The 121,896-nt window shown below is 50.4% G+C and overlaps 2 protein-coding genes and 1 long non-coding RNA gene across 4 annotated transcripts; 2 read left to right on the top strand and 1 right to left on the bottom strand.

The window, feature by feature from the left end:
- Positions 1–38,577: 38,577 nt before the first annotated feature.
- Positions 38,578–81,746, top strand: DELE1 (DAP3 binding cell death enhancer 1). The gene is made up of 13 exons (XM_075131423.1): positions 38,578–38,686; positions 40,371–40,497; positions 49,412–49,532; positions 50,066–50,201; positions 50,648–50,791; positions 53,342–53,403; positions 56,697–56,814; positions 57,375–57,517; positions 59,866–60,024; positions 71,130–71,222; positions 77,307–77,463; positions 77,766–77,971; positions 81,266–81,746. The coding sequence occupies exons 1-12, from the start codon at positions 38,593–38,595 to the stop codon at positions 77,939–77,941; spliced, it is 1,530 nt and encodes a 509-aa protein (XP_074987524.1). The 5' UTR covers positions 38,578–38,592; the 3' UTR covers positions 77,942–77,971; positions 81,266–81,746.
- On the bottom strand, positions 81,696–115,783 carry PCDH12 (protocadherin 12). The gene is made up of 4 exons (XM_048859655.2): positions 112,940–115,783; positions 112,239–112,333; positions 101,494–101,645; positions 81,696–83,291 (listed from the first exon to the last, which is right to left on the bottom strand). Exons 1-4 carry the CDS (start codon positions 115,781–115,783, stop codon positions 82,930–82,932), a joined length of 3,453 nt encoding a protein of 1,150 aa, XP_048715612.2. The 3' UTR covers positions 81,696–82,929.
- On the top strand, positions 113,617–119,791 carry LOC125640784 (uncharacterized). 2 transcript variants are annotated; one of them, XR_012669624.1, is made up of 4 exons: positions 113,617–113,742; positions 114,640–114,836; positions 115,364–116,027; positions 117,450–119,791. It is a non-coding gene; the product is annotated as an uncharacterized LOC125640784 (long non-coding RNA). The 2 variants fall into 2 exon arrangements; XR_007357901.2 differs by having other exon boundaries at positions 114,640–116,027.
- The last annotated feature ends 2,105 nt before the right edge of the window (positions 119,792–121,896 follow it).

The following is a 121,896-nucleotide window of genomic DNA, read 5'->3' on the forward strand; positions in this document are numbered from 1 at the left end:
AGGGGGCCTGGGCGAGGTCGCTCAGGTCGAGGTCCGCTGGCAGAGGGTCGTCCTCCCCCTGGGTGACTGAGGTCAGACCCAGGGCCTCGATCGCCTCGAAAATGGAGGGAAGATCACCACCCACCATCCAGAGGACCTCTTCGCTGGTGCCCAAAGCGACGCTCACCTCGGGGCTCGCAGGGGCCTTAGGTGGCAAGGAGTTAGGAGGGGCTCTATCAGAGGCCCCCTCGAGGAGGAACTCTGGAGGAGGAGCAGTGCTACACTCCATTGCTGCCACGTCATCCCCAGCCAGCTCTAGCAGATGGGATGCACCCAGGGGCAAGGCAGAAGGCTCGGTGTCAGTGGCCCCTTTCCTGGTCTTACGAGAGGCCTCTGCATCAGATGGGAGGAGTGGAGCTTGAGCCTTCCACTTGCCCCGTTTCCCCTGAATTTGGACCCAGACCTCCATGGTATCGTCAGTGGGCTGGTGAACAGGGGTCGGGCGGGGGGGCAGGGGTGGTGGCATAGGACCTAGGAGAGGTAGAGGCGGGGTGGCATAAGGGAGGGAAAACTTCCCCCGGGGTGGGTCCTCTTCCATGCCCAGCAGTAATCCCTCTGCACCCTCCTCTATTGGCCCCGCCAGACTGCATGCAGCGGAGGTGGTGCCCTCCTGCTCGTCTGGGCGCGCGCTGAGGGGGGTGTCCCAAGGGCCCGAGCTGGAGCAGTCGTGGGCTGGGGCAGAGGAGGGGCAGCTCCGGGCACCGGGCATCCAGGGGGGCTGGCAATGACATGGCTGGTGCCCTGCTGTCCCTCTGGACGTGTTCCAGTGCCCGGCAGAGGTAGCACCGGGCCTCCCGCATAGAATAATGCACCTGGTAGGGGACCAGAAAGGACCCCTCAAGTGCTTCTCTGTCGCATGCCGCCAGAGGCAGTTGAAGCTGCACCTGCCGGCAGAACTAGAGGACATGATGGAGGGCAGGGTCTTTGCAGCCCAGTGAGAGAGGACTGACTACAGAGAGGGGTTTCTCCAGGGTAGAGAGGCAAGGCAACAGGGCAGCATTAGGGAGGAATGGAGGGACGGAGGTCAAGACCAACCAGACTCCCAGGTCCTCCAGCGGCTCCAGGGGGACGAACACGCCCCCCACTGCCAGGCCCTTCTCCACCGCCTCCTGGGCGGCGGCCTCCGATGCCAGGAAGACTATCTTCCCATACATTTTGGAGGCCACCACTATGGCCGTGGGCCCCACCACCCTCACCAATGCCCGCATGTAGGTCTCCACGTGGGGCGAGGCAGACACCAGGAGGCAATGGATGCCGTGCTTCCTGGTCAAAGTGGGGAAGGGGCCCCGGCTGCCAAAGATGGTAGCAGAGGTGGTGGCTGGGAGAGATGACGTAGTGGCAGGCGAGAGAGCCGCCACCACCTGGGCATACGCCCTCGGGACCAGGAGAGGGTCACCTGCAGAGCTGGTGGAGGGAGCAGCGGGGAGTTACAGGGAACAGGTCAACCACTCCTCCCCACTAGGCTGCAGGCAGGGGAGGATGGCACCGGAAATGGGAGGGCTGGCTGGGTGGGGGGGCTATCAAGGACTTGGAGGGTCCAGTTACCAACAGAAGACGGAATTCCGGCTCCTCTAGTTGCACTAGGGGAGGGTGGCTAGAATAGCATGGGGGGGGGGTGCAGTGAGACAGGGGTCAACTAAAATGGGAGGGGTACAAGCACATGGGAGGGGGGCATGGGCACACAGAGCGAGGGGCTAATCAGAGCAGAGGGACCACGGTGCTGGGGGCGGGGGGAGAGAACAACCAGGCTGGAGACAGGACAGGGAAACCAAGCAAGCAAAACTGCAGAGGGAAAAGGGCGGGGCAGGCAAACAAACTAAAGCCTGAAGCTGCTGAGGGGCCGGGGCAAAACCAGGGAGCAAAGACTGCAAGGGACAGGCAGTAAAGGGAAAAGCTGGGGGCCTGCTGTGGGGGGTCAGTCCAAGGAGAGGGGTACGTGCACCCACGTGCTCTTGTAAAGAGGCAGTTTAGCCTGGCTGCTGCTTCAGGCCCAAATGGTGGCAAAAGGGTGTGGCAAGCGAGGCAAGCAGCTGAGTCCCAGAGGCAGGAGCTGAGGCATTTGGAAAGCGGCCAGTCCGGGTGGTGGAGGGGGGCAGTGGTGGTGGTGGGGGACACAGATGGATCAGGGGGCAGGTCCACACCACACCCCCAGTGTCCCCACAAACACAGTCAATACCTCCACCACAAGAGCACAGTTCAAAAATTACTCAGTCTTGGAGGCCCCCTCCACAGTGGTCCGCAGAGTCTCTGCGCGCTCCCCCAGTAGATGGCCCTCTTCTTCCTCCTCCTCGAGGCTCCAGCAGCTCCTAGGCAGCAAACACAGCAGCAGCTCCATTGGCAGTCCGGTGGCCAGCCAAGAAGGACCCCCTCAGGTGGTGGTGTCCACAGCAGCAGTAGCAATGGCTGGGGCTGGGGTCCCTCACTCCCCGCCTCTGGGGAGCAGGCCAGCAGGCCCCCACAAGGGGCTGCAGCAGGAGCAGCAGCAACCGAGGGTTGTTGGGGGTCTACCAGCCAGCGACCAGGTAGCAGAGAAGCGAGTGGGGCCTGGCCCAGACAAGGAAGTAGCTGGAGCAACAACAGCAGCAGCAAGGGCCCAGGGCCTAGCACTTACTGGAAAACCCGGAGGTGGGTGGGCACAAGCCTGCCCACTTCTAAAGGCCCCTCCCCCAGCCTAGCAGGAGGGACCACTGGACCCAGGAACTGAATGAATACGGGGGACAACTAATGAAAAACAGGGATCGGAGTGATGGTCACAGGTTCAAAACAAGGGTCCTGGATGGGGACACCGAGCAGAGGACCCCAGACAGCGCCCACTGCTCCTCAAAGGTATCTGTGGAGCCAGCAGATGCTGCCCAGTGGAACTCTGCCCGGAGACGTGAGACTAGGGAGGAATGGAAATAGGCGCCACAGTTGTAGAGCACCCCCTCATCCAACATCTTCCTCGTGGTGTTATAGATGGTGACTTTAGCTAGAGCCAGGAGGAGGTTGATGAGGAGGTCTCGCAACTTTGTGGGGCCTCAGATAGGGTGTGCGAAAATGAACAGGTGCGGGGAAAAGTGCAGTCGGAACCTCAACAAGAGGTTCTGGAGCAGCCGGAATAGGAGCTGCAACCTGGCTCATTCAAGGTAAACACTCCTCCAGCAGCAAACGATCCTCTCCTTCTCCACCTCGAGGTTCCAGCAGCTCCCAGGCAGCAAGCACAGCAGCAGTGGCTCCAGCAGGCAGCCCAGTGGCCAGTCAGGAAGGACCCTCCTCAGGGAGTAGTGTTGGTGGTGATGGTGTCCACAGCAACAGCTGGGGCAGGGGTCCCTCACTCCCCTCTCCTGGGGAGTGGGCCAGCAGGGCCCCCCAAGGGGCTGCAGCAACTGAGGGTCGAGGAAGGTCCCGCAACCATATAGCTAGAGAAGCAGCAACAGCAAGTGCCCAGGGCCTAGCAGCAGGAGCAGTAGCCCCCTGCCTCCCTCCAGGCCAGAGGGGAAGGCAGACAGAGCAGCTGCAGAAGGAGCAGGCCCTTGTTCCCTGGATAGCCAAACAAAGGCTACTCCACGCCAATTAAGACACCTGATGCCAATTAACCAGTTAAGGCTGTTAGGCTAATGGAGACAGCTGGAACCAATCAAGGTCCCACTTATACTGTTTAAAAGCTCTCCTTCCAGTACCCTCCAGGAGGCTGAGGTAAAAAGAGCTGGAGGAGAGGAAGCATTGCTGAATCCTGAGGTAAGGGTGACACTAGGAAAAGGGGACTATCTGGGAAGTGGCCCAGGGAATCAAAGCAGCATCAGTGGTGAAGGGTAAAGCCACCAACAGCTGCTACCATTAGGGTCCCTGGGCTGGAACCTGGAGTAGAGGGTGGGCCTGGGTTCCTCCCCCCATACTCTACAGAGATCCCCTGGAGAAGGAAAGCAGGACTAGGTCCAGGCAGGAGGCTGAACTGCGCCTACTGAGCTTTACAGAGCAACAGAGACTGGGGGGTATTCCCTCTTCCTATCTCCCATACTGGCCGGTGATGAAAGTAACTCAATAGGCTGTGACTCTTGCTGCTACACTGAGAAAGAGAGGTCACACTGGGGCCTTATTGAATTTCTGAGCCCACTGAATCCACCCAGAAGCACAGGACCCACTAATACAGGCTTGGGACTTTGTCACACCATCTAAGAATTACAGAAATTGTAAGTGAGGTAAGGAAATGCATTAGGTTATCTTTTGTTTTAGCTTGTAAATTTTCCCTATGCTAAGAGGTAGTTTTATTCCTGTTTTTTTGTAACAGTGAAGCTGAGTCCAGAGGAGAGTCCTCTGTGTTTTAAATCTTTTTATTACCCTGTAAAGTTACCTTCCATCCTGATTTGGCAGGTGTGATTCTTTTACTTTTTTCTTTATAATAAAGTTCTTTTAAGAACCTGGTTGATTTTAGTGTCCTAAAGATAAATGGTCTGGCCTGTACTTATATTAAAGGCAATTGGTTGGTATATTATTCTCAAGCCTCCCCAGGAAAGGGGGTGAAGGGGCTTGGGGGATATTTTGGGGGGATAGGGCTCCAAGTGACCTTTCCCTGAAATTTTGTTTAAATCCCTTGGTGGTGGCAGCAATACCCTCCAAGGACAAGGAAAGGAATTTGTGCCTTGGGGATGTTTTAACCTAAGCTGGTAGGATATAAGCTTAGGGGGTCTTTCATGAGGGTCCCCACATCTATACCCCACAGCTCAGAGTGAGGAGGGAACCCTGACATGGTGGCAGCACGGTGGGATCATTTTGAACCAGAAGCACAGACCTCAGGATTTTAAAAGGACACTTTTTTTTTTAGCTCAGAGCAGTTGGAGGGTTTTTTTCTTTGCCTGAGGGCAGAGTAGTTAAGCTATAGCAAGGGAATTCACAAGATGGGTTGGTTTTTTTTTTTTTTTCTAGGTCTCAGGCTAGGCTAGGGTAAGGGCAGGAAGGTTAGCAAAGCTGACGGAAAGTGAGGTCCAGAAGAAACTGGAATTAGCCAGATTGGAAGCTGAAGAAAAACAGAAGGAACATGAAAGACAAATGGACTTAAAGCACGTGGAGACAAAAATGGAGGCGAAATGCTTGGAGGCAGAGGCGAATTGCTTGGAGATGGAGTTAGAGCTGAAGCACTTTGAGCTGGAAAGGGCTAAGCTGGGTCTACCAGATAACCCTAACAGTCCTTCTCCAGGTACCGCTCCCTATTCCAAGAAATTCCCCACCTACAAGGTAGACGATGATACAGAGGCCTTCTTAAAAAACTTCGAAAGGGCCTGCCTTGGGTATAACATCTCTGCAAACCAGTATATGGTGGAGCTGAGGCCGCAGCTCAGTGGACCCTTAGCAGAGGTGGCAGCTAAAATGGCTAAAGAACACATGAACAACTATGAACTTTTTTTTAAAAAGGCCAGAATTAGAATGGGGCTAACATCCAAGCGTGCCCATCGGCGGTTCAGAGCCCTAAGGTGGAAACCAGACGTGGCATTTTCCTGACACGCCTACCACATTGTAAAAAATTGGGATGACTGGATATCAGGAGCAAGTGTTAAATTTCTGGAAGATCTGTCTCTCCTAATGCAAATGGAGCAGTTCTTAGAGGGTGTTCCTGAGAAATAAAAAGATACATCCTAGATGGGAAGCCCAAAACTGTAATCAAAGCGGGGGAGATCGGAACCAAATGGGTGGAGGTGGTGGAAAAGAAAAAAGCTAGTAGCAGTTGGAGCAGATATCAGAAGGGGCAACGCGAGATAACACCCTACCACTGGGGGAAACCCAAGGTCCCACCTACACCCCAAGGAAAACCCCAAACACCTTATCCTCCCACCACACCATTCTCCAGCAACCCACCTCGCCCCAGTGACCTGTTAGCTGGGCGATGTTTTAAGTGTAATGAGCTGGGGCATGTGAAGGCCAACTGCCCTAAGAACGCCAATAGATTGCAGTTAATTGCACTGGAATCACACCAAAGGTTCTCAGGCCCAGATGCCTCCCAAATACCCTCAGTGCGAAGGGAAACTGTGAGTGTGGGCGGGAAGAAGGTTATTGTGTGGAGGGACACTGGAGCACAGGTGTCAGCTATCCACCAATCCTTAGTGGACCCCCAAATTCATCAACCCAGAGGCCCAAGTGACGATTCAACTCTTCAAGTCAAATTCTTTAAACTTGCCTACAGCCAAGTTGCCTGTCCAGTACAAGGGCTGGTCAGGAATGTGAACTTTTGCACTCTATGATGATTATCCCATTCCCATGCTGCTGGGGGAAGATTTGGCCAACTATGTGAAGCTAGCCAAGAGGGTGGGAATGGGTCACCTGCAGCTAGGCTAAGCAAGCCTCCACACCTATCCCTGTCCCTGAGCTTTCTACAAGGGCCTCATCTGTGTTACCAGAGACCCAGACTGAGGTGGTGGAACTGGATCCCCTGCCAACGACTGCAACAGCAGTAGTGAATCCAGTGCCACAGACCCACCCAGCCCCAAAACCGAAATGGGCAAAGCAACCAGCACCAACAAAATTGCCAGCACTGAATCCAGCACTTGCTACCCCATCTACAACTCCAATGCCAGAGGGCACCACTGAGCCTGCACTGGCAGCAGCAGATAAACCTGTGCAAGACACTCAGCCAGTGCCTGAAATACAACATAGTGCACCAGCAGAAAGCGGTTCACAGTCAACGAAAACAGCCCCATCACCTGCATTGCTTCCAGAGGGACCACGCCCAAGTCCACAATCCAGTGAGGAACTGATGTCTCCAGCATCAAGGGAACAGTTCCAGGCTGAGAAGGAAGCAGATGAAAGCCTCCATGGAGCTTGGACAGCAGCACAAAGCAACCCACTGCCTCTCTCATCCCAGTTTGTTGTAGAAAGAGAACTTTTACACAAAAAAACTCTTTCTGGTGGGCACCAGGAGGACTGGCATCCTCAAAGACAGTTGGTAGTTCCCACTAAGTATTGGGTAAAGCTCTTAAGCTTAGCCCATAATCATCCTAGTGGCCATGCTGGAGTAAACCGGACCAAAGACCATTTTAAAAGGTCATTCCACTGGGAGGGAATGGGCAAGGATGTTTCTACTTATGTCTGGTCTTGTGAGGTGTGCCAAAAAAATAAAAAAAACCCAAGACCAGGTCAAAACCCCTCTCCAGCCACTCACCATAATTAAGGTTCCATTTCAGCAAGAAGCTGTGGATATGCTGGGTCCTTTCCCAAAAAAAGGCACCCAGAGGAAATCAGTACATACTGTGACAGGGTAAGGCCAGATGGCGACAGGAGAGTGGTGGGGTTTTTTTATGGGTTTTTTTTGGGTTTTTTTTAAGCAAAAAAGGTATTTTTTTTATTTGCATAACACACTTACAAAACAAAACAACAGCATATGCAATGTGTAACACAGCAACCAATCACAATTGTTTTCTCATTAGCTTCAGGGAAGGGAAGTGTTCAAGCTTGCCTGGGCCCAGAGCAGGGGGCTTCCTCAACTCTTGTGGTCTTCCAGCCTTCCAAGTTACCTGGTGGTCCAGAGCGAGGGGGCTTCATAGACTCTCAAGGTCTGCCACCCCCCTCGAGTTACCTGGCGCCACGCCCGAGTGTCACCAACAATTCCCTCCTCTGAAAGCGACCAACAAAAGGGGCAGGCTGTGGGGTGGACAACCCCGGGGGGGGGGCACATGCACCCATGTGTGAAAGGACCCCTCTAAGGTGGTGGTGTCCGCAGCAGCAATGGCTGGGGCTGGGGTCCCTTGCTCTCTCCCCCAATCAAAGGGTCAAAACAAAGGGAGCTGGACGGGGACACCGAGCAGAGAGCCTTAGACAGCGCCCACTGCTCCTCAAAATCATCAAGGGAGTCGGTGGACACCGCCCAGAAGAAATCTGCCCAGATACGTGAACGGAGCGAGGATCGGAAAACGGCCCCCACGATTGCAGGAAAGTCCATCGGCCAACCTCCTCTCTCTGGTTTTATAGATGGCCGTTTTAGCCAGGGCCAGGAAGAGGTTAACTAGGAGATCCCACGACTTTGTGAGGCCACGGATGGGGAGTGCATAAATAAAAAGGTGAGGGGAAAAATGCAACCAAAAACGTAATAAGATTTGTGAGGAGCCGGAACAGGGGCTGCAGCCTGGCACACTCCAAATATACGTGCGCCAGGATTTCCCTCACACCGCAAAAGGGACAAGTATCTGGGATGGGGTTGAACCGCACCAAGTACCTGCGACAGACCGTCTCTATGCCTGAGTTCCAAAAGGTCCCGAACCAGAAATAGGTTATCAAAGATACTGCGGTCTGGGACAGTGTAGGTCTGGTCTGGGTGGATCATGTCCGCCAGCACAGACCCTAGCCGCAGCGAGATTGCTTTCGCTATGATTTTGTAGTCTGTGCTGAGGAGTGAGACGGGACGCCAATTTTGTAAATCGTGGAGGTCCCCCTTCTTTGGCAGTAAGGCGAGCACAGCTTGCCTGCACGAAAGAGGGAGGACCCCGCTCTGCAGAGACTCAGCCCAGACGGTGACTAGGTCTGCGCCAAGGATGTCCCAAAACACGCGGTAGAACTCCACGGTCAGCCCATCCATGCCTGGAGACTTATTAGTGGGCATATGACGGAGGGCTTCCGAGAACTCAGCCAGAGTGAGAGGGAACTCTAGCCGGTCTTGGTCACTCGCGCTGACCATAGGGAGCTCCTCCCAGAGCACTCTGCAAGCGCCAGGGTCGGTCAGATCTGGGGAGAAAAGACTTGCATAGAAGGCTCGGGCCCTCCCGCACATCTCCACCGGTTCCGTGAGGGGGTGCTGTCTTCTGCCAAGAGGCAGGTGATGTGTTTCTTGGCCCCTCCCTTGTTTTCTCCAGGGCATAGAAGAAGCGGGAGCCGCGATCCATCTCCCGAAGGAGGCGGATGCAGGATCGAACCAAGGTGCCCCGGGCCCAATGGTTCTTGAGGGCCCGGAGCTCTTCCCGCTTCTCCTGGCACGCTCTGCAGAGGAGCAGGTCCTCGGGGCTGGCTGCCAGATGCCTCTCCAGCTCTAAGACCTTCCGTTCCAACTGCTCTATCGCTGCATTTCTCCGTCAGCTGGTGCCCCAGGTGTAGTCGTGGCAGAAAAGCCTGGCGCGCAGCTTCTCCAGGTCCCACCATCGCTGCACCGAGGGAAAGGCACGCCGGTGCCCTCGCCAGGCCAGCCAGAATTCCCGGAAGGATGTCACGAAGCCCTCATCCTCCAACAGGCTGTTGTTAAAATGCCAGTAGGTCAGCCCCGGCCTCTCCGCACAGAGGGAGGCTGTCATGGTGGCTAGATGATGGTCAGAAAATGGGGCCAGCCAAATGCTGGAGGAGTGGGCTTGTGAGAGATGGAAGCGTGATAAATAAATGCGGTCCAACCGGGAGTGGCTCGACCGATGGGCTTCCAGCTGGACAAAGGTGAATGTGGAAGTGTCATCCAGGTGATGGTCGTGCCAGATGTCCACTAGGGAGTGATGTTCGACTATCTCCCGGAGGGTGTCCGCGGCGGCCGGGCTCTGCTAGGTCCCCGAGCGGTCCTGTTCCTCGAGGGTGGTATTAAAGTCCCCTCCCAGGACCAGGAACTCATGGGAATCTAAGGTGCCGAGGAAGGTGGACGCCCGCTGGTAGAATTGCAGCCGCTCCGGGCCCGATGTCGGGGCATAGACGTTAACGAGGTTAACCACGAGCCCCTCCATACAGACCTGGAGATGCAGCAGGCGACCCGGCACGGCCTCGGTGACTCCTAGTACCTCGGGGCGTAGGTTGGGAGAGAACAGGGTCGCCACTCCAGCCTGTCGAACCGTGGCATGGCTAAAGTAGACCCTGTCCCCCCACTCCAGTCGTCAACTGTCTTCAGCAGTCGGGTCCGTATGGGTCTCCTGCAGGAAAACTATAGAGTACCCTCCCTCCCGAAGGAAGGAGAGGACCTGGGACCTGCGGAGAGCCATCCTACAATCCCGGGTGTTCAACGTTGCGATGCTGAGAGGTGTCATGGGGAGGGTGGGGGGTCCTCACTGGCAGGGAAGCTCGCATCTCCCAGCGGGCCGTGCAGCAGTCCGTGACCCATGAGTAATTGTTCACGGAAGACGTGGACCCGCCAGTAGGCCGTGGCATCCTGCTTCCCTGTCCCTTTACCTTCCCCCATGAGGGTCCTTGTGGCCCGGAGGATTTGAGAAAAGTCCCCCCATCACTGGAGAGCAAGTTGTACCTTGTTGCGGGAGCCACGGACATCCTCTAAAAGCTTCCGCAGCTCTCCTCAAGCTCTGGGACGATAAGGGGGTGGTGGAGGGAAAATAGCAGCTCCTAATGGGTCGGGGCAGGAGAACACAAAGGCCGCTCCCTGGGGGTCATCAGTTGGGAAAGGGAAGGAGACAGCCCCGGGGGCGGCAATGACATTGCAGGAGGTAAATTGGATAGGGGCGGGGCAGGGGCAGAGGCGAGTTTCTGGGTTTGGGGAGGCAAGCAGCTGGATGGTGGCGCCTCCTGATCAGGCTCAAGGGTTAAGGGGGGGGGAGGGAGCTCTCAGTGACACTGGGCGCGTGCTCTGTGGTGGATTTAGCGGCCACAGCATCAGGAGGTGGATTATCTTCTGTAGGGCCCCCGCCCTGGAAGGAAGTCGATTGCTCTGCACCAATGTGGGGTGCCCCTGGCAACTCGTGTCCCAGCTGCGTGGAGCCGGCTGTCACCTGAGCAGGCTCGGTGGTCGTCAGCAGGGTGCCATCGGCGGCTGGGTCGGTTGAGGAGCCCAGGGGCTCCTCGGAGGTGGGAGCAGAAGCAGCAGCAATTAAGGGGAGGGAGCATGGGGAAAAGAGGGGTGGAGTGAGGTCGCCCAGATCGAGATTTGCTGGCAAAAGGTCATCCTCCTCCTGCGCGACCGGGGTCAGATCTAAGGCCTCGATCTCCTCAAAGATGGAGGAGAGGACAGTTTCCGCCAGCCCCGGGTTCTCTTTGCCGGCACCCACCACGATGGTTGCCTCGGGGTTCACGGGGGCTTCGGGTAGTGTCAGGACAGAAGGGGCTTCCTCGAGGGGCTCGGAGGGGAGGGTCTCCCGTGGAGGGGAGACACTACCCTCCAGTGCTGCCACATCTTTCCCGGCTGACACCGGTGGATGGAATGCACTCGTGGGCAAAGCGGAAGGTTCGGCATTGGTGCCCCCCTTCCTGGTCTTCCGGGGGGCCTCCGCCTCGGGTAGATGAGACGGAGCTCGAGCCTTCCGCTTGCCTCGCTTCCCCTGGACTAGGGCCCAGCTCTCCATGGCATCATGTGGGGGCTGGTTAGCAGGGGTCATGTCGGGGGTAAAGGCGATGGCTCAGGGACTTGGGGGGGGGGAATGGTGGGGCAGCATAAGGGAGGGAGGATTCTCCCTGGGGCAGGCTTTCTCCCATGCCTGGTATCTCTGCCACACCCTCCTCCATGGGCCCCGCTAGATTGTCAGCAGCGAGGGTGGGACTCTCCCGCTCATCTGGGCATTGTAGGGGAGGTGCCCCTTGGGCCTGAGTGGGAGTAGTGGTGGTCCGAAGAGGAGGGGGGGCGGGTTCGGGTACCGGGCGGCCAGGGAAGGCAGCAATGACGGGGCCGATGTCCTGCCGGGTCTTGGGGATCCCAGGTGCCCCTCCTTGCCAGGCTAAGGGGCAGTCCCTCCGGACATGCCCCGACACCCGGCAGAGGTAGCACCAGGCCTTCCCCATGGAAAAGTACACCCCGTAACGGTCCCCCTGGTGGGGGACTAGGAAGGACCCTTCGCACGCCACTCCATCATTTACCGCCGACGGCAGTAAAAGTTGCACTTGCCAGCGGAAGGAAAAAATGTGACGGAGGGTGGGGTCCTTGCAGACCAACAGGAGAGGGCTGATAACAGAAACAGGTTTCCCCAGGGTGGAAAGGGTGGGTAGTAGGGCAGCACTGGGGAGAAAAGGAGGGACAGAGGTCAGGACCAGAGAGATGCCCAGGTCCTTTAGCGGCTCTAGGGGGACAAACACCCCCCCCCCCACCGCCAGGCTCCTCTCCACCGCTTCCTGGGCGGCAGTCTCTGATGCTAAGAAGAAAACTACCTTCCCGTACATTTTGAAGGCCGCCACAATGGCCGAGGGCCCCGCCACAATGGCCGAGGGCCCCACCACCCTCGCCAACGCCCGCACGTAGGTCTCCACGTGGGGCGAGGCAGACACCAGGAGGCATCGGACACCGTGCTTCCTTGTCATGGTGGGAAAGGGGCCCTGGCCGCTCTTGATGGTGGCGGAGGCGGTGGGCAGGAGAGATGACGAGGTGGCAGGTGGGGGGGGCTGCCACTGCCGGGCATACGTCCTGGGGGCTGAGGGAGGGACAGCTGCAGTGCTGGTGGAGGGGGCAGCGGGGGAGGGCTCCGTGGTCGGTGGCGGGGCCACAGCAGTGGGGGTGGCCCCTGATATGAAGGGCCCGGTGGTTTTAGCGGGACCCTTCCCCTTCTTCTTGCCCTGGCCTTTCCTTCCGGCTTGGGGGTCTTCCCACAGTCTGGGGAGGCGATGGGCATGGCAGCGACGGAGGTCACCCCGGTGCCCTCCATTGCCGATGCCCCAGCGGGGGCGGTGGCAGGTGATTAACAGGAGTTGGGGTCAGGTAGAAAGGGACAAGCTGTGGGGTGGACAATTCAGGGCAGGGGGGGCACATGAACCACTGCATGCTTGTCCAGAGAGTCCTGTTTGGTTGGTTGGTGCTTCTGGCTCATGCGTTGGAATCAGGGCGAGCAGCTGAGTCCAGAGGCAGATGTTAGACAGCCAGCAAAGATGGTGGAGTGGGGGGATGAAGATCATAGTGTGTGGGTTGGGAGGACACAGATGGATCGGGGGGCAGCTCTGTGCCACACCCTCTGTGTCCCGACAAACATAGTTAAGACACAGTCAAGGCCTCCCCCCACATGACAGCACAGTTCGAAAGTTACTCAGTCTTAGGCCCCCTCTACGGTGATTTGTAGATTCCCCAGGCGGTGTTCCTCCAGTGGACGGCTTTTTCTCTGTCTGTTCCAGGCTTTCTTTTTTTCAGCAGCAGCATTCCAGAAATGCTGGAGCGAGTGATAAGAGTCCTCTCAAACAGCAAGCGGCTGGGTCTGGGGGCTGGGTCCTTCCACTCCTCCCCTCTGGGGAAGCGGGCTGGCAGCCCCCCCCTCTCAGGGGGTGTGGGTTTCAGCTGGAGCGGTAGCAGCGTCCGAGGGCGGGCTGGCGGGGGGACACTAACAGCCGGCCGGCAGCCGGCCAGCACTCTAGCAACAGCACAGAAAGAAAAAAAAACAACAAAAGAAAAGAAAGGGGGGAGAGCGTCTGGCCCGGTCGGGGGGGAAGCCAAAAGCAGGGGCAAAAAGCAAGGAAAGCCCAGGCCAGAGGGCAGCAGCAGGAGAGCAGGCTAAGTAGGTCCCTTTTCCCTGGATAAGGTAACAGGGGCAGTTCCAGAACAAAAAAAAATTCCTGGAACAAATTCAGACAGGCAGGCTAATTAGGACACCTGGAGCCAATTAAGAAGCTGCTAGAATCTATTAGGGCAGGCTGGCTAATCAGGGCACCTGAGTTTAAAAAGGACCTCACTTCAGTTTGTGGTGTGCATGCGACAAGCTGGGAGCAAGAAGCACTAGGAGCTGAGAGTGAGAAGGCGTACTGTTGGAGGACTGAGGAGTACAAGCATTATCCGACACCAGGAGGAAGATCCTGTGGCGATAATAAAGAAGGTGTTGGGAGGAGGCTATGGGGAAGTAGACCAGGGAGTTGTAGCTGGCGCACAGCTGTTCCAGGAGGTACTCTAGACAGCTGCAGTCCGCAGGGCCCTGGGCTGGAACCTGGAGTAGAGGGTGGGCCTGGGTTCCCCCCCAAACCTCCCAACTCCTGATCAGACGCAGGAGGAGTTGACCTGGACTGTGGGTTCCACCAGAGGGGAAGGTCTCTGGGCTGTTCCCTGACCCACATGGTGGATCAGCAGAGACTGTGGGGATTGTTCTCCTTCCTTTTTTCCATGCTGGCCAGTGATGAGGTTAGCTGAGTGAACGGCAGGTTTAACCCACTAGCAAAAGTGGCCAAACTGAGGGCTGCTGTGAATCTCGGAGGCAAGCAAATCCACCAACAAGCTCAGGGCCCACCAAGGCAGAGGAGGAACTATGTCATAATACTGACTTTCACAGATTTTGCCACCCGATGGCCAGAAGCAGTAGCTCTAAGCAACACCAGGGCTAAAAGTGTGTGCCAGGCACTAACAGACATTTTTGCCAGGGTAGGTTGGCCCTCCAACATCCTTATGGATTCGGGAACTAATTTCCTGGCAGGGACTATGAAAAGCCTTTGGGAAGCTCATGGGGTGAACCACTTGGTTGCCACCCCTTACCACCATCAAACAAATGGCCTGTGAAAAAGTTTAATGGAACTTTGGGGGCCATGATACATAAATTCGTAAATGAGCACTCCAATGATTGGGACCTAGTGTTGCAGCAGTTGCTTTTTGCCTACAGGGATGTACCACATCCCAGTTTGGGCTTTTCACCATTTGAACTTGTGTATGGCTGTGAGGTTAAGGGGCCATTACAGTTGGTAAAGCAGCAATGGGAGGGATTTATGCCTTCTCCAGGAACTAACATTTTGGACTTTGTAAACAACCTACACAACACCCTCCGAGACTCTTTAGCCCTTGCTAAAAAAAATCTAAAAGATGCTCAGGAAGAGCAAAACACCTGGTATGATAAACATGCCAGAGAGCGTTCCTTCAAAGTAGGGGACCAGGCCATGGTCTTGAAGGCACTCCAGGCCCATAAGATGAAAGCATCGTGGAAAGGGCCATTTACGATCCAAGAGCACCTGGGAGCTGTTAACTATCCCGTAGCATCCCCCACCTCAAACCTAAAGCCTAAAGTGTACCATGTTAATTCTCTAAAGCCCTTTTATTCCAGAGAATATTTTATTTGTCAGTTTACAGCCCAGGGAGGAGATGATGCTGAGTGGCCTGAAGGTGTCTACTATGAAGGAAAAAGTGACGGTGGCATGGAAGAGGTGAACCTCTCCATGACCCTCGGACGTATGCAGCGACAGCAGATCAAGGAGCTATGCACTAGTTTCAAGCCAATGTTCTTAGCCACCCCAGGGCAGACCGAACGGGCGTACCACTCCATTGACACAGGTAATGCTCACCTAATTAGAGCTCAACCTTACCGGATGTCTCCTCAAGCCAAAACTGTGAGACTAAAATAACAAACAGTTGCCTTAACAACGTGAGCTCAACCAGACCCTTTGTCTTTAGGACACTGAAATCAATCAGGTTCTTAAAAGAAGAACTTTTATTATAAAGAAAAGAGTAAAAGAATCACACCTGCAAAATCAGGATGGAAGGTAACTTTACAGGGTAATAAAGATTTAAAGCATGACAGATGGATATAAACTGTTCAGGAAGGACAGGTGGGGGAGAAAAGGTGGAGGAGTACCACTATATGTAAGAGAGCAGTATGATTGTTCAGAGCTCGAGTATGAAACTGAAGAAAAGCCTGTTGCCAGTTTTTGGGTTAAGTTTAGAGGTGGCAGCAACAAGGGTGATATTGCGGTGGGCATCTACTATAGACCACCAAACCTGGAGGATGAGGTAGATGAGGCTTTCTTCAGACAACTAACAGAAGTTTCCAGATCACAGGTCCTGGTTCTCATGGGGGACTTCAATTACGCCAATATCTGCTGGGAGAGCAATACAGCAGTGCTCAGACAATCCAGAAAGTTTTTGGAAAGTGTAGGGGACAATTTCCTGGTGCAAGTGCTGGAGGAACCAACTAGGGGCAGAGCTCTTCTTGACCTCATGCTCACAAACAGGGAAGAATTGGTAGGGGAAGTAGAAGTGGGTGGGAACCCTGGGCTGCAGTGAACATGAGATGGTTGAGTTCATGATCCTGACAAAAGGAAGAAAGGAGAGCAGCAGAATATGGACCCTGGAATTCAGAAAAGCAGACTTTGACTCCCTCAGGGAATTGATGGGCAGGATCCCCTGGGAGGCTAATATGAGAGGGAAAGGAGCCCAGGAGAGCTGGCTGTATTTTAAAGAAGCCTTATTGAGGGCACAGGAACAAACCATCTCGATGTGCAGAAAGAATAGGAAATACACCAGGTGACCAGCTTGGCTTAACAGAGAAATCTTCAGTGAGCTTAAACACAAGAAGGAAGCTTACAAGAAGTGGAAACTTGGCAGATGTCTAGGGAGAAGTATAAAAACATCGCTCGAGGATGCAGGAGTTGAAGCAGGAAGGCCAAAGTACAATTGGAGTTGCACCTAGCAAGGGATATGAACGGTAACAAGAAGGGCTTTACAGGTATGTTAGCAACAAGAAGAAGGTCAGATAAAGTGTGGGACCCTTACTGAATGGGGGAGGCAACCTAGAGACACATGAAGTACTTCAGCTTTTTCCACATCATGTTTTTTTTGTTTTTTTTTTTTTGCCTTGGTCTTCATAGACAAGGTCAGCTCCCCGACTGCAGCACTGGGCTACACAGTAGGGGGAACAGGTGAGCAGCCCTCAGTGGTGAAAGAACAGGTTAAGGACTATTTAGAAAAGGTGGACATGCACAAGTCCATGGGGCCGGATGCACTGCATCCAAGGGTGCTGAGGGAGTTGGCTGATGTGATTGCAGAGCTATTGGCCATTATCTTTGAAAACTCGTGGCAATGGGGGGAGGTCCCAGATGAACCTGGAGAACTACAGCCTCACCTCAGTCCCCGGAAAAATCATGGAGCAGGTCTTCAAGGAAACCATTTTGAAGCAATGGGAAGAGAGGAAGGTGATCAGGAACAGTCAACATAGATTCACCAAGGGCAAGTCATGCCTGACCAACCTGATTGTCTTCTATGATGAAGTAACTGGTTCTGTGGACATGGGGAAAGAAGTGGATGTGATATACCTTGACTTTAGCAAAGCTTCTGATACGGTCTTCCATGGTATTCTTGCCAGCAAGTAAAAGAAGTATGGATTTGATGAATGGACTATAAGGTGGATAAAAAGCTGACTAGATTGTTAGACTCAACGGGTAATGATCAACTGCTTGATGTCTAGTTGGCAAACGGTATCAAGCGGAGTGCCCCAGGGGTCATTCCTGGGGCTGGTTTTGTTCAAAATCTTCATTAATGATCTGGATGATGGGATGGATTGCACCCTCAGGAACTTCGTGGATGACACTAAGCTAGGGGGAGAGGTAGATATGCTTGAGGGTAGGGATAGGGTCCAGAGTGACCTAGACAAATTGGAGGATTGGGCCAAAAGAAATCTGATGAGGTTCAACAAGGACAAGTGCAGAGTCCTGCACTTAGGACAGATGAATCCCAGGCACCGCTATAGGCTGAGGACTGACTGGCTAAGCGGCAGTTCTGCAGAAAAGTATCTGGGGATTACAGTGGACGAGAAGCTGGATATGAGTCAACAGCGTGCCCTTGTTGCCAAGAAGGCTAATGGCATATTGGGATGCATTAGTAGAAGCATTGCCAGCAGATGAGGGAAGTGATTATTCCCCTTTATTCAGCACTGGTGAGGTCACATCTGGAGTATTACATCCAGTTTTGGGCCTCCCACTACAGAAAGGATATGTACAAATTGGAGACAGTCCAGAGGAAAGCAACAAAAATGATTAGGGGGCTGGGGCACATGACTTAAGAGGAGAGGCTGAGGGAACTGGGGTTATTTAGTCTGCAGAAGAGAAGAGTGAGGGGGATTTGATAGCAGCCTTCAACTAACTGAAAGGGGGTTCCAAAGAGGATGGAGCTAGGCTGTCGTCAGTGGTGGCAGATGACAGAACAAGAAGCAATGGCCTCAAGTTGCAGTGGGGGAGATCTAGGTTGGATATTAGGGAACACTATTTTACTAGGAGGGTGGTGAAATACTGGAATGGGTTATCTATGAAGGTGGTGGAATCTCTGTCCTAAGAGGTTTTTAAAGCCTGGCTTGACAAAGCCTTGGCTGGGATGATTTAGTTGGTGTTGGTCCTTCTTTGAGCAGCGGATTGGATTAGATGACCTCCTGAGGTCTCTTCCAACCCTAATATTCTATGATTTCCATAATAAACATGATTTGTAATCATAATAATGAGCAGCTATTGAATCCTTTGTTTCCCCCTCATTTTTCAATGCGGGGCCCTAGGCATTATTTAAACCGTATTTGGAAGACAAAATTATTAATTTCCTCACTTGGTTTTTTTTAATAGAACCTCATCACTATAGTATCTGAGAACTTCACAAACATTAATTAACATATCTTCAGACCACTCTTGTGAGATGGCAGGGTATTATGATTCCATTATACAGATGGGGAACTAAGAGTCAGAAAGATTCAGGTCAAATATATCATTTGATTCTGGGCCCCAATTTGAGACACCAAGAACATAAGAATGGCCATAACGGGTCAGACCAAAGGTCCATCCAGACCAGTATCCTGTCTGCTGTCAGTGGCCAATGCCAGGTGCCCCAGAGGGAATGAACTTAACAGGTAATGATCAAGTGATCGCTCTCCTGCCATCCATCTCCACCCTCTGACAAACAGAGGCTACGGACACCATTCCTTACCCATCCTGGCTAATAGCCATTAATGAACTTAACCTCCATGAATTTATCCAGTTCTCTTTTAAACCCTGTTATAGTCCTAGCCTTCACTGCCTCCTCAGGCAAGGAGTTCCACAGGTTGACTGTGCGCTGAGTGAAGAACTTCCTTTTATTTGTTTTAAACATGCTACACCTTAATTTAATTTGGTGGCCCCTAGTTCTTATATTATGGGAACAAGAGAATCACTTTTCCTTATTCACTTTCTCCACACCACTCATGATTTTATATACCTCTATCATATCCCCCCTTAGTCTCCTCTTTTCCAAGCTGAAAAGTTTTAGTTCTAGTCTCTTAATCTCTCCTCATATGGGATCAGTTCCAAACCCCTAATCATTTTAGCTGCCCTTTTCTGAACCTTTTCTAATGCCAGAATATCTTTTTTGAGATGAGGGGACCACATCTGTATGCAGTATTCAAGATGTAGACGTATCATGGATTTATATAAGGGCAATAAGATATTCTCTATCCCTTTTTTAATGATTCCTAACATCCTGTTTGCCCTTTTGACTGCTGCTGCACACTGCATGGACGTCTTCAGAGAACTATCCAGCATGACTCCTAGATCTCTTTCCTGATTAGTCGTACCTAAATTAGCCCCCATCATATTGTATGTATAGTTGGGGTTATTTTTTCCAATGTGCATTACTTTACATGTATCCACATTAAATTTCATTTGCCATTTTGTTGCCCAATCACTTAGTTTTGTGAGATCTTTTTGAAGTTCTTCACAGTCTGCTTTGGTCTTAACTATCTTGAGCAGTTTAGTATCATCTGCAAACGTTGCCACCTCACTGTTTACCCCTTTCTCCAGATCATTTATGAAGAAGTTGAATAGGATTGGTCCTCGGACTGACCCTTGGGGAACACCACCAGTTACCCCTCTCCATTCTGAAAATTTACCATTCCTACCCTTTGTTCCCTGTCTTTTAACCAGTTCTCAATCCATGAAAGGATCTTCCCTCTTATCCCATGACAACTTAATTTACATAAAAGCCTTTGGTGAGGGACCTTGTCAAAGGCTTTCTGGAAATCTAAGTACACTGTGTCCCCTGGATCCCCCTTGTCCACATGTTTGTTTGACCCCCTCAGAGAACTCTAATAGATTAGTAAGACATGATCTCCCTTTACAGAAACCATGTTGACTTTTGGGCAAAAATTTATGTTCTTCTATGTGTCTGACAATTTTATTCTTTACTATTGTTTCAACTAATTTGCCCGGTACTGACGTTAGACTTACCTGTCCGTAATTGCCAGGATCACTTCTAGAGCCCTTCTTAAATATTGGCGTTACATTAGCTATCTTTCAGTCATTGGGTACAGTAGCTGATTTAAAGGACAGGTTACAAATTATAGTTAATAGTTCTGCAATTTCACATTTGAGTTCTTTGAGAACTCTTGGGTGAATGCCATCTGGTCCTAGTGACTTGTTACTTTTAAGTTTCTCAATTAATTCCAAAACCTAATAATAATAATGTAACCCTTCTGCCAGGAGTCAGCAGCAACCAGGGCTGGGTTAAATATCTAGGGGTTCCTCTTCAACAATACAACAAAAAACTGGCTTGACCCCCCCCCCCCCACCCAGTAACCTGGGAAAATTATACACCACCCCGGGCACTTCTGAGAGGCAATACTTCCTCACTCTAAAGCACAGAGTCTGAATGTAGAAAAGAAAATGTTAATGAAAGGAGGGAAGTCACCCGACATTACTTTGGGAAAATGTCACAAGCGGGATTCATAATCATAAAACTGTGAGCAGGACGCCCACCCCAACGTGCGTGGGGCAGTGCCTTCTGTCTCATGTTCTTGAGTTCTACAACCAAAAATTCCTTTACTGTGCCCCTCTCTGCTCCCTCACCATACCCCACTCACAGTCGTTGTGCTTTCTCAGTGAGGATCCAGGGTTCAGAGGTGCATCTGTGTGAGTTCACCTCCCACCCGGGGAAGAAGGCACCTTGCTTGCTCCACCATCTGTGCACTTGCTCTGGCTGGCCCTCCCACCAGCTGCCTGCTCACCAGTCACCTGCCTCTCTGCTGGGACCTCTGCAGGTCAGTCTCTTAAGGTTTCACCCAACTCTTAGCAATTTTCAGCTCTTAGTGGGGGAACTTGAGGCAGGCTGGGCAGAAATAGTGTCCTTCCACAAGTGATTTCAGCTCTAATGAGCACTTAACATAACAAAAAACTCCCAATAGTGTCTGTTTAGCTCTATCTTTGAACAAGGGAAAGGAACAGGTTAAGCCAGACCAGGGACTCTTAGGCAGAGACTACACCTCCTGGTTGGGACACCGGATCTCCTCTTACTTTCACAGGGATCTGGCATTCAAACCCCAGGTTTAGGGTATGTCTACACTACGAAATTAGGTCAATTTTATAGAAGTCAATCTTTAGAAATCGATTTTATACAGTTGATTGTGTATGTCCCCACTAAGCACATTAAGTTGGCAGAGTGCGTCCTAAATACCGTGGCTAGCGTCAACTCACGGAGCGGTGCACTGTGGATAGCTATTCCACAGTTCCCGCAGTCTCCGCTGCCCATTGGAATTCTGGGTTAAGCTCCCAATGCCTGATGGGGCAAAAACATTGTCACGGGTGGTTTTGGGTACATGTCATCAGTCTTCCCCCCCTCCCTCCATGAAAGCAACGGCAGACAATCGTTTTGCACCTTTTTTTCTGGGTTACCCATGCAGACGCCATAGCATGGCAAGCATGGAGCCCGCTTAGCTCATTGCTGCTGCTGTTAGCATTGTAAATACCTCGCACATTATCCTGCAGTATGTAAAGAACCTGGCTAAGAGATGCCAGCATGAGGACGATTGTGAGGAGGACATGGATACAGACATTCCTGAAACCACGGCCTGTAGCAATTGGGGCATCATGGCAGCAGTGGGGCTGGTTGATACAGTGGAATACCGATTCTGGGCCCGGCAAACAAGCACAGACCGGTGGGACCGCATAGTGTTGCAGGTATGGGATGATTCTCAGTGGCATGTGAAACTTTTGCATGTGTAAGGCCATTTTCCTTGAACTTTGTGAGTTGCTTTCCCCCACCCTGAAGTGCAGGAATACCAAGAAGAGAGCTGCCTTGACAGTTGAGAAGCAAGTGGTGATAGCCCTGTGGAAGCTTGCAATGCCTGACTACTACCAGTCAGTCGGGAATCAATTTGGAGTGGGCAAATCTACTGTGGGGACTGCTGTGATCCTAGTAGCCAATGCAATCACTGATGTTATGTTATCAAGGGTAGTGACTCTAGGAAATGTGCAGGTCATATTGGATGGCTTTGCTGCAATGGGGTTCCCTAACTGTGGTGGGGCGATAGGGATGTGCGTTCCGTCTATCTTGGCATCGGACCACCTTGCCAACCAGTACGTAAACCGCAAGGGGTACTTCTCAATGGTGCTGTAAGTACTGATGGATCACAAGGGATGTTTCACCGACACCAAAGTGGGACGGCTGGGAAAGGTGCATGATGCTCGCATCTTTAGGAACTCTGGGCTGTTCGAGCAGCTGCAAGAAGGGACTTACTTCCCAGGCCAGAAAATTACCATTGGGGATGTTGAAATGCCAATAGTTATCCTTGGAGACCCAGCCTACCCCTTGCTCCCATGGCTCATGAAGCTGTACACAGGCAGCCTGGACAGTAGTAAGGAGCAATTCAACTATAGGCTGAGCAAGTGCAGAATGGTGGTAGAATGTGCGTTTGGATGTTTAAAAGCTCGCTGGCACTGTTTGCTGACTAGGTTAGACCTCAGCGCAACAGATATTCCCATTGTTATCGCTGCTTGCTGTGTGCTCCATAATATCTGTGAGAGTAAGGGGGAGACGTTTATGGCAGGGTGGGATGTTGAGTCAAATCGCCTGGAGGCTGATTTTGAGCAGCCAGACACCAGGACGATTAGAAGAGCACAGCTAGGCACGCTGCGTATCAGAGAGGCTTTGAAAACCAGTTTCATGACTGGCCAGGCTACAGTGTGACAGTTGTGTGTGTTTCTCCTTGCTGCAAACCCGCCCCCTTTGCTGATTTTAATTCCCTGTAAGCCAACCACCCTCCCCACTTCAATCACAGCTGGCAAAGGAAATAAAGTAACTATTGTTTTGAAACCATGCATTCTTTTTTTATTAATTAAAAAAAAGTGAGATAACTGACAAGGTAGCCCAGGTGTGGTGGGGTTGGGGAGGAGGTAAGGACAAGACCACATGGCTTATTGTAGCCACACTATAAATCAAAACTGTTTGATGACAGCCTTCTGTTGCTTGGGCCATCCTCTGGAGTGGAGTGGCTGGGTGCCTGGAGCCTCCCCCCCCCAGCATTCTTGGGCATCTGGGTGAGGAGGATATGGAACTTGGGGAGGAGGGCAGGCAGTTATACAATGGCTGCAGCGGGGGTCTGTGCTCTTGTTGGCTTTCCTGTAGCTCCACCAGACATGTCATCATGTCCGTTTGCTCCCCCATTAGCCTCAACATCGCCTCCTGCCTCTGCTCATCGCGGTCACTTAATGCTTTCCTGGCCTCTGCCACTGAATGCCTCCATGCATTAAGCTGTGCCCTATCAGTGCGGGAGGACTGCATGAGCTCGGAAAACATATCATCGCAAGTGGTTTTTTTTTTGCCTTCTAATCTGCGATAACATCAGGGATGGAGATGATAGGGGGAGCATAGAAACATTTGCACCTGTGCGGGGATAAAAAGGAAGAGTAAAATTTAAGATGATACATTTCTGAGAACAAAAGGGAGACTCTTTCACAGTGAATCAAGCAATTCACAGCAGACAGCACATGTGCTTTAGGTACAAGGTCGCATTTTGCTTTTTATTTTGAGCGCCTGCCAGTATGGTGACACATCACACACGGCTGGACAACAGAATTCGGTCTCTAGGCAGCCATGGTAAGCCAATGGGCACGTGGGGTTGGCTTCTTACGCTTTCATAACTCATGGGAATAGTTACAAACTGCAGTGCCCTCCTTTCCCATAGCAAGCAATGCCAGTTGGGTTTCACATTTAAAAGGAGGGGCTGTGGTTTTCGGGTGGATGTGCAGCACACACCTCCCCCCACCCCACCACGTGGCTATTCTCCAAGATGATCCCTTTTCACCAGGTGCAAACAGCCCAGCATGAACAGGGTCCTTTTACTGTTCCCTTACAAAAATTCCACTATTTCAACCAGGTGGCCATGAATTATATCACTCTCCTGAGGCTAACACAGAAAGATATAGACCAAATGTTGCTTGAATGCGACCAAAACCCAGGACCATTCGCTGCCATGCTTTGTGCTGCAATGATTCCAGACTACTTGCTACTGGCTTGGCGTGGTAAAGTGTCCTACCATGGAGAACAAAATAAGGCAGCCCTCCCCAGAAACCTTCTGCAAAGGCTTTCAGAGTACCTCCAGGAGAGCTTCCTGGAGATGTCCCTGGAGGATTCCCGCTCCATCCCCAGACACGTTAACAGACTTTTCCAGTAGCTGTATTGGCCACGAATGCATCCCAATTCTTCAGGGCAAATCAAACATTAAACACTATTGCTTTTAAACCCTGTACTGTAGTTACAAATGTGCACCCACCAGAGATGCCTTCTCTGGCTTCAGGGTCAGGGATCCCGCCTTGGGAGAGTATTGGCTCCAGGGTGATGAAAAAGTCCTGGCTGCCGGGGAGAATGGGTTCATCGCTTGCCAGCTGCGCATTCTCCTCCTCCTCCTCTTCCACAAAATCCTCCTCCCTGTTGCGTGAGACTCCCCCCTTGCAGGTGTCTACGGACAGTGGTGGTGTAGTGGTAGGGTTCCCCCTAGAAGGCCATGCAGCTGATCATAGAAGTGGCATGTATGGGACTCTGACCTGGAGTGACCATTTGCCTCCTTTGTCTTTTGGTAGGCTTGCCTGAGCTCCTTTACTTTCATATGGCACTGCTGTGTGTCCCTATTGTAGCCTCTCTCCACCATGCCCTGTCCAATTTTGGCATATATATTAGCATTTCTTCTTTCTGATTGGAGTTCAGCCTGCACAGATTCTTCTCCCCATATCACAATCAGATCCTGTGTCTCCCATTCACTCCATGCTGGAGCTTGTTTACAATTCTGGGGGGACTGCATGGTCACCTGTGCTGCTGAGCTTGCCACGCTGACCAAACAGGAAATGAAATTCAAAATTTCCCAGGGCTTTTCCTGTGTACCTGGCTAGTGCATCGGAGTTCAAAGTGCTGTCCAGAGAAGTCACATTGGACCACCCTGGGATAGCTCCCGGAGACCAATATTGTCAAATTACATCTGTACTACCCTAAATTTGACCCAGCAAGGTCAATTTTAGCTCTACTCCCCTCACCGGAGAGAAGTACAGAAGTCAATTTTAAGAGCCCTTTAGGTCAACAGAACGGGATTAGTTGTGTAGACGCATTCATTTTAAAATTGACCTAACACGGCTAAATTCGACCTAACCCCATAGTGTAGACCAGGGCTTAGTGAATTTCTTTCCGCTGAGGGTTACACCTCAATCAGGACAGGCTCAGCACAGTTCTGCTCCCCTTTATCATACAGTAAAGACAATAACATTTCACTACCCCTGCATTCAGTACTAAAGTGTACCCAACACTAGCCAAAGTTGATCACTTCAAGGAACACAGCTTCTGTCTGCTAGATACCTATGCAGAGTAGGTGTCTTCATGTAAATAGAGTTTGCTCCTGAAGTCCTCCCAGGTAGCTGTCAGGGGAGAGCTCAGTCAGACCCTGCTTACAATAAATAAGTAAAAAAGTTCACCTAGAAACAGAAGGTGCAAACTGCAGCTGCATTTTGCTTCAGGTGCAGCATGAAGCAGCTAGTAAGAGAGGGGAAGTAGGCAGATAAAGATAGAACAAAGGAGAATGGTTCTGCAGTTACTGCCAGAGCTGTTCAAAAAAGCAGGGGAAGGGGGAGGAGCGAGAGAGAGAGAGCTTTAGCCTGTACTGAGGGTCTATAGCCAGCAGAGGGAGACTGAATACAGCCAAAGGAGTGATTTTGCATTCTGCAGTGTAAGCACGCAGCCAACAGAGGGGATTAACTGTAGACAGTGAACAGTAAATAGAAAAAAAAATTCCCTGTGGCGCTTGCCTTTCTGTGTTGCCTCCAAGGGCTCCGATACGACCGGCAGCTCTTTTTTCTTCACCCAAGGGGTCTTCTGCGAGACCTCTCAGAGCTGCCGGTCTTCTACCAGGACCTCCTTCAGACCTGGAAGCTCCTTTCGGCGACCAAGTCTGTTGTGGCCACCGAGGAGGCGGACTTCCTTGCGGAGCCCCAGCTACACAACCCCAATATACGTGTGCAGGTGGCGGAGTCTCCCTCGGTGCTCCAGAGGTTGGTCCTGGCAGAAATTACCAGGGTCGGAGACCTCCTGGACTACAACGGGGGGACTGGGTGGATTCCCATGCGCTTGGTAGGCACATGGGGCTCTCCGCCCTTCTGACCCCCCTGCACATACTCCAGGAGGTGGGCACTGCGTTGCTGCCCCCTTCTCTTGTCTTCCTACGGCGGGCCCTGCAAGAGGGCGCTCCCCGCCCACCCCTCACCCCGGGCCCTCCGGACCTTTTTATCAGGCCCCTGTTCCGTGAGCCCCCCTTCCACCCCGGCTTTCCCGCTCCCATACTCCAAGCCAGCTGCGCACCCTGCAGCCGGTTCGCTTCCAAACCATGCCCAGGGACCAACTCTACATGCTCGTGCTCCACACGTTGCATTTCCTCACCCTCTCATCCCGCCCCGACACCAAGTGGAGGGACTACTTACCACCTGTGGAAGGTGAGGAGCGCCGGTTGGCCAGCCTTTATTCCACCTTGGTCCCAAAGCCTGCCGGGGACATTGGTTGGCAACTCCTTCATGGAGCCGTGAGTACGTGCATGTATCTTCTGTGGTGTGAGGGAGAACCTGCCCCACGCTTACCTCGAATGAGCCAGGTTGCAGCTCCTATTCCGGTTCCTCCAGAACCTCTTGTTGAGGTTCTGACTGCACTTTTCCCCACACCTGTTCATTTTCGCACACCCTATCTGAGGCCCCACAAAGTTGCGAGAGATGCTCATCAGCCTCCTCCTGGGTCTAGTTAAAGTCACCATCTATAACACCACGAGGAAGATGTTGGATGAGGGGGTGCTCTGCGACTGTGGAGCCTATTTCCACTCCTCCCTAGTCTCATGTCTCCAGGCAGAGTTCCACTGGGCAGCATCTGCTGGCTCCACAGATACCTTTGAGGAGCAGTGGGCGCTGTCTGGGGTCCTCTGCTCGGTGTCCCCATCCAGGACCCTTGTTTTGAACCTGTGGCCATCACTCCGATCCCTGTTTTTCATTAGTTGTCCCCCGTATTCATTCAGTTCCTGGGTCCAGTGGTCCCTCCTGCTAGGCTGGGGGAGGGGCCTTTAGAAGTGGGCAGGCTTGTGCCCACCCACCTCCGGGTTTTCCAGTAAGTGCTAGGCCCTGGGCCCTTGCTGCTGCTGTTGTTGCTCCAGCTACTTCCTTGTCTGGGCCAGGCCCCACTCGCTTCTCTGCTACCTGGTCGCTGGCTGGTAGACCCCCAACAACCCTTGGTTGCTGCTGCTCCTGCTGCAGCCCCTTGTGGGGGCCTGCTGGCCTGCTCCCCAGAGGAGGGGAGTGAGGGACCCCAGCCCCAGCCATTGCTACTGCTGCTGTGGACACCACCACCTCAGAGGGGTCCTTCTTGGCTGGCCACCGGACTGCCAATGGAGCTGCTGGAGCCCCAAGGAGGAGGAAGAAGAGGGCCATCTACTGGGGGAGTGCGCAGAGACTCTGCAGACCACTGTGGAGGGGGCTTCCAAGACTGAGTGGCTTTCAAACTGTGCTCTTGTGGTGGGGGTCTTGACTGTATTTGTGAGGACATAGGTGGTGTGTCGTGGAGCCTGCCCCCTAGTCTATCTGTGTCCCCGCCCCTTTCCTCTCCACTACTGTCACTGCCCCCTCTACCACCCCCTCCACCACCGCCACTGGCTATTTACCATCTGCCTCAGCTCTTACCTCAAGGACTCAGCTGCTTGCCTCGCTTGCCACACCCTTTTGCCACCATTTGGGTCTCAAGCAGCAGCCAACACACACGCTGACCCTTGTACTGATACTCCCCCTTCCCTGCAGCAGTCTCCCCCTCTACCCTTGCAGCCCTTTGCTCCCCCCTTTTGCCCCAGCCCCCAGCTTTAGTTTTCCTGCCCCACCCTTTTCCCTCTGCAGTTTTTGTTTGCTTCAGAATTTTGTATTTTTTGGCACAGAATTTTGAATTTTTTGATGCAGAATTCCCCCAAGAATAGTGGTTACAACTTTTTCTCAAAACAAGAACACCCATGAAAAGTGATTTTCTCCTTTATTCAGTTTGGGCCTTTGACCATTAGAGACTGTGAATAGATAATCAGTCAGACAACTGGTTTCTCCTCAAGCTGTAGCTTCAAAATTTTGGCTCTGGAGGTGGGGAATTTGCATTCCCGCTCTCCCCATGTATTTCCTAGGAAACCCACTTAACTTTGTTTAGCCCCAGAATTCCTTCGTGTCTGGCCCATTACTTAAGAGTCCTTTGACGCGCATAACACTTCCCAGGGTTTACATTAGGCATGTCTCTCCGTAGAGAAACAGGAATTGCCTGCCACACCCATGATCTGGGACACTCCTAGGTAGAGTTTGGAGCCCTGGAAGATACAGTGCAAACAGCACTCATCTGTTTGCCTGTCTGGGTCACTATGTGACTGTGGTGCTGGCTCAGACTGAGAGGTGAATGCTCCGATGGAATATCACTCTATGCTGCAGCAGACTTGCAACAATAGTATCATAGAGGAGTAGGACCTCATAACATGGACTTGGGGGAGAGATAAAAAGCTGAAGATGGTTTAAACAGCCAAAAAATACCTAAATCTGCTTGGAGGAAATATCAACTGAGATCAATATATCTAGGCCCCTGAGATAAAGGCACCTGGGTCCCTGTTCTGTTCTAACATTTACGTTGTCCTCAGTGATGGCTATAACATCCCCAAGAGCCTCCAGATCCAGTTCTTCCCCAGCATAGGAGACTTCAATATCCATCTTCTCAGGCAGATCCAGGTCTTTCCCATCCATGCTGTGACCTTTGGAAGGCGCTGCAGCACTGCCAACCCCGGTACCCAGGCTCTCCTTGACAAGGTGATGGAGATTTCATTTTGTAGGAATCAGACTTCGGCTATGGAGACTCAAGTGTCTGGCAGGCTGGACGAAGGGTAGGAGTGACACCTCACAGACCAATGTGTGAAAGCATTCCAATGTCAGCATGGGAAAGATCAATACCCCCATCCCATCAACTCCGTGTCACCCCTGGGCTTCCCCAGTTCAGCTACTCTGCCTGGCACCACCCCTAGGGATCTTCAGCTTGGCCACTCTACCCAGCACTGGCACTGGGAATCTTCAGCTGGGCCACTCCACCCTGTGCTCCCCCTGGGGATGCCCCATTAGCTCACCCCTCTAGGAAGTTCAGTGTCATATGCCCCACATAGCCTCCTGTTCCAGACTGGTAGAATAGGCCTGTGCTTGGTCACTAGGTTCTGAGGTGATGGTGCCTCTGATGTTATTGACATGAACTGTGACCGTATAGATCACTGTTGCAACCACTGTTATATATTTGCAGCAAATATAGTACAAAGGTTGTCAAGTGAGGTGTCTATGACAAGAATATGATTTGGTGGTTATGATTATGTTGTCTGTATATGCGTATCATTTTTGTATTTAAAGTTATGAATATTGGCTATGTACTTATATCTTAATGTGTTTGATTCTATGTAACCTCAGTGAAGCATTAGGTCAGTTTCTTGAGAAAGGACTATTCTCAGTGAGTGCCCAGTCAAGAAACACTTAACTGACAATGGACCTTGGGAGCTTGTTATGGGGACTAATGGTTATGAAAACCAATACCCCAGTAAAAGAAGAAAAGGTTCTCCCGATCCCAAAGGACCAAGCTCCAGACCCAGGTCAATATACAAGTCAGATCTTACCCACAAATCACGCTGTTGCCAATCCTTTAGAATCTAAAATCTAAAGGTTTATTCAGAAAAAGAAAGAAATATAGATGAGAGCTAGAATTGGTTAGAATTGGTTAGAATTGGAATGGAATCAATTACATACAGTAATGGCAAAGTTCTTCGTTCAGGATTGTAGCAGTGATAGAATAAACTGCAGGTTCAAATCAAGTCTCTGGAGTACATCCACAGCTGGGATGGGTCATTCAGTCCTTTCTTCAGAGCTTCAGTTTGCAGCAAGGTTCCTCCAGAAGTAAGAAGCAGGATTGAAGACAAAATGGAGGGGTTTCCAGGCCTTTTATATTCTCTGCCCTGTGGAAGGTCACCCCTTTGTTCTTACTGTGGAAAATCACAGCAGCAAGATGGAGTTTGGAGTCACATGGGCAAGTCACATGTCCCTGCCTGACTCAGTTTGCAGGTGGCAGGCATTGCTCACATGCTACCTTGAACATCCCCAGGAAGACTTCTTATGTGGATTGGAGTCGGCACTGGTGCTGATACTGGGAAACTGGAGTGTCTAAGGGAACTGCTTGTATGACTTATGGTTAGCCAGTGGGGTGAGACCAAAGTCCTCTCTATTTGGCTGGTTTGATGTGCCTTAGAGGTGGAGAACCACCAACCTGGGGCTGTGACTGCCCTGCTCTAAGCAATTTGTCCTGAACTGATACTCTCAGTTGTGTCCCACCAAAGGCAGCATTGTTACAGCAGCCCAAGTGGGGCAGGTGCTGGCTGTGGAGCCTGTGGAAGCTCTGCTTTAAAGTACTAAATGACCTAGGAGTGAGTCACTGAGGGAAGCACCTGTCGCTACACTTTCTGGAGTTGCAGTCGGTGGCACAGTGAATGTGTACTAGCAGTGTGGGCATCATGACGGTGGCTGCCTGCAGCATTGACTCTACAGAAGGTGTCATTTCAACTGGATGTTCACCAGCAACAACTGAAAAGGAAGTGTGAAAGTAGAATGAATTATATTGAAATTATAAAAAGAAAAGGAGTACTTGTGGCACCTTAGAGACTAACCAATTTATTTGAGCATGAGCTTTCGTGAGCCACAGCTCACTTCATCAGATGTGTACCGTGGAAACTGCAGCAGACTTTATATACACACAGAGAATATGAAACAATACCTCCTCCCACCCCACTGTCCTGCTGGTAATAGCTTATCTAAAGTAATCAACAGGTGGGCCATTTCCAGCACAAATCCAGCACAAATGGCCCACCTGTTGATCACTTTAGATAAGCTATTACCAGCAGGACAGTGGGGTGGGAGGAGGTATTGTTTCATATTCTCTGTGTGTATATAAAGTCTGCTGCAGTTTCCACGGTACACATCTGATGAAGTGAGCTGTGGCTCACGAAAGCTCATGCTCAAATAAATTGGTTAGTCTCTAAGGTGCCACAAGTACTCCTTTTCTTTTTGCGAATACAGACTAACACGGCTGTTCCTCTGAAACTTGAAATTATAATTCATTAAAGAAATGCTACTTGAAGGGTTTGTTGAAATATAGTTGTCAGGAAGAGAAACATTAAGGAGTGTGAGACAATGGGTCCTCAAACTAATTAACTCAGAGCTCCTACTGAGCTAGGAGATTGGTAAACGGCAAATAAGATATGTATGTATATTTGTCAGTTTCTGCTTCCTTTTGTCTCCTATGTGGCTTCTGTATAAATAAGTTAGACTGAGCTTTTGCAGGGGGCTCACATATATCTGGGTGCACTGGCAAAGCGCTTTGCTAATAAACAGAGTGGTCTGACAAATTATGTGAGTCCTGAATCTGACTTTGACAGAAGCAAGAAAGAAGTGTATAGAAACAACTTCTAAAAGCCAGGAAAGAGCAGGAGCACCTAAGAGACAAGCACATGAGCAAGAAGCAACAGCTAATGAGCTCTTTACAGACTGAAGGCTACCTCCTGGGACAGGGTTCTACAAACAATGACTTGTGGCCCAAACTATGCATATCTGGCGCACACTGCCAATATGGTCTGAGTCGATAGTGTTTGTGTGTGATCTGAGCCAGGGCCACGCAGAAGCCATGAGGTCACCATGTATTTAATGTAAGAACTGTAGTAGCTACTCCATGCATGCAAATTAAACATTCAGACCCACAGGATTTTAGGGAACATAGGAACTACCAGACTGGCTCAGACTAGGGTCTATCTAACCCAGCATCCCATGTCTGACAGTGTCAAGCACCAGAAGCTTCAGAGGAAGGGATAAGAAACTCTTAATCCTGAGTAGTTAGAGATGTTTTAAGATCTGAAGCATGAAGCTCCTGCAAGCCATACATTAGCAGTAACTCTTCTAACTCTGGATACCCTTGTTATCTCTAGAAATGTCCATTTTCCCCTTTGAACCTTGGGAAACAGGGAGCTGCATGGTTTAAACTAGAAGGATGATCACTGTAAGCACCACCGACCAAGGAATAGAATTACAGAATCATAGAAGATTACGGTTAGAAGAGACCTCAGGAGGTCATCTAGTCCAATCCTCAAAGCAGGACCAACACCAACTAAATCATCCCAGCCAAGGCTTTGTCAAGCTGGGCCTTAAAAACTTCTAAGGACGGCGATTCCACCACCTCCCTAGGTAACCCATTCCAGTGCTTCATCACCCTCCTAGTGAAATAGTGTTTCCTAATATCCAACTTAGACCTCCCCCACTGCAACTTGAGACCATTGCTTCTTGTTCTGTCATCTGCCATCACTGAGAACAGCCGAGCTCCATTCACTTTGGAAAACCCCTTCAGGTACTTGAAGGCTGCTATCAAATCCCCCCTCACTCTTCTCTTCTGCAGACTAAATAAGCCCAGTTCCCGCAGCCTCTCCTCATAAATCATGTGCCCCAGACCCCTAATCATTTTTGTTGCCCTCTGCTGGACTCTCTCCAATTTGTCCTTTCTGTAGTGGGGGGCCCAAAACTAGATGCAATACTCCAGATGTGGCCTCACCAGTGCCAAATAGAGGGCAATAATAATTTCCTTCGATCTGCTGACAATGCTCCTACTAATTTATGCTGTTAGCCTTCTTGGCAACATGGGCACACTGTTGACTCATATCCAGTTTCTCGTCCACTGTAATTCCCAGGTACTTTTCTGCAGAACTGCCACTTAGCCAGTCGGTCCCCAGCCTGTAGCAGTGCCTGGGATTCTTCCATCCTAAGAGCAGGACTCTGCACTTGTCCTTGTTGAACCTCATCAGATTTCTTTTGGCCCAATCCTCCAATCTGTGTAGGTCACTCTGGACCCTATCCCTGCCCTCCAGCATATCTACCTCTCCCCACAGCTTAGTGTCATCCATAAACTTGATGAGGGTACAATCTATCTCATCATCCAGATCATTAATGAAGATGTTGAACAAAACCGGCACCAGGACCAACCTCTGGGGCACTCCGCTTGATACCAGCTGCCAACTAGATATCGAGCCATTGATCACTACCCATTGAGCCCGACAATCTAGCCAGCTTTCTATCCACTTTATAGTACATTCATCCAATCCATACATCTTTAATTTGCTGACAAGAATACTGTGGGAAGCTGTATGAAAAGCTTTGCTAAAGCAAGGTATATCATGTCCACTGCTTTACCCATATCCACAGAGCCACTTATCTCATCATAGAAGGCAATCAGGTTGGTCAGGCATGACTTGCCCTTGGCCAGTGGCTCTGCAATCACATCAGCCAACTCCCTCAGCACCCTAAGATGCATTGCATCTGGCCCCATAGACTTGTGCATGTCCACCTTTACTAAATAGTCCTTAACCTGTTCTTCCACTGCTCAGGGCTGTTCATCTCCTCCCCATACTGTGCTGCCCAGTGCAGCAGTCTGGGAGCTGACCTTGTCTGTGAAGACCAAGGCAAAAAAAAGCATCACACAGCTTTTTCCACATCATGTGTCACTTCCCCATTCAGTAAGGGTCCCACACTTTCCCTGACCACCTTCTTGTTGCTAACATACCTGTAGAAACCCTTCTTGTTACTCTTCACATCCCTTACGAGCTGCAACTGCAATTGTGCTTTGGCCTTCCTGATTACATCCCTGTATGCTCGAGCAATGTTTTTATACTCCTCCCTAGTCATCTGTCCAAGTTTCCACTTCTTGTAAGATTCCTCTTTGTGTTTAAGCTCACTGAAGATTTCTCTCTTAAGCCAAATATGCCTGGGGTATTTCCTATTTTTTTTGCACATCGGGATAGTTTGTTCCTGCCCCCTCAATAAGGCTTCTTTAAAATACAGCCAGCTCTCCTGGACTCCTTTCCCTCTCATATTAGCCTCCCAGGGGATCCTGCCCATCAGTTCCCTGAGGGAGTCAAAGTCTGCTTTTCTGAAGTCCAGGGTCCGTATTCTGCAGCCCCTCCTTTCTTCCTTTTGTCAAGATCCTGAATTTGACCATCTCATGCTCACTGCTGCCCAGGATTGCCATCAACTTCTACTTCCACTACCAGTTCTTCCGTGTTTGTGAGCAGCAGGTCAAGAGAAGCATGGCCCCTAGTTGGTTCCTCCAGCACTTGTATCAGGAAGTTGTCCCCAACACTCTCCAAAAACTTCCTGCATTGTCTGTGCACTGCTGTATTGCTCTCCCAGCAGATATCAGGGTGATTGAAGTCCCCCATGAGAACCAGGATGTGTGATCTAGAAACTTCTGTAAGTGTCCGAAGAAAGCCTCGTCTACCTCATCCTCCTGGTCTGGTGGTCTATAGCAGATGCCCACCACAATATCATCCCTGTTGCTCTTGCCTCTAAACTTAACCCAAAGACTGTCAACAGGCTTTTCTCCAGTTTAATACTGGAGCTCTGAGCAATCATACTGCTCTCTTACATACAGTGCAACTCCTCCACCTTTTCTCCCCCTCCTGTCCTTCCTGAACCGTTTATACCAGGGGACTCAAAGTCCCGGCCCGTGGGCCATCTGCGGCCCAAGAACCTCCGTAATGTGGCCCGCGGAAACTTTTTTAAAAGTTCTTTCATCCGGCCGTCACAGCTGCTGGCTGAGGTGGGGTGGGACGGGAGGGGAGTGGGCAGGAGAGATTCACATGTTCCTCCCCACAACGTTGCTCCATCCTGCTGCTCCTTGGACCCTCCCAGGGGTTGCACTCGGCAACCTGTCATTCACCTCGGGCAGCTCCGCTCCCTGCAAGCAGTTCCCTATCCCTGCTGTTGCCCGCACAGAGACCTATGCAGCCAGGCTGCCAGCTGTCTGCTACAGGCACCGCCTCCCACAGCTCCCATTGGCTGGGGGAGAGGAACAGAGATACTATCACTGGTTGCTGGGCAGAGTCAGCCATGGAGGCAACGTCACTAGTTGCCGGGCACAGTCAGCCGGGGCGACATGAGGTCAAGGGAGCGAGGGAAAAGGGTGGGAAACAGGCTGGTAGGTGGTGTGAACACTATCTTCCGTGACATTATTGGCCCGCTGGGAGGATTTGAGGACTGACACTGGCCCTAAGATAAATTGAGTTTGAGGCCCCTGGTTTATACCCATCTATGACAGTGCTCCAATCATGTGAGTTACCCCACCGAGTCTCTGTTATTCCAATCATATTATAGTTCCTTGATTGTGCCAGGACTTCCAACTCTTCCTGCTTGTTTCCCAGGCTTCTTACATTCATGTACAGGCACCTAAGATAACTAGCTGATTGCCCTTTCTCAGTATGAATCAGGAGGCCTCCCCTGTTGCACGCACCTCCTTGTGCAGAGAGAGGATAGTCCCTCTCTGCAAACTATCGCTGAGGGCTATGGCACTACTCCCAGCATGAGCTGACAAGGCCACTAGAGTTGCGTTGGCCGGATTCAGGGATGTTCTCATCCCTGTGAATGTATATGGCCTCACTGAACCACATAACACATCTTTCCTGCTTCAGGGCAGAGTCAGCCACTGGCCGGAGGCGGAGAGACCCTCCCCAAGGACACACCTTCCCTGAAGCACCCATACCTTCCTGCTGGCACTACACTCCTGGCCAAGTATAGTGAGAAACTGCTATCTGTAGGAATTTGGTACATCAGATAGCAGTTTTTTACAAGAGCAGATTTTTTTTACAATCCCTTACATATGAGTAACTGCTACAGGTAGCAAATTCCTACAGGTAGCAGTTTCTCGCACTATACTTGGCCAGGAGTTCGGTGCCAGCAACAGGGGCTGAGTCACTGCAGCAGCCCTGTGAGCCCGCCTGCCGCAACCAGGCCATGTTTGCTCCGGAGCCTGGCTGGCCGTGCTGAGGAGCTGAGGTTCAGGCCCCCAGTGCCAATGCGTACTCAGAGGCTGCTGGGCAGCTGTGTCCCCGGACCCGTGTCTCATCCAGGGGCAGGACACCATCTAAGGTGCTGCCCACCGGGAGCGGGCCTGTGCTTTGGGTCTAAGGCAAGCTAGTCCCTAATTATCCTGGCACCGGACTGTGCCCCAGAAACGGCCAGCAGGTCCGGCTCCTAGGAAGGGGCCATGGGACTCCATACGCTGCACCTGCCCCAAACAGTGGCTTCGCACTTCCATTGGCCAGGAACCGTGGCCAAAGGGAGCTGGGTGGGGTGGGGCAGTGCCTGCCGGCAAAAGCAGCATGCAGAGCCTCCTGGCCCTTCCACTTAGGAGCCAGACTGCTGGCTGCTTCCGGGGCACAGTGCGGAGCCAGGACAGGCAGGGAGCCCACCTTAGCCCCAGTGCTCCGCTGACCTGGAGCCGACTGAGGTAAGCAAGCGCCCCAACCCCCAGCCCCAGACCTGACTCCTCCAACCCGGAGCCCCCTCCTGCACTCCAAACCCCTTATCCCCAGCCCCATCCCAGAGCCTGCACTACAGCCAGAGCCCTCACCCCCCCATACACACAACCCAACTCCCTGCCCCAGCCCAGAGCCCCCTCACACATCCTGAACACCTCATCCCCAGCCCAGAGCCTGCACCCCGTGCCACACCCCAACCCCCTGTCTCAACCCACAGCCCCCTCCTGCACTCCAAATCCCTCAGCCCTACCCTCAAGTCTGGAGCCTGTTACCAGATATGCCCGTTACTTTGGGGTATGCTCATTTATTAGGGTTACTCTTCAGGGTGGGTGGGGAGGTTCTGTAATTCTATTAATGTATGTCACTTGTGTTCTCATATGTCACTTGTGTTCTCATGTCACTTGTGTTCTCATATGGAGCTCTGCTCCTTCCTTCTGCAAGTCCCCTCCCAGTGGAGCTATCCTGCAGGACCTAGGTTCCCCAGGACTGGGTTTCTCCAGCCCTCGAACTAAATGAAGACACACACACACGCACATACATACACTAACAGAGCAAGTCTGAGCGAACCGGGTCAATCAGCACTCTCAAGCTGATCCCCTTATATGTCCCTGTACTCAATGGGCTGGTTTAAACAGCACCTTCAAGCTGTCACCCTTATGTGCCCCTCGTCTCAATAGGCTGGGCTGAGCAGCACTTTCAGCTGCCCCCCCACCCTTATGTGCCACAGGTTTAACACGTCCCTATCCCACTTTCACGTCACAATTGTACTGGTCGTTACCCACTTGATGAGCAAACCCCACAGTATTTTTGGGCACTACAAGGATCTTTAGCTCAGGTAAAAGAAGCGTTGCTGCAGAGTAAATGGGGGAAGCTAAAACCACAAAAGAGTAAAGTTCAGAGAGAGGGAGAGAGAAGCAACCAGCTTAACCATAAAAGTTATTTATTGAATAATAGTGATAACTACACAAGGAGAGCCAAAACCAACATAACATTATTAAAGGTTAATACCTGAGGTAGAAAGGAAAACAGAGAGAGAGGGGAAAAAAGGATCTCATCACTCCCTGAAGCGTGAACTGGTCAAGGTTCCCAGGTGATGGTGGTGATGGTACTTGGGCATAGGTAGGGGTTTTTGTAGAGAAAATACAATGGTTCAAGGGAGAACACCAGATTTGTTTATGGATAAACCGATGACTTAAGGGTTTTCTTTAGGCTAGACAATAGGAGCTGATCACTCTTGGCTATGGGTGGTGTTTTCTTCCAGGGAGCTCACAATGCAATTAAGCTGCTTCAGTATTTTGGATATCAATCAAGGATTTATTACGAGAATTGACCTGATAATTGTTGAGCTGGGTGTGTGCAGGTGTAGGTTCATTAACATCTGGAACAGAAATTCCCATGATGCAGTGTATCCCTGCTTTTCTGGTCCCAGAGTTCAGTGTGCTTCTCTATTCTTCACTCTTTATGCCAATCTCTGTCCCATCTTTCATGCAGATGAGATGGAGATGTCTTAATCTTGTCACCCTTGCCAGGAGGGGGTCTAGGTGTGTCTCGCAACGGCTCTTCACTGCTCTCTGTAAGCCTTTTCTCTGATCGGTTTTGGTTCAAGCAGAGACGGGGGGGGGGGGGGGGAGGGTGTCTTTCATGAGTCAGACTGGCTATATACTGCACCCTGGCTCCCCAAAAACACAGACCTGACTTGAATTGAGCCCCCTCCTACACCCCAAACCTCTCAGCCCCACCCCAGAGCCCTCACCTCCTCCCTGCCCCAGCCCAGCGAAAGTGAGTGAGGTGGAATCCAGTGAGCAGAGGGTGGGGCCTCAGAGAAGGGGCAGGTCTAGGGTGTTTGGTTTTGTGCCATTAGAAAGTTAGCAACCCTATCAGCGACCAGTCACCTGGGTGACCAGGCTCATGCCTGAGCCACCCACCACTCCTCCAGGGCCCCACGGCCCACAAGTTGCTGGTCTCCGTGTGAGTGGGGCCCCGCCACCCAGCAACCACAGGTTCCCTTGGGAGTCTGTCTCTCCTGTGCCCCCCGGATTTCCTCTCTTTGGCCCCTCTGACCTGTGCCTCCTTTATGATTCCGGGTTAATCTAGCCTAGCTATTGCCTCTCTATGGTCGGGTTTGGCACCGTCTAGCCTTCCCATATCCTCTCTATGGTATATGGTCCCTAGTCTACACAGCTCTTATTTATGGTTTCAGGGGTGTTCTAGCCTTCACACATCCTGTCTGGTGTGTCCCCTCTAGCCTTCACGCTGCCTCTCTATGGGTTCATTTGGCCCCCTCTAGTCCTCACTTTCCTTCTCCATGGTTTCTGCCGGGGCCCCTCCACCCATGACGTTTCCCCTCTGTGCTCTCTCGCGCGGTGCCGCCTGGGAGCCGGGACTCGGGAGCGGGATGTGGAGGCTGCCGGGGCTGCTGAGCCGAGGTCAGGGGTCTGGAGCGGGGCTCACACAACACACCCGCTGCGTATCGCGGCCGGGCCGGGCCGGGGCTCGGCAGCGCTGCTAGGGCGGGCTGGGCGATGTCCCGACGCCCGCAGCGGGGGCGGCCTGAGCGAAGGCATAGGCCGGCGAGCCCTGCCCCGCGCTCTGAGGGCACCCGCAACCCGGCCGGGCAGCTCTTGACCCCGGCGCGGCGCGGCGCTGGGGCGGGAAGGCTCGGCCCACTTCTCGCCGCAAGGTCGCACTTTCCTTTTAGCAAGTCGCCTTAGACACCCCCACGCCACCCACCCCCGCGCTAGCTGCCTGCCTGCCTTCCTCCCTCAGCTCCCGTCCTGAACCCCTAACGTTCCCAGAGCCCAGCCGGGCCGTGCAGCTGTGTAATCCGGTCCTAGCAATCAGCCTCCCCAGCCCGGACCTGAGCGCCCTCCCCAGCCTGTCGCTGGCTCAGTAAAGTGGTGCCCAGGACTCAGTGGCCCAGTTACACCTGCCGCGTGGGAAGGTTAGTGTAATAAATGAGGGGGGGAAGCTCCCTTTCATGAACACCCGGCCAGCCAGTTAGCTATCAAGTCCCTCTTGGTGGCTGTTCTCTGCTTGCTTTAGCTGTAAAGAGCTCCCCAGGTAAAGGAAAAGGAGAGGGCACCTGACCAAAAGAGCTAGTGGGAGGCTAAAACTTTTTAAAATGGGGGGGGGGAGGAACTTTGATCCACAAGCCAAAATAAACCTAATCGCATCTATTTAAATATGCCCTGTCTAATGAGTTCTTCTAGGTATGGAAGATGAATTTTTGTACCTGGTTCAAGCCTTACACTACATTCGTGCTTATAGCATTGCTGCTCCATGTCTCCTCCAGAGAACGGGACAAAGGGGAAGTTTTTTTTCCCATTTTAAAAAGCTCTAGCCTCCCATTGGCTCTTTTGGTCAGGTGCCCACTCCTTTTTCTTTACTTGGGGAACTTTGTTAACCCTTTACAGGTAAAGCAAGCAGAGAATAGCCAGCAAGAGGAACTTCATAGCTAACTGACTGGATGGATGTTCATGAAAGGGAGCTCTTTCCCCCCAGCTCCTTTCAGTTATTACATGCTCGCTAAGCTGTGACTGCCAGGCAGTCCTCTAGTAAATTCAATTACTTGCTAAACTACAATTTCCATTTTAATTAACCCTACAATTCAAAATACCCCATTTTTAGGGAGCTATATGACCCCCACGTCAGAAGCATAACAAAGCAGCTGCTGCCCACCCTGCTTGAGCCAGTTTGGGTTGCAATCCATCCTTCCCTTTGGATGGAGGCTGAGTCTGGGAAATTCTGCCCCGAACAAGAGTGTTCCTGGAGGTTCAACACCAAGTGGGGATTAGACTGGAAATGCTCCGACAGCTTCCACTTCAGGCTGCTTGCTCCCCAAATAACTAGAGATGGGGGCTTAACTTTCCTTGTGCTAGCATCAGTTCACTCCTGAAGGGAATGGGGTCTCTGGCTCCCTGTGGAGCAGAATGCATGCCAGTGAGGCAGCACAGACACCCCTATATGGCCAAACCCAATGTTCCTGAGGGTACAGAGCATGTCCTAATGCTGGGGAGGCTGCTCTGTCCTTGAGCTACATGCTGGAGTGTCTGGAATCTCCTCCAAGCAGAATCCCAATGCATTGTTCCCCTCTCCTAACTCCACATGCAGCCCTTCACCGTCTCCATGTGCTGAATGCTTCAAGCTCTGTCCATGGGATCCCAACCCTGCCTGGCAATGAGGAGCTCCGGAACGCCACCTCAGCACTCAGTACTGGACAGACTCCATCTGAACAGAGGTGAGGACGGTCAACCTTCTGATGTGGGAAGCAGGGAGGAGACCTGGGCAGCCCCTACAGTGCAGTACCCAGCTAGAATGCAGAATGAGGGTCAGGGAACAGGGGAAAGACCTGCATAGCCCACATGTCTTATTCTGTGTTGGGGGAGAGGCAATTGAGGGCTCTGTCATCGTCCTCAGTGCCCACTATGCTTGTAGGCAGCAGGTAAGCAGCTTTTGGGGTCTGCGTGGACTGGACTTCTTAGCCAAAGGCAAGAAGTGTAAAGGGGCGTCCTGGAGATATTCCCATTTTGGTTTGGTCTGGTCATACCATCCCTTCACCTCAGTCAGTGTTGAAGACAGCAGCAAACATGCTCCAAAGGCCACCCTGTTCTCAGGAACTGCAACATGAAATCCCTTTTCCTGATGGTGATCTAAGGAATTGCTGAAGTCATCGTCTTTTAATCCGGGTCCTGGTTTTCTCTCTGTTTTTTCCTTCTTATAACCTAACTCAGCTTCACCTCTGGTCCCAGGTCCCTATCCCGTATCTTTCTCCCTCCTGGCCCATGCAGGAGTTTCAGCGTAGTGCCCTCTCCCCGTATCTCTTCCCCTTCTGCCTCAGATGTCCACACTAGGGAGAGTGTTCTAGCTAAGCCCTTTGCATACACTCCAGAGTTCAGTGTGGGTAGCATGCATTTGACTGAGTGAGGTCTCCATGGTACTCTGGAACCCCTTTGGCCAGCCTGTGCAGGCCCAAGGTCAGGGTGAATTCCTGCCCTTTTCCCCAGCATTCCCACTGGTGAGCCATACTGGTGCTGCAGCATGAGTCAGGTTGTGCCACACTGTCAATCTCCCTGTGCTGCACCCGGGCCATGTCTACACAAGAACTTCATCACCACCATTTGCAGTGGGTGCTGCTCCAAAGCTGCAGTGAAGCTGGAGCTCTGCCACCTTGTCGTGTAACTTTGCCTACTCAGAGTAGAGCTAGACACCAGAGTAGTGCTTGCCTAATGCTGCTCCCCCCGGCAGTGATGAATGGCACCCAGTGCTAGTACAGCTGCTTTGTGCCTCTCACACTCTACTCTCCTCCCTTCCCCTCCCCTCCCGTCCTGTATTGCCTTTTGCCTCATCTCCTGGAGGATGGTGATTTGCTGATGTGAAGCTGCTGTCTGAGTGCCTGGAAACAATGTAAATGTTTCACAGTGGCTCTCCCAACTCAACCCCCCACGCCTGACCCATTTAAGGCTTTATATAGGCTTGGAAAACAAGCCTGAGCACTGCTGGCCTGAAGGCTGAGCCTAGTGGCTCGGTGCAATGGGCATGTCACCAGCAGGTGTAGTCTGGCAAACTACCAGCAGGACTAGAATTTACATACAACTTATGCTTTCTGCGGGCGATTGGGTGCTCAGGTGCTCTCAACTGATGAGGGCGGGGTCCAGTGCTGTGGGGCCAGGACCTTTCTCACTGGCCTTGATGCAGGATTAGGTGATGGAGTTCTTATGGCCCAGTCAGGTGGTCCCTGTGTTGGGGGGGGGAAGAAATAGGTGTCCTAGGGGAACAGGACAGGGCTAGGGGAGGGATAGAGTGGCTGCTCCTCCAACCCAGTTGGAACAGAGGGTGAGGGTAAATCAAAATTTAATAGTGCTTAAGGTTGAATTTTGAAACTGATATGATCCCAGAGAAATCAGGGTGAGAAAGGTCCACCCAGCTCAAGCAAAGCTTTGGGTTGCTAAAACGTTGCAGGAGTTTCCATGTGTTTCTCCCCCGGCGCATGCTTGGTTCTGTCTGTATCCCCCTGCCACCACTTCCTCCCCACCACAGTTCTGCTGCTGATGGCCCTGAGTTTCACAGAGTCTAAATTTTAAGGACATTAGATCATGTAGTCTGACCTGTACAACACAGGCCCTTGAATTTCACCCAGTTATCTCTGTTTTGAGCCCAGCAACTTGTATTTAGCTAAAGCATCTTCCAGAAAGGCAGCCAGCCTGGATTTGAAACCATCAAGAGATGAAGAATTCACCATTTCTTTTCCTTGCTAGTTTGTTTCAATGGTTAATAACCTCACTGTCTTAAAAATTTGTCCTGTATTTCTATTTTAAATGTGCCTGGCTTTATCTTCCAGCCATTGGTTCTTGTTTTGCCTTTCTGTGCTAGATTAAAGAGTGGTTTAGACCCAGTGTTTTGTTTCCTTGACAATACACAGAAATCAAGTCACCTCTCAGTCTTCTTTTGATAACCTTAAACAGACTGATCTCTTTAAGTCTGGCACTGTAAGGCATTTTCTTCAGCCTTTATATCATTCTGTGGCTTTCTTCTGCATCCTTTTTTCAACATCATTTTTAAAGTGCAGACACTGGAAATGGATGCAGTATTCCATATCAGTCTCACCGATGTCCTATACAGAGATAAAATTATCTTCCTGCTCTCCACACTCATGTTTATATCTCCAAGGACTGTATTAGCCCTTTTGCCACAGCATCACACTGGGAGCGCATGTTGAGTTACGTGTCCACTATGACCCCTAAATCCTTGTCAGAGTCCCTGTTTCCTTAGACTGTAGGTGTGACCTGCGTTCCTCCTTCCTACATGTATAACTTTCCATTTGGCTGTATCAGGGTTCCCTCCCCACTCTGAACCCTAGGGTACAGATGTGGGGACCCACACAAAAGACCCCCTAAGCCTATTTCTACCAGCTTAGGTGAAAAACTCCCCAGGCACAAATTCTCCCTTGTACCTTGGGTTTAAGTAACGCTGCCACCACCAAGTGATTTAACAAAGAACCAGGGAAAAGGACCACTTGGAGTTCCTCTTCCCCCAGCAATCCCCCCAAGCCCTTACACCCCATTTCCTGGGAAGCTTGAGAATAATATCTTAACCAATTGGTTACAAAATGATCAAAGACCCAAACCCCTGGGTCTTGGAACAATGGAAAAATCAGTCAGGTTCTTAAAAGGATTTTATTTAAAGGAAAGGTAAAAGAATCACCTCTGTAAAATCAGGACGGTAAATACTTTACAGGGTATTCAGATTCAAAACACAGAGGATTCCCCTCTGGACAAAACCTTAAAGTTACAGAAAACAGGAATAAACCTCCTTCTTAGCACAGGGAAAATTCACAAGCAAAACAAAAGATAAACTAATCTGCCTTGCCTGGCTTACCTATACTGGTTGCAATATTGGAGACTTGGATTAGGATGGGTTGGAGAAGATGGATTTCTGTCTGGCCCCTCTCAGTCCCAAGAGAGAACACACACACGCACACACACACACAGCACAAAAAGAACCTTTCCCCCCCCCCAAGATTTTAAAGTATCTTCTTTCCCCATTGGTCCTGTTGATCAGGTGCTAACCCGGTTATCTGAGCTTCTTAACCCCTTACAGGTAAGGAGGAATTCTAGGCTACCCCTAGCTGTATGTTTATGACAGGCTGTATTAAAAAGCATTCTATTTGAATGGTCCCAGCTTACTAAGTGATCCAGGTCACTCTGTATGGCTACCTTGTCCTCATCATTATATGCCACTTTGTCAGTCTCTGTGTAATCTTCAAATCTGATCAGCTGTTTTTTGGTTTTTTTTTAATATTTTCTTCCTGGTCTTTATAAAGATATTGAATAGTGTTGGGCTTAATACCTATCCCTGCACAACTTCACTAGAAATACCCCCTTCCAGGATGATCTGTCAATTAGCCAGTTCTTAATCCTTTTAGTGTGGCTTGATATTGTATAGTGCTCATTTTAAAATCAGAATGTTGTGACATACCAAGGTACAGTCCAGACCAATGAGTATCTTTGTCACCCCTGCCCTGTAACCTGGGGTGCCCTTTACACGGCTTTGCTGCTGGAGCCACCAACCTGGACTGCTCACAAACAGCCTGCGGTATGTAAGTCACTCCCAGCTATGTCTGTGTGTGCTGCTCCAGCCAGCCAGCCAGCCAGCCACCCTTTGGCTGTTACCAGCCTTAAAGAGTCCACAGGGTGAGTCCAGCACATTCCCAGTCCCAGATTTTCCCCCAGAAACGTATGTCTGTACTATCCAGCCATCTCCTGGACAGTGAATATATTGAGTCTGTTCTTCTTTTGAAAAAATAATACATACACAACTTTGGTTACCCCATATGGTGTCCCCGGACACTTCAACAAACACATTGGATTAGATGAAACCGTAAAACAAGTTTATTAACTACAGAGAAAAAGATTGTAAGTGAATACAAGTAATGAAGTGTAAAAGTCAGAATTGGTTGCAAGAAAAATAAAGGTAGAATGCTATCTGGGTGCCCAACTTAACAAACTATATTAGATTCAAAGCAAAGTTTTCTCATCACATGCTTTCAGCAGTCTTACTGACCAAACTCATAGGTCGGGCCCCTCCCCCAGAATCCAACAGCTGTCTCCTTTGTCTCTTCAGGTGCAGAGAAAGCAATGGTAAGGCCGAGAGAGAGGATGTTTGTCCCACCTTTTTATAGTTTGTGCCCCCTCTTGAAAAACATTTCTAGCTAAGACCCAGAAGACAAAGAGTCTGTATGGAAGGATATTTCCTGCTGTTTTTTCCCCAAAATGTTTGAACTTCTTTTGTTTTCTTTCACTGCTTGATGACTCTGTTTACTACTTAAATCCAAATTAAGCCAAGCAGACATTCCTTTGTTTATTTAGGACAGACCTGACTTCTGCCTGGGCAGATCTGTGGGATTTGGAACATGTGTTAGGCTATGTCTGCACTACAGACCTTACAGCAGCACAGCTGTAATGCTGCAGCTGTGCCGCTATAAGGTTTCCCGGTAGTCGCTCTATGCCGACGGGAGAGAGTTCTGCCGTTGGCATAATTAAACCACCACCAACAAGCGGCAGTAGCTATGTCAGCGGGAGAGCGTCTCCCACTAACATAGTGCTGTCCACATCAGCGCTTCTGTCGGTGAAATTTGTCGGTCAGGGGAGGTGTTTTTTTCACACCCCGACCGACAAAAGTTTTTCTGACAAAAGTGCTAGTAGAGACATAGCCTTAATAACATCATACGGGGGAATCTTAGAACTTCATATACAATGTTGTCACACATTTTATCAGGATAATACTGACCGGCAAATTATTTTTCAAATGAGTTTTCAAATGATACCTTACAGGGCATACTTTGAACAAAGATTATTACAATAGTGTATTGGGTGTGAACATAGGGGTGTATTTTATCATAGTGGTACTAAGTCAAACTACTTCCATACAAAAACCAGTATGTTACATCTATGCAGTCACCTGTATCAACCAAACTTGTCATCTCATCAGAGAATGAAACCAGGTTTGCTTGACAATGACCCATTCTCCATAAACCACGTTGACTGGCCTTAATTGTGTTACCCTCCTTTAATTCTTTAGTCATTGAATCCCATCTCAGCATTTCCATTATTTTGTATGGGACTAATGTCAGACTAACTGGCCTATAGTTCATCCCCCTTGCCCATTTTCAATATTGGCACAACATTAGCACTCTTCCAGTCTTCTGGAATTTCCCCAGTATTCTAACATCTGTTAAAAAATAAAATCAGCAGGCCACAGATATATTCAGCCTACTCTTTTGGGATTGTTGGTTGCAAGTTATCTGGGCCTGCTGATTTCAAAATATCTGTCCTTAGTAGATGTAGTTTAATGTACTGGAAAGTACTTCCTCATCCTAATGTTATGTGAGTGTGTCATTCTGCTTCTTTCCAAACACAGAACAGAAATATTTATTTAACACTTCTGCCTTATCTACATTGTCATTAACAATTTTACCATCTCCAGGCCTACACCATTGGTTGGATATTTTTGTATCTAATATACTTTAAAAAATTACTTCATATGTCCATATGAAGTCCTGTCAACTATGGATTTTTTCCATCTTCAGATTCCCTTATATTTCTGCACATCATAACTTTTGATATATAATGATTGTCTATTTCCCCTTTTAGCCATTTGTTATATATTGCTTTTTTTTTCTAATTGCTGCCTTAATTTTGCCACTGAACCAGGATGGGTTAGCCAATGTTGTCCTTTTGGTTAGAAAATTGTAATGTTTAGAAACTAATGATGATTTACTGCTGGCTGCAGGACACCTTCCAACATGTCTCCTAAACTGAGGGCCTCTCAAAACAACGTCGTTTTTCTGTCCACACATTACAGATAGGAGTAACCATCTGTACTCTGGTTTTATTTGATGGTCGGTAACAGATCCTCACCAATACTTCTGCTTCGAGCAGCTGGCCCTCTCCTCTGCCCCCGTCCCAGTCTGCCCAGTTTGCTGCTCAGCCTTCGGGCTCTCAGCTGCTCCACTTTCCTACTCCCTGCATTGTCCTGAATGGAGAAGAGATTGCAGGTTTGCTGGAGCAGGTGGAACCCGGCACTCAAGCCATTTCAGTGTGGGAACTCAGCCCAGTCACTTATCCTCATTTTCATTGCCCTAAGCCAGGGGTGGCCATCCTGAGCCTGAGAAGGAGCCAGAATTTACCAATGTACATTGCCCAAGAGCCACAGTCATACGTCAGCAGCCCCCACTATCAGCTCCCCCTCCCCCGCTCCCAGTGCTTCCCACCCACCGGTAGCCCCACTGATCAGCGCCTCCTCCTCCCTCCCCACACCTCCCAATTAACTGTTTCGTGGCGTGCAGGAGGATCTGGGGAGGAAGGGGGAGAAGCGAAGGTACTGCAGGCTCAGGGGAGGGGCTGGGAAGGGATGAGGTGGGGGCAGGGCCAGGGGTTGAGCAGAGAGCACCCCCTGGCACACTGGAAAGTTGGCGCCTGTGTCTCCAGCCCCGGAGTCAGTGCCTGTACAAGGAGCCGCATATTAACTTCTGAAGAGCCGCAGGTTGGCCACCCCTGCCCTAAGCCATTGGCTGAGTGGAGTTTTTATGCCATGTTTGTAGGTAACCAGTAGGACCTCAGACGTCACCTAGAAAGGAATCAGCAATCAGTGCGGCTCCTGGAGCATGAGTGTATTGGGCTCCTGGCATGAGGCACTGCTTAATTTCCAGGCAGGTGTCTGCAACAGTTTGTGAATGCTCTTCAGGCACAGTGCCCTGCAGAGAGTAATACAGCAGTCACACAGGAGCCTAGAAGCCCTGGGAAGGCTGGACTGGAACTTTCTTGCCAAGCCCAGGCAATAAAGAGTGCTCTTGGCAACAGCTGCGACTGTGAAATCCAGGAATAGGGGGGAGTAACAGAGCAGGAAAATGGCCAGATGCCCTCTAGTGCCGCTGCAGAAATCATCTCTGCAATCCTTGCCCTTCTAGCACCTTGGCTTAGCTTTATTGGCAGCACCAGAGACTGTCCAAGTCATGGCACCATCCCAGATCTATCCTGTCTGTATTCCTTTCCACCCTCACACTGGGATCCCCTCACTGCCCCTAATTGCTGTGGCCTTTGCCACTGCTCACATTGCTACTGCTTGCCCTGCTTCTCAGGGAGTGCACCAAGCAGTGCCGCCTAAAGGAAGAAAAGTGAAAAACAGAGCTGTAGTTAGTACTGTGCAGGCAGGAGCAGCCAAGCAGCAGCACTGGATTCCCAGCTTGGCAGGGATACAGAAGGAGAATTGGTGAATAATGGCATTAAAGTTTTTAAAGCTCTGATCCCTACAGCTGCAGCCATGAGTCTCCTGAGATGTCATTGACAGGTGTGGAGCACCTGCTGCTGGCAGTGCTTCCTGATGCATCCTGTGACATGGGCATCAGGAGACATCGATGGGAATGGTGGGTTGGAGCTGTGCTGGGCACAGAAAAAATGGAAGGGTAGGAAGGGGTGAGGTTATGTTTCATTCCCATGGCCTACTGCTGGCTCCCTGGGAGCAGGGTTAAGGGGTCTTGAGATCGCACAGCTGCCAGCTCTGTCCCTGTACCTGCAGTAGCAAGCCTCCAGAGAAATGGAGCTGGCAGCTGCTCTCCTGACACAACTTCAACACCAGCTCCATGTTCACTCCATTTCGTGCTTACACTTTGGGGCCTAATAGCTTGGTAATCCCCTTAAATGATGCTAAGTTTCCCACACTGTGCAGGCATTCAACTGGCAGGTCAATTTTCAAGCCACGCTGCTCTTGCAGATAGGTCATTTTGAGGGGGCTGCATCTCAGGAACCTCTGTGCAAATGCCCCCAGATTTGTTCTCTTCAGTCTATTCCTGGTCCTTACCTGACATTCACATTTTCAAGTCAATCTAACTCTGCATGTGCATTTTACAACAGGCTGATAAGCAGAGCCAGGTCATTGTTGGGTGTGTATGGGTGGGAGTGCCTTATCCTGGGAACTACCTGACCTAATGACCCTGTGTTTGTGCCCGTAACCCCTGGTCTGAAGTGAGTTTCAGGCTGATCTATAGAACGGAGAGTACTAACGAACATGTGCAGTGGCTTCCTGTCTCCACTCTGGATTGTTGCGTGCAGTAGCTAAGTACACCACTGGGAGAACCAGAATGGGGACATGTCTACACTGCAGTAAATCACCCATGTCTTGCCTATGTCAGCTGACTCGGGATTACAGTAGCTCAATTTAGTGTTGGGAGAACCAGAATGAAGTCCAGTAACTTGAAATATTGGCTTACCAGACTTGTTTTTGGTGCTTGACACTAGCTTGGATCAGGAAGTCCTACAGTGCTAGTTTTCTGTGGCTCATGGCCATAGTTTTTTCCCCAGGTCTATGCCAAAAGCATCATAACCTGAACATTTTAAAAGCAGGTCAGGGAGGGTGGGGTCCTGTATTTCCTGAACCCCTGCATTGATGGACCTCAGATTTGCACTGCAAACCCAGCATCAGGTCTCCAATCAGACTTTGTCTGCCTCGCATGGTAGAGCCCTTTGAAAATTCAGATCTAAACAGAAAACTCTGATTGACTTAACTGTGGTGTGGGTTGGGCCCCTATAGTCTAGAGAACTCATTATCTCACCCAGTTTTGCAGGGAAAGGAGTTTTACGTTATTTTTTGTTTTCCAGTTATTTACTCTCACCTGGCTGGCAGAGCGGACGGGGTCGAGATGGCTGGGAGCAAGGGAATGGGCAGCGACCCTTCTTGAACCTGCAGCCTCACTACACAATCCTGGATGCCTTCACCTGGGTACGAGATAATCTCCTCCTGGTGGTGGGGGAGGGAGCTGCGACCAGTGGATGCCTCTATAAAGGGCAGGGCCAAGGCACCTGTGAGGAGGGAGTTGGTGGAGCTGCACCTGGGGGTTGGGGGGAACTGTGATCAAGATGTCTTCTGCAGGGATGTGGGCAGTGGGATGCTGTGGAACTGTGACCCAGATGCCCTACAGAGGTGTGTGGGGTGGACACCCTGTGGGAATGGGGTGGGCAGCTGAGGTTGGATGGGGAGCAGCAGATGGAATGCCCTTATGGAGTGCGGTGGGGAGCTGAGCCTGGGATGCCCTGCGGGAATGGGGTGGGGAGTCAGGGATGGCTGGGGAGCTGTGGACAGGATGCGTATGGCAGTGTGGAGGGAAGTTGCGGCTGGGATGCTGTGTAGTTGCGGAGCTGTGGGCAGGATGCTCTGCTGTGTCTGAGTGCCCAGTGGAAAGGGAGAGTGATGTGCTGCAGGGAGGGGAGAAAGGAAGGGGTGGTTTTCTCTGACTTTTCTTTTCCTTCCCTTAGGGCGCACTAGCTGTGCTTGCTCTGCAGTTGGCCAGGCAGATCCCATGGCCGAGCCCTGTGCCAGGGGCAGGAAGAGAGGACGGGCATTGCCGGGTGGGTGGACTCCTCTCTTCTCTGCTGCCTCATCAGCACTCAGGTCAGTTCTGCCTCCTGCGGGAGGACAGGGGCCCAGGGTGACTGTTGGTTGAGGGTCTCTGCTGTGGGAGTGCTGTGAGTGTACAGGGAGGGCTGTGCTCCCCTGTGCAGAAGGCACCTGTCAGTCTGAAATTGGGAGCCAGTAGGGTGTGAAGTCCTGTGAGCCTGGGGGTCATGTCTCTGGGAAACACCCTATCCCTTCACACTGGCTTGGGCACCTTCTGGGCTGAGACACACACAGCAGGTTCCTTGTGTTCCCTGCCCTGGACTCTGTGGAGTTCTCTCTTCTCCTGCCCTTTGGCCCCATGCTCAGAGATGGGAGAGCTCTGAGCAAATGCTCAGGGGGCCCCAGGCACTGCCGAACATGGAGGGGGCGACCCCAGGCATGTCCCAAAGGTGGCATCCTGCATGGCTTTCTGGTGTTGGGGCTTGTCTTCTGTGTTTCAGTGCCAGCTGCAGGCTCATCCAGATGCTGCAGTACCCAGAAAGTGCCCTGCTTCCTGCTGGGAGGGATTCCAGACACTGTGCCAGAGAATCCATCCCCTGGCATCCCCTCAAGGCAAGGAGAGCCCCAACTCTGCCCAGAAACAGGTACCAGCCCAGGCTGTATGGGGCAGGGTACCCAAGGCAGAGGGATTTTTTGGGAGTCTCAAGGAGCCAAGAGTGCAGGGTGTCTCCTGGAGGTGGGGAAGAAGTCTATGGTGCAACTGAGGGTGGGCTTGATTGGCCTTGGCACCTGGGACTCTATGTCCAGTTTGGTGTCCTTGCTTCAGAAGGGGTGTTGACTTGGAAAGGGTCCAGGAAAGAGTCTCAAGAGCAATTAGAGGGCTGGGAAACCTGCCTCACAGTCAGAATTGGAGGGAGTCCCATCTTTTTAGCTTATCCCTGGTTAGGAGTTAACTTTGATCATGAGCAGCTAGTTGTGCACAAGGAGATTTTGGAGAGCGGAGGACTCCTATGCAGCAGTCAAAAGCAGTGGGATCCACTGGCTGGGAGCGTAAAGCAGACAAATCTGTACTGGAAATAGAGTGCATGTTTTTAACAGAGAGGGAATTGACCATTGGGAAAACTGCTTTCAGGCTGTGATGGATTTTGCATTCTCTGAGACAGCTGTGGGGACTTGGGATCTCACTCAGCTTTATAGTGCCACTATGATTCCTAGTAATCCTGTACAAAATGAAATCATGATTGCAATCTCCCCGTGCCACCTTCTGCCCATCCCCAAGAGCTCCTGCTGTTCAGGAGAGGCTGTATGGGTGCCAGCGGAGGGGGAAGGCATCTGCCAAGAAGACATGTGGGCCTGGGAAGAAGGGTGCTAGCAGCAGAACTGCCTCATCGTCACAGCCAAATCCCTCCCTCTGAGAGGGTCGAGGGGCTGTAAGGAAACAGCTGTGTTTTCCCAACAAGGCTGGGCAGTGGTGGGGAGAGTGAGGAAGCGCTGCGGGCCCCTCTCAGTTTGGTAGGGGGCTGGGGGTGTGGGAGAGGAAGCACTGCAGGCCCCTGTCAGTTTGCTGTGGGTGGGGTGGGCCTGCAGAAGAGCTGCAGCCCCTGGCAGTTTGCTGTAGGGGCAGTGAAAGTGGTGTGTGTTGGAGGGTTACCTGCCAATGAGCCATCATTGGGTCTTGCTGTTGTAGTCCTGTCAGTCCCAGGATATTAGAGAGACAAGATGGGTGAGGTAATATATTTTATTGGACCCACTTCTGCTGGTGAGAGAGACAAGCTTTTGAGCCACAGAGCTCTTCTTCAGGTCCTTGAAATTAACTCCCAGTGTCACAGCAAAATGGAAGGTCAACAGATTGTTTAGCATAAGTCATTAACACACATTGTATTAAACCATTCAAAGTGAAGTGGCCTGTTATCCCCCCTGTACTCATAAACGAAAAAGAGTGTGTTAATGGGTTACAGATCGTTGTAATAAGCCATAAATCCAGATGACCCATCATGGCAGTTTCTCCATGTGGAGAGATGATGTCACTAAGAAGCGGAGGATTCATAGAGTCGTAAATTCCAAGGCCAGAAGGGACCATTGTGATCATCTAGTCCAGTGGTGGGCAACCTGCGGCCCATAGGCCGCATGTGTCTCATCAGAGAAATTCGCTGGCAGGCTTCGAGATAGTTTGTTTACATTGACCTTCCGCAGGCACCTCCGCCCGCAGCTCACAGTGGTCGCGGTTCACCGTTCCTGGCCAATGGGAGCTGTGGGAAGCGGCGACCAGCATGTCCCTGCAGCCCACACCACTTGCCACAGCCCCCATTGGCTAGGAACAGCGAACTGCAGCCACTGGGAGCTGCAGGCGGCCATGCCTGCGGACGGTCAATGTAAACAAACCATCTCACAGCCCACCAGCAGATTACTCTGATGGGATGCAGATTGCCCACTACTGATCTAGTCTGACCCCCTGTATAACACAGGCCAGAGACTTCCCCAAAATAATTCCGGTTGGAATTAGAGCATATGTTCCAGTTCCTGATGTCAAGGAGTGTGAGGCTGTGTCTGTGAGTGCCCTGGAGCAGTGGTGCATCGAGGAGGGACACTGGTGACATAATCCAGAATGCTGCTACAGGAAGGTGCTCACTGAATGGCTGGCTACTTGTTCAGTACATATTCTTACTGCAGCCTCTGCCTTATTTGCTGCCACCATCCAAACCCCACACTGAACACAGCAGAATTAATTGCTTCCTGGCACTTGTCACTCCAGTGTTTGAGCACTTCACAGTCCAGTTTGTATCCACAACACCTGTGAGGCGGTCAGGGGTTATTATCTCTGCTTTACACATGAGGCACAGGAAGATTAAAGTCAAACGTGTTCATTAATTTTGGATGCCTGATTTTTAGAGTACACAGCATTACATAGCACTTTATATGTACACCTGTTGAGTTCAGTTACAGCTGTGGGCGCTCAGAGCTTCTACAAATCAGACCCAAGGGGCTCAGATAAGGCACCCAGGAAATGAGGAACATGCAATGAGTGTGAAAGTTTGATTGCAGTGATTTGCCTAGCATCCTAAAGGAACTTTGTTGCAGAACAGGGATAGGATCCAATTCTCCAGAGTGGGGTGGAGTGGAAGGAGGGAGGCAGAGGGGTTGCAGGATTCCTGGTCTGTCTCAGGCCCATGCCTTACCCTGATCTCTCCTTGCAGGGGAGCGTCCATTCCCTGAGAGCTGCAACACCAGCCTAGGGCCAGCCCACTGCAGTGCACAGGTACAGTCTCTTTGTTTCTCTGTGAATATTTGGCTTTAGAAGGAGCTTGTCCCAAAGCACGTAGTCAGTGCTCTTTCTAGTACAGCCTGACTGATGCACCGTGTCCTGGGAGAGTCATGGTCACAGAGCAGGAGTCATAGCTACGGCACTTCTGCCCCCTTTCCACAGGTTGTGTGTAGTGGCATCCTGCCCTAGGAGTCTGCACAGCACACACACTAGTGCTGTGGGAACACGCTGCCAATAGGGCCCAGTCAGGATCAGGACCTAAGTTCCTTCTAAGCTGCATGGCTGCACAGCAGGCTATCAAGGGCCATGCAGGTGCGCAGCCACAGGGTCCTGGACTGGAGAGGAGAGAGGTAGGGGGCATGCAGGGCTGCAGCAGGGAGAGGCACCTCTCCCTCGGCTCCACTCCCCTACAGCAGCCTGCACCCCAAGCCCCTCGTCCCCAGCCCCACCCCAGAGCCCTCACCCCCCCCCTGCACCCAACCCTCTGATCCAGCCCTGAGCCCCCTCCCGCACCTCAAACTCCTAATCCCTGGTCCCACCCCAGAGCCCACACCCCAACCCTTTGCTCCATCCCTGAGCCCCTCCCACACTGAACCCCTCAGCCCCACCCCGCCACGCATCACCTCCATATTAGTGCACATAACAAAATTCATTCCGCACATGGATGTAAAAAATTAGAGGGAACATTGATCAGGACCCCATTGTACGTACATATCACACAAAGTGCACTCAAAGAACATTAAGGTTGCAAACTCAAGCACAAAATATTAGGAAATATCAGAATCAAGGCTGCCTTAGTTCAAGACCCCTTCCTGTATCTGTATTATTGTACAATCTTTAATTACATACTTCTGCACTGTTTTTTCCCTCCCCTGTGGTTGAGCTGGCTCTGCAGAGTCCTGAGGGATGGACCCAGCTCCCTGTTCCGTGGCTGGGCCAGCTCTGCAGGGCTTGCAGGAGTGAAAAGATCCCTATATTTCTGTTGACTGAGAGTTGCTCTGACTGACCGGTGGGAAGCAAACCTGCTGGGTGAGAAGGGGCCTCTCCATGCTTCCTCTCCTGATTTGAACTGCATTGTAAATAGTAGCATGCAGCTAATCTGAAATTAGATGAAGCGTGCACTGCTGCTACTTGGTGGCACCAAACTGTATCATAGATACTAGGAAACAATTACTCCAAGCCTGGCTCCCTCCCTCTCCTGACTAGGCAAATTAGGGGGTGCTGCTAATTAGCAGGGAAGTGAGGAAAAAGCCATAAAACAAGGACAATGGGGGAGGAGGGAGCTGATTTATTTAGCTGACAGGCTATTTAAGTTTGAATGATTTAGAGTGCCAGGAGATGGGCTGCTCCATGTTTGCTGAAGGGAGATGCTGCCTATGCTGCTGAACCTGACCTGGGAACGGGAGGAGCAGGGGTAGGGACATTGCCAGCAGATCGAGGGACGTGATCGTTCCCCTCTATTTGACATTGGTGAGGCCTCATCTGGAGTACTGTGTCCAGTTTTGGGCCCCACACTACAAGAAGGATGTGGATAAATTGGAAAGAGTCCAGCGAAGGGCAACAAAAATGATTAGGGGTCTGGAACACATGAGTTATGAGGAGAGGCTGAGGGAACTGGGATTGTTTAGTCTGCGGAAGAGAAGAGAGAGGGGGGATTTGATAGCTGCTTTCAACTACCTGAAAGGGGGTTCCAAAGAGGATGGATCTAAACTGTTCTCGGTGGTAGCAGATGAGAGAACAAGGAGTAATGGTCTCAAGTTGCAGTGGGGAAGGTTTAGGTTGGATATTAGGAAAAACTTTTTCACTAGGAGGTTGGTGAAGCACTGGAATGTGTTACCTAGGGAGGTGGTGGAATCTCCTTCCTTAGATACTTTTAAGGTCAGGCTTGACAAAGCCCTGGCTGGGATGATTTAGTTGGGGATTGGTCCTGCTTTGAGCAGGGGGTTGGACTAGATGACCTCCTGAGGTCTCTTCCAACCCTGATATTCTATGATTCTATGTATTTCTGTGTGGGAGGGTTACTGACTGCCTTTTCAGGGCTCTCCTGATTCTACGGAGCTGCTGCTGAGTAAGAGGTGGCGCAGCACTCCCCTGGCCTGAGGGGTCTGCTCCGGGTTGGAGAAGGGTCTAGCTGGCACCATGTTAGGGGAACGTCGATGTGGCTCCCCTGGCCTGAGGAGCCCTCATGGGACCCGGGGAATGTTGAGCTGGAACCTCTGGCTTGCAGGGGCTGTTTGGGTGGGCTAGGGGAGCGTTGAGGTGGCTTACCTGGCCTGAGGACCATGTTTGGGGTTGGGGGCACTTCGATGTGACTCCCCGGCCTGAGGGTGCTGAGCAGGGTGGCATTGTGGGTGTGTTCAGACAGCTCCCTAGCCTGATGGGACTGGGTGAGGAGGTTTTTGTCACCTCTTAGAGCAGGGGTCTCCAAACTTTATGAGACAAGGGCCATATTAGATTTTTGAAGGGGCTTCGCGGGCCAAAGTGACTGTGAAAGAAATTAAATATATGCAAAAATGTACGCAAAATCGTTAAAAAAACAACACTACTCTACTGTGTCAGTGTTGCATTAAATTCTAAATCAGGTTTAAAAGTTAATCGATGCAGGTACTGTAAGTTGGCTCCCCTTTTTGGGTCTGCTCTGCCTCGTGCCTGCTCCCTTCTCCCTGTGCCTGCTCTGCTGAAGAAAATGACAAAAGGTTGAAAGTTTGGCTGTACTTTGGTAAGAGAAGCTCCAGGTTCCCATTGTTGGTTGGGACTGTTTGGTTCTATTAGTGCTGTAGTTAAAATTTAACCATTATGAAATTGTTAATTTTCGTTTTCTTTTCTCCATTTATTGGAGATGTAATTAAGCATCTGACTTGTATTTTTATTCTAAGGCAGGGGTCCGTGCCTGCTCGGCTGCAGCAGCAACTCTCCCCTAAGTTGGCTCCCCTTTTGGGGGGGACACTGGCTCCCAGAGGCACTCACCCCTCTGCACAGCTCAGCTGTGCTGCTGCCCTGCGTGAGCTGCTGCCGGCGGCCCCTTCCCCTGCCTACTCTGCGTGCCTACTCAGCTGTTCGCTTCTCCCCTGTTGGTTGGAGGGCCGGACAAATGGAAGCCCCGGGCCGAATCCAGCCCGCGGGCCAGCCGTAGTTTGGAGACCCCTGTCTTAGAGCACAAACGCCATGACAACCTGGTTTGGTATACTGTGGCCCTAATGTGGGGAAGGTGCTCTGGCAGCCATGACAGGAGCTGTCATGAGATTTGGGGGGCTTGCTAACACTCCTCTAATTCTCTTCCTTCTTAGGGGCTGTCATTTTCCACTCTCCAGGGGAAGCCAGCACAGCAGGAACGCCTGGAGGAAGCAGCTACCCAGCTGCAGCAGGTGTTCCGGGTCAGCGTTTCCATTGCACTCAATATCCTTGGTAATGTGGACCAGGCTTCATTATGTCCTAAACTGCAGATAGCAGGAATAGAGACAGGGACACCCACACACCCTCTCCTTTTTGGAGGACCTCAAATATGTTGGGAAGCCTCTTGCTGTTGTAGTCTATGGAATCTGCAGCACTAGTAATGGTTCCCAGGTGTTCTTTGTGTGAGTTGGCTGTTGTCACGGCCCCGTTACCTGTCCAGAGGGTGGGGTTCCTGCAACCATTGTCAGCCTTTGCAGAGTCTTCTGTGCCACCTCTTACTGGAATTCACCCAGCTTTGCAATGAACTCTGGGAAATGAAATGACAGGGAGCCTGGAGCATTGGAGAGGCTGGTGATGAGGCTAGAGAACCCCTCCCCCAACATAGGGCTGGGCCATTGGTCCCTCCCGACTTCTAAACTCCATGGCTTGAGGTGGGGTGGGGCCAAGAGTTGACAAACTTTGCAGGGTGCAGTGAGGCAAGCTGCTATGGGTGGGACACAATGAGCTCCATGATTCTGTCCTGCCTGATGCCTTTGTGCTGCTTTGCTGAACATGCACTGTTCCCTCCCCAGGGATTGAGAGTGTGAATAATGGCCACGACAGGGCAGCCTATTCCTGCTTCAAGCTGGCAGCAGATCGGGGCTACAGCAAAGCCCAGTTCAACGTGGGCCTTTGTTACGAGCATGGCAGAGGCACGGAGAAAGACCTGGCAAAGGTACCTGGTGGCACGCAGAGCCCTCCCCTCACACACACACTTGCACTATCAGGAGGCTGAGTAGCGGCATGAATAGGAGCAGTGGTGGAGAGGGAATGCCTGTGAGACACTTTGCTCCAAGGTCCCTTGCCTCAGGGAGCAAGGCACCGATCCCATCTATACCCTTGTGTGCATCAATGAATGCCTGTCAGCACTGGGGCACCCTGCAACCCTTGGGTGTGTGGGGGGGCCCTCAAAAGTCCTGGGGTAGGTAGTAGAGCCCTGTGCAGGACTATTTTTTTAATCCCACTCCTGTTCAGATCCGCAGTACCCACTCCCACCCACGCTCACATTGTTTCTTAATTTTTATCCCGCTCCTGCTATTGTGGCAGTGGATCCTGCAGGACCCGCAGGATTCCAGTCCCACTGCAGGGCTCTAAAACTGTCCTTGCAATGGCTGGATGTGCTGCGCTCAGCAGATGTTTCCCCACCAGCATCCACCACTCCCTAGATCCCCATGCAATGCGAAGAGGACCGCCCAACCAGCCCAAATCACCGATACAGAGGGGTCAGAGTCCTCATGCACTCCTACGAGGAGATGAGCAACCCCAGCATCTTCCCTTCTCCACGCAAAGGGATTAGAAACCTCTAACCCTCCATGCAAATGGCTGAAGAGCCACTGTGTTGTCATGCAAAGGGGATGGGAAGCCCCCACGCTCCGCCATCTCCAGGCGTAGATAGGTTGGCAATGGGGGCTCTCCCTCAGAGCTGGGGGCCAGAGAGCAACCACTGCTGGCTGGGGTGTTTATGTTTGTGGTGATGGAGGACTGTTTTTTAATCCTGCTCCCATCCTGCCCTGCATTACTCACTCTCACTCGCTCCCACATTGTTCCTTGAATTTTTATCCCACTCCTGCTATTATCGCAGCGGGTCCTGCAGGACCCACAGGATTCCAGTCCTGCTGCAGGACTCTAGTGGGAGCTATTATACATGTAAATGGAAACTGTTAATTATTCCAGCCAGGAAACTCCTAGGAGGGAAAGTTAGGGCTGCAGAGTCAAACACCTTCCCATCGGGAGATGGTAAAGCTAAGGCTGCATGTGTGCCAGTGTAGGCTTAAAAGGCATGGGTGCCTTGGGAGGACTGCCCCTCATGGGAGGAGACTGGGCTCCTTTGCAGCCCTGTCCTTTTCAAATGGACCTTCCCAGGCCCTGTTCCATACACTTATGTATGCAGCATTAGTAGTGGCTGGGAGAATACTGTTACCGTATGGTACATATGTAAAACACCACCACATGTGCAGGAGCCATGTCCTGCCTGAACCACCTCCCAGCAGCTTTGTGTGGGTACACTGAGATGCACATCTTGAACCTAGGGAGCATTGGTTGTAGCAGTGCCCCTGCTGTGGCTATTTTGTGCCACTCAGCTGGTGCAAAGGATCTGCAAAACCAGCTTAGTTGGGCATTGTGCCAGTCCCAAGGCATAGAAGAGTCTTTGGTGTAACTAGCCCTATGCCACCCCCTATGGAATCGGGGTTGTGGCTAGGAAAAGAGGGTGCAGTCCCCAGCTGCCAATTATCCCATTTCCCTACTTTCACTCTCCTATGTGAGCAGTTGCTGCAGCTAGCACAGGACTGTAATGTGATGGCATTTGGATAGCAGAACGGGTGTGATGAGGCAGTGGTGCAGGCATGTGCTGTGTATGCTTGGGGATGGGGTGTTCATGAGGGATGGTGCACACTTGGGGAGAGGCTGCGTGTCTCCCATAGTCAGTTCTCTCCCTGATGATCATACCTGGGAAGGAGGATCTCACCCAAATAGTCTCATGTTTCTGGTGCATGTCTGGGAACTGCAGGGCGCTGAGTGTGAAGGAGGTGATAGAACAAGAAGCAGTGGTCTCAAGTTGCAATGTGGGAGGTCTAGGTTGGATATTAGGAAACACTATTTCACTAGGAGGCTGGTGAAGCACTGGAATGGGTTACCTAGAGAGGTGGTGGAATCTCCATCCTTAGAGGTTTTTAAGGCCCGGCTTGACAAAGCCCTGGCTGGGATGATTTAGTTAGTGTTGGTCCTGCTCTGAGCAGGGGATTGGACTAGATGACCTCTTGAGGTCTCTTCCAACCCTAATATTCTATGATTCTAGGAGGCTGCACAGGTAGGGAGGGTATTTCTACTAATGGCTGCCTGGGTGAGTATGCATAGCTTGTGATGAGAACCGGCAAGGGGGTTTGGATGCAAATGCATGCTGTGATGTCCTTGCCAGGCTGGGTAAGTATTGGAGAGTGGCAGCCTCCTCACAAAGGTGCCTGGGACAACGCAGCCTGGCATGCATACCTCTGGGCGCTCATGATGGTGTTTCTCTGTTTCCAGGCAGCCCTCTATTACCATCGTGCAGGCAGCAATGGGCACCCCATGGCCCAGTACCGCTATGCCAGGTTCCTCTTATGCCATGGGCCCAAAACTGAAGGGGCTGACATGCAGAAGGCAGTGGCTCTGCTGGAGCAGGCAGCTGCAGCAGGGCTAGTGGAGGTGAGTGTCTGCAGCACATGAGTTATTGCTAAGGCTGAGTGTTTGAGTAGCATGGAGCCACCAGGGAACCCCCACTGCACAGCACTGAATCTCTGTAGGGCAGTGTCCATGGGGTTGGGGGAAACCCTGCCTGTGTCCTTGCTCCTCCTGCCACCACCCCCCACCCATATACGGGGCATGTCAGTGTCAGCTAGTTGCAGTGGCGCATTAGTGTCACCGCCTCACCAAGGTTTGTTCCTGCCCTTGTATTTTTAGGCTTGTAGAAGCCTTGGTGTTTGGCTCTATGCTAGGTTGTTTTGGTTCCTGTGTGTCAGAGTTGTGGTGAGCTTTCCCCACTCCAGTGTACAGCTCTTTGTTCAGGTAAGTCCAAGCCCCCTGCTCCCATTAGAGTGCTAGGCCTGTGGTGGACATGCACACTCAGTGCCTTTTCTGTCATCATTGATTCCCCTTGGATTAGGCCTTTACTAAGCTCAAACAAGGAGAGAGGCACGAGGAGCCAGCTGTCAACAGGCCCTCAAGAGGGCTCCTCCCCAATGCCAAGCATCCAGGAGGCAGTGTCAAGGTCTTAGTCCTGTACTGTGGATTCTGACACCAGCAGCCTTTCATATTCCATGCCCAAAAGAAGCTTGCCAATAGGGACACATCCCCCTTTCAGCTGCCAAGCAGAGATCCCTGACAGCGATCTGCACAAAGGCAACCTGCTGATCCGCAGAAGGCAAAGGGCAGGTCTCACTGCCAGAGGTCAGCGTTTGACTCAACTGGTTCAGCTCACATGATGGTAGTGTCCATCATCACATCAAACTCACCGCGTCTCACCTTTTCTGGGCAGAGAGCTGCCTGAGACGTTCCCACAGCAGGGAGTGCTCAGACACTCACTAACCAGTGCTCGGATCTTGGGGTGGGAAGCACACAATGCCACCTGCAGCCTGCTCTGCTCTTGGGGCAGAAACAGCCCTGGGTTTCTAGCAGACCACAGCTCCTGGACTGAAACCAGGCAGCCCCCAGTCCTCGTTGCCAGGCAGTGGACCGGGCCAACATGCTGCTCTCTGCCCAGTATGGACTTTTCCAACCTGCTGGACCTGCCACTGGATTCTTTTGTCCAACCTGGATCTGCTGTCTCATGAGTAGGGCCAGATTCTGCATCCTGCCCTGAGTCTGAGCCAGATGCTGCTTGACCCACTGGGACTGTAGTTGTCCTGCAGAGGTCCAAGAGGTTTAGCTGGAGAGCAGGAGCGTCTCACCAGAAATCCCTGCTCTGTGAGGTGGAAGAGGGTTCCCATCAGATCCTCTCTTCCCCTCATCCAGGACTACCTGTTTCACTCCACACAATCTGGACTCTTGCTCAGCTCAGCTGGGATTTCAGCCTTCCACCCACCAGGCAAGACTTTACCATGTCCTCTCACCTACAGTTATAACATTCCGACTTTTTCAGGAACCACCTCCATACTGGGACATAAATGCGTCTGACCCCGGATTCCCAAGATGGACTTGGCTTAAAGTCACTGATGTCTGTAATAACAAGCTCTGTTCTACGCTGTGTTCCTGTCAATGAATAAACTTCCAGTTTTATACTGGCTGAGAGTCACGTCTGACTGTGGAGTTGGGGTGCGCGGCCCTCTGGCTTCCCCAGGAGCCCCGCCTGTGTGGACTCGCTGTGGGAATCGCATGGTGTGCAAAGGGGATGCTGAATGCTCCAAGGTCAGACCCAGGAAGGTCGAAGCTGTGTAATCTTCTTGCCCTGGAGACAGTATGCTCAGAGAGAGGAGGCATGCTCCCCCAGAGTCCTGACTGGTTTCGTATGGAGTAGTTCCAGATCATCACCCGGTGACTCCGTGACAACTGGTGGCAGTGGTGGGATCAAACTGCATCCCGTGGACAGAGCATCCTGCAGTAAGTGACTGGGGAGCAGTAAAACAAAGGGGATTAGCACGAGACGGGCATGCTGGAGTCTCCGAGAGGTGCAGTTCCAGGAGGCAGAGTCTTACGGCTTAATCCCCGAGAGAGAGTGGCCCCCCAAGAAGGGCTATCGCACTGAAGGGGTTCCTCCCAGGGATCGTGGGGAGCTCAGAGAGCACAGGCCTGTGAGTCCATGACCATGTGCGAATAGCATGGAGATGGCCTATAACCATCTCCTTAAGAAGGACATTGTAGAGCTGTGCAGAGAGAGAGGGCTGCACATGGGAAGATTCACCAAGGCACAGCTGATTGCCCAGTTGGAAGAGAATGATTGCTCTGAGGAGCTGGTTCCTGACCCAGCGGGGGCCGCGAGAAAGGCTGGGAGCAGCCAGGCAGTCCCAGGGGTCATCCCAGCCACTGACCCAACCAGGGATGCAGGAGGGGCTGAAAGCAGCCAGGCAGCCCCAGGATTGATCTTCCCAACTGAGTTCCCGGTTGGAGTTGGAAATGGAACTGAAACTGAAAGAGCTGGAGGACCGTGAGAAGGAACGGCAGGACCACGAGAGACAGAGACAGCATGAACTGGCGGTGGCGCAGCTGAGAAGCAGAGAGACCCCTACCGTGGTGAGTGAGGATGGGCCCAGGGTGGCTAAGCCCACAGGAAACTGATATAAAAGTGCTGCCTCTGTTTAAGGAAGGGGATGTTATAGATGCCTTCCTCACTACCTTTGAGAAGGCCTGCAATGTACACCAGGGTGACCCTGCAGACAGGTTTCGGCATCTCACCCCCTTACTGGGTCCCAAAGCCATAGAAATGTTCAGCCAGATGGACGAGGTGGAAGCAGTGGACTATGAACTGTTCAAACAAGCCCTGCTGCACAAGTTTGAGCTGACCCCTGAGGCATACAGGAAACGGTTCCGGAGTATGCAGAAGACCCAGGAGATGACCTATCTGGAACTGGTCACGCTGATGGGGGAATACACCTGCAAGTGGGTGAACGGGGCTGGTGCCCAGACCAAGGAGGACATGATTGAACTGATGGGGCTGGAGCGACTATATGAACTCTGTTCCTCTGACCTGAGGATGTGGCTGGTGGACAAGAGGCTGAAGGACCTGCGCTGCGCAGGGCTGCTGGCTGACGAGTTTGTAGACAGCAGGTTGGGATATGGAATGGAATCCTAGGGGGACAGGCCCACATCAGTGCAGAAGGGGGGTCACCCAGGGGCTTCCCTGAAGGGAGTCTCGGATAAATCCCTCCCGAGAGGCACAGCCAATACCAGAGCTGACCAACCGGACCTGAGGTGTAATTACTGTGGGCAGAAGGGTCACAGATGGTGTCGGTGCCAAAAGCTCAGGGACAGGATGAGCAAACCGAGCCCTCAAAGCGTTAACTGGGTGGGAGCCCAACCAGAGGAGGGACTGGCTCCCCAGGCAGGAGGGGCTGGCAGTTTAGCAATGGCCCAAGTGGGAGGAGTCTCCCAGGCCAGCTCCTCTGGGAGGCTTCAGAGGAACAGCCGTGTTAGTCTGTCTTCGCAAAAAGAAAAGGAGTACTTGTGGCACCTTAGAGACTAACCAATTTATTTGAGCATAAATAAATTAAATAAATTATAAATAAATGCTCAAATAAATTGGTTAGTCTCTAAGGTGCCACAAGTACTCCTTTTCTTTCTGGGAGGCTTGATGCTCTGGATTCAAAGTTCTCAGTCTACACCGTGGGTGTGGGGTTGCCCCTGAGGAGCGAGTGCCTCATTCCCCTGGAGGTGGATGGGAAGCAGGTCACTGGGTACTGGGACACCTGCGTTGAGGTGACGCTGGCCCGGCCCGAGGTGGTGGCCCCAGACCAGGTGGTGCCAAACACCTACCTAACCCTGACGGGCACGTGTGGGCCCCCGTTTAAGGTACCCGTGGCGAGGGTACATCTGAAATGGGAGGCCAAGGAGGGGCCCAAAGATGTGGGGGTGCACTATCAATTGCCAACTGAGGTGCTGATGGGGGATGACCTGGTGAATTGGCCAGGCGGCCCCCAGAGCACCCTAGTCATCACCCGTAGCCACAGCCAGCAAAGGGCACTTTGCCCTGACACCGGGGGTGGTGCCCTGCTGGGGACACAGGTCCCTACCCCGGCGGGAAAGGAGTCACTGGGGACAGGACTGGGCCTTGGACCCAGCCACTGAGAGGGAGCAGGTCCCCATCCCTTCCCCATCCGCTGAATTCCAGGCTGAGCTGCGGAAGGATCCCTCCTTAGAGAAGCTGAGGGAACTTGCTGGCCGCAGCACAGCTAAATCCCTGGGGGAAGGCTGCTGGGAGAGATTCCTGTGGAAGAAGGGATTCCCATACCAGGAATGGGCTGGTTCCGTGGGGATCAGGAGGCAGCTGGTGGTGCCCCAGAAGTACTGCCACAGGCTACTGTACCCGGCCTACGATTTCCCTCTCTCAGAACACCAGGGAATCCAGCGCACAAGGCAGAGGCTGCTACAGAACTTTTACTGGCCTGGGGTCTTTGATGCTGTCCAGCAGTACTTAGGTTCTGCGACCCCTGCCAGAGGGTGGAGAAGGCCCGGGACAAGGGGGAAGCAGCTTTGAAGCCCCTGCCCATCATAGAAGAGTCTTTCCAGAAGGTGGCCGTAGACATAGTGGGACCCCTCAGCAAGGCAACTCGGACAGGGAAAAAATACATGCTGGTGGTGATAGATTTCGCTACTCGCTATCCCGATGTGGTGGCCTTGTCCTCTATCGAGGCAGACACTGTGGCAGACGCACTGCTGACCGTTTTCAGCAGAGTTGGGTTCCCCAAGGAGGTCCTTACAGACCAGAGCTCCAATTTCATGTCAGCTCTGCTCTGGTGCTTGTGGGAGAAATGTGGAGTCTGACATACCTGGGCCTCAGCATATCACCCTCAGTCCAATGGGCTGGTGGAGAGGTTCAATGGGACCCTAAAGATGATGCTGAAAACCTTTATGAACCAGCACCCACAGGACTGGGACAAGTATTTACGCCACCTGCTGTTCGTGAACCAGGAAGTGCTCCAGGAATCAACCGGGTTCTCTCCTTTTGAGTTGCTATATGGGAGGAAAGTGAGGGGACCTCTGGACTTGAAGAGGGATGAATGGGAGGGGAAGGCCTTCCCCGATGGAGAATCAGTGGTGGAGTATGTACTGAGTTTCTGAGAAAAGCTCGCTGAGCTCATGGACTTGGCTGGGGAGAATTTAAGGTCATCAAACAGCTGAGTGAGGTGAACTATGCAGTGGAACTGTCTAACCGGGCTCACAGCCACCGGGTGTCCATGTCAACATGATGAAGCCATACTTTGACAGGGAGAATTTGGTACTGGCCATGTGTGCCCAGTGACAGGAGCAGGGAGATGACCCCCTCGTGGATCTATTCCCTGAGACGGACTGGCGCTTCACCAGAATCAATTCCCCTCTCAGACCAGCCAACCCCTGTCCAGCAGGCTGAGATCTGAGAAGTGCTGGGTTCCTACCAGCAGCTGTTCTCCAACCGGCCTGGGCTCACTAACCTGGCTGTCCACCAGATGGAGACAGGAGCCCACCCTTCTGTAAGATGCTCCCCGCTCTGGGTCACTGAGAAAACAGCCCAGAACCTGGAGAGAGAGGAGAAGGACATGCTGGCCCCACTGAGTTCAGTCTTGGAGGGGGGGACAGATGTGATTAAGTGGGGTTTTATTCATCTTGTTATGTTGCATGTGAGTCTTACTGTCCTATACTAATACTGTGCGTACATTAGTTTCCCGGTGTACTGCATCAATACTTAGCTGGTGGGAATTGGGTGTGTGATTTTGCTGAGGCCCTCAGGGCAGGTGAGACTGCCCAGCTACCTTCCAGCCCTTGGGCCTCTCCCATGGTGTTGATCCCCAAGAAGGACGCGTCAGTCCGGTTTTGTGTGTATTACTGGAGGCTTAATGCCATCACCAAGTTCGATGCCTACCCCATGCCTAGGCCTGATGAGCTTCTAGACAAGCTGCAGGGGGGCTCGTTATCTCACTACTATGGATCTCACCAAGGTCTACTGGCAAGTACCTTTGGATCCGGATGCCCGGCTGAAATCTGCTTTTATCACCCCTCTGAGGTTATACGAGTTCTTGGTCCTACCTTTCGGCCTAAAGGGGACACGTGCCACCTTCCAGCGCCTGGTGGACCAGTTACTCAAGGGGATGGAGAATTTTGCCCTGGCGTATATTGGTGATATCTGCGTTTTTAGCCAGACCTTGGAGGACCATGTGTCCTAGGTTAAACAAGTGGTGGACCGGCTCCGGGATGCAGGTCTGACTATAAAAGCTGGGAAGTGCAAGGTTGAGATGTCAGAGGTGTTATACCTGGGTCACAAAGTGGGGAGCAGCTGCCTAAAGCCAGAGCCAGCCAAGGTGAAGGTGATCAGAGATTGGCCCGCTCCCCAGACTGAGAAGCAGGTCCAGGCTTTCATTGGGATAGCAGGCTACTACCAGAGGTTCATGCCCCACTTTAGCTCCATAGCCACCCCCATCACTGAGCTATGTAAGAAGGGTAAGCCAGATAAGGTGGTCTGGACCAAGCAGTGCCAGAGGGCTCTCTGTCCTCTGAAGGAGGCTCTGAACAAGGGCCCAGTGCTAGTAAACCCAGACTATGGTGTTCACCGACACCTCAGACACAGGGCTGGGTGCAGTGCTAATGCAGGTTGACGGAAAGGGGGAAAGACACCCCATTGTGTACCTGAGCAAGAAGCTGCAGCCCCGGGAGCAGAACTATGCAGCCATAGAAAAGGAATGTCTGGCGATGGTATGGACCCTTAAAAAGCTGCAGCCATATCTATTTGCAGCCATATCAAGTTGCAGTGGGGGAGGTTTAGATTGGATATTAGGAAAAACTTTTTCACTAAGAGGGTGGTGAAACACTGGAATGCGTTACCTAGGGAGGTGGTAGAATCTCCTTCCTTAGAGGTTTTTAAGGTCAGGCTTGACAAAGCCCTGGCTGGGATGATTTAACTGGGAATTGGTCCTGCTTCGAGCAGGGGGTTGGACTAGATGACCTTCAGGGGTCCCTTCCAACCCTGATATTCTATGATTCTATGATTCTGTGATTTGGGCAGTGCTTCACCATGTACACCAACCATTCCCCCTGACGTGGCTACACCAGATGAAAGGGGCCAATGCCAAACTCCTGAGGTGGAGTCTTCAGCTTCAGGATTATGACATGGAGGTGGTCCACGTTAAGGGGAGTGCCAATGTTATAGCCGATGCTTTGTCCTGGAGAGGGGGGCTGGAACTTCCCCGGGCCACTGGCTAAAGTGGCCCCGCTCAGTTCAGTCTTGGAGGGGGGACAGATGTGATGAAGTGGGGTTTTATTCATCTTGTTATGTTGCATGTGAGTCTTACTGTCCTATACTAATACTGTGTGTACCTTAGTTTCCTAGTGTACTGCACCAATACTTAGCTGGTGGGAGTTGGGTGTGTGATTTTGCAGAGGCCCTCAGGGCAGGTGAGACTGCCCAGCTATTTTTACTTATGTAACCTGAGACCCAGGAGGTGGGGTGCAACCAGGTGACACCTTTGGCCCAGGAAGTGAGACAAAGAGAAGGAGGAGGGTCATCAAGGGGATGTTGGAGGTTGGGTGGCTGGAGGCTGGCAGTCTGCATGGGGGCACTGGAAGAGGGGAAATCCCTTGGCTGAAAGTCACTGATGTCTGTAAGAGCAAGCTCTGTTCTATGCTGTGTTCCTGTCAACAAATAAACTTTCGTTTTATGCTGGCTGAGACTCATGTCTGACTGTGGAGTTGGGGTGCAGGGCCCTCTGGCTTCCCCAGGAGCCCTGCCTGTGTGGACTTGCTGTGGGAAGCACACGGTGTGAAAAGGGGATGCTGAATGCTCCGAGGTCAGACCCAGGAAGGTCGAAGCTGTGTAAGCTTCTTGCCCTGGAAACAGTATGCTCAGAGAGAGGAGGCATTCTCCCCCAGAGTCCTGACCATACTGGCTTTGTATGGAGTAGTTCCAGAGCATCGCCCTGTGACTCCGTGACACCAGGGTAAGTGACTGGTCCTTTGGGACTGGATATAACCTGAATATTGCTGTGATCTTTGCTGTAAGGGACCATCTGTCACAAAGGCAGGCTCTGGGTGGCAAGATCAATCAGAGTACTCAAGGGGACTGTCTGTAACTCCATGTTAAGGCTATAGTGCTTGAGGAGTTCACACTTGAGTGGTAAAATCTAAGTATAGAACTCATAACCAATTTGGGGTTTGTGCCCTTTTTCTTAACAGTCTTCCCTGAGGTTGGTACTCATGGTCTTGAGTCACAGTTTGAGAAGCACTACAAGCCCCTCACCTCTCCACTGCAAAGGGACCCTGCACTGTGTTTACCAACCGCCAGACCATATCCTTCTCCTGTTCCCTTTTCCCCCAGCTTGTGCAGCGTGGTTTAGTGCAGGGAGAACCCAGACTCCAGGGATGGTAAAAAAATTGTAATCTGTCAAAGAAGAAAGGACTGCTGTGACTAACTTTTCTACAGACAACAAAAGTTTTCTACGACTGTTCTGTCCCCTTCTTTCTTGAACCTAACTCCCCAGCTCTGTTCTGCTCCTACTTGTAAAGGGGCAGTAAGATCAGTGGGGTGGGAGAAGCACTGAAACTGTGTAATCTTCCAGGGGACAAAAGACAGCTGTGACTAACTTTAGACAACCAACTATAAGTTTTCTACAACTTTCCCTTCCCCAGTCAGGAGCTGTGTAACCCACCCACTCCCATCCCCCCCGTCTGCTCAACCCTGGGACCATTGCAACCTGACCACTGGCTGAGAAACACACAGACACAGGGGCAATGTTTTTTCTTAATAATCTCTTTTTAAGAAATACTTTTAGCCAAATGCATAATAGTGGTTTATCAGAAATGAGTAAAATCATTGATTGATAACTGTCAGGTTGGAGTGGGAGGGGGGGCCTGGATGGAGGAGAGAAAGTTGGAAGTTTTTTGTGAGAGGCCAGGGCATGACATTGCCATGATTTCAGCATGATAGTTAAAACTTGCAGACATAGTAATGCATGGCATAGTATCCATGGAGGAAAAGTCAGTGCACAGTACTGCAAATGCCTTTGATCTTAAAATCAGGATTGCAGCAGTGGAGTGAGAGGGGAGATTCGTGAAGAGGGTGGAGGGCTGTTGTACCTTACCAGCCTGGGGTTCTTGTTCCTGCCACCATGCAGGGTCATCTTCGGGTTGATTGCGGGGGCTTTCTTAAGTGACTCATCCAGGTAGGGCGCAGAACAACATGCTCCTCGTGTGCTGGGTCTTCCAGGGCATCCTCCGTGGTCCCTGCTGCTTCCTTGCACTTGCGCTTACTAGCATCCTGACAGACAATGGGGCTGGGGAGATTGGAGAGGGGATTGTGAGCCACTCTAGACTCTGTACTGGGAGCCCATGGCAGCATCCAGTCAATCTCCTTATAGAAGAGGCATGTACAGTGAACCCTCCTGGGGTGACTGTTCGAGTCTTTAGCCCTTTTGCATTTGAACTCAAGAGCTTGATACGTTCCAGGCACTAGGCTGAATGCCCTCCTCTCCTACTTCCATGACATTTCCTGGTACAGGTGCATGTTCCTGCCACTCCTGGCGACATTGTGGAAGATGATGTACTACGATCACACATTGATTGACAACCAGGTGTGGTCATTGGACCAAGTGGCTGCTCTTGGAGCAGGATCCATTTTCACCTGTATTGATCTGTAAAGAGTGCACCGGGAAGCTGTTCTGATGTGGTCAGTGCAGCTCACTACTACTGGTGAAAATGGGGGGACCAGGACCTTTATAGATTGGATAAAGATCAGGAAGAAAAGAGTTCAGTGCACTGTGGGAATGGGGGTGGAGGACTTTTACCCCATCCATACTGCAAATTGGCACTCGTATGGAGCTATGCAACAGCCTCCAGTGTGTACTTACCCACACCCCTCAATGGTGCTAGCTTTATACTTGCCTTTTACTCGCCTTCAGACATGATTGTCAGGTTTAGGTGTGGACCATGGGGTTATGGCACAACCCCACTTGCATGTACCCATGTACAGTTGCTCGTGCAGACATACCAACTATCTGAACAGGATTAAGGAGTTTCATAAATCACTTAGATTATTGTAGCACATGAGGGTAGTACAAGGGGTCAGTAAAGTTCCACACAGAATCCTTCCAAGGAAATTACATTTTGCTCTCTTGCTAAGAAGTAGCTGGGATCCCAGTACTAGAAAGAGTTAGAGAACATGCCACCAGACTGCATGCTTTCAAAATGCCTCCACTTCTGAGACATGCAACGTCTGGAGTTCCAGCCACACACGCCCCTGGCCAAGCTCACCAGATTTAGCCTCTAGGACCTAAACCAACCTGCAGTCTTAACTCTCAACTGAGACTCCTAAACCTCGCCTTGTTGGAGCCTGGCTAATCCCCAGAAGGAGGGATTCCTGCAGGCTATGCTTGAAGTAAGAACAGTTACTTACCCAGTAATTGTGGTTCTCTGACATGACTCATCTGCATGGATCTATGCTCCCTTCCCTCCTTTTCTACTAGTTTGGAGTTTTACCAAAGTGGTGATTCTGTGGCAGGCACCTAGTGGCATTTGGGGCTCTGCTCCCTCATATGTATCTTTGGATAGGGAGGACGTAGCAAGATATAGGAATGGTGTACGCCAGCCTCAGAGACACTGCTTCCCAGAAAGTTCAGAGCTTGTGCGTTGTGTGGAGCACTCCATGCTGGCAGCGTTCAAACACGCACAGCTACTGTATAAGTGACAGTCTGTAGGGCTTGGGGTAATAGCTCGTGGTCAGGACTCCTCCATGTTCATGCGCACATGTGGCTCTTTGCCCAGGGCTGTGGAGTATAAGAGAGTAACATGGGTGTTAGTGCAGTGGTTTTATTGCAAAGTAAAGGCTATTTACCTCCAAGCACCCTGCTTCGGAGCCTTTTGCCTTTTTTTTTATACACTTGTGGCTTCCCCATTTTTGCCATGACAGAGGTCCAGGTTTATCCTCTCGGGACAGCCCCTTCCCCTTCCGGGGGCTGTGCAGCAGGTAGGATGTTTTCCTCTCCAGTCTACTGGTGAACATCTTGCCTGTGGCACCGGAGACGATTGTTTGACATCCCACAGGGAGTGAGTCCCTAGGCAACACATACCATGGTGATGGGCATGATCTATAATAAAGACAGATAATCCCTAGTGATTTGTGTTATGTGGTTTTGCTGCAGGCACAGGCCTACCTTGGGGTGCTCTACATGAAAGGGCTGCAGTCTGCAAAACAGAGGGCTCTGAAATACCTGTGGCTGGCGGTGAAGAATGGGGTAAGTGCTTTCTCTGCCAATAGAAGGCGATAATTGCTCTGGTCGTGGGCTTGCTGGGCCTTCTCAATTGGGCTCAAAGTCCAGGAGCCAGGATTGCTGGAAGTGAGATTCTCTCTAAATGTTTGCAGTGTTGTTGTAGCTGTGTTGGTCCCAGGATATTAGAGAGATGAGGTGGGTGAGGCAATATCTTTTATTGGACTAACTTCTGTTGGTAGAAGGGACCAGCTTTTGAGCATCACAGAGCTTTTCCTCCAATAAGGAAAAGGTAACCAGAGTGTCCATGCTAAATACAAGATGGTACAGATGGTTAAGTGTAAGTTGTTCACACATGCTGTAGGAGACCACTTAAAATGAAGTGGGCAGTTAAGGGTTAGCCGGCAGTAGGGTGTGTTACCAATTGTTGGAATGAACTATAAAAAAACAGTGTCTCTAGACATGTCTACACTACAACATCCACAATAATTAAAGCAGTGGTTCATGCCCACATGTACTCCTTCTGTCGGTGGTGTCCGTCCTCACCAGGAGCACTTCCATGCACTAAACTGGGGCAGTATGGGGCACGCACAGCTGGAGCCCCATCACCCTGGGGCTGACAGCCTGAGCTCACAGCTGGAGCCTCTCCCATCTCACCCTGTGGGTGACAGCCCTTTCCTCATTGCGGAATCCCAAGCCTAGGCTCCAGCCCGAGCCCGAATGTCTACACTGCAATTGAACAGCCCCATAGCCTGAGCCCTGCGAATCCAAGTCAGCTGACCCAGGCCAGCCATAGGTGTTCAGTTGCAGCATAGACATACCCAGTAAATAGCCCTTTGTTCTTGCATTAGGAGAGGATAAACAGAGCTCCAGGGATCATCTCTAGCACACTGGTTCTTCTGTAGGTCTCTGTCATGTCCCTTCTTACACAACTCTCAGTACTAAGGAGTTCTTCTTTTTCCAGCCCGTCTCTGCAGGGCCCATCTCTAGGTCCCCTCTCTTCCTTCTAGATCTCTGGGATGGGCGTCCGAGGGGAATCCTCTGTGTTTTAAATCTTTTTACTTTCCCTGTAAAGTTACCTTCTATCCTGATTTTGCAGGTGTGATTCTCTTACTTTTTTTTTTTTTTTACAAATAAAATTCTTCTTTTAAGAATCTGATTGATTTTCAGTGTCCTAAAAACCAGGGGATTTGGTCTGTGTTCACATTGTAACCAAATGGTTAGTATATTACTCTCAAGCCTCCCCAGGAAAGGGGGTGAAGGGGTTTGGGGGAATATTTTATGGGAATAGGGACTCCAAGTGACCCTTTTCCTGAATTTTTGTCTAAATCACTTGGTGGCAGCAGCAATACCGTCCAAGGACAAGGGAAGGATTTGTGCCTTAAGGAAATTTTTAACCTAAGCTGGTAGAAGTAAGCTTAGGGGGTCTTTCATGCGGGTCCCCACATCTGTACCCCAGAGTTCAGAGTGTGGAGGGAACCCTGACATGGTGGAGAGGTGGGATCATTTTGAACCAGAAGCATAGACCTCAGGATTTTAAAAGAACACTTTTTTTCTTTTCTTTTCTTTTCTTTTTCTTTTTTTGGCTGCTTGAAAACCAGGGAGATTTTTTTTTTTAAAAGGACACTTTTTTTTCCCTTAAAAGAAGAATTTTATTTGTTTAAAAAAAAAAAAAAAGTAAGAGAATCACACCTGCAAAATCAGGATGGAAGGTAACTTTACAGAGTAAATAAAAAAAGATTTAAAACATAGAGGATTCCCCTCTGACTCTGCTTCCCAGTTACAAAACAGGAATGAAAATACCTCTTAGCATAGGGAAAATTCGCAAGGTAAAAGAAAAGATAATCTAACGTATTTCCTTGCCCTTACTTACAATTTTTATAATTTTAGATGGATCATTTCCGGTATGTTTTTAGGAGATGTTTTACCTGCTTGGTCTCTCTCTCTCTGTCAAGAGAGGGCACCAAAAATCGGGCACAAACAAACCCCCCCTTCCGCCCCAGATTTGAAAGTATCTTCTTTCCTTATTGGTCCTTTTGGTCAGGTGCCAACCAGGTTATCTGAGCTTCTTAACCCCTTACAGGTAAAGTGATTCAGTACATCTGGCCAGGAGGGATTTTATGTTAGTGCCTACATAAAGGTTGTTACCCTTCCCTTTATATTTATGACAAGGCTTGACTGAGCAATAGTGTGGTTGTCCATCGTGTGGCTGGCAGGCAAGCTATAGTGCTTAGGTCGCCAATGGGGAGCTGTGGCTGCTGAGTCAGAGCTGTGTGCCAGTCTCTACAGCTTTACAGGACTTTGTAAATCCGCGCAATTCAGTGTGTCCTCTGTGCAGGAGGCAAGGTGTCCTGTGGGACAAGCACCCTTTGTGTGTGACCGTGCATTAATGATTGCTCTGCTTATGGACAAGGGGGCATACATAGGGCTGCACATGCCCCGTTAGCTCTAGTATCCCAATTTCTGGGTGCTTCCCTGTGCAATCAGAATGTTTGCTTGAGCCAAGTGTTTGGTTTGTTCCTTCAGCATAGGCCTAGAAGTTGGGGGGAGGAATCAAATTATTTAGCAAGGGTTGGTAAAAGGAACAGACTGTGGAGGTGTCGGATAGAAAGTCTTTCTCAAGAGATCCTCAGAGGAGTAAGTAAAAGACTGTAAGTAACAGTCTAGGAGAGCCTGGGTGAATGATAGAGGAGCAAAGAGAAGTCTCAAGACTTGGACTCTCCTGTGTTTATTAAAGCTTGTCAGATCCTCTTTCATGTAGTCTGATCCTGTAGTAGATCTTATATTGCTTTTCTGAAATTTTGGTTGAAGGTCTGTACTCATCCAGATTATAGATTGCCCTATCTTTGTTCCTCCATATTTCCATGGTATAAGATCTTCCAATTTATTATAGCTAGGTTGGGGTTTTCTATTACTCACTGTAATAGCGTGGCACCCACCTTTCACAAGCACCCCTTCTGGTTGGGTGTGTCTGCAGTCTTTAAACCAGTCCCAGCCCTGGTATTGGGCCATACCCCCAGGGCTTCCTCCCTGAAGGCAATGGTTTCACCCTCTTGGTCTACTTTGGCCCCAGCTCTCCAGCCGGGCCACTAAGTAGTTCCTCTTCTGGTGGTTTCTCATTGTCTGATTGTCGGCCAGTTTCCCAGTGGCCTATCGGGAGCAGAGGGACCTGGGCCCACCCATTACTCCAGGTCCCAGCCTAGAGACCCTAAGAATAGCAACCACGCATTGCCATGGCCCTTTAACTATGTTGGTTTCAGTTCCCTGGGCCACTTCGCCATGGCCCCAGCCTTTACAAAAGCTTCACCCTTAGCTCAGGGCTCTTTTATATTCAGGCCCAGCAGCCAGCCAATGTTCTTCCTTGCTCCCCAGGTCCCTGCCAGCACTGAGCGGTCTGTGGTACTGCAGTTCCCTTTGGCCAGCCAGGAGTGCCATCTGCATTCATCTAGCTCCAGCAAGGAAGTGCCTGTCTCTGGCTCTGCAGCTCCTTTTATATGGCACTCCTGGGCCCCGATTAGCTGCTCCCTGCAGCATCTCTCATTGGCTGCTTCCTGCGCTGTCCCTCTAGCCCGTTTGGAGGGCCTCTTTACTGCTCCTTTCCTGGGATGGGCGTGTCCACCCTGTCACACTCAGTTATTGTTGATATCTTTTAATCAACATAATCATATATGGATGGGTGGGTAGATGGATTTGGGAGAGTATATGCTCAACAAGAGAGTGACAGATATTACCCAATAAGATGATCTAGTATGAGTCATGATTCTTAGTTTGCCTTTTGGTTTTCTATTTTGAAGACAGTCACTGCTTTTTAACCATATTTGAATGAATTATCTAATCCTCATTTACATAATTCATATAGAATCATAGACTATTAGGGTTGGAAGAGACCTCAGGAGGTCATCTAGTCCAATCCCCTGCTCAAAGAAGGACCAACACCAACTAAATCATCTCAGCCATGGCTTTGTCAAGTCAGGCCTTAAAAACCTCTAAGGATGGAAATTCCACCACCTCCCTAGGTAACCCATTCCAATGCTTCATCGCCCTCCTAGTGAAATAGTTTTTTTCCTAATATCCAACCTAGACCTCCCCCACTGCAACTTGAGACCATTGCTCCTTGTTCTATCATCTGCCAACATGGAGAACAGCGTAGCTCCATCCTCTTTGGAGTCCCCCTTCAGGTAGTTGAAGGCTGCTGTCAAATCCCCCCTCACTCTTCTCTTCTGCAGACTAAATAACCCCAGTTCCCTCAGCCTCTCCTTGTAAGTCATGTACCACAGCCCCCTAATAATTTTTGTTGCCCTCCGCTGGACTCTCTCCAATTTGTCCACATCCCTTCTGTAGTGGGGGGACCAAAACTGGACGCAATACTCCAGGTATGGCCTCATCAGTGTCGAATAGAGGGGAATAATCACTTTCCTCGATCTGCTGGCAATGCTGCTACTAATACAGCCCAATATTCTATTGGCCTTCTTGGCAACATGGGCACACTGCTGACTCGTATCTAGCTTCTCATCCACTGTAATCCCCAGGTCCTTTCCTGCAGAACTACTGCTTAGCTAGTCAGTCCCCAGCCTGTAGCAGTGCATGGGATGCTTCCTTCTTAAGTGCACTTGTCCTTATTGAACCTCATCAGATTTCTTTTGGCCCAGTCCTCCAATTTGTCTGGGTCATTCTGGACCCTATCCCTACCCTCCAGTGTATCTACCTCTCCCTGCAGCTTAGTGTCATCTACGAACTTGCTGAGGGTGCAATCTATCCCATCCTCCAGATCATTAATAAAGATGTTGCAAAACCGGCCCCAAGACCAACCCCTGGGGCACTTGGCTTGATACCAGCTGCCAACTAGACATTGTGCCGTTGATCACTACCCGTTGAGCCCGACAATCTAGCCAGCTTTCTATGCACCTTATAGTCTGTTCATCCAATCCATACTTTTTTAACTTGCTGGCAAGAATACTGTGGGAGACTGTATCAAAAGCTTTGCTAAAGTCTAGATATATCACATCCATTTCCATCGATTTCCCCATATCCACAGAGTCAGTTATCTCATCATAGAAGGCAATCAGGTTGGTCAGGCTTGACTTGCCTTGGTGAATCCATGTTGACTGTTCCTGATCACCTTCCTCTCCTCCAAGTACTTCAAAATGGATTCCTTGAGGACCTGCTCCATGATTTTGCCAGGGACTGAAGTGAGTCTGTAGTTCCCCAGGTTCTCTTTCTTCCCTTTTTTAAATTTGGGCACTATATTTGCCTTTTTCAAATCGTCCGGGACCTCCCCAGATCGCCACGAATTTTCAAAAATAATGGCCAGTGGCTCTGCCATCACATCAGCCAACTCCCTCAGCACCCTTGGATGCGTTAGATCTGGATCCATGGACTTGTGCATGTCCAGCTTTTCTAAATAGTCCTTAACCTGTTCTTTCACTACTGAGGGATGCTCACCTCCTCCCAGTACTGTGTTGCCCAGTGCAGCAGTCTGGGAGCTGACCTTGTCTGTGAAGACTGAGGCAAAAAAAGCATTGAGTACTTCAGCTTTTTCCACATCATGTGTCACTAGGTTGCCTCCCCCACTCAGTAAGGGTCCCACGCTTTCGCTGACCTTCTGCTTGTTGCTAACATACCTGTAGAAACCCTTCTTGTTACCCTTCACATCCCCTGCTAGCTTCAGCTCCAGTTGTGCTTTGGCCTTCCTATACTCAGTAAAGATCTCACACCATGGAAACTGCTGTCCTTAAAGGTAAATATGGAAAAGTCCCTTTATGTCTGTCTTTTTGCCCAAGTAAATCTGGAGTGTTGGAAGATTTACCTCATTATCTTTTGGACTGTAGAATTTTCCAGCTTTTGAAAGCACGCTGGATTTTACCTCTTTTGTACAATAAATCATTTTTATTACCATCTCAGAAGATAACGTTTTTAGTTAGCATTATCTTGAAGAAGAGAGGTTTTTTTAAGTTCTGATTGACATGTTATTGTGTTATATGGGTGTTGGTGTTGTTTTTAGATTGTGAATGTTTTTCTTTTTGTATTTGCCAAAGACGTATGTCATATCCATTGAATTGAAATAGTCTAGACTCCCCTCCTCCCTGACTGCTGTGTGTATATTACATCTAGGATTCCCAAAGCAGGTACCATGTTGGTGTTTGCTATGAGAAGGGCCTTGGAGTACAACAGAACTTCACAGAAGCAATGGAGCATTACCAGCACTCGGCTGCTGCGGGAAACAGACATGCTCAGGAGAGAGTGCGAGTTGTTGAGCAGGAGATGGCAGGTACTGCAGCATCAGAGGTTCAGGGCAAAAGGGACATTGGGCAGCACTTCTCTGTGGGGTGAAGCTCCTGTTGCCAGAGGCCAGGGCCCCATTAGGGGAAGCCCCTGTCACCAGAGGCCCTGACAGCGCTGTCGTGAGGGGAGACACCGCAGCTGTCGATGTTGCTACAGTAAGGGTCTCTCTCCTCTTGTTCTCCACCCTGCCCTGTGCTCACTGGCTGGTTGTTGAGGATTCTGAATGGTGGGATTGCTCACCTGCAACCCGAGGGTTTCAGTAATGTCTCCTCTTTGTGGGCTTGGCAGCCGCAGAGAGCACCCATCCAGCACCTTCTGGAATGAGAGCGTTCTCCTCCAGCCCCTGCCTCTGGGTCCTGGAGCAACTAGCAGAGCAGCGCCAGGCCTCTCCGATGGGACGTCGTGCTTTACCCCTGCCCCACTCCTGGAGCACAGGCAGTCTGCCAGGGGCTGACATCAGCTGACTGAGATGGCATCCAGCCCCGGAACACACGGCAAGTCTATCAGATTCTTCCCACCTGGACCACGGCCTGTGCTCTCTTCTCAGGGGATAGCAGTTGGCTAGTAGGTACCAATGGAAACAATCCCTTCCTGTGGAAATCATGCCAAAGAGGAGCAGTACCATCCTTCTGTAACTCCACCAGCCCTGGGGGAGAGGCAGCAGTGTGGAGGGGGTGGGGTGGTAGCGGAGGCGGGTGGGCTATGGTGTATGGAGAGGAGGGGGCAGTGCAAGTTCTCTAATGGAACAGGAATGATACAGATGCCTCCAGAGCAGTCTCCCTGTGCCCTACTGATACTACTCTGCACTACCTGGCCTAATTTCACGCTGCTCCAGCCAACCCCGGGCCCCAGGTCCTCCACTCTGACTTGGCCCAGGGGCCTGACCACATGCATTCACACAGCCCAACCCAGCTCAGCCTTCATGCTTTGTGAACTGGGCTAGCGCCTCACTGTCTCTGCTGGCCTGAAGGCCTTGCTGAGGCTCCCCCTCTGAACACCAATGCTGGAGCTGCACTTGGCTCTCTGGTCCATCCCCGACCTGCAATGTCTGGCATCATGTCATGACTTGCCACCAGGGCTGCAAGTCACACAGTGGCTCTGCACACACAAGTTGCAGCAATTTAATTATATCAGTTAAAAGCTGATTAAGTCAAATGGATGCTGATCTCTGCCTGTGCCTGTACATGTACCCACACAAGCTAAACTGATACAAGCAGGATTTAAGCTGTGTTAAGAGAATCTGCACACAAATTGCACTGGTTTAATTCAGTAGCAAATTCTCCCTGTAGTCAAACTGGTGCATCTCTGTGTGTAGGCCTGGCCTCACGACAGCAGCTATCCCCTGGCACCTGCACTCAATTCCAGCCTCCATTCAGCAACTGCAGGGTACAGGCTCCCCCTTTGTTCCCAGAGCCTGTGGCCTTGCATTCAGGGCCACTCAGTTTACTTGCTCTTCCTTTGTGAGGCAGGATGCAACTGGCAGGAAATCCCTCCGACGGATTTCCCTACTCTCATAATAACCAGGGCTGTTCCTGAGCATCATCTCCCTGCTGTGGAGGTGGGAGGAGGGGAGGGAGGAAGGGGGAGCTGCACCCACCCCCTTCCTTTGTTATAGGACTCATGGGGTGTGGGGGGTGAAAGCTAAGATAGGGGAATGGAATTAATCTCTTTAATTCACTAGTTTATTGTCATCTACAAATAAGTCCAGTGGCTACATGCAAATAGTGCAGGGTGAGGAAGCTGGGAGGTTGTTAGCTGTGTCTGTGGGACGCCTTCAGTCTGAGATGAGAGCAAGCCCTCCAGTGCTGAGCTCCCCCACAGCCACAAGCACCTCCCCTGTAGCTTGTAAAGGAGTTCAGGCCTGTGGCTGGGCCAGAATTTGCCTCACAGTCATTTGGTTGCTGAGGAAAAACAATTTTGTTTTCAGCAGTCAGCAAGTAGTAAAGAATTAGTGGTGTAACTAATAACAAGATGGTGCGAGCAGCGAAGAATGAGCCCCATCCTTCAGGTCACTGTTGTTTGCTTCCAAGGACCTTTGGACTTTTCTTAAAGTATTTTAGAGAGTCCAGTGTTAGAAGAATTTGATTTTTGAAAAGTTACAGAACTCCAAGTGCTAGAGACTTTTTGGTTGCATTGCTCCATCACCTGAGCCAGCCACACCATGTAGAAGGCACTCTCAAGGGGATGGACAGTTGGGAGCAAGTTCCACGCCCCAAAATGACTTTTCATTTTCGCTTCTTTAAATTCCTCCCCCCAGTGTCTATTCCTGCTGTGGGTTGTTATGCACACACACACAAAGCAAAGCTTTGTAACTGCTGTGCACCTGGGAAAGGTCGTGAAAGGGCAGGGCAGGTATGGGCATTCACTCGACAGTTTTGGCCCTGTGCTGGTACTAAACAGATCTTTGCCAGCTCTGGGGAAATGCCATTACATAAAGGGGAGTCAGAAATGCAGTTGTTTTGGAGAGCCCACCTCAAAATTTGTAACAAGAGAGACGCTAAAGTGGAGCTATCAGTACATCTAAACAGAAAGTGCTGCTTAGCCTTAACTAGGCCCCTGGCCATTGCCAACAAGCAGCCTCTAGCTCCAGATTACAATCACCTCAGTATTAATCTGTCTGGTGGAATACTGAGTAGGTGACAACTGTCAAATATTTGGGCAGTGTCAGTGCTGGAGGATGCTCAAAAGACATGGACACTCATATAGCAGAAGCTACAGCCATGTTTTAGGCCCTTCAAGTGGCCTCTGGAGATGTTGAGACATAAGTTTACCACAAAGCTGTAGGTCTATCGAACTATGGTTATACCAGTTTTATTGTATGGAAGTGAAACATGGGTGCTGAGGAAGGCTGAAGAGCATGGACTGACGTTTTCGATTCTAGTCATCATCATCAACTGCTCCTTATTTAAGGCAGGACAGGATCAGAAATGGGCAGGGGTTTGGTTTTGACAGTTATCTTGGTATGGTCATGTCAGGATGGAAGAGCAACAAATTCTGAAGCACATGTACCAAGGAATGCCATGAACTGGCTGGCAATCACATGGGTGCCAAAAGCTTCAGTGGTGTGATAAGACTGCCAGTGATGGACAAACTGTGAATATCCAGCCAGACCAGAGATCAGTTTTAGTGGCGCCTGATCTGCAAGGAAGCCACCCCTACCCAGGGCTCATCCACTCTCCGAACAGCCCTATGGCATATGGCTCACCCCACACCATAAATACATGCCCCCAATACTTAGCTCCCTGTTCTCTGCCATGTTCTAGTTCTCACAAATGCGCATGCACACCTCTAAAGCTCACCATCCACCATGACTCACCCTCTGGCTTTCACACTTCCCATGGTTCACCTGCCCTCCCATACCCCTATGGCTCATCTGCCTCTCGGCTTACTCCCCATGGGTCACCTGCCCCTCCACGCCCCTCTGGCTCACCCCCCATGGTCTCAACCCCTCATCCCTATGGCTCACCCCCCTCCACATACACTAACCCCTTAGCACTGAGTTGAAGATGGTCACTGGGGTGAAGCTTGTGAACATAAGAATGGCCATACTGGGTCAGACCAAAGGTCCATCCAGACCAGTATCCTGTCTACCGACAGTGGCCAATGCCAGGTGCCCCAGAGGGAGTGAACCTAACAGGTAATGATCAAGTGATCTCTCTCATGCCATCCATCTCCACCCTCTGACAAACAGAGGCTAGGGACATCATTCCTTACCCATCCTGGCTAATAGCCATTAATGGACTTGTGAGTGTGTATTTTTACAGCTGGGTTTCCATTGTGCTTTCCAGGGTCCTGTGCTCTGCTGCCTTCCTCCTTACTGGTCAGCTGATCTCCAGGCTGGGCTTCTTGCTCCCTCACCCCCTGGCTGCATGCTGGACCCTGATACACTGCAGCCTGGCTCCTGCCCCTGTGGGAAAGCTGGGGAACAAGAGGCGGCTGTGGGTAGTTCCCAGCCAGGCAGGGACACACAAACCACAGTGTTAGTCATCTGGTGCAGCACCAAGGGGGATGTGGGAGAGAAATGCTGCATTCTAAGACATCTTGGCAAAATGTATTAGTCCACAGCTATGGAATCATAGAGCCCGTGAACTCTGATTGAGAAGAACAGGGCAAGTCTCACCTCTCCAAGCTGTACTTTCAGTCTCTCTGAAGACTCAGGCAGGCATTACTGTATCAGTTACACTTAGTCACATTTATGAGGTTTTTGTCACAACCATAAAGGCTAAAAACATTTTTATTTTAAATAAAATTGAAGATTCTGGAGCCTGATCCTGCGGCTGTGTGGTGAATTCTGCAGCTGGGGTCTTGTCTGTGAGCACAGGGTTGCTGAATTTGGGTCTCAGAATGAAATTTGTGTGTGACTGAGTGAGTTCTGTTCATTTTTTCTCTAGCACAATCCATTCTGCCCTACCCAGATTGGGAGGAAAGGGCCTCGTGGCTTATGACCTCTGCAAGAGTGTCGCTGCCTGTCAGACACCCAGGTTGCTCCAGTAACTGCAGCATCTACTGCACTTGCCATAGGGTTTGTTGCGCAATTTTCATGTCCTCCTGCTCCCAGAAGTGAAAGCCCAGGACCAGCTGGGATGTAGGGCAGATTACAGTATGGTAAATGCTCTCCTAAGTTACCTTCCCATGTCCTTGAAAGAGGAATGCTGGGCCTGAGGCAAATGGATTGGAGGTGGGAACAGGCCGTGAGCAAATGGCAGGGCCAGACCATGAGCAGGGAGGAGGGGCCCAGGTCATGGGTGGAGAGATGGGGCTGGGAGATAGGCCATAGTCAGAAAGGAGACAGGTGGTGAATGGGAAAGTGGGACCTGTAGCTGGGCCATAGATGGAGAGGAAGGGCTGGGCCATGGGTGGAGAGGAAGGGCTGGGCCATGGGTGGAGAGGGAGAGATGGGCTATGGGCAGGGCAGGTGGGTCCAGATGCCAGGCTGTCAGTGGGGACTGGGAGGTGGGACCAGACACTGGGATGTGGCTGGGGAATTGGGGCAGGGAGATGAGCTGTGGGCAGAAGTGCAGAAAGACTGGGCTGTGGGCATGGAGGGGTGGCTGGGTGTTGGGCTATGGGCATGGAGGTGTGGCTGGGCACTGGACCATGGGGTTAGAGGTGGAGCTGGTGCCAGGCTGTGGGTGGGAAGGCGAGGCTGGGTGCTAGGCTATTAGTGTGCAGAGAGATGGGCCTGGTGGCAGAGCAAGGGCAGGGAAGCAGAGCTGGGATATAGGGGGTGGAGAAAGGGAACTCCTTTGGCAGGGACCAAGAGATGGAAGGGGATTTGGGGGAGGTGCAGTCAGACAAGGGAAGTAGGAGGGCAGATGCATCTATGACAATCTCTATTCAGGTGTGGTTCATGCTGGAACTGTTCACCAACATCATCAGTCGCTATTTTTGTGTGCAAAGAGCAGTGGTTCTGTTCACGTGTCTGCTGCAGCCGTCAGCCTTCCCACATGACCTACACAGCAGGATCATCCCCATCAACCCCAAAGGGCTTGCTGCATGCAGACAGCTGCTGCAGGAGCCCCGAGGCCGTTGTTACATGGGCCTGTGCTTTCTGGGATAAGATCATTTCAAATAGGGTGCTCATCTCAGAGAGGAAAGTGCTGGCCAGTCTCGTCCTGGCTGTGTTTGGGTCAGATCCAGTAACTTTGCCAAATGTCTCAAAAGTTCTTGGTTTATCCCGCCCTGCATCTTCTTGGTCCTGAGAAGAGTGCAGAGAATCAGGAGAGAAAACATTGTCCTTGTAGCTGCTGGTGAGGGACAGGGAGAGCCGAGCCATCCATGCAGGGTCTGCCGTCAGCCTCTCCAGGGCCAGCCCTGCAGGGAGCAACACACCAAAAAGAAACAGATGGTGAGAGCTGGGGCTGAGCAGTCCAAGGGAGAAGAAATTAAAGACTGAGGAAAGTGCCCTGGACCAGCTGGGAGAAAGCTGGGGGTGGAGGAGAGGGAGCATTCCTGACTCCAGGCTTTCAAACCTTGTGAGTCAGCCAGCCCCAAAATCATGAAAGTGGCTTTAAAGTAATGAGATTTTAAAATAAAATAAATGTGGAGCCTCTTTGCCTTGGTAGTTTGGAGTTTTTAGTGATCACATTTTGGACTTTATTTCAGAACCACAAGGGCCGAGGAGCATTTATTCAATTAGAGGTGAGATTCTGGTGTCATCACATGGCTCCAGCATCTGGGATCTTTAAGGAAAACACCAAATAGCATGAGAGTCACTCTAAAATGGCAGGAGGTGGCATCACTGTAGTAATTGTGTGATTACCACACAGCTCTTTTACAGTCAGCAGTCCCCTAGAAAAGTTCTTTCTAAAAGGGTGGCTCAGTTTCATCCACTTAGCCAGGCTGCCTGTTAAAAAGAAACAGCCAAATCTCTGTGTTTGGCTACGTTGGCTGTGTTCTCATGTGTGATGTGCCCCCAACCAGTGGCTGGTCCACACTGATAGCAGCCTACTCTTGCTGCCAGCAAAGTTGTCAAAGGTGGAGGATGGAGCTCTAGAGTTCAAACCCTGGTAAAGGCACAGGACAGGAAAAGAGTCAATGGAGATAGCCAGAGTTTGGAGTCACAGGAGGATAGAGGATGATTGACAGAAGACTGCAAGTAAGAGCAAAGGATGAGAGGACTTGCAGCCAGAAAGAACTGGAGGAGGAAGGCCAGAGAATTGCACCAACACCAGGAAGACACAGGTCTATGTGACTGGGGACTCCCTACTAAGAAAAACAGGCCTGTTACCATAGCTGATTTAGGGAACAGAAGGGTGTGCTGTATGCTGGGAGCTAAGATATGGGATGTGGTCCCGAGGCGAGGCTGAAGAGGATCCTAATGAAAGCAGGAAAGAATCCACTGACTGTCGTTCACACCCTTCACACTATTGTCATAATCTTTTTGTACAAACTATGCCCTGTAAAGTATCATTTGAAAACTTATAATTTGCTGGTCAGGATTATGTTGAAAAATGTGTGGTAACACTGTATGTGAAGTTATAAGATTCCCCTGTATGATGTTATTAATGTGTTACAACTCCCACAGCCCTGCCCAGGCAGAAGTGAGGTCTGTCCTAAACAAAGGAAGTAATGTGTGCTTGCCTTGCTTTTAATTTAAGCAATAAGCAAAGTCATCAAGCAGGGAGAGAAACAAACGAAGTTTCAACAGGTGGGAAAAAAAACAGCAGGGAGTATCCTGCCACATAGACTCTTTGTCTCCTTGGTCTCAGCCAGAAATGTTTTTCAAGAGGGCGACTGACATTATGAAAAGGAGAGACAAACAGCCCAAGACACCCCCCTTTCTCTCTCTTCCTGCCCATTACATTCTCTGCACATGAGACGACAAAAGGGAAACAGCTGTTGGACTCTGGGAGAGGGGTCCTGACCTGAGAGTTTCGCCAGTAATCTACTGGAGCATGAGCTGAAAAAGTGTGCTTTGCAACTGAGAGAGTTTCTTAAGTAGATATTAGTAAGTGTTTTGTCTCTATTTTTCTTATAACCATTTCTGGCTTTTATACATTATTGTTTATAGACACTTAAAATCTCTCTTTGTAATTAATAAACTTGTTTTACCATTTTATTTAATCCATTGAGTTTTTTAGTGTCTGGGCAACTATTTAATGTAATAAGATGGTATAATATTACCTTAAAACACTAGTCACCAACCGGTTAATCACGATCTCTGGCAGTGCAGTGTGGCTGCCATTAAGGCCAGTATGGCCCCAGGGGCGGGGGGACAGGGGTCTCCCTCCATGTGCTGCTCCTTCCTGCAAGGACTGCCCCCGCAGCTTTCCTGGCCAATGGGAGCTGTGGGGGTGGTGCTTCCAGTGGCTGCAAGGGTACGTTGGCCCCTTCTGGGAGCAGTATGGGGCCAGGGTAGGCAGGGAGCCTGCCTTAGCCTCACTGTGCCCACCACCAACCAGGAGCCACTGGAGATAAGCACTGCCCAGTGGGAGGTCACACCCCAGCCCTGAGCCCCCTCCTGTACCCCAAGCCCCAGGCTTGATGCCCCCCCAGAGCCAGCACCCTATGCCTCCTGCACCCCAACATTCTGCCCCAGCCCTGACCCCCCCTCCCAGAGCCAGCACCCTGTACCCCTTCTCTGCCCTAGCCCAAAGCCACCTCCTGCACCCAAACTCCCAGAGCCTGCACCCAAACACTCTGCTCCATCCCAGAGCTCCCTCCTGCAATCAGACTCCTTCCTAGTGCTTGCACCCCTCGTGCTCTCTTGCACCCCAACCTCCTGCCCTAGGCTCAGCTCAGAGCCCCCTCCCACACTGCAACCCCCAGCCCAGAGCCCTCTCCCGAACCCCAACTCCCTACACCAGCCTGGTGAAAGTGAGTGAGGGTGGGGGAGAGCGAGTGATGGAGAGAGGGGAGGATGGAGTGAGTGGAGCGGGGCCTCGGGGAAAGGGTGGGGTAGATCCTGGGTTGTCCTTAGATTCAAAAAGTGATCTTGGGCGTTAAAAGGTTGGAGACCACTGCCTTAAAAGAATAATGGACTTAATATATTTATGCTTTCCAGGAGAGGGCTAAGCAATACAGGACACATATTTCTGGGGGGGTAATCCAGGACTTGGGGTGTGCTAGGGTCACCCTGCAGTATAACTGAGACTGGTGAGAACCAGAATGTGGCTGGCAGGCTGCAGTTACACACAGACACTCAAGGTTTGACTTGCCTGCTGGAAGGCTGTTCGTGAGTGGCACTGGTGAAAGCTACTACAGGTATTGTAAGGCAGCCAAGGTTGCAGGGCAGGAGTGACACAGCCCTTCATCCACCACCAGTCTGAATTGTGCCGCAGTATGTCACAATTTGGGGGAGGTGGTTGGGAGATGCTCATGTAATCTCTATGTCTGATTCTAATATTGAGTGAGCAGAAAATCAAGTAAAAGAGGATATAGCACTTGAGAGAGGAACAATAGTTGGTCGGCGAATGGACATCAAGAGGAAAGATAGTATCCTTGGTATTGGCACTAACAGTCAAGTAGGTGATATTGGTGGTAAAATGACTGTACCCAATTAGGTGAGGAATTTGGGCACAGCGAAGCAGAAACCACTAAGATGTCTGTACACCAAACCAAGGAGCCTGGGTATCAAAATGGAAGAACTAAAACTACTGGTGCAGAAAGTGAAACCCATTATTATCAGGATAACAGAAACATGGTGGAATATGGTCATGACTGGAGTACAGGTATTTGAAGAATGTGGGCTGTTCAGGAAAAACAGAAATAAAGGCAAAAGTGACGGAGTCGCATTGTGTATTAGTGATGAGGTCGACTGTAAAGAAGTGATGGAATGGAATTGTGTGATTATGTGAGACTTTAATTTCCCAGATATAGATTGTAAGACAAGTGCTACTAATAATGGTAGGGCCCAGATATTTCTGGATGTGATAGCTGGCAGATTTCTTCACCAAATACTCACTGAACTAACAAGAGCTGATACCATTTTAGATTTAGAATTGATACCTAGTGAAGACCTCATAGAAGAACTGGTTGTAGAGGACAGCCTCGGTTCAGGTGATCTGGAGTTATTCAGTTTAAACTTAAATAGAAATAGGTCTGCCACTAGAGTCCTTGATTTCAAAAGGACAGACTTTAAAACATTAAGGGAATTAGGGAAATGGACTGAACTGAACAAATCAAGGATCTGAATGTGGGGGAGGCTTGGGATTGCTGTAATCAAAGTTGCAGAAGCTATCTGAAGCCTGCATCCCAAGCAAGGGGAAAAAATTTGTAGGGAAGGATTGCAGACCAAATTGGATGAATAAGTATCTCTAACAGATTATTGAGAGAAAGTAGAAAACCTACAAGGAATGGAAGATGGGCTGGATCAGCAAGGAAAGCTACCTCTTAGAGGTCAGAAAGTGAGAACTGCCAAAAGCCAAGCAGAGTTGGGCCTTGCAAAGGAAACTTAAACCAATAGTAAAAGGTTCTTTAGCCATATAAATAAAAAGAAATCAAGGAAAGAAGTAGTGGGGAACTGCTAAGCATTGAGGATGGGGTGGAGATTAAAATAATCTAGGCTTGGTCCAACACCTAAACAAATACTTAATCTCATAAGAACGCCCATACTGGATCAGACCAAAGGTCCATCTAGTCCAGTATCCTGTCTTCTGACAGTAGCCAATACCAGGTGCCCCAGAGGGAATGAACAGAACAGGTAATCATCAAGTGATCTTCATCCAAGAATATTAAAGGAACTGGCATATGAAATAGCAAGCCTAGTAGCAAGGATTTTTAATGCATCTGTAAACTCGGGAGCCGTACCCTATGACCGGAGACTTGCTAATATTGTATCCATTTTTAAGAAAGGAAAAAATAGTGATCCAGGAAACTACAGGTCTCTTAGTTTGACTTCAATTGTATACAAGGTCTTGGAACAAATTTTGAAAGAGACAGTAGTTACGAACGTAGAGATAAACAGTAATTAGGATAAAATACACCATGATTTTACAAAAGGTGCCAGACCAAGCAGATTTCTTTCTTTGAGAAGAAACTATTTTTTTTTTTAGACAAAGGAAATCCTGTAGATCTAATCTAGATGTGGTGTGTGCCCTAACTGCTGGGCTATTGGTTATCATGGGGTGGGTGGGTGGGTGGAACTCTGTGTTTGTTTATGAAAAAGAGCTGATCAGGCTTAGATGCCTAACTCCAGGAGAGAGTTCACGGCTGTGACTTGCAAGCAGAGATAGGCACCTAGACCGAGATCCATAAAGGGTCGCAGGTGTTGTCATGGCTGGCAGGTGACCTGGGGGCTTGGGGAGGCTAGCCCCTGGCCAGCTCACCCCTTTTGCCTGGGGCCCTGCCCCCTTCCCCCACCAGAGCCCCCTATCAGCCCCTGGCTTCCCAGCCCTAGAGCGCCCAGCCCAGAGTACCTGGCAGGCAGGTAGGCGGGCATCTGAGCACAGTGGGCAGGCAGCACGACCCCCAGCACTGGCTCCAACTCGCCAGAGTCCCTGGCTGCAGGCCAGCCCTCAGTAACAAAGTGCTGGAGCTCTCCCAAAAGTGGGGAGGGATGGGGGATCCCACCCAAGGCGAAAGCAGCCCACTGCCTATGTCTCAGCCCCCCTGCCCAGGGCAGATGGAGGGACTGAGGTTTCACACAGCTGCCCATGCAGCTGTCCCTGACCTGGCTCCGGCCGGGGTGAGGGGACTCAGAGCCACAGCCCAGCCATGGTAAGAGCTGGACGGGCAGCTGTGGTGGACCCTCTACCTGCCCGTAGTGTGGGGGGCCTGAGCAGCCCCCAGCCCGCATCCCCATCCCATGGGCTCCTCAGCCTAGGAGGGGGCGGCCAGCAGCGCACAGCCTGGGACCCCAGCTGGTGCTGGGAGGGGGAGTTGGTGGGGCTGGCAGGCTCCTGAGCTGGCTCTGATTGGTGTGTCCCTGCAACTCTGCGCCTGCTCCTGCCACAAGTGCCGACTGCGCAACTCTCATTGGCCGGGAACCGCAGCCAATGGGAGCTGCAGAGGCAGCGCCTGCGGGTGTGGGCAGCGCGCAGAGCCCCCTGGTCCCTCCATCTAGGAGCTGCAGGGACTTGCTGGTGGGAGCCAGGGGGTCCCTCCCACACAGGTAAGCACTGCCCCACGCCCCAAGCCCAACCCCCTGCCCCAGCCCTGAGCCTCTCCCACATACCCAAACTGCTGTTGGCCCAGGGGCTTGCCTGACTGCAGAAGTCACAGAGGTCAATGAAAGTCATGGAATCTGTCATCTCTGTGACAGACAAGCAGCCTTACTCATGAGAAGTGGAACTGGAGTCAGAGGGCCCATGTTCCCTGGAGGGACTGTTATTGACAGGACACCAGGAAAAGAGGAGTGTGCGAGCTGTACTGGGAGCAACTCAGCCACATAGAGCAGCGCATCGGGTTTAAATAAAGTTCCATTTATTCACTGTAACCTTCATTGGGCTTCTCTTTGCAAATAAAACATGGTGGCAGCATTGGAGCAGTGAGGGTTGTGCAGTGCACTAGGGTTACCAGGTGTCCAGTTTTCAACTGGAAAGTCTGGTTGAAAAGGGGACCTGACAGTGTCCGGGCAGACGTACTGACTGGACACTAAAAGTCTGGTTACCACATGCAAGGGGTGCAGAGGGGAGTGGCAACCTGTTGCCTGGCCCTGAAGAGGCAGCTCCTGCAGTAGGATGCATGTACCAGCTTGGGTGAACCCTTTGAGGAGCACAGTTTGCAGGGCTGCAGCAGAGGATAGATTGTGGGGCCCCACGGGGAGCGGGTTAAGGCATGGAATGTTCCCCGGGAGGCAAGGAATGCAGGCGGCACCACCAGGCAGCACTTCCTCTGGCTGCCTCTCAGACAGCTCCAGGGTGGGGAGGGCTCGAGCAGGCGTGGAAGAGGGCTGCTGGGCAGACAATACAGAGGGAGGTGGGAGGCTGCTGTCCCGGAGGGCCACACCTAGCTCGCCAGTGTGGCTGCCTGGCTGCTCCCTTGCAGCTTCAGCACTCTTCTGACCTGCATTACCAGGAGGCCTGCTGGAACTGGGCTTTGCAAGTCCCTTGGGGCTGCTCATGCTAGAGTTGAGGGGGCAGAGCAGCAAATGATACGGGGAAGAGGGGAGAGAAGTGAGTGGGGGGGGGGGGGGAAATAGGGCCTTGAGGGAAGAGGCTGGGCCAGGAGGGTGTACAGTTCTCAGACATTAAAAAGTTGGTACCCCTAAGTGCAGCAGCTGGAAGTGTGAGCCATGGAGCTTGGTCTGGGGTCCCCCTGGAGTCTTGGGTTTTGCAGTCCTAACCCAGCAATGGACCTGGTGGAAGGAGGAGTTCAAGCTGTATGCAGACCTGGCCATCCAGGAGGACGACAACAGCAGGAAAGTAAAACTATTATTAATAGGGAACAGCTCCCCACTGCCTCAAGCCTGGGAGCCTTGGGGAGCTATTGCTCCCCAAAGCAGAACGAAACTGTGGAGTGACATGGGTTTTTCACTAGAGACCAGTGTGAAGGGGAGGGAATGCACAAGTTGAACAAGACTGACAGAAAACAAGCTTTTCAGCACTGATGCAGGAACAACAACATAAAATTCAACCCAGAAAATATGCAACTCAAACAGGATGAGGTGAAATACATTGCGCATCTGCTCTCAGCAGAAAGCCTGAAATCAGATCCCAACAAGACTGAGGCAGAAACATGTCGGCTCCAGTGTATGTGAAAGAAGTATAGAGCTTCGCAGGAATGATACCTTTTCTTTCAAAGTTCTGTCCACACCTGGCTGCAATAGCAGAACCCATAGATCAGCTCATAAGGCAGGAGATTGACTGGGACTGGGCAGGTCCCTAACAGCAAGTATTTGACATGTAATACATGAGAATGGCTACTCCTGTCATGAAGTACTGTACGAGCTGTCAGGAAAGCCACTGGCACTCCAGTGTCATGCATCAGAGAAAGGGACTGGGTGTAGCTCTTTTGCAGGAGCAGTTGGTTGCTTATGCCAGCAAATCCTTGTCAGAGGCAGAACAGGGATACATTTAAATAGAAAAATAGCTTCTGGCGGGATATTTGGAGTGGAGCGATTCCATGCAATCCGACCACAGCCCCCTAGTGACAATCCTGGTAAAGCCCCTTCTCAGGCCTTGTCCACCCTAGCAACTTACATTGGTACAAGTGCATTGCTCAGGATGTGGGAAATCCGCCTCCCCCCTCCCGACTCCCAAGCAATGCAGTAACACCAACCTAACTCCCAGTGTAGATGGCACTATGTCAGTGGGACGGCTTCTTCCGTTGACATTGCTACTGCCTCTCAGGAAGGTGGAGTAGCTACATTGATGGGAAAAGCCCTCACTGAAGCACTACAGCAGTGCAGCTGCAGCTTTTTAAGTGCAGACAAGCCCTTAGTGCTATAAAGAGGTTGCAGCACATGTTTATGCATCTCCAGCACTATCAGGTAGAGATCAGTTGCTGTCCAGTATGAACTGGTGTTGGCTGATACCCTGAACAGGGCATGTACAGCCAGCATCAGCAAGTTGAGAGAGGTAGATAAGGGCATTGATTCCATTAACATGCTGCACTGTCTCTGAGACTCAAAAGTGAAGCTGATGGAAATCAAAGAGGCTATGGAAAAGCACATCCAACTACAGGCACTCCCAGTAGGGTGGCCAGAAGGCAAAAGCCAAGTACAGGTAGGAGCAGAACCATATTTTCAAAGGAGAAGGACAGACACCTCTTGTTTCCACCTCATTACAAAGTATTTCATAAACAAAATACATGCCTCACACCTGGGCATTGACAACTGTCTTAGATAGGCTCAGGAATATGTTTACTGGCTGAGAATAAATACACAACTCTCTTCCTTGACAGAAGGGTGGGACAACTGTCAGTCATGTGATAACTGCCAGCAGAAAGAGGCTGTTACCACATCCAATCATGGGAAAAGGTGGGAGCGGACTTATTTACCTTCAAGGAAAAGCAGTACTTGATTACAGTGGATTTACACTTAAATTTTTGGGAGGTCAGGAGTCCTGCCTCATTCAAGAAGCAAGGCAGTGATAGGAAAACTGAGACAACTTTCTGAGATATGGTATTCCAGACACTGTATTCCCCATCCAGACCCCAGTTTGCCTCAGAAGAATTCATAGATTCTAAGGCCAGGAAAGGACGTTGTGATCATCTAGTCTGACCTGTATAATACAGGCCAGAGAACTGCCCCCAAATCATTCCTAGAGCAGATCTTTTAGAAAATCATCCAACCTTGATTTAAAAATTGTCAGTGATGGAGGATCCAGCATAACCCTTGGTCAATTGTTCCAGTGGTTAATTACTCTCTCTGTTAAAAATTTACACCTTATATCCAGTCTGAATTTGTCTAGCTTCAACTTCCAGCTGTTGGGTTGTGTTATAGGTTTCATTGGTAAATTGAGGAGCCAATTATTAAATATTTGTTTCCCATGTATGTACATATAGACTGTAATCAAGTCACCCCTTCACCATCTCTTTGTTAATAGATTGGACTCCTTGAGTGATCACTGTAAGGAATTTGCATGCAAATGGGAGTTTGACCACCACAGTGCCTCCCCAGTGCACCCACAGAGTGAGAGGAAGATGGAATCAGCTATGTAAACTGTTATGAGACACTGGGCATGTCTACGCTTAAAATGTTTCAGTGGCACAGCAGCAGCTCTGCAGATGCAACATTTTAGAGCTTCCGTGCAGACACTCACGACAGTGATGGGCAGGGTTCTCCAATCGAAGTAGTTAATTCATGTCCCTGAGAGGCAGTAGGTCGATGGAAGAAATTCTTCATAAAGCGGGACCTGCCCCTCTCCCCCACCGGATTTTGAATGGATCCCCATCTGGAAGGCCTCTGAACACACCTTTTGGATTTGACGCCTGCCTTTATCTTCCCCCAGGTCGTGCATCACCCTGGTGCATAAGCAGGAGACAGATGTCTAGAGGCCTGGAGTGGTGCAGCCATGTGCATCCCTAGATGCAAAAACTTAGGCATCTAGGGGACTTTTACCATGAAAATGTAGGCTTGGGTTTGGTGCAGCTGAGTGGGGGTTTTGTGGCTCACAAAATGAAAACTTAGCTACCTAAATACCTGTATGGATCAGGCCCTAACTCCCTTTGGGGAGCAGGGCATAAACCCCACACCTCTCCTCAACATTTCCCACTGGCTAGCTTAGGGGACTCCCCACTCAGTGTGCTGGCTTATGTGAATCCCATTGTTAGGCACCCAACTCTCTTCACACAGTGTACTCCTGCACCCCAAACCCCTCATCCCTGGCCCCACCCCAAAGCCTGCACCCCCAGCTGGAGCCCTCACCCCCCCTCCCGCACCCCAACTCCCTGTCCCAGTCCAGTGGTGAAAGTGAGTGAGGGTGAGGGAGAGCGACGGAGGGAGGGGGGATGGAGTGAACAGGCAGGGCAGAACCTCTGGGAAGCAGCGGGGCAGGGGCAGGGGCAGGGCAGTGGTGTTCAGTTTGTTTGATTAGAAAGTTGGCAACCAGAAGCCAAGCTGGTGTATTTTGCCATGCAACTCAAAACAATCACACAAAGATCACAGTGACAGACACCATGTGCGCCCATTTCAGAGATGGATGGAGTATGGGCTAGGAGCCATCCCCAAGATACCATCTACAATGAACAGCCAACTTCTGAGCCTCGTAGCTGATAGTTTTTAAAAGATGTTGAAAAATTAGGGAGGGTCAAAGAGCAAAAATGATTCAGGGTCTGGAAAATCTGCTTCACAGTGAGGGACTAAAGAAGCTAAGTCTATATAGCTTTTTTGATGACAAAGTTAAGAGGTGACTTGATCACAGCCCATAAGCACCTACATGGGGAGATTCCTACATGGGGAGCTGGCTGTATTTCAAGGAATCCCTGTTGAGGTTACAGGGACAAACCATCCCGATGAGTCGAAAGAATAGTAAATATGGCAGGCGACCAGCTTGGCTTAACGGTGAAATCCTAGCGGATCTTAAACATAAAAAAGAAGGTTATAAGAAGTGGAAGGTTGGACATATGACCAGAGAGGAGTATAAATATATTGCTTGGGCATGTAGGAATGAAATCAGGAGGGCCAAATCGCACCTGGAGCTGCAGCTAGCAAGAGATGTCAAGAGTAAAAAGAAGGGTTTCTTCAGGTATGTTGGCAACAAGAAGAAAGCCAAGGAAAGTGTGGGCCCCTTACTGAATGAGAGAGGCAACCTAGTGACAGAGGATGTGGAAAAAGCTAATGTACTCAATGCTTTTTTTGCCTCTGTCTTCACGAACAAGGTCAGCTCCCAGACTGCTGCACTGGGCATCACAACATGGGGAGTAGATGGCCAGCCCTCTGTGGAGAAAGAGGTGGTTAGGGACTATTTAGAAAAGCTGGACGTGCACAAGTCCAAGGGGCCGGACAAGTTGCATCCGAGAGTGCTAAAGGAATTGGCGGCTGTGATTGCAGAGCCATTGGCCATTATCTTTGAAAACTCATGGCGAACGGGGGAAGTCCCAGATGACTGGAAAAAGGCTAATGTAGTGCCAATCTTTAAAAAAGGGAAGAAGGAGGATCCTGGGAACTACAGACCAGTCAGCCTCACCTCAGTCCCCGGAAAAATCATGGAGCAGGTCCTCAAAGAATCGATCCTGAAGCACTTACATGAGAGGAAAGTGATCAGGAACAGTCAGCATGGATTCACCAAGGGAAGGTCATGCCTGACTAATCTAATCGCCTTCTATGATGAGATTACTGGTTCTATGGATGAAGGGAAAGCAGTGGATGTATTGTTTCTTGACTTTAGCAAAGCTTTTGACACGGTCTCCCACAGTATTCTTGTCAGCAAGTTAAAGAAGTATGGGCTGGATGAATGCACTATAAGGTGGGTAGAAAGTTGGCTAGATTGTCGGGCTCAACAGGTAGTGATCAATGGCTCCATGTCTAGTTGGCAGCCGGTGTCAAGTGGAGTGCCCCAGGGGTCGGTCCTGGGGCCGGTTTTGTTCAATATCTTCATAAATGGTCTGGAGGATGATGTGGATTGCACTCTCAGCAAATTTGCGGATGATACTAAACTAGGAGGAGTGGTAGATACACTGGAGGGCAGGGATAGGATACAGAGGGACCTAGACAAATTGGAGGCTTGGGCCAAAAGAAATCTGATGAGGTTCAATAAGGATAAGTGCAGAGTCCTGCACTTAGGACGGAAGAACCCAATGCACAGCTACAGACTAGGGACCGAATGGCTAGGCAGCAGTTCTGCGGAAAAGGACCTGGGGTGACAGTGGACGAGAAGCTGAATATGAGTCAGCAGTGTGCCCTTGTTGCCAAGAAGGCCAATGGCATTTTGGGATGTATAAGTAGGGGCATAGCGAGCAGATCAAGGGACATGATCGTTCCCCTCTATTCGACATTGGTGAGGCCTCATCTGGAGTACTGTGTCCAGTTTTGGGCCCCACACTACAAGAAGGATGTGGATAAATTGGAGGGAGTCCAGCGAAGGGCAACAAAAATGATTAGGGGGCTGGAACACATGACTTATGAGGAGAGGCTGAGGGAACTGGGATTGTTTAGTCTGCAGAAGAGAAGAATGAGGGGGGATTTGATAGCTGCTTTCAACTACTTGAGAGGTGGTTCCAGAGAGGATGGTTCTAGACTATTCTCAGTGGTAGAAGAGGACAGGACAAGGAGTAATGGTCTCAAGTTGCAGTGGGGGAGGTTTAGGTTGGATATTAGGAAAAACTTTTTCACTAAGAGGGTGGTGAAACACTGGAATGCGTTACCTAGGGAGGTGGTAGAATCTCCTTCCTTAGAAGTTTTTAAGGTCAGGCTTGACAAAGCCCTGGCTGGGATGATTTAATTGGGGATTGGTCCTGCTTTGAGCAGGGGGTTGGACTAGATGACCTCCTGAGGTCCCTTCCAACCCTGATATTCTATAATTCTATGATTTCTGCTAGAAGAGGGTTCTTTTATCCAGCAAACCATTATAACAAGATCTAGTGGCTGGGAATTGAAGCTAGACAAAATGAGACTGAAAATAAAGTGCAAATTTTTCACACCAAGGGGAGCACTCAAAGATGATAAGGCCAGTGCAGAGAAATTAAATGAATTTGTTGCATCCGTCTACATGGCTGAGGGTGTGAGGGAGGTTCCTAAACCTGAGCCATTCTTTTTAGGTGACAAATCTAAGGAACTGTCCCAGATTGAGGTGTCATTAGAGGAGGTTTTGGAACAAATTGGTGAACTAAACAGTAATAAGTCACCAGGACCAGATGGTATTCACCCAAGAGTGCTGAAGGAACTCAAATGTGAAATTGCAGAACTACTAACTCCAGTCTGTAACCTATCATTTAAATCAGCTTCTGTACCAGATGACTGGAGGAGAGCTAATGTGATGCCAATTTTTTTAAAAAGGCTCCAGAAAACTATAGTAAAGAACAAAATGGTCTGACACATAGATGAACATAATTTATTGGGGAAGAGTCAACATGGTTTTTGTAAAGGGAAATCATGCCTCCCCAATCTACTAGAATTCTTGGAGGGGGTCAACAAACATGTGGACAAGGGAGATCCAGTGGATATAGTGTACTTAGATTTTCAGAAAGCCTTTGACAAGGTACCTCACCAAAGGCTCTTAAGCCATCATGGGATAAGAGGGAAAGTCCTCTCATTGATTGGTAACTGGTTAAAAGATAGGAAACAAAGGGTAGGAATAAATGGTCAGTTTTCAGATGAGAGGTAAATAGTGGTGTCTCCCAGGGGTCTGTACTGGGCCCAGTGCTATTCAATACATTCATAAATTATCTGGAAAAAGAGGTAAACAGTGAGGTGACAAAATTTGATGATGATACACAATTGCTCAAGATAGTTAAGTCCCAGGCAGACTGCAAAGAGCTACAAAAGGATCTCTCAAAACTGGGTGACTGGGCAACAAAATGGAAGATGAAATTCAATATTGATAAATGCAAAGTAATGCACATTGGAAAACATAATCCCAGCTATACATATAAAATGATGGGATCTAAATTGTCTGTTACCACTCAAGAAAGAGATCTTGAAGCCATTGTAGATCGTTCTCTGAAAACATCCACTCAATGTGCAGCAGCAGTCAAAAAAGCAAACAGAATCTTGGGAATCATTAGGATAGGGATAGATAATAAGACAGAAAATATCATATTGCCGCTATATAAATCCATGGTACACCCACATCTCAAAAAAGATATATTGGAATTGGAAAAGGTTCAGAAAAGGGCAACAAAAATGATTAGGGGTATGGTACAGCTGCAATATGAGGAGAGATTAATAAGACTGGGACTTTTCAGCTTGGAAAAGAGATGACTAAGTGGGGATATGATAGAGGTCTATAAAATCATGACTGGTGTGGAGAAAGTAAATAAGGAAGTGTTATTTACTCCTTCTCATAACACAAGAACTAGGGGTCACCAAATGAAATTAATAGGCATCAGGTTTAAAATAAACAAAAGGAAGTATTTCTTCACACAACGCACAGTCAACCTGTGGAACTCTTTGCCAGAGGATATTGTGAAGGCCAAGGCTATAACAGGGTTCAAAAAAGAACTAGATAAGTTCATGGAGGATGGGTCCATAGGATAAGCTATTAGCCAGGATGGGCAGGGATGGTGTCCCTAGCCTCTGTTTGCCAGAAGCTCGGAATGGGCGACAGGAGATGGATCACTTGATGATTACCTGTTCTGTTCATTCCCTCTGGGGCACCTGGCATTGGCCACTGTCGGAAGACAGGATACTGGGCTAGATGGACCTTTGGTCTGACACAGTAGGGCCATTCTTATGTTCTTATGTTCAACAACTCACCAAGGGTTGTGGTGGATTCTCTCTGACTTGAGGTCTACAAATCAAGATTGGATGTCTAAGTGCAGGAGTCACTGGATGATATTCTCTGGCCTGTCTCTGCAAGACCTCAGACTGGATGAGCAGAATGGTCCCTTCAGGCCTTGAAAAACTCTGGATCAGTGAAAATTGTTTCCTGTGGGCAGCCTTTGTAAAGACATCTGCCCACCATGGCAGCCTTCTCTGTGGCTCTATAAAGTCAATTTGCTCTTGTAACAATAAACCCTGCTAAGGTGAGAACAGCCAGCTATTTAGTGCCTCTCTGGTGCCTTTCTGCCTTTTGCCCTAACACAGTTCCTATAGCCTATAGTTCCTATAGATTCCCCTTGCCAGGGCTTGTTGTTCTGAGTTCATTCAATTTATTCAAAACTTCTTTAAAGAAACAATGTTGTGGGGATTTATACAGCATCTGCCATTGTGGGGAGCAGCTCCCATGAACAGAGAAGAGAGACTAGCAGAAATAATTCTCCACCCTACTCACCTCTGCTCAGTACAGGAATGGAGTGAGGAGCAATAAGTGCCTTGATGTCACGCTATGTCCTGGAATTTTCTTGGGGCCTGCCCAGCTCCTGGAGTGAATTAGAGCAACCTCAGGGCTGCGGGCATTTATGCTGAATGGAAAAGCCCTACAGGCTGCTTCATCAGAATAACTGAAGTGCAATGGTCCTTTACCATGCTCATTCTGACCCTGGAGTAACCCCTCTGCGGCGGGAAGGGCATCAAGACAGCTGTTCCAGCTCTACACCATTGGGGAAGTGCCTATGCTAGGAGTGTTAGCCAGGGACTTAGCTGTTGCCTTATGGCCCCGTATGTTGCTGTGGGGAGGGGGCAGGGGGAGATGGGCAAGAACTTGGAATAGATTTAGTTCTGTTAATTTTTTCTCTCCCGCACCCCCACCCCACCCCGTTTTGGGAAAAGTGCTGTAGAATGTAATACAAATTGTAGCCTTTCTACAGTATGTTTAAACACCCTATGGAATTGAATGGAGAATTCTTGCTATAAAATTCTATAGGCTGAGTCCAAATCCCTATAGAAAATATGCTATTCTCTATGCAGTAACTTCTCTTCATTCCTTTCCCAGTTTTATAGAATCCCATCAGTTTTGTAAGACTTTCCCATATGGTTTCTTGGATTATTTAGACTTTCTCCTCCCCCATGGAATGATGGCTACTTGCAGTATATTATTTGACTACTAGATATTTCTGTCTGCATGAAGTTCCAGATAGGGTAACTAAGGGAGACAAAGCCAGGACTCGTGCTGTGGCAAAGCCTCAGTAGGCCTGTCATCGTAGTCATTTTCTTTCATACACCCTTCCCATGTAGCATGGACCATGGCTCCATCTATCATGACATCTATCTATCAGAGGAACTCTGGGAGAGGTTGATAGCTCCTCACTACAAGCCTGTTTGCTGCTCCTGAGTGGTTCAACTTTTATCAGCCCAAAACCTGGGTGGAGTGAAAGTATCAGCACTGAGCTCAGAGGGAGGAAGTTTAGGCCATGGTGTGCACTTGGTGTGCATGCCAGGGAGAGGGAAACTAGATATGTTTACCGAGCTTTAGTGAGAGAGGAGCAAATAGGCGTGAATGCCTGTGATACAGAGTGTCCTTGAGAAATGTGGGCTGGGAATCCCACAGGAGCCCTGGGCAGTCAGGTGCCAAACTCCCTTGAAGCCTTCTGAGGCCCCAGCTGGTTATTGCCTCGACATACTATCCTCCTGGAGGGCTTATTGTCACTAGCTCAGTCACCTGCAGTATCAGCCAAGCTGTTTGCTAGAAGCCTATATAAGTTAGCAGGGGTCTGTGACTTGGGGTCAGGAACCAGGAGCACATTCCAGAGAGCACTGTACTCAGGATTTATCTGGGAAGATGAGATCCACAGCAGAGTGCTATAGAGATGGTGCAGTACTCAGATACACTTATAAGCCTGGGGACCAGGCCTGGGGCAACATTCCTCCTGTGGGAAAGGGAACAGCCAAACATACGCCTGACCCAACCAGACTGTCATGCTTCCATGCAAAGATATGGTTTCCAGCCACCCAATCTTCAAGCAAGTGGCTGTGCCAACAGCTGAGGAAAATCCATTCTTAGCTCCATCCACTTACAGAGCAACTCTGAGTGCATCAGCTTAACTCAGCCCCTCTAACGCTGGTAGGCAAACAGCAGCAGCTGCCGGAGCGGAGTGGGATTTGTGCCTACATGGACAGAGCCTGAGCAGATTCTGTAAGCTGATGAACCTGCCTGAGGAATAGAAAGATTGTTCTGACAAGCACATTTCAGCAAGGCCCCACCCTGAGCTGCAGCCCGGAGAGGCAGTCATAAGAATGTCCATACTGGGTCAGACCAAAGGTCCATCCAGACCAGTATCATGTCTGCCGACAGTGGCCAATGCCAGGTTCCCCAGAGGGAGTGAAGCTAACAGGTAATGATCAAGTGATCTCTCTCTCTGACAAACAGAGGCTAGGGACACCATTCCTTACCCATCCTGGCTAACAGCCATTAATGGACTTAACCTCCATGAATTTATCTAGTTCTCTTTTAAACCCTGTTATAGTCCTAGCCTTCACAACCTCCTCAGGCAAGGAGTTCCACAGGTTGACTGTGCGCTGTGTGAAGAAGTACTTCCTTTTATTTGTTTTAAACCTGCTGCCCATTAATTTCATTTGGTGGCCCCTAGTTCTTATATTATGGGGACAAGTAAATCACTTTTCCTTATTCACTTTCTCCACACCACTCATGATTTTATATACCTCTATCATATCCTCCCTTAGTCTCCTCTTTTCCAAGCTGAAAAGTCCTAGCCTCTTTAATCTCTCCTCATATGGGACCCGTTCCAAACCCCTAATCATTTTAGTTGCCCTTCTTGTCAGAGTCAAACGGGGCAGGGAAGAGAGAGAAAGGCAGGGCAAGGTCCACAGTGCATAAGAAGAAGCACGTTTCACATAGACCCTGCTAGGCAGAGACTGCAGGGGCAAGGGGCATTGCAAAAAGAAATGCTTGAATCTGCAGACAGCCTGGAAAAATAGTTCTGTGGGGGGCTCAATGAGGGGTTAAGGAAGATGTCCTGAAATGATAATTTACAAGATAACATCATTAACCCTTTCTCATGTAAGGAGGAAGAGGGAGAATCACAGCGCTGCACAATTTACTGCTTATCACTTTTCCTCCACTCAAGGAGCCCAGCACAGTCGAGCATATGGCCATGTTCAAGCCCCACTAAGAAAACCAACAGAGCCTGGGAGCGGCACAGTCCTATTCTGAACATCTGCACAATTTAATATGAGATGTATCCCAGTTTGGTGATTCATGTGTGTGAAGGTTATTTTGTGGGAGGATCTTGGAAGAGCACCACTAGAACCAGCAGGAAAAAGACTTTCCCTCCTGTGAAAAAAATGGAATTTTAGGGGAGCGGGGAAATTGTCCCACATTAGAACAAAAGGTCAAAAATTCACCATTTTTCATAGAAGAAAAAAGTGTGAAAAATTCCATTTTGGGAAAACCAAAATGGAAATTTTCAGTTTGCTCCCTCGGCATCCAGAGCTTCCCAACTCCCTGGGCAGCTAACTCCCTGGGCAGCCAAAGCTCTCAGCAGTGTCATCATCAAAAAAGCCCAACCAGCTAATTAGACTGTGGCTTCAGAAAGAGTCCCGCTCCCAGGCAGCCCCACACTGGTGCAAAGAAGGTCTTCTGGGAGGATGGAGCAGGCTCTCTCTCGAGTGCCATACAGAGTATAGTGACCTCACCTGCATGGGGCTCTAGAAGGCTCTCAAGTTCTTCTCCCACCAGCTGGTGTATGGAAAGATTGAGTCCATTTTCTGAATCCCGGTCATCTGCCTCACTCTCTCCTTGGCCACTGTCCTTTATACTGAGGCAATCAGCATCCAGCCCTGCATTCCTGCAAAGGAGACCAAATCCAGAGCATTGATGCTACCCTCTGCCCAACTCCATGTCCCTCCCCGCCACCTCATCTCTTCATGGTTCAGCTCTTCCCAGAAAAACAGGTCCTGGGGGTAGCAGAGGCGGCTGTGCTACTGTCACATCTTGATTGTTTTGAAGCCCAGTATTGGTGCTTCCTGTTTCCATTGAGAAAAGGAGGACTTGTGGCACCTTAGAGACTAACCAATTTATTTGAGCATAAGCTTTCGTGAGCTACAGCTCACTTTAGTGCTAGGAACCTTCCCTCGAGAACGCCTCTGCAATTTCAGGCGAAAAAGAAGGGATTTAACAGATGCCCAATGGTATGTGAATAACATAAGCCCCTTAACCTGGGAAGAGGCCATTGGCGGTTCCTTCATACCATTAGGGGGAGTAATACACCATGCAAAAAGGCTCCTAAGGTTACAAGCAGTAGTTGAAATAATGGCAAATGAAACCAGAGAAAGTTTAAGAGCCCTGGCCAAAGAAACAGGGGCAATCCGACAGATGGCCCTCCAAAACCGTCAGGCATTGGACATAGTGCTGGCGGCAAAAGGAGGGACTTGTGCTCTCATTGGAAAAGACTGCTGTGTGTATATACCAGACAACACCAATGAGGTAATAGATCGTGCTAGCCACTTAGAACAAATCACATATCTTCCCCACGAAGAACCAAGTTTTTTTATGGAAGTGGCTAAGTAACCTTTTCAATTTCTCTGGCATAGGAAACTGGTTGTTTCAGGGAGCCCTAACTCTCCTGTTTGGAATCCTAATAATTTTTATATGTTTTCAGTTACTTTCCTGTTGTATCCAAAATTGTGTCAGGCATGCTACACAGATAGCTGCCCCAAACCAGAGTGCTAATTTGATGATTTTAAATATCACTGATGAACAAAGAGATAAAGAATGATTGATATGTGGAACCCAGTAATTGTTGGTCATTGCGTAGCTTGACCAAAAGGAGGGATTGTGAAAGTAGAACGAATTATAGTGAGCTGTAGCTCACGAAAGCTTATTCTCAGATAAATTGGTTAGTATCTAAGATGTCACAAGTACTCCTTCTCTTTTTGCGAATACAGACTAACACGGCTGCTACTTTGAAACCTGTTTCCATTGGTTCCTCTCACCCCTCTTCCTTTCAGCACATGTCTCTATCGCTGGAATTACTTGGTCACAGACTGTTTCTTAAATAATACAATAGAATTTTGTACACTTCTGCAGCCCTGCATACTTGTGACATGTACAGAACTGGAGTATAGAGTTTGTGCTTTTTGCTATTGATTTCCAACTTAACAATATATTTGTAGCTGGACAAGCACAAATAAATTGGAGATTGATGTTTTTGTCCCATAAGAGAGACCTAAAATTCATGTTGTGTTTCCAGATGTTAAAAATGTAATTGTAAACAAGGAATCATCATCAGTGGGGTGTATTTCTAGTGAGGTCCCACAGGGATCAGCTCCTGGCCCAATGCTATTTAACATTTTTGTCAGTGACCTGGAAGAAAACATAAAATTATCACTGATAAAATTTGCAGATGAACCAAAACTGGGGAAGTGATGAATAATGAAGAGGGCAGGTCACTGATACAGAGCGATCTGAATCGCTTGGTAAGTTGGGTGCAAACAAACAACATGCATTTTAATATGGCTAAAAGTCAATGTATACATGTAGGAACAAAGAATGGGAGACTCTATCCTGGGAAGCAGTGACTCCGAAAAAGACACATGGGTCATGGTAGATAATCAGCTGAACATGAGCTCCCAGTGCACCTCTGTAGCCGAAAGGGCTAATGTGTAACTTAAGCCCTACCCCTTTGGCACCCAAGCCAAGTCAGTTATTTTTCAAATAAACAAACAAGTAGGAGCTGCTGCCTCCTTCTTACCTTTAACCCAGTGGCCAGGGCATCCAGCCACCATGGGGTTTAAATCCTCACTCTGGTAGTTATGGATCAGGGACTTGAATTTGGATTCTCCCAAGAAAGCACCCTAATCACTGGTATATACTGGGGCGAGGGGTTGCCAATCGCACCTGTTAAAGCTGTTTCACTTTGTATAAAAACTTAATATTCTTTGTGCAAGTGTGTGAGAGTGACATGCTAGCCCTGTGGGGAGGGCACTCAGGGGAGAGGTAGGAGACTCTGGTTCTTGTCCCCCTGCTCTAATTGATGGAATCACAGAAGATTAGGGTTGGAAGAGACCTCAGAAGGTCATCTAGTCCAATCCCCTGCTCAAAGCAGGACCTGCCCCAACTAAATCATCCCAGCCAGGCCCTTGTCAAGACGGGCCTTAAAAAACCTCTAAGGATGGAGATTCCACCACCTCCCTAGGTAACCCATTCCAGTGCTTCACCACCCTCCTAGAGAAATAGTTTTTTTCCTAATATCCAAGCTAGACCTCCCCCACTTGAGACCATTGCTTCTTGTTCTGTCATCTGCCACCACTGAGAACAACCTAGCTCCATCCTCTTTGGAACCCCCCTTCAGTTAGTTGAAGGCTGCTATCAAATCCCCCCTCACTCTTCTCTTCTACATACTAAATAAGCCCAGTTCCCTCAGCCTCGCCTCATAAATCATGTGCCCCAGACCCCTAATCATTTTTGTTGCCCTCTGCTGTACTCTCTCCAATTTGTCCACACCCCTTCTGTAGTGGGGGGCTCAAAACTGGGTGCAATACGCCAGATGTGGCCTCACCAGTGCCGAATAGAGAGGAATAATCATTTCCCTCGATCTGCTGGCAATGCTCCTACTAATACAGCCCAATATGCCATTAGCCTTCTTGGCAACAAGGGAACACTGTAGACTCATAATCAGCTTCTCGTCCACTGTAATCCCCAGATCCTTTTATGCAGAACTGCCACTTAGCCAGTTGGTCCCCAGCCTGTAGCAATGCATGGGATTCTTCTGTCCTAAGTGCAGGACTCTGCATTTGTCCTTGTTGAACCTCATTAGATTTCTTTTGGCCCAATCCTCCAATTTGTCGAGGTCAGTAGAGACCCTATCCCTATCCTCCACTATATCTACCTCTCCCCCCAGTTTAATGTCACTCGCAAACTCCCCCATCCCATCAAAGTTAAGTAATTATAGATGCTGGAACAGCTTCAACAGGAAAGACTGATAAAGTCCTGCCCTAGAATACCCTGGAGCCAAGTGGTTAGGGTACTCACCTAGAAGTACTAGTAATACATTTTGAGACCTCTCAGTTTTTAATCCATTTAAATGTGCTGTGTTAATTTTATATCATTCTAGTTTTTTATCAAAATGTCATGGGTAGGGCCCTACCAAATTCAGGGTCCATTTTGGTCAATTTCATGGTCATAGGATTTAAAAATTCACAAATTTCATTATTTCAGATATTTAAATGTGAACTTTCATGGTGTTGTAACTGCAGGGGTCCAGATGCAAAAGGAGTTGTGGGGGGGTCACAAGGTTATTGTAGGGGGGTTGCGGTACTGCTACCTTTACTTCAGCACTGCTACCTTCAGAGCTAGGCCCACAGTCAGAGGCCGCCACTCTCTGGCTGCCCAGCTCTGAAGGCAGCAGCAGAGAAGCAAGGGTGGCATGATGTGGTTTTGCCACCCTTACTTCTGCGCTGCTGCTGGTGGGGCACTGCCTTTAGAGCTGGGCGCCTGGCCAACAGCCGCCAGCTGTCCAGCTCTGAAGATAGCACAGAAGTAAGGGTGGCAATACCATGACCCCCCTAAAATAACCTTGCAACCCCCCCAACCCCTTTTGGGTCAGGACCCCCAGTTTGAAAAACGCTAGTCTGCTTCCACAAAATCTGTATGGTATAGGGTAAAAGCACACAAAAGACCATATTTCACAGGGGCTGACCGATTTCACAGCCATGAATTTGGTAGGGCCCTAGTCATGGGGACCAAGTCAAATGCCTTACAGAAGTCTAAGTATATTACATCCACACTATTACCTTTATCAACCAAATCTGTAATCTCATCAAGTTTGTTTGACAGGACCTATTTTCTGTAAACTTGTATTGATTGGCATTAATTATATCACTCTCCTTCAATTCTTTGTTAATCAAGACCTGTATCAGCCATTCCATGATCTTGCCTGAGATCTATGTCAAGGTCCTTCTTTTTGTGCTTTTTAAACATTGGCACAGCATTAGCTTTCTTCCAGTCTCCTGAAACTTCCCCAGCATTCCAAGACATACTGAAAATCAACATTAACTGACCAGCTCTTTTAAAACTCTTGGAGGTGTTTTGCTTAAACTGTAGAAAGAGACTGAGTCTGGGAAGTGTCCCCCTGAAAGGTGAACATTTCAGAGAGACCTGAGTGACTGAAAGCAGCCTCTCCAATCCCTTCCTAGTCCTTTCAAAGTGTTGGCCGGAGGGTGGGCAGCCAGGGGGCCCTGGGCTCTGTTACTCACTTTCTGGGTAGTGCAGGACACGTCCCTGACCCTCTGCCCAGAGATCTACAAAAGGGAATACTACTCCAGTGTCAGCTGCCTGTGCAGCAGGGCTTCCCCGGCTCAGGTGCTGCATGCAGGAAGGCAAAGCTTGGTATTTATTACAGAGGGCCCCGCTGACCCTCACTCCCTCAGCTTGTTCACCCTCAGTGTCCTTTCCCTCTCAGATCTTAGGGGTCTTTGCCACCATTGGAGAGCCTTTTTCTGGTTAGGCTCTTGTCGCTTTGGAAGCAGTATGAGCTAAACCATAGAAAGTCCTCATTCCCAAATACATGTCCACATGGTGACTTAGAGCAGTAGAATTATCACAGTATAGTTATGCCAGAAAATTTCCCCACATAGACAAGTGCTCAGTCACTCTTCATCCCTCCTTTCTGCCCTAGTGTCGCTCCCCTGTGCTAGTGTACTCAGTTTCTCCTGCTTCCTCCCCTCCAAATCCCTATGGAGAAGGGACGAAGGCCCAGAGCTTCACAGGTATTTAGGCTCCTAACTCCCACTGAAATCAATGGAAGTTAGGTGCTAAACACTACTGAGGATCTGGGAGACTCTAAGATCCTATTTCAAAAAGGCTTTTCCAGCAGGGCTCCCCCAAGCCTGATCTCCCCTTGGTCCCTTTATTTCTTCTCTCCCTGCCATCCCATGAGAAGGGAAGGAAAGTTGGAGCAGCAGAGTTTGGGTGGCACAGGGTCCAGTTTGATCGTGGACAGGGAGGAGGTACAGGTTCTAGCATTGGAAAAGCAGAGAGAAAACAGTGCCTACTCTTCCCTCTGTGTACTCCTCAGCCAGGCACCTTCCTTCCTCCACCTTACCCACCACTCTTGTCCCTGGCAGATGAGGATCTAGGGCATGCTTCAGGAAAGGGTAGAGCTGGGGGTGACACAATGATTAGCCCCTGGCTGCCCTTCACTGTTCTTTGCTCATGTACTTCCCAGCCTGTGTCTGCAGGCCCAGCTCCTTTGTGTGCCTTTGAAGCTCACTTGTCTCTGTACCCTCTGCTCATGCTGGGGTCCTGGCAGGGTCAGCGTGGTGGTTTGGCCACTCGCAGCACTCCCTGGAGCCACAGTATGTTGGATTGTATGCAGTGAGGCGCTGACTATAGGTCCCCTGTGCACTGGGGGGCAGGTCAGGGTTACACCCGGTAAAAAAGGGATCCTGGCAGCTCCGGTCAGCACTGCTGACTGGGCTCTTGTCTGTCCGGTTGGCGGCACAGTGCAGCAGGGCTGGCAGGCTCCACGCTAGCCTCCGCACTGTGCGGCTCCCGGGAAGCAGCAGGCATGTACCCCCTCCAGCTCCTACGCATAGGGGGAACCAGGGGGCTATGCATGCTGACCCTGCCCCAAGCGCTGCCCCCACAGCTCCTATTGTCTGGGAACGCAGGCCAATGGGAGCTTCAGGGACAGTGCCTGCAGATGGGGCAGAATGCAGAGCCGCCTGGCCGCACCTCCACATAGGAGCCAGAGTGGGGACATGCTGCTGCTTCCAGGAGCTGCTTGAGGTAAGAGCCGCCTAGAGTTTGCACCCCTGAGTCACCCCCCATGCCCCAACCCCCTGCCCCAGCTCTGATCCCCCTCCCGCCCTCTGAACCCCTCGATCCCAGCCCTGAGGACCCTCCTGCACCCCAAACTCATCATCCCCAGCCCCACCACAGAGCCCACATCCCCAGCCAGATCCCTCACCCACCCCGCACCCATCCCAGAGCCCTCTCCTGCACCCCAAACTCCTCATACCTGGCCCCACTCCAGAGCCCTCATCCCCTCTCACATCCCAACCCACTGCCTCAGCCTGGAGCTCCCTCCTGCAATATGAAGTCCTCATTTCTGGCCCCATCCCAGAGCCTGCACCCCCAGCCAGAGCCCTCACCCTCTCCTGCACCCCAGTCCCCTGAGCCAGCCTGGTGAAAACGAGTGAGTGAGTGAGGGTGGGGAGAGCAAGTGACAGAGGGAGGGAGGGATGGAGTGAGTGGGGCGAGGTGTTGGAGAAGGGGCAGGGTGTGGGTGGGGCCTCAGAGGAGAGGTGGGGCAGGGGGCAGGACAAAGGTGTTTGGTTTTGTGTGAGTGTAAAGTTGGCAACCCTAGGGCAGGTAGGGTTGCCAGGTGTCCAGTTTTTGACTGGAACACCTGGTCGAAAAGGGACCCTGGCGACTCCAGTCAGCACCGCTGACCGGGCCATTCAAAGTCTTGGCAACAGTGCAGCAAGGCTAAGGTAGGCTCCCTGCCTGCCTTGGCTCCACATGGCTCCCAGAAGCAGTAGCATGTCCCCCCTCCAGCTCCTACGCATAGGGGCAGCCACGGGGATCCACATGCTGCCTCCCACCCCAAGTGCTGGCACTTCAGCTCCAGTTGGCCAGGAACCAATGGGAGCTGTGGAGGCAGCGCCTGCAGATGGGGCAGCACGCAGAGCCACCTGGCCGCGCTGTGTAGGAGCCGGAGGTGGAACATGCTGTTGCTTTGGGGAGCTGCTTGAGGTAAGTGCTGTCTGGAGCCTACACCCCGACCTCCCCCACAAGCCTCAACCCCTTGCCCCAGCCCTGATCCTCCTCCCACCCTCCAAACCCCTTATTCCCAGCCCGGAGCCCCCTCTAGCACCCCAAACCCCTCATCCCCAGCCCCACCCCAGAGTCTGCACCCCCAGCTGTAGCCCTCACACACCCCGCACCTCAACCACCTTCCCCAGCCCCCTGAACCCCTCATTTCTGGCCCCAGCCCAGACCTGCACCCTACAGCCCAGAGCCCATACCCGCTCCCACACTCCAAGCCCCTGCCTCAGCCCAGAGCCCCCTCCCATATTTTGAAGCCCTTGGCTCCACCCCCCAGTCTGAAGCCCCTTCCTTCACCTCAAACCCCTTATCCCTGGCCCCACCCCAGAGCCCATACCCCCAGCTGGAGCCCTCACCCTCTCCCGCATCCCAACCTACTGCCTCAGCCTGGAGCCCCATCTCACACCCTGAACTCCTCATTTCTGGCCCCACTCCGAGCCCGCACCCCCAGCCAGAGCTCTCACCCCTCCCACACCCCAGCTCCCTAAGCCAGCCCAGTGAAAATAAACGAGTGAGTGAGGGTGGAGAGAGCGTGCAACAGAGGGAGGGGGATGGAGTGAGCGGGGGCGGGACCTTGGAGAAGGGTTGGGGGAGGGGAGGGGAGGGTCTTTGGAGGAGGGGTGGGGAAGGGGTGGGGCACAGGTGTTCAGTTTTGTGTGAGTAGAAAGTTGGCAACCCTAGGGGCAGGGGCAGGGCAGGTGGTAGGGTGACCAGATGTCCCGATTTTATAGGGACAGTCCTGATTTTTGGGTCTTTTTCTTATATAGGCTCCTATTCCCCCCCCCCCCCCCCCCCCATCCCGATTTTTCACATTTGCTGTCTGGTCACCCTAGCTGGTGGCAAAATGTCACAGGCCTGGTAAGTAATCATGGAGGCGATTGCCATCCTGCATACAGTTGCACAAACACACTTGGCCAACTGTTATTATTTAAGTGCCAACAGTGAGCTGGGAACAGAACAGGGCACAGTCCAGACCCTGCCTTAGGGAGCCCACAGTCAAGTATACAAATACCACAAACACACAGGAGACTCTGGAGGTCTCTCTCTCACCCTCACACACACACACACACACACACACACACACTCGTTTTCTGGGGTTGTATTCACTAGAACATGACCCTGCGCTAGGACATGGCAGACCCCCACCTTGCAGGCAGCATAGGATGGAGTGAATGGGGGGAGGCATTGGAGAAGGGGCAGGGCATGGGTTGGGCCTCAGAGGAGGGGTGGGGCAGGGGTCAGGGGAAGGGTGTTCAGTTTTGCTTGAGTATAAAGTTGGCAACCCTAGGGCAGGTAGGGTTGCCAGGTGTCCAGTTTTCAACCAGAACGCCTGGTTGAAACGGGATCCTGGCGGCTCCAGTCAGCACCTCTGAGTGGGCCATTAAAAGGCAGCATAGGTGGGGCAAGCGTGCTCAGCATCATGTTAACAGGCCGTGGCACACCTTGATGTTGTACCTAGTAACAGTGACAGTGCTGATCTCACCTGGCCTTGCCTACGCTGCCAGCAATGCTACCAATTCCTCACTCATGTTCTAATGCAGTGTCGATCCCTAGTATAGATTAACCCAAGGGTGCTGGATTTCAGACTTCGTGGGAGAGGTGGGATTGGATAGGAAGGAGGTAAGGGGCTCAAGGAATGGGGAAAAGCATGGGAGAGGCAGCTGAATTCACTGGGAAAGTGGGCAAGAGAAGGGGAGCAGATGTGGTGGCGCAGAGCTGGATTTGGGTTTAAGGTGAAGAACTTGCTAAAGAAAGGCAAGTGGAAGGCAGTGGGGATGGTAGTATGCAGGCATGGGCCAAGAGGCTGCAGAAGTGAAAGCAGATGACCCAGAAGGCATGGCAGAGAGAGCTCCCTCCCGCCCAGTCCCCTCAAAGATTTGATGCCTGCATATGGCACTGGTGGACCAGCACTGGACTGTCTGCCATTATTGGCCACATTGTAAAAACAATGTTGAAAAATTGGAGAGGTTGCAGAAAAGAGCCACAAAAATTATTTGAGGGCTGGAGAAAATGCCTGACAGTGCGAGACTGACAGAGCTCTATCGGTTTAGTTTGTATAAAAGACGATTGAGAGGTGACTTGATTACATTCTCACACTCCTTCCTCTATCGCTCTCAATATTAGTGTTGCCAACCATTCCAGTTTCACCGGGAGTCTCCCAGAATCAGGCTCTATCTCCCAGAAGCTATTGAAGCCAAACCAGGAGAATTTAGGCACTAAAAGTCCGGTGGTACAGCGGGGCTAAGGCAGACTCCATGCCTGCCCTAGCTCTGCGCCACTCCCGGAAGCAGCTGGTACATCCCTGTGGCTCATGGGGGGGAGTGTCAGGGGTCTCCATGCACTGTCCCAGCCCCGAGCGCTGACTCCACAGTTCCCATTGGCCAGGAACTGTGTCCAATGGGAGCTGCGGGGGTGGTGCCTGCAGGCAGGGGCAGCATGCGGAGACCCCCTAGGCCCCCTGCCTAGGAGCCACTGCCAGAGGGATGTGCCGGTTGCTTTCGGGACCCGCCCGAGGTAAGCACCGCCCGGCTGGAACCCACCACTGTCCTCCCACACCATAACCACCTGCCCCAGCCCAGAGCCCACACCCCACACTCCAACTGCCTCCCAGAGCCCACAGCCTTCACCTCCTCCTGCACCCCAACCCCCTGCCCCAGCCTGGTGAAAATGAGCTAGTGAATGATGGTGGGCTACAGCGAGCAACGGAGGGAGAGGGAATGAAGTGGGAGCGGGGCCTCTGAGAAGGGAAGGGGAAGGGGCAAGAGTGTTTGGCTTTGTGTGATTAGAAAGCTGGCAACCCTACTCAGAATTGCCCCTCAAGCTGTCTCACAGTCTCTCCCCCTTCCCCAAGCCCTCACATTCTCTCTCTACTCTCCTGTATACCTCTGATAGTCTCTTTCCCCCTCCCAAATACTTCTCAGGGTCTCTCTCCCTTTCCCCCCAATCCCTCTCAGTCTCTGTCCTCCTCATCTCCTCCTTTGGGGCTTCCCTTTCTCCCTCACTGGCCCAGAGTTTCCTGCTCTGCCCCCCTCCCTTCACTTCCCTCTGCCAGCTGCTCTTCTTACCAAGGCCCCTCCCCTGGGTGTGGATGCTGCCGCAGGCTTTGGGATGTCTTCTCCCAGTTCCCCTTTGGGTTCTCCTTCCCTCTCAGTGCGCTCTCCTGTACCCCCACTGCCATGTTCTCTCTCTCCCATCCAGCCACTGTCCTAGTCCTAGCCATGCCAGTGGCTGCTGACCCACAGCGGCTTGTGTGGGGAGAAGGGAGAAGTGCAGCGGTATTGGTGCCCAGGTCAAAGCTACAGGCAGGACCACATGAGAGCAGGGCCCGAGGGACCAGCCAGCATGCATGGGGCTGTGGCCTGGGTCCCTGGGGAAGTCAGAGTGAGCCCAGCCCTGTCGCCTCATCCCTCTCATCTCCAAAGTCAGGTACACAGAGCAGGGAGGCAGCACACAGTCCTGTGGCCAAGCAGACAGCCTGAGGCTCCAAGGAACTCTCTTAGCATGAAGATCTTCTCTTTGGAAGCATTTGGAGCTGACTTCTCCTGGCAGGGGCTGGGGAGAAGTAGGCAGGGGCAGTAAGGCAGTGGGACTAGCTGTGTGTGAGTCTTACCTGCTGCCATTGTTGGCTGTGTATTTGTTTCCCCTGTGATTTGGTTTGGGCTGGAACTGGCCCTGATGCAGCAGAGACAGCAGCTGAGAGATTTGCTGTAAGACAGGAAGAGTCTGTTGATTGCATGCAATCACCACTCAGGATGCTTCCTGTCAGGATGTCCCCTTCTCACTGTGCTGGCTCTTTATAGTGTTTCCTTCTCTTGCAGATGGGTTGGTATTCCCACTTGGAGACTGAAACTGAAAAGTGAGCAAGCAGCCCCCCAGCCTCAAGCCCCAGCACCTGCTGCCTCTGCACATCCCTCTGACTCCCTTCGCAGCACAGACTGTATTCAACTACACTTATGCTTAGGGAAAACAAACCAGGCATCACTCCCTCTCTGTGTGACAATCCCCCCTTCCCACCAAGCTCCCCTGGCCTGTCCCTGCAGTGCTGAACTCAGGCGGGGGCGGGGGGCAGGGATTTTGGTGTGCTGACTGCGCCACTGAGCCCCTGACATGTCCCAGCACTCTCCCAAATTGGCCTGCCCTTTGTGCAGGGTGAGGAGAGGCTGGCTCCAGGTTGTACCCTGGGAATATTTACCCAGACAGAACACGTCAAATTCTTCCCTCAGTGAGCCCTCTACATGCCCAGAGATTCACAGGAGACTGTGAAGGATAATATGGCCCTTCAATCTAACACAGCTGAGAGGCAGCTCCTACCTGAACAGGTGGCGACTCCATAGCAAGTTCTCCCGTGGGGTCCTGCTCTGCAAGTGCCACCATAGACAGCCTCACTAGGCTTCTCAGGAGGTGCTGGTGGGGATGGGCTTCCCTGGGCCCTGTGTCTGTCTTGGCAATTCTCTGTCTCTTCAGAGTCATGTCTGAGGGCTGCGTAGTTGGCAGTGAGAGGTCGCAATTCTCATCTCCCAAAGGCTTCAGCTGTGGCTTGTCTAAGCTTTTGGAGTGAGTTTGTGCATCTTGAAGGCTTGAGCTCTCTTTTGATGCATTTCTTAGCCTGTGTGGGTGGAAGGGTCTGCACTGTATTGCAGGGAGATTGAAGGCATCTTTCTGTTCAGCTGGACCTTTCTGGTTTCTAAGGGTCCTGTACAGTGTTGGGGTTAAATGAAATGGAGTCTGCAGTGGTTCATCCCAGGAACTTTCCTTCAGCAAAGCTTCTTCACAGGAGCGAACTTCCTCAGCCTCACTCTGCACAGCTTGCCTGTTTCTGAGTACAGGGACTAAATATATATCTGTTTTCTGAATGTGTTTGTGGGGCTTCTTGAGCTGCTGATGTCTGTGGGCATCTTCCGCTTCCCTGCAGTTGTAGGCCATGTTATCTTTCTTCTCTCTTTTGCATATAGACACAATTAAAGCCAAAATAAGAAGAAAAGTGCCTAATAGCACAACTAGGCAGATAACAGTCACCATGGATGGGCTCAGCATCTGAGCCTCCTGGGCTGAGTTTGTCAGCTGGTCAAGATGATTTCTGAAACTTAACTGCACAATGGCTTTAGCCTGTAGAGGTGAGTTCCCTTGATCCCTTACCAACACCCCCAATTCCCATTCCCTGCCAATGAGGCTGCTGGCATTGCCGCTGTTGATAAACACCTGCCCTGACAGTGGATCAATGAGAAACAAACTGGCATCATTCCCACTCAGAATATCATAGTGAAGGGCCCCATTCAGGCCAGAATCTGCATCACTGGCAGATATGGTGAATAGCAGGGAAACGTTTGAACTGGGTGTTGGTGTCATGGTGGTTACTGCTGTACCTTGGGGGCTGTCGTTCCCTAGGGATAGCCACAGGCATCCGGTCTGTGCATTGACTAGAACAATGATCCTTGCTTTGCCTCCCACCAGCACTGGCTGCACGATCACTGGGGAATTATCATTCCTATCAAGCAGACTAACCCTAACAGAAACATTAGACACAAGTTTGGGGTGACCCCCATCTTCTGCTGTCACCAGGAATTCCAGACTTGTCATTTGTTCATAATCAAAAGCTCTGAGCGCAAAGATTTCGCCAGTTTTTGAATCAATAGAGACCAAATCTGAAACAAGGAAGTCCTGGATGCTATAAGTGACTTTTCCATTAAAATCTAAGTCAGCATCGTGAGCCTTGACAGTAATCAGGTAGGATGGAGGCATATTGTTCTCAGCAATGGTGACATCATATGTAATTCTTTCAAACAGTGGTGGGTTGTCATTGACATCACTGATGCATACAGTGAGGTGTTTCCTCGTGGCTAAGGAGTGGTTCCCATTGTCCTGGACCATTAATGTCAGGTTATATTCTGCCCACCTCTCCCTGTCCAAGATGGCATTGGTCAACAGCATATAAGTGTATCTGTTGGTCCTTTTCAATTTGAAATGCTCAAGTCCTTGACTAAGGTAACAATGCACCTGTCCATTGTTTCCAGAATCAGGATCGCTTACTGTCACCAGAGCAACAAAACTGTCCTTAGGAAGAGCTTCAGATAGCACTGGAACCTGGGCAGCCCAAGTGATGTGCACATCTGGGGCATTGTCGTTGACATCCAGGACCTTAATGAGGATCTTGCAGTGTGCTGGGATAGGGTTGGCTCCAAGATCCCTGGCTTGTACATCTACTTCATAGGTATGATTTTCTTCATAGTCCAGTGGGCGTCTCAGAACTACACTGCCTGTCTTGGCTTCAATGATGAACATGTTCAACACCTCCAGTGAAGCATGTTTACTGAGTGAGTATTCTACCTCCCCATTGGGACCCTGATCAGGGTCAGTGGCTGTAAGGTTTATAAGAATTGTCCCAGGCAAAGCATCTTCCCAGATTTCCACTGTCAAAGAACTCTCTGCAAACATGGGGCTGTTATCATTGGAGTCTAAAACAATTACCCTAAGTAAGGTTGTGCCTGATTTTGGTGGTTCTCCATGATCAAAGGCAGTCAATACTAGATCAAAAGAAGAGTGGAGCTCTCTGTCCACTTCTTTAACAACTACAAGTTCTGCATGTTTAGTTCCATCAGATCCAGAAATTATATCCAAAGCAAAGTGGTCACTGGGTGATAATGAGTAAGAGCAGAGGGCATTGGAGCCAGTGTCTGGATCGAGGGCTCGGTCCAGTGGTATTCGTGTTCGTAAAGATGCACTCTCTGATATTTCTAGTTCCAGCTCAGGTTTTGGAAATCGGGGTGCATGATCATTGATGTCCAAAACCTGAATCTCCACGTGGATTAAAGCCAAGTGTGTGGCAGCCAGCACATCAAAAGAGAACAAGCATGGATCGTTGTGCCTGCATAACTGCTCTCTGTCCAATCGCCCTGCTGTGCTAAGCAAACCATCTCCAGACCCAACACAGACAGGGAGCTCCTTGGGGAAATGCAGCTGCTGGAAGGTCTCTACTGGTTCACTTCTTTCTTTCCAGCCAAAATCCTCAGATAATGTCCCTATCACAGTTCCACTTGGCACTTCTTCTAACACTTTGTATTGCATAGCAAAGGGGGCCACCTCCTGGCAATCCACAAAAAGGAAAAAGTGCCAACACAACACCAAGAATTGAAGCAGAAAGTGTGACAGCAAAAGCATGCTTCTGAGAAAGCCAACCACACTGTTGCTCAGCCCCAAGACAGATGGCTTTGTCCTCAAAACTTTGCACACCCAGACCAAGCTTAAAGAACCTGCCAATCATTTCTGTTTTCACCCAAGGACAGTCCCATTTCCAGATACCATAAGTGTATGTTACCAGCTGAAGGAGGAACAGAAATCCCAGGCAAATCCAGCTACATTGAGAGAAAATCCCCACCTTCTCCACCAGTGCCTAGAAGAACAGGTAGGAGATCCAGCTGTTGTCCAGGCTGAAAAACTTCAGTGTAGGGGGAAGAGAGAGGAGTCTTTGCAAATACAGGCTGACTCTGGCAATGCAAACTCCAGTCGGCTGCCTGCCAGCACTGGGAAGCAGAACAGCTGCTGTTTCCTAGGGAAACCCCACCTACAGGAAAAGGGAGGAACAAGAGTGCCAGTACAATGCCTTCCCAGGAGTGGTGAGCTTTGTGGGATTAGCTGCTATGTGGCTCTGGGAAAAGTTTGGATATTCATAGAGTTTAAGGCCAGAAGCAACAATTATGATAATTTTGTCTGACCTCTTGCAGAACACAGGCCAGAGAACCTCAGTCAGTAATTCCTGCATCAAGCCTGTAAGTTCTGTATGAACTACAGCAGATCTTTTAAAAAGACATCCAGCCTTGATTTAAAGACTGGAAATGATGGAGAATTGCCTGTGTCACTAGATAAGTTGTCCCAATAGTTAATTCCCACCACTGTTTAAAAATGTATGGCATAAACACATGGAAAAATCTGTGTGGTGCACAAAGTCTGAGACATGCATCTCACCATGCCCCATTGCTGCCATATTCGCCCTGGCCCCTTAAGCCCATCCTGCCAAGCAGTTTCCCTAGCACAACCCCAGGTGTTTCTACCTCGTTGACTCCTCTGTTTGTACCACTGCAATGCCCACTCTTCCCTGTCCCTCCTCTGCTTCTGCCCTTACAGCCTTCCTAGGCATCATTGCCACTGCTGCCCTCTCTCACACTTGGCCCATCACTACACCTGTCCCACTGCTGTCCCCCCACCCCCGCACTTCTGAATGCTGATTTTGCCCATCTCACCCTCAGCTTCAGCCTAGTACTGCCCCGTTATCCAACCCTGAGTTATCTCTTCCTGTTGTCATGTTAACTTCGACTGCAAACTCTTCAGAGCAGGAGCTCTGGCTTTAAATACTTTTAAAAGTGTTTCATGGGCATCCCAGTTCCTTAATACTACTAATAATTAACCTGCTCTCCTTCGCCTTTGCTCCTGGCACTTAATCTCAAATGCTACGTGGCATCAGGACACTTGGATGCTATTGCTGTTTCACAAACTCACTGAGTGACTTTGAGCAGTGCCAAGTAGAGCAGGACAGTTACCTCCTGTTTCTTACGTATGACACTCCTGTTAATACACCCCAGAGTAATCTTAGCCTTTTTTGCAAGTGCAGCAATTGTTGACTCATATTCAATCTGTGATCCACTCTAGCCTCCAGGTCCTTTTCAGCAGTTCTACCATCTAGTGAGTTATTCCCCATTTTGTAGTTGTGCATTTGATTTTTCCTTTGTAAGTGAAGTCTACTTGTCTTTATTGAATTTCATCATGTTGATTTTAGACCAATTCTCTAATTTGTCAAGATAATTTTTAATTCTAATCCTTTCTTCTGTAGCCCAAGGTCCAGTGTGCTTCAACAGCAGCCCTGGGAACTACAAGTTGTGAACTACAAACTGCAGTATGTTGGGAGAACTTCCTGGTTCCTGACAGGATGTACCCCTTAGAATCAACAGGAAGGAAGTGTTACAATTTCTTGGATTCACTGGCTATTACAAGAGATGCATCAAAGGCTACTCCAAACTGGCAGCCCCAATATTCAGATTAACTGCAGGTGAAGCCCAGACCAGAAGGAGAAATCAGAGGGGTCCCACTAAGATACCCAGTACTGTTTGGACAGATGAATGTGACCAGGCTTTCACAGAGCTGAAGACAAAGCTGACTACTGCACTAATACTGGGATATGCCGATTACAGTTTACCATTCATACTCCAGACAGACTCATCCACAGAGGGGCTAGGAGCTGTACTGGCTCAGATTCAGTCAGGGAAGGAGAGGGTCATAGTTTATGCCAGCAGGGGCTTAACTCCTTCTGAAAAAAAATCCTGACCATAAACTGGAGTTCTTGGCATTAAAATGGGCAGCTGCAGATAAATTTAGAGACTATCAGCTAGGACACTAATTTACAGTACTGACTGACAACAATCCACTGAACTATGTTACTACGACTGCTAAATTGAACGCAACCAGTCAAAAGTGGATGGCAAAGCTGGCAGAGTTCAACTTTGACATAAAGTACCAGCCTGGGAGAAGTAATGCCAATGCTGATAGCCTGTCTTTGTTACCCCGAGAGGAGGTGGCAACAGTTTTGAATGCTGGATGCAATGTGTCCTCCATAGCAACCCAGGGTGAATGCCAAAGGAATGCAATGCAGAGAGCTGAGTCACTCCACAAGCCAGGCATAGAATTAATTCCAGGCCTGCCTAAGAAAGAATTGAGAAGGCTACAGGAAAAGGATGCAGTAATCTCCCACGTAAGGTCCTACCTGCCCAGGCAACGGGCACCCAGTGCCCAGGAGAGGCAGAAGGAAGAAACACCAGTGCTGACATTACTGAATCAATGGAAGCAATTGCAGCTGGTAGAGGGGATCCTTTACAGGAGGACAACAATCCTGGGAGAGGGACAGATCCAACAGGTGGTGCTGCCAGAGAAACTCCAGAGAGAAGTGTTTGAAGCTCTGCACATGGACACGGGATACATGGGCATTGACCATATGGTGGATATCATCCACAGTCGCTGTTATTAGCCAGGCCACCATGCCAGAGTGATGTCTCTCTTGCAAAAGGTGCTGCCTAAGAAAGAGAGGCATCTCTTGTTGGGCCAAGAATTCCTGAAGCTCAATTGGGTTCATGATATGTGTTAATGTTTATATTGGTTATATGGTTATCCAATTTCCTTGTTGTGTAAAGAAGCCATTTTGGGTTCCAAAATGGAACCCTAGTTTTCAAAATGGACTCCTGGGTCATCTGACCCAACCGTCCCACTCTTTTTGATTTAACTCTTGTAAACAACTTCCAGTTTAGACTGGGGAATGCACAGGGTTTTTCCTTAAGGAGGAATTTCTCCCGCCAAGGAAGATATATGAGGGTGATCAGCACTCACAATCAGGCTGTCCATCTTAGTGGCAGGAGTGCGTGCGTTTTCCTTTACAGGTCAACTAGATCAGGACCAGTAACATCAACATCACGTTAAGATCTTCTCCTCAAGGGACACCTTAGAGTCCTCTCCTGTGGCTTTACATTAGCCAAGGGATTGTAGGTCCTAAGCAACCAACATGGCCTGTGATGGGATGTTAGATGGGGTGGGATCTGAGTTACTACAGAGAATTCTTTCCTGGGTATCTGGCTGGTGAATCTTGCCCATATGCTCAGGGTTCAGCTGATCGCCATATTTGGGGTCGGGAAGGAATTTTCCTCCAGGGCAGATTGGAAGAGGCCCTGGGGGTTTTTCTCCTTCCTCTGTAGCATGGGGCATGGGTCACTTGCTGGAGGATTCTCTGCACCTTGAAGTCTTTAAACCATGATTTGAGGACTTCAATAGCTCAGACATAGGTGAGAGGTTTATTGCAGGACTGGGTGGGTGAGATTCTGTGGCCCGTATTGTGCAGGAGGTCAGACTAGATGATCATAATGGTCCCTTCTGACCTTAATATCTATGAATCTATGAAAACACCTCCCCTATAGACTGATGACGGCACTTGAACTGTGAAGAAGATTGCTATAATTGGACTCTTATTTGATTACTTACCTTGCGGTCTATGATTTGGCCTAAGGGTTTGTAAGGGGCCAGCTTCATGCCACCTATTGTAATCGCTGTAATTGAATTATTTTTCTCTCACCCCATTTTCCCTTATCCTGTATACCAATCCCCACAATACACTTGTTCCTGTTTGCATCAAGATACTACGACTCCTCATTATTTACAGAACCTGCAGGTGAGAGATACTGAGAACGGGAAATGAATAATAAATTTATAGGGTTTATGTCTGCATCTTCCTTTCAATTTTCTGATCCTATCACTCTGAAGGGGAATTTTCTGATCTTATCACTTACCTCAATCCATACGAGTAGGCCCCTGGGGCTAGTGTGCCTCGATTTTCTCACCCTGGAACCATCCTGGGATATCTTTGTAGTCACTGACCACTTCACTCACTATGCTCAGGCATACCCTACTCGTGACCAGCCGGCATCTACTGTGGCCAAGATGATGTGGAAACAGTTCATCTGCCACTATAGCATCCCTGAAAGGATACAAAGGGATCAGGTGAGAATTTTTGAAAGTAATCTCCTGGTCTGGTTTTGCAAACTGTTTGGAACTTCAAAGAGCAGAACCACGCCCTGTCACCCTCAGGGGAATGGGACTACTGAGTGGTTCAACCAAACACTCATGAATATGCTGGGAACCCTGCATCCGGACCAAAAGGCGAACTGGAAGGACTATATTGAGCCCATGACACACGCCTATAACTTCACCCGGCATGAGTCCACTGGGTTTTCCCCATTCTTCTTCATGTTTGGACGGCACCCAAGACTGAAGGTAGATCTGGCCCTGGGTTCCCCCCACCGGGGAGATGAGAGGGTGGAGGTGGGGGGAACATCTCCCGGCTAAGGGAATGCCTAGAGAGAGCATATCATCAGGCTGCACAGGCATCTGAAGCCACCAAACGTCACCAGAAACAGTACTATGACTGCCAAACGCGAGAAGCCCCACTGACTCCTGGAGACAGGGCGCTAGTAGCCAGAGAGAAGAAAGAAAAGGAGTACTTGTGGCACCTTAGAGACTAACCAATTTATTTGAGCATAAGCTCACGAAAGCTTATGCTCAAATAAATTGGTTAGTCTCTAAGGTGCCACAAGTACTCCTTTTCTTTTTGCGAATACAGACTAACACGGCTGTTACTCTGAAACTAGAGAGACGAAAGGGAGACAGAAATTGGGAGACATATGGGAACCAATTCCATATATCATGATCAGAAGACAAGGGGACTTGCCTGTCTATGCTGTAGAGCTGGAATCAGGAAGAGGGGAACAGATGATACACTGTAACCAAATTACACCATGCATGTTTCTACCTATCGGTGGAGTCAATCAACCAGCAAGCAGGAAGGTACAAATGGAGGGAGCCAAGCTGGGACTTGAGGGAAACTTCCCACTGGAGGCAGGGAAGGAACTTAGTGGGGGCTCTGTAGATAAACCAGGCTGCTATAGGGGAAAGAAAACCACTGGTGGGTAATGTACACAGGGGATACCTGGGACATGGGGGTTGGGCAGTGCAATGAAGGGGAGCCAGGGTTACACTGTACTGAGTCACAAGACCCAGACTCAGACCATTTTGACTCAGACCCTCAGTACTCTGACCTGGAAGAGCCTGACCAGACCATGGGGACTGAAGGAGGAAACCCACCAAACTGAGGAGAGTCTGAATAAACCTAATTGGACTGGAGAAGGGCAGACAGAGTGGGATCATATTGGAGTGGTGCCCAGAGATAGTTTACCAGCACCTCGGTGCTCAACAAGACAGCGATGGGCACCTTTCCAGCTCGATTTGGAACAGTAGGCTGCCTGATGAAAGAGGAGCAGAGACCAGGGGTTTGGCCAGTGCTGCTGTGGAGTGACTTGCAACAGGAAGCTCTTGGAAACATTGAAAAAGGGGGTGGCATGTGATATTCAAGCTGAGAGATTTTTGACAAAGGAAAGGGACGAGGTCACCCTTTCAATAAGTGGGGGGAGGGTGTAAGCCCACAGTCCAGTGTGCTTCAACAGCAGCCCTGGGAACTACAAGTTGAGGACTACCAAGTGTGGTTTGTTGGGAGAACTTCCTGGTTCCTGCCAGGATGTAACCTCTTCCCCCCACCAGCAGGAGGTCTCAGCACTGACTGAGCTGGCAGCACGTAACAGGCAAATTGAAAGGAGGCTGCTGGACTGTAATCCTGTTCTATGTTCTTTACAGAATAAAGACTTGTTCCTGGAGGTTTTTCTGAGTGGGCGTCATAACCATACAGCTAA

Source organism: Caretta caretta, chromosome 8 (genome assembly GCF_965140235.1).
Source record: "Caretta caretta isolate rCarCar2 chromosome 8, rCarCar1.hap1, whole genome shotgun sequence".
NCBI lineage: Eukaryota > Metazoa > Chordata > Testudines > Cheloniidae > Caretta > Caretta caretta.

Excerpts from the sequence above, each read along its gene's own strand:
- DELE1 (XM_075131423.1), top strand. The coding sequence starts at position 38,593 with ATGACGTTTCCCCTCTGTGCTCTCTCGCGCGGTGCCGCCTGGGAGCCG. Across the intron at positions 40,498-49,411 it reads CAGACTCCATCTGAACAGAG|TTATTTACTCTCACCTGGCT; the intron begins GTGAGGACGGTC and ends TTTGTTTTCCAG. Across the intron at positions 71,223-77,306 it reads GGCTGGCGGTGAAGAATGGG|GATTCCCAAAGCAGGTACCA; the intron begins GTAAGTGCTTTC and ends TATTACATCTAG.
- PCDH12 (XM_048859655.2), bottom strand. The coding sequence starts at position 115,783 with ATGCTTTTGCTGTCACACTTTCTGCTTCAATTCTTGGTGTTGTGTTGG. Across the intron at positions 112,334-112,939 it reads TGGAGTCGCCACCTGTTCAG|CAAATCTCTCAGCTGCTGTC; the intron begins GTAGGAGCTGCC and ends CCTGTCTTACAG. Across the intron at positions 101,646-112,238 it reads ACAGCCAACAATGGCAGCAG|GAATGCAGGGCTGGATGCTG; the intron begins GTAAGACTCACA and ends TCTCCTTTGCAG.